The 104,207-nt window shown below is 32.3% G+C and overlaps 5 protein-coding genes across 8 annotated transcripts; 3 read left to right on the top strand and 2 right to left on the bottom strand.

Annotated features, from left to right (window-relative positions):
• The first annotated feature begins 245 nt into the window (after nucleotides 1-245).
• On the top strand, nucleotides 246-25,451 carry LOC127709911 (protein phosphatase 1 regulatory subunit 7-like). Its single transcript, XM_052215611.1, has 14 exons — nucleotides 246-435; nucleotides 7,823-8,258; nucleotides 9,765-9,854; nucleotides 10,527-10,598; nucleotides 11,147-11,205; nucleotides 11,993-12,045; nucleotides 13,106-13,248; nucleotides 13,950-14,161; nucleotides 17,024-17,147; nucleotides 18,540-18,677; nucleotides 19,165-19,228; nucleotides 19,844-19,925; nucleotides 20,620-20,730; nucleotides 21,455-25,451. The coding sequence occupies exons 1-14, from the start codon at nucleotides 320-322 to the stop codon at nucleotides 21,516-21,518; spliced, it is 1,764 nt and encodes a 587-aa protein (XP_052071571.1). The 5' UTR covers nucleotides 246-319; the 3' UTR covers nucleotides 21,519-25,451.
• Nucleotides 25,452-27,080: 1,629 nt separating this feature from the next.
• Nucleotides 27,081-33,568, bottom strand: LOC127709923 (endonuclease III-like protein 1). Its single transcript, XM_052215627.1, has 4 exons — nucleotides 32,932-33,568; nucleotides 31,007-31,177; nucleotides 27,962-28,227; nucleotides 27,081-27,303 (listed from the first exon to the last, which is right to left on the bottom strand). The coding sequence occupies exons 1-4, from the start codon at nucleotides 33,313-33,315 to the stop codon at nucleotides 27,117-27,119; spliced, it is 1,008 nt and encodes a 335-aa protein (XP_052071587.1). The 5' UTR covers nucleotides 33,316-33,568; the 3' UTR covers nucleotides 27,081-27,116.
• Nucleotides 33,569-56,412, top strand: LOC127709921 (phosphoribosyl pyrophosphate synthase-associated protein 1-like). Of its 2 annotated transcripts, XR_007985853.1 has the most exons (10): nucleotides 33,569-33,703; nucleotides 37,042-37,094; nucleotides 39,196-39,262; nucleotides 39,616-39,788; nucleotides 40,292-40,407; nucleotides 41,148-41,370; nucleotides 50,367-50,437; nucleotides 51,986-52,132; nucleotides 52,873-55,684; nucleotides 55,725-56,412. XR_007985853.1 is itself a non-coding variant. In XM_052215625.1 (9 exons), the coding sequence occupies exons 1-9, from the start codon at nucleotides 33,618-33,620 to the stop codon at nucleotides 53,029-53,031; spliced, it is 1,095 nt and encodes a 364-aa protein (XP_052071585.1). In that variant the 5' UTR covers nucleotides 33,569-33,617; the 3' UTR covers nucleotides 53,032-56,412. The 2 variants fall into 2 exon arrangements, 1 of the variants encoding a protein (XP_052071585.1); XM_052215625.1 differs by having other exon boundaries at nucleotides 52,873-56,412.
• Nucleotides 56,413-58,986: 2,574 nt separating this feature from the next.
• LOC127709899 (uncharacterized) lies at nucleotides 58,987-91,474 on the bottom strand. Of its 2 annotated transcripts, none has more exons than XM_052215583.1 (10): nucleotides 91,422-91,474; nucleotides 86,323-86,447; nucleotides 84,313-84,375; nucleotides 76,576-79,599; nucleotides 74,911-75,066; nucleotides 73,754-73,914; nucleotides 73,062-73,280; nucleotides 71,887-71,974; nucleotides 70,058-70,176; nucleotides 58,987-60,698 (listed from the first exon to the last, which is right to left on the bottom strand). In XM_052215583.1, exons 2-10 carry the CDS (start codon nucleotides 86,344-86,346, stop codon nucleotides 60,515-60,517), a joined length of 4,038 nt encoding a protein of 1,345 aa, XP_052071543.1. In that variant the 5' UTR covers nucleotides 86,347-86,447; nucleotides 91,422-91,474; the 3' UTR covers nucleotides 58,987-60,514. The 2 variants fall into 2 exon arrangements, with proteins under 2 accessions (XP_052071543.1, XP_052071544.1); XM_052215584.1 differs by having other exon boundaries at nucleotides 86,332-86,447.
• A 26-nt stretch (nucleotides 91,475-91,500) lies between these two features.
• On the top strand, nucleotides 91,501-102,850 carry LOC127709929 (ras-related protein Rab-40B-like). Of its 2 annotated transcripts, XR_007985856.1 has the most exons (7): nucleotides 91,501-91,845; nucleotides 94,555-94,615; nucleotides 95,258-95,318; nucleotides 95,863-95,940; nucleotides 96,601-96,823; nucleotides 98,435-100,416; nucleotides 100,448-102,850. XR_007985856.1 is itself a non-coding variant. In XM_052215635.1 (6 exons), exons 1-6 carry the CDS (start codon nucleotides 91,653-91,655, stop codon nucleotides 98,671-98,673), a joined length of 855 nt encoding a protein of 284 aa, XP_052071595.1. In that variant the 5' UTR covers nucleotides 91,501-91,652; the 3' UTR covers nucleotides 98,674-102,850. The 2 variants fall into 2 exon arrangements, 1 of the variants encoding a protein (XP_052071595.1); XM_052215635.1 differs by having other exon boundaries at nucleotides 98,435-102,850.
• Nucleotides 102,851-104,207: the final 1,357 nt, after the last annotated feature.

The raw sequence follows: 104,207 nt of genomic DNA, 5'->3' as shown, positions 1-104,207 counted from the left end.
CACGTGTACCGTTTGTCGGAGTAAGGGAATTGTTCATCGACAATATTTTTCAGAGTCACTGGTTTAAAATTTACAAGTTATATAGTTGATAATGATTAAAATATATAACATATTGTAGTTTAGGTATCAGATTAAAGCTCTAATCGTAATTATTTTTTTCGTCGTTTTGATCTAATGCTGTAGACGGAAAACTTAACGTTTCAATACCGCTATCGGTCAAGATTTTATAACACAAATTCCAAAAATGGCTGCTATCATTAGAAACCAATGTAAACATTTTTACCGAAACCCCGTCACTTTTAGCGAAAAATGAATAATAATGGATGGAAAAGTTAAGACAAGAGTAAGAACATCAGTACCAAGTTCTGTAGGTCGGCAAATTGGTGTTCTACCTGTTGGAAACCCACCTGTTCGACCTAGAAAACCAAAATCGAGGTGTGTTAATAAAATTGAGAAATGGAAATGGGGAATATGCCAAAGAGACAACAACCCAGCCAAAGAGCATATAACAGCCGAAGGTCACTAACGGGTCTTCAACGCAGGGAGAAAATTCCGCACCCGGAGGTGGTCCTCAGCTCACAGCTGGCCCATAAATAAAAATGTGCATTAGTTCAGTAAAAATGGACGTCACACTAAACTCCAAAACATATAAATGAACTAAAATTAAAAAACATACAAGACTAACAAAGGCCAGAGGCTCCTGATTTGGGACAGGCTCAAAAATGCAGCGGGGTTAAACATGTTTTGTGAGATCTCAACCCTCCCCCTATACCTCTAGCCAATGTAGAATAAACGAACACACAGCGATACGCACAGTAAACTCAGTTAAAAAGAAGTCCAAGTCCGATGTCAGAATAGGTAACAAAAGAAACTAAATGACAATGGTACTTAAATTAACAAAGGACTACTAGCAGTAACTGACATGCCAGCTTCAGACCTCAATTAAACTGATTGAAAGATTATGTCTTCATCATATGAAAATCAAGTACAATCCCTCCCGTTAGGGGTTTAGTATCATACCCAGTGGTCTCGTTAGCCCAAAATAGAAGGGCGTCGCGCCCTGGGTGCCCTCTGCCGCGCCCTGGGTGTTTTCATCCGCGCCCTTCTGTCCTGACGCCTTTTTCCCAAAAACCCTTGTGCCGTTTTGGTAAAATTGCCTTTTGTTTCATCGATTTCTTATCACAAAGTTAATTTACATATATGACACCAGGTGATTGCCCCCAGGTTAATCATGTCATTACAATCAATTACAGTGTATAAGACTTCAAAGGTGTTAATAACTAGGTAATTTTATTAAGACAATGTACCTTTTTGTCATAAATTTGATGAATGCATATGTGTCATCGAGAGTGTTTTTAGCTTGGGTCAGCATTTTCGATCTCCAAGAAGAGTGTATAAATGAAGACTTTCATGACTTTAGAATAGAATTTAAGTCATCAAAATACAACTATGCCTTCACAGAAACGCCGTCCATCTCAACTTGTGAGCGACAAACAAATTAAACAGTAAACGGGTTAGAAATTAATTTTTGAGTTACTTCCCCTATTTAAGCTTATTACAAATTTGTGCTCCTAAAATATTATCTAGTATTAAAAATAGGAGTAAATTACCAATTGAATACAAAATTATATAAGAATGTTACCTTAAGGATATTAACTGTCTTTGAACATACCAAAAAAAATATATTGCAATTTATTTTTGATAATCATACTTTTAGCAATCCATGATCTATACATTGTCAATTAAGAAATTTGTAAGATTAATTGTTATGATGATGTTAAGCTGCAATCCTACAAAAATGGGTAGTGTGAAGTTAAACTATCATGACATCATCTTGATGAAGCTTTACTAAATAATTACTGACAAATGTAATCGATTAATAATCGATTACATGAAGGATTTTTGTGCAATCGATTATTAATCGATTACTCCGAATTTTGTATGTAATCGATTGCAATCGATTACTTTATCAAAAGTAATTACATTACTTTTTGATTATTATCAATTACATATATTGAAGAAAGATTAAACACAACTTATTTAGAGTGGTAATTTGGAACTTTACAAAAACAGCTTTTTAAGCATTGTTTTCAAATCGTTTTCTAGATAGACACTCTTAGAGGGGATCTAAACTATTTAAATATTCTTGAGTGAGCGATGATAAACATGACCTATAATGGTTTACTTTTATAAATTTTGACTTGGATTGAGAGTTGTCTCATTGGCACTCATACCACATCTTCTTATATCTATATATGAGAACATTCTTGAAATGAAATCGACAATTGTATCAAATGCTTCCTTATATTGTAGGTCATTTTCTCGTTAGTTTGCAAATTTTTGCTGTCATACTGACTTAATTTTGATATTTACTCTTATTTAACAGGATGGTATATTTGAATATAATGAGTATGAGAGGTTTCCTATGAAAAAAAAATATATAAAAAAGAAGAAGAGTTAGTTTTTTAACTAATTTTAAAAGATGGAAATTTATAGTTTATAGTTACATGAATAAATTTATCCTTTTGTTTGGATAATCCACTTAATTACAGGTTATAAAATTGCCAATGGAGAACAATTTATAACCTTAGGGCAACAACATGTATTAAATCTCTCATTTAATTAAACATAATTGAAATCAAAACATAGTCTGTATCTCATTGATTAGAGGTCTTTGATCATCTGATTAGTAATTATAAAAACAAGAAGGTTTTTGAGAATTCTTTGTTCTCTTTTCAAAATCATAAACAATTTACATTTTAGTGACACAATGGGATACATGTATCTATTACTGAACAAAAATTTCAATGCATTGGTTCATTGTAAAAATGTTTTGTATTCTTTCCTAATTTTGATGTCATAACACTATGACGAATCAACAGTTTATCTACTCTAAGCGAAAGTTCTAAATATAATTGAAAATTAAGCTTTAAAAAATTTTATTACATCATGTACATATATAAAACCATTCTTCTTTAGTATAGTACAGAACTTAACTTAGGAATACAAGTACATTTATGTTTTCCCTATTTTGAATCTATTTTCTTATTTTTAACATTTTTTTGTTTAATAAAAAATATCTCAAATTATTGATAAGCATTGGAAGTCATTTATTTCAAAAGCTGGAAATAAAGTAAAATTTGTTAGCCTAGGAGATCTGGTTTATCATAATGCAGCTTGAGACAACAGATCTAAATAAGGTATTTGATAAACTCTCAAGTAATATTGATACATTCTATTTTATCAGTACTTTGAACTGATGAATACATGCAGTTGTCTATTTTCATTTAAACTAGGTTTTATTTCAAACTATATTACTAAAGTAATCGAAATGTAATCGAAAAGTAATCGATGATTACATCATAATTTTTGCTGTAATCGATTAAATTACGATTACATGTAATCGAAAATGTCAATTACAGATTACTGTCGATTACTTGAAAAAATGTAATCAATTACAATCGATTACGATTACAGATTACGATTACCCCACCCCTGGTCACATGTATGCTAAACTATGAGATGTTTAGTTTATGTTGTTTTTTTTTTTTGGAAAAAGGAGGGGGAGGGGGATAGTAAGTTAATTTGCCTCTATTGGTTTATAGTGATGTGATGTATGAATGTGTATTGACATGTGTTATGAACATGTCGTATGAATTACATTTTCTAATGCAAATTTTATAGAATAAATAATCAAAACAACAACTTATGCATCTTTATTAACAACATATACAGTAAAAAAAAGAATGTGAACTCTAGATACACACAGAAACGTAGACAAAAGAAATGAGCAGTGCCTTTTCCTTTCATAAAAAAGTGCCCTGCCCTCCACTGGCACCCTGCCCCTTTTGATTTCTAACTGGAGCACTGATACCATCATAAAATATATGAGAAGAACATAACCCGTATCATGCCAACAACTGGTTTTAGAATTAATGTGTTTATTTCCGATGCAAAGACCCTATGAGTGAGTCAATATTAATACCAAAATATGCAATCCTTAATGACTTGACAACAGTATCGTAACTATATCCCTTCGTAATAAGTCTGTTTAAAGGTTTGGTTAGCTTTTGAGGTGAATGCCGACATTTTTGTGCTTTGTAAAGAATATTACCATAAAAGATTGGATGTGAAATACCTGAACGTATAAGATGTCTGCATGTTAATTTATATTATATGAATGATGTCCTTGTAACGATGATAATATTTAGTAAATGTTTTGACTAGTTTGTGATATCGAAAACCCTGGTGTAATAATTTTTCAGTAATACAGAGATTCTCGTTAAAATCAAATATGTTGTAAAACTTATATACAAATGAATTATAAATAAGCTTTATTAAAAGTAGGTAATGAATCAAAACATATAGAAACAACATATGAGAGAATTTCTACCCTGGGTAGGTGTTGTTGGAGTCATAATGACTAATGTCATAACTGTAAGCTGAATTGAGCTAAAGAAGTTCTTCTGTAGCTCAGTCAGTTAAAGCGCTGCTTTGTAACACTGAGGTCCATGTGAATTTCCTATAAGAATCATGCTCTCCAGTTACACTTGGTTTGAATTTATGCTTCCAGTCAGATGAAGCTGCTCTGTCCAACAGGGGGTACAAGTCAAATCGCCACCTGGTCAATTCGGCACCTATGGAAAAAGTCAAATCGGCATCTAGTCAGATCGGCACCTATTTAAAGTCATTTCTGCACCTAATATTATTTTTTACTTTTTTCTTTCCTTGTATGAGTTTTGGGGAGAAAGTTATTGGGTTTTTTTTGTGGACATATTTTTTTGTTGCTTAACTTCAGTACTGTACAATTTCAGAGGTTGATTAAAAAGATACATCGTTAAAAATCTCAAAATTCTATGAAAATGTTTTGATTGGTCATCACTTTAAAAACTTATGAACTTATATCAATTACAAACAATAAATAACCCATTTATTCTTTTAATAATTTTCAGATAATTTTTATTTTGCGGTCGTATATTGGTATGACGTTGGAGTCGTCGTCATCCGAAGACACATTGGTTTTCGCACAATAACTTTAGTTTAAGTGAATGGATCTCTAAGAAATTTTACCATAAGGTTCAATACCACAAAAGGAAGGTTTGGATTGATTTAAGGGTTTATGGTACCAACAGTTAAGGAATTAGGGGCCAGAAAGGGGCCAAAAATAAGCATTCCAGACAATAACTTGTGTTTAAGTGTATGGATCTCTCTGAAATTATACCACAAGTTTCCATACCACAAAGGGATGGTTAGGATTGGCATTGGGGGTTATGGCTCAAACCGTTTAGGAATTAGGGGCAAAAAAGGGGAAAAACAAGGCCTTCCTGGTTAATGGACAATTAAAAAGCAGTGTAAGGGAGGTAATCCAAAAACAAAATTGTACAATGTTGTATACAATGTTGGATTACCTCCCTTACACTGCTTTTAAATTATCTATATAAGACTTTTATGATGTATTTAGATTGGTAATTATGGGTCAATACGCAACAGCATAGTGTATTTCAGAAAAGCAAAAAAAAAGGGGGGTAAATTTTTTTTTTGTTGGGGGGGGGGGGGGGGGGGGGGTCAATTCGCAACAGCATAGTGTATTGCACAAAAGCAAAAAATTGAATATAAATTCAAATCATATAACCAATTCTTAGTTCTTTGACTACAGTTATTCGGTGTCAGAAACCTATTATGTGTCAAATATTTAATTACAATCCAAATTCAGACCTGTATTTAGTGCGACTATTGTGTCCATTTTCGGCCCAACTGTTCAGGGTTGGACCTCTGCGGTCGTATCCAGCTACGCTCAGCGAAGCATTTTATTGATGTTATATGATTAAAAAAAAACTTTAAAAAAATAAAACAAAAAAGCCATTACCCAAGCTGTTTTAATCCACAGATGGGGATAACACAAATTTAACCATGATAATTTAAATTGGGGTTTTTTCTGCATTACCTATCTTCTTGTATAAATTGAATCATACATTAGCGTTGGCACCAATTTTGTATGTTTACTAACAATGTGCAGAAATAGAAGTACCTTTATAATAGAAGTTCCAATAGGAACAGATATTATTGCATATTGTTTATAACATAGTTTCCATTCGAACTTCTGTTATGCGGAACAAATATATGTTGACACCTCGAGTGAAAATATATAAAAAAAATATTAAAACGAAGTCTTCAATAGTTAACTTGCAATACATAATGTTAATTTTGGGTGCAAATAACTACCTTGGGTGCCGAATTAACCAGGACTTGATTTGACTAGGTGCCGAATTGACTATAACGGGTGCCGATTTGACCAGGTGCCGATTTAACCAGGTTCCAAAGTGACTAGAATTCTCCAACAGGTTGGGGAGAATCCTCATAAATGTGTACTATCCCCATTTATGGGTGTTATACCCAAAATTGGGTATCAATTTACAGTGATAAATAATCAAATCCTGTATTTCATCTTTATAGCTGTCATGGTGCAAATATTCATATAAATGGCAACATTTTCCCCTATTAGACCATAGTTCAAATGAGAACTTAATACAAAGATTATGGCCTCCAAAAATCCTACTTTTTGAAGGCTGTTAACTTTTATCCTGATGATATTTCAGTCATGGTGTCATTAGGCAAAATGTTGTCCTTTACCCGAATGTTTGCGCCATGACAGAAAATATCTTTAAATCCAAAGTTTATATTTTGATCACTGAAAATTGATACCCGGTTTGGGTATAATACCCATTTATTAGGATTCTCCTCAACCTGTCCAAGCAAGTGTCCCATTTCGACCAGTTAGGATATTTTTCAAAACGCATAAACCAGAACATTTATTTAAAATTTCTTGGCCTAAAATCTTGATTTATGGCTCATTTAAAAGAAAAAAAATATTGATCTTTCGAACAGTGTACAGTGCCAGAAGGTTCAAACAACTCTATGAAAATCTTTACTTGGAACTATTGCCAGTAATTTTTTCTGAAGATACAAGTTGTTGACCTTGCATGCCTTGTTAGTGTATTCAGTATATACATATGTTAAAAAATTTTTGTCCTGTACCTGTTGGGGTAATAAAAATCAGCTTACTTGCATGTATATTCACAAAAATGTGATCTGTTTTAGAGTTTTCCAGTTCAGTTTTATTCTTCAATTGAGTCATTTAATAAACATATGATTTAAAATTTGCTGTTACGAAATTTTAGAAATTATTTCAAATTAAGGAATGTATCTTCCTCGTGCAAAGCTCTGATTTTCTTGCCCGGCTTTGGCTATACTTTTTGTACCTTTTTGGTCTATAGCTCTTCGTCTTTTTAATAAGTTTTGGATTTTCAAATATTTTGGCCTCGAGCATCACTGATGAGACATTTATTGTCGAAATGCGCATCTGGTGCAGAAAAATGGTACTGTAATGTTATTAAGGTGAATGTATATGCCACCAACTTGAAATGGATTGTGCTTTGGAATAAACCAAAAGTTACCAACATATTAACAAATGGTTTAGATACCTGTTTCAATTTTTTTATTGGATTTTATTGTTAGAAAATAAATATGGAATAATTTAATGAATGTCTTGTTTTAATGATCATTACTGTAAATTTATAAAATTTCTGCATGCATTTTGTATTGCTATTGTTGAACAAATGGACAAAAATGTTAGATTAATTATTATGGTTTCAAGAAATGATATGTACATGTACGTGCACATGAAGTTATATCAAACTTAAGATTATGCAAATTTTTATTTTTGCAAAACCTATCCTGTCATAATTTCCACAATCATGAATAATAAAAACATTGAAACATTTCAATGTTAACAGTATTTCTTTATATATTTAATGTTTTTCAGCAATTCCTTTACTCTTCCAATTACTGACAGTGGAAGAACAAAAATAAGCCCTCCAAGTCCTCACAGTTCAAGAAGTCATCGACTAAGTTACAGAGGACCAATTACTCAGGATGCCGCTTACAGTCAGGGTTTACAAGAAAATGATATCAAATTTGTCAATGTTCCAAACAGAACAAAAGTCAGTGCACAAAGACCACCACTTTCCAGTTCAGTACAAAAAGTCAGGCGTCCTCCACTGAATTCAAATGAAACTGATATTGACTATGTGGTAGACATCCCAAACAGAAAATTGAGTGGCAGTAAACGTCCCTCGTCTGGATCTGCGAAAAGACACAGTCGTCCTTCATCAGGCAATCAGCAGACAGATGCATCAAAAGAACTTGATGATGATGATGAAGTATCTCATAAGTTTAAGACTATATCTGAGCAGGAAATTGTAAGTGGTTTTATTAAATGCGTTTAAACATGTTAAAGTAATATATGATAATATTTTCTTGAGATAAGTTAACTACCATTAAACTGCACTTCAAAAATTGACGAAGGGAAATTTCAATTTTAAGGCTATATTTCTATCAGAATTGACATGCACACAGGAATTATACATTTATAGTTTACATAATAAACAATGTATTTTGATACATAATTTTCAATTTTCAATTTATATAATTGACTATAATACATGTTACATTTTTATATTTTAAAGAGCTATGTCCCTTTGAAATATAAATAATATGGAAAATCACTATTGTTAGCACTCTCATGTCTACGTTTCTCATTAGTCCATGGTCCTTTCAAAAATATCGATTTTCCTTGTCAGTTGCCATTTTTGTTAACCTGTTCCGACTTGTGGGTCCGGTGAAGGCGTGGCATTAAAAACACCTTGTAATGCATGTTTCTATATTTATCTATTTTAGATAATTATTTAATATTCAGATTTCTCGTTGCTAAATAAGTCTTCTTGTCTCTAAATTAGTCTTCTATTAGTGACACGTCATTTCGCCTGCAAGATTTTAGCCATTGGCCAGGAATACAACTTAAAGCATAACAGGGGCGTATGACATTTGCGCCGATTTTTTAAATTTTCATTCTTTCATTTGCGCCGATTTTATATTTGCTCCTAATTGCATTTACAGTTTAACACAGGTGAGTAAATATTTGTACATGTACTATACCTTGAATGTATGTTGGTAAAATCTGGTTATAAACGTTGTTCACTTATGTTTAAGTTAAGAAAATCCAGGCCGTTACGTATGTTAAAATGTGAACTCTTAGAAATGCCTGCATCAGTACGTTAGCCAGACAAAGAAAAGATGGACTTCGTTATTGACAATTACCACAAATATAGAGACGAAATCACAAGAAAGGAATATATTAGATGTGTTGCCTATAAATACTCGGCAAGAACAGATTTATGATTTTAATGTATTCCGTTTTTATGGATTTTAATGTTGTAAATAGATTTTTAATTCGTCATTTTAGTATAAACATAGTGCTTTTATTTTAGGTTTTTACTTCTTGATTTTAAAGTATGTGAACATGGTGCTTTTAAATTGACTTATCCTGCTCAAAGTCCTACTTCCACCTCCCCATGATGAGCAGAGGACAACAGTTATATACATGTTATGATTGACAATTCATAATGTTTGTACAACTGGTGAACGGAAGAGGTCTATAATGATAAATGAAAAATAAAATTCACCTGTAATTTACCTGTAAAAAAATCGGCGCAAATGGAAAACGCTGCATAACAGAACTTTCTTTCACCATTTTATATTATTTTGGAGGTGATCTCCTACATCTCTTACACAGTGCATATTTAATATGACAATCTTTTCACAAAGCCTGACTGACAAAAAATAACCCAATTAAGTATTTTACAAATTTTGATTTAAAATGTCTTCAATAGTTTACATCTGTAATTTATTGATTTGAAATTTTGAAGCTTGAGGCAAACCATGAGAGAGATCCTGAGAAGATATACGAGATCAACCTGTATGCTTCTGACCTGACAAAGATCAACAATTTACAAAGAGTAAGGCTACACACTCCTTTTGAATATACTCTTTAACTTAATGACATTCTTTTTTTAATTCAGTGTTAAATTATCTATATGTATGTGATACATTTAAATTAGATCACTGGTAAGTTCAGTGGTAAATTAGATCACTGGTAAGTTCAGTGGTAGATTAGATCACTGGTAAGTTCAGTGGTAGATTAGATCACAGGTAAGTTCAGTGGTAGATTAGATCACTGGTAAGTTCAGTGGTAGATTAGATCACTGGTAAGTTTAGTGGTAGATTAGACCACTGGTAAGTTCAGTGGTAGATTAGATCACTGGTAAGTTCAGTGGTAGATCCAGAAAGGGGGGGGGGGGGGGTAGGGTTGGAACCCCACTTTATGCTTGACAAGTAATGCTTTTATATGGGGACATATGATTGGAATCCCCCTTTTTATATGACTTGCATGTGTTGGGAACCCCCTTTTAAAAATGGCTGGATCCGTCACAGAAGTTTATATTTAACTAAATCACATCCTTCTCCTTCTTAATTCTCATGAGTTTAAATGGTAAATTGAAAAATGAATATGTACTTATTCTTGAGAAAGTTGAAAGTCTTGAAACTTTATATTGATAATAGCAAATTTATATTATTTGAGTATAAATATTTACATCATTAATTGTTTTTATTCTCTTTTTTTTTTACAGTTTAAGAAATTGAGAGTGCTTGATTTATCCTGTAATCATATTAACAGAATAGAAAACCTTAGTGAAAATGTGGTAAGATATGTTAGTTTTATTTATAAATATATAAAATTGGGAATGGAAACAGGGAATATGTCAAAGAGACAACAATCAAACCAAAGAGCAGAAAACAGCCCAGGGCCACCAATGGGTCTTCAACACTTGAGAAAATCCCGCACCCGGTGGAGGGCTTCAGCTGGCCCCTAAACAATAATGCATACTATTACATATGTACTACATCTCTGTGGAATTTGTCTATCCCCTGTCAACTGGTTTGGAAACACTTCAATGGAGTGGACATGCTGTTTTGCTGTTTCTTTTGTTAAAACTCCATAAAATTTCATTGGAAGTTATTGCATAAATTTATTTAGATAAGAATACCAAAAAAGATTGGCTTTGCATGAGTCTATGAAAATATAAGTATAAACCATTTACAGATTATTAGAGTATCTATACGATTTGCTTTTTTATCCCATATTTGGCTTATTGAAATCTTAAAACAGAACAAATTTAGTCATGTAAGTGCAGATTCATGGCATCAGGATTGTGTTCATGTGATATATAGAAAAAAAGTTTTTTTTTAGGATATTAGAGAGCTGAAATTGTATGGAAATAGGGTACACCAGATGGAAAATCTCTATAGGTATGTATTCAAATCAATTTGAAATATCCTACTCATGCCACTAAAGATTAAATTATAGTCCGAAAATGTGTGGAACTAATTCTTTCAGTGATTTTATACACAATTTCTAAAAGAAAGAATTTAATAATTTAATGGAATAACCAAATGATAGAGGAACAGTTGTATTTTGCTGCTCCTCTTGTTGATTTTCATAAGAACAATTTTGAAACTCGAAATTGTAATTATCTCCCTTACTGATGATAAAGTAACATGAAGATTAGCAATGACAACAGTAACAGTTACAGGAAAGTATTGGGCAATGAATTCGAGTACTCACAGCTTTTAAGAAAATCAAGCTTCCAGTGTTTACTTATGCACTATTCTTAAATTTATCACAAACAACATACATGTGTTTTCTAATGATACATTTGCTGGACTAATCACTAGAGTATATCAAAACAAATCTTTCTAGAGTACTGTAATACTTGCTATAAAAAAGTATTTTCTACATCATCATAATGTTACATTGTATCAATGTACTCTAAACTACACTCATTTAGGTATGATAGAGTATCACCATGAACAAACAATCCTTAGTTGTTTAATAATAAGGAGGATTCACGTCTCAAACACAAAACACATGCATTATTTTTTATCCATTTATCAGAAAAATATCCCAAAAAGAGATAACAATATTATCAGTAAATTTTGAATAAGACTGGAATGCGATAATCTGGCTTAAAAAATTAACAGTATATACTACAATCAAAGATTTATATATGTACTAGTTTTGTTTCATCTTTTATAGTTTGAAGGAGTTGAGCAATTTACAGTTACAACACAATAAAATTAAAACAATAGGTGAGAATTACTTTAGTTTGAGTAAGCAAAACTTACGTACATGATGTTTTTGGTATTATCTAATTTTTTTTCATCTGAATCATTTTTGGGGTTAACTTTGGCATGACATGGACTTCATAATATCCCCATACTACAGTACATTTTTGTATTCGTTTTTTCCACCTAAACTAATAAGAATTTAATGAAATTTTCTTGGAATCTTCAACATATAATGCCATTGTGCACCATCTATTTGTTATCAATCTGAATCATTTTTGGGGTTTACCTTAGCAAATCATGGACATTGCCATTACTCTATCTGGAGTTATCTATTTTGTATGCACAACTCCTCCTAAAATCCTTATCAAATTCTATTGAAAGTTTCTCTGACAAAGTTTTAACCATATGATGCCATTCATTGTGATACTCCTATTTTGTTTTTTCATTGAAAGTATTGTTTGCAGTTTCCATAAGCAAATCCTAGACTTTTCCATTCCTGTATATGGAGTTATGGGTATTATTTAAAGCTCACAGTGCCTCTAGTTTCAATAAGATGTTGACCTTTAATTACGCTGTAGCAGGCAGTGGAGCTGTGTTAAAGAATGATGGGAAATTACCAGTTAAATTCAGAATCATACAAATTTCATATATTTCTGTATACTGGTATTTTAAATCTATTTTGATAGTGGATACTCAATTATCTTTTAGATTGTGAACCTTAAAAGCCGTAATTCAGATTTTAAAAGAAATGTTATTTTTTTGTAATTGTTAGTAACATAAAGTGAAATTAACACCCATTATTTTCATTGTTTAGGATGTTGTTAGCCATCCACAATGTTTTGATGTAAGTTTTTGAAAATATTACCCATAATGCTTCAAAATTAGAAGTAGCATTTGGTTGAAAACATAAGAAAAATTTAGGAAATCTAAAGAACTTTAAGAGGTTTTTGTTTCCACCTATAAACAAGGTGTAACAAATAGCTCTTTACATTTAAAAAGAGAAAATCTCAAATTGACCTGCAAAGTCAGTATGTAAGTCACTATTTAAGCAAAGAATTCAAGAATTTTTAAAATTCTGTAGGAAAAAGCTTGAGCCAGTGTACCAAGATAAGGACATTAAACCTGAGTTCTAATCACTTGATGAGAATAGAATCTCCAGAACTGTCATGTTGTTCACATCTCAGTGTACTGGACCTCAGTAGTAATATGTTAGATAACTTGTCGGTAAGTATGTATCTATGCAAGGATAGCTGTCTGAACAGACCATGCAAACTGAAGATTTTTTCTGATTATAAAGTTGTTTGGTTCTTTAAATTTTAGTTACTTTTTTTAATAATAAAAATCATTGTTCTATACAATATAAAATAAGAAGATGTGGTATGATTGCCAATGAGACAAGTATCCGACACAGTCCAAATATAGTATATTGATGCAGTTAAAGGTCGTCCTTCAACAATGAGAAAAACAAATACCATATTGTCAGCTTTAAAAAGGTTGACTCAACAAAATGTGTAACAATTCAAATGAAAAAAAGCCAATCCCCTGATTTATAACAAAACAATAAATGAAAAACAGATTTGACAGACAGCAACCATCAACAAACACTGAATTACTTCTTACTTGGGGCAGAAACGTATAAAATGTGGCTAGGTTAACATATTTGTGAGCCCTTAATCCTCCCCTAACATAAGACAGTGGTGTAATAGCACAACATAAGAACAAACTTTAAAAACCAGCTTGAAATGGCTTGTCTCATCAGATCGACACAAAGCACAAAAAACAACTGAAATAAAGACAAAATTCCAATCTAAGAGTTTTAGCGGTGAATGAAAGCTAGTTCAAAGCCAAAACAACTAATAAATAAAGTATGTTCTCCCAGACTTACTGGTCAGTTTCAACATTATTTAAATGTTTTTCTTTTGCAGTTTGTAAACTACTTACCAAATTTAGAAGAATTAAATGCAAGTAATAATCGTTTGCGGACTGTGGATTTTAATCGTTGTAAAAAATTACAAGATATAGACTTGTCAGGAAATGATTTAAAAGATATAAATGGACTTAAAGGAATGGGAAATTTACAGATATTGAATATTTCTAATAATAGAATCACAACAATTAAACCTGTTGGAAAGCTCAAGTAAGTATTTTTAATTGAAAAAATCAACATTCACAAAATGTTGCAGGTATTAGTTTTCCCTATTACCTTGTCTCTAATTACTTTTGTTTGTTTTGATTGATGATGACAGGTGGCAAATTAAATGCATATTTGATTGATTGGTTGATAAGTGAAATCATAGGTTTATTCCCGATTGTCCCACTTTTTAAAATTTTAGAGTTCTGATTGTCCCACATGAAAAGTTCTGATTGTCCCACATTATTTTATTATGTAAAATGTTCTTAAATAAACAAGATAGTTGTTGTTTGTTTTACTAAATAAACAAGAATTAAAATATGATCTTTTAAATCATCACATTAAAGCACTTTTGATGAAATAATATAAAATTTCTGAGTTATAAAATATAATGTTACTCTTATTTGTAAAACAAATATCAGTATTGTATTTTTAATTACATTTTTTTATTAAAGTTTTTAAATAAATTTAAAAATAATACATGCAATTAAAAAAAGTCTTTACATATAAAGATTCTTTACACTACTAAAGACTGCTTGTACCCAACGTTCATTAAATGCTGACTTAAGTAAGATAAATGTAGTGAACGATTCTAAATGCTCCTGCGAATCTCCTGTTGAAGATGCCATCCATTACTTTCTAGAATGCCAATTAAATTATAACCAAAGAATATCTCTGGTTAATGATCTTATACATATGAACATACACATTGATATTGAAACGCTATTGTTTGGAAAAGATGCATATAACTACGAAACTAACTCTAAAATTTTTCGTTATTTCATTAAACAGTCAAAAAGATTTTAACGTTCTAAGTCAGCAGCTTTCTTTTTTCTCTCTGTCCTATTTGCTTTTTGTTTTTTTTTGTTGCCATGCCAACGTGTGACTCCTTCCTTTATAACTGTCGCTATACTATGTATGTGTTTGCTGTCATCATATATGTGTATTGTATATGTAAGGAGAGGACTTAATATAAGTTGTAATAACTTGTGTCCAATCCTTTTGCTTGATTAATACAATAAAATATTATTAAATTAAAATTAAATTAAAACGTCAGATTAACCTGAACCCAACAACTTTCTTCATTGATTACGAAGCTGCTGTTTAGAATTCTGCCAGAGCATCCTTTCCAGGAAAAACTATTGAAGGACATTTTGTTTCACTATATTCAGTGTATTTGGCGAAAAGTGCAGTAAACAAGACTCGTCTCTTAACTATAAAGGAGAACCAGACATTCATCAACTTGTACGGTCGGCAGCAGTTCTTCCTCTGGTACCACCTACAGAAATAGACGACGTCTGGTTCCATACACTTGAAGACCTGGAAAATTTGGACTCAACAGCAAATATCACTTCGTTTACGGATAACGTCACAACATACTGGGTTGAAAGCAACAGGCAGCTATGGAACAATTACCAAACCGAAGGACCAAGGACGACAAACCACCTCGATGGATGGCACAGTAGCTTGTAGAAGATGATCTTAGTACCGCACCCAAACATAGTAAAAGCTACTGAACTATCTTAAAGAAGAGCAGGCAGGAAACGAAATGACTATCATTCAGTACCAAGATTGGGGAGTAGGACCAACATATAGAACAAAATACAAACAAGTGAATCAATGCCTACAGGAACTCAGGCCATCTTCAGAATAGCGAAGTTATTGTGTTTCAGTATGCTGACATTGCTTCTGACTTATTTGTTACATTTTGACTAAGTTTGTTGCAATTATATGATGTGTTGTGATGTTTAAGTTATGAATCATGTGTGCTTTATTGTTGTATCTTATGCATTGTGCGTGCTTAATAGTATCTGCTCTTCGTGTCATGTGTCATGTGTGTGCTTTAATGAATTAATTTGTTTATTGTGTGTACTTTATTGTATTAAGCTGTTTATTATGTGTGCTTAACTCTTTTTATTATATATCAATGTAGAATTGAGAAGTGCTTGATATGTGCTATTTTATGACTAAATATATATTATAGTCTGTGTTTGATGATACTTTGTTGCTAATATATGCAAAAAAAAATATGTAAATATTATTATTTGTTCATGTTTATTTCTTATTTTATAAGTTACATTGGTTAGTTACCTTTAATTGCCTGCTACACACTATAAAAATAATTTAATTACTATCAAAACAATTCCCAATTGTCCCACATTTAAACTTCCCAATTGTCCCACAAACATCTTCCCGATTGTCCCACAAAATTTCATTACTTTTTTACCTGTAATTTCAAAAAGTGGGACAATTGGGAAGACACCAAATCATAACATCCACTGACAAATATTTCATGCATATTCAGGAAGAGAACAAGATAGATTTGCATGATTTAATTGTACTACCTGTAATTAGCTGAAATATAGGTGGAGTAGGAGAAGGGTTGATAATAACAACTGTCATTGGAATGTAAGGACATTTTGGATAGGATTAGAATAGAAGAATTTTTGCCTTTCAACAGGTCTTTTAAGGACTCTGTCTGAAGAGTTGTTGCTGCAGTGGACGATTCAACGGCAGAGGTGAGGAAGTGTTTCACCTGGTGCATGCCATCCCCCGACATTTTATGATTGAAAAAAATATATAATTTTTTTGGCAAAAAAAATGTCAAAAAAATTCAAAATTTTTAAGTGTTGTGTACTTAATTTTTGCTATTTTCATCAGAACCATTGCTACCATCCTGAAAGAGCACCAAAAAATACTCTTTAAAAAAAATATATAATACATATCATCATATTAAAAGGTTGAAAAACAATAAGCTGTGGAAAACAAGCTGCAAGGATAAGTCACATTAAACATTTATCCATTTGCAGTTCATAGTACTATAAACACTTTAAACACTCTGATTCCACTAATGTTTTACAATTTCAGGTTATTAACAGAGTTACATGCTGCAGACAACCATCTATCAGAGTTATCTTATATACCACCTTCTTTTCCTGTGTTAGAAATTTTAAATATTAGCAGAAATAATGTTGCTTCGTTTGAGGAAGTGGTAAGTGCTCTTCTCCTTTAAATATTTGTGTATTAAAGTTAACTGCTTTTGATCCAGAAAAAATAAGAAATTAGAACATTTAGAATTTAGAGGTGTTTGCTTTAATGAAATTAGGCTTCTATACAATTTGTGCATTATTTTTTTTATTATCACATTTGGTACTGCATAGGTCTGTTACCATACAAATCAACACTTATTTTGGTTCTGGAAATAGTTTTTTAAATTGTCCCCAAAGATGAAAATGACTTAAAAACAGCAAAAATATTTAGAAAAGTCAAAAAGGTAATAAAAAAAAGCAAGATATGACTTCAGCAAAATCAGGAGTAGGAATAAACCAACAGCAAACACCGTAAACAATCTTGCAAATACTAACAGGCCATCAGAATAAAAATAAGGAGATATGGTATGATTGCCAATGAGACAACTATCCACCAAAATTCAAATGAAGTGTATGTAAGCAATTATAAGCAACCAGCATAGGGCCTTCAACAATAAGAAAAACCCATACTGTATAGTCTGCTATAAAAGGCCCCAACATGAAAAATATGAAACAATTCAATTGAGAAAACTAAAGGCCTAATTTATAACAAAACAATTTACAAAAAAACAAACATGACCGACATGAACCAACAACAACCACTGAACTACAGGCTCCTGACTTTGGACAGGCATATAAAGAAAGCGTATTATAGCATATAAACAAGAAATAGTTTTGTGGCATGCATGAGTTCTGCAGACCAAATAAGTTGCTTCATTAATATTGTTGGTTAACAGAAAACTCTTTAACTTTAAAATGACAGAACAAATTAATACCAGCATAGAGGAACTTTCTTTTAAAACAAAGAGAAAAAAAAGTTTGAGGATTGTGTTCAGTCAAATATTGTAAAAATTCAGAAATTTGGCATTTTTGACTGAAATGGCATTCCATAGACAACTGCAGCAAGGCAATGTTTTCCTCAAATGGTCTCACTCTTGGTAATGTTGCTCCCCAAGGACCACTCTCAGGGCAGGACACAAAAATTCACACCTTCCAGCAGGGTCAATAAGGTCACAAAATCGACCAAAATCAATGTTATCTCAAGGGGTAGCCACCTTTTGGGATATGATCCCAACCCTACCTTGACAATGTGCAGCAGCATGGTTATTTACATATAACTTTCATATTTGTTAAAAACAACTCAGCATGGCAGGGTTTCCATGTGATAAGTAAAAGTACTTTTTATTATAGAATATTGATTGCACTAAGCCACTTGCATAATTGTGCAAATATTCTTTTATTACTCTTTGATACAAATTTGTTCAGAAGACTTTTGAGTACAAATCTACTGTTTTTTTTTCATCTATCAATAATTTTTGTACTAATATAAATGTTATCTGTGTGCTTCATTACAGTGTTCCTTGAACAGTTTAGAAGAATTATCAGAATTATTTATATCTGGAAATCCGTTCTCTAATGATGATGATGGTGTACATATATCTTATATGTCAGATATTCAGGCAGAGTTCTCTAATCTAGATATTCTGGACGGGGTAAGTTCTGTGGTTTTGTTTATATTTCATATTTTTTTTATAAAACTGATTCAGTTTTGATTCTGACAACATAATTTCTTATTTTGAGTCTTACAAATCCTTGTTCATGAATTATTTTGCTGTATTGTTATTATCATCACAGATTAAAACAAATGCTGTAAACATACATAGTAAATTATGGGATTTATTTTTTAAGAAACTATGGTATGGTTAATTGTAAGAAAAATGTATAATTATATGTATTTTTATGTAATAAAGCACCTAGAAATAGAAAATTTGAAAAAAGTTGGGTCAATGAACTTACTTGAAAAGATGAGAATTGTGTAAGTTTGAAAAATATTAGTTGTTAGCTCATCTGCTGATATGGAAGGTTATTTATTGTCATCACTAGGCATCTGTCATTTGTATGAATTACAAAATTTACATTTCATGTGTTTGCTGTTGATATTTTGATGCTGATTTTTTACATGATTTACAAAATTTTTAGGCACATTTGAAAAGAGCTGCTCATAGAGGCGCTCCATTGATGAGACCAATGTCTGCTTCAACAAGTAAGTTTTAACCATAGCATTGTCTATAACTCAACCTCTAGCTATCTGTATATATATATACTAACACAATAAATTGGTGAAAAAGAGACATGGTCTTTATTTACTTGAGACAACATTCCCTAAATAATCTGATTAGAATACAGATCCATGGCATGTTTACAAGGATCTGACAAGACTCTATTTTACTTCCTTTTCTAGTAACTATCACATCAGCCAATGACAAAACCAGAGGGTCCTGAAAGGTCTTTTAAACAGAAAGTAGAACCGAGCACTGTCAGATCCTTGTAAGTAAAGCATGGACACAGGATTGGTTTTTTAATCAGATTGTTCCCCAACTATACATATAGGAAATATGTTCTACAGTGTCATTCACATTCATTCTCTGTATAGTTGGTCATAATATTTTTAGTATTCTGATAAAGTCACAACAGTTATGGCATTTTTGTGACTTTGCTCAATCTAAAATTAACTGATTCCATTGAAACTCTCTTTGAACTGCACAATTAAATTGTTATAAAACTAGAGTGCTGAATATAAAAAAATTAAAGTAATATTCACCCTGTTACATATTATATTGAACTGTCTATTTTTAACTTGAAATGTTTGTTCTTACAGTAATTACAGTAAGACAGGTTGAAACACAGATGAAACAAATGGACAGTGATATGAAATCTATAGAAAATAATTTTATGGAAAGGTAAAAGAGACAGTTATAACCATCGTGTAACACTTTCTGATTATAAATTATAGTACACAAGTTAAAAACACTGTCATTAAAGCAAATAGTTGCATTCTTTGTCACATGAACAGCTATCACTATAATTCTTACTGAACAAAGAATAGGATAGGTTTTAATGTCAAATTGGTTCCAAATTTAAATGAATTTCAAATTTCTCAAATAAGCAGAATACAATGTTGCAACTATTATTATAAATTCAATAATACATTGCTTAATTGTTTGAGACCTTTACCTTTTACATTTGCAGTAAAAATGTACAATATTTTAACTGTATGACTCACATATGGAGAAACATTTTATACAGCAATGGCAAACCTTCCACTTGTATGCAGTTACAATATGTCAGTGCATCTTAGATAAACTAAAACACACAAATGCCTTTTATTTGAATATTAAAATTAAAAATTAGAGAGTACAGCTGATTTTGTTCACAGAAATAAAAAGCAGAAATGACTATACCTGAAGCCAATTGTAATCACCATATATATATATATAACCATATATAATAAAGAAAAATAAAGAAATTATACTAGACAAATCTTAACTGACAATAACAGAAATCTTCTAAAAAAACAGATTAGAATTATCCCTTAAATTGATATTAAAGAACAATTATCATCCAACAAAATTAAATCCTCTGGTTTTATTTTAGAATGGAACAGCTGAAGTCCACATTAGAGAAATTACCATCACAACCTACAGATTCTAGCAGAACACCTAAAAACAACGTATCACAGTCCATTCACTTTACTAAAACATCAAGGTACTATTTTTTGTCCAACCTGCAATATTAGTGGGCACTATGATTTCTGGTCTGTTCGTCTGTCCAATATTTAATATATATGCCAGGTTAGGATTTTGACCCATATTTTATAGTTCATTGACAATGGTCATGTGATGGTGAGTATCATGTTAAAGTTTTGGTTTAAGATAGTTAACGTTTTGGTTTAAGGTATGTGTAATCACATTAACATGGAACTTAGTACTGTGTACTGTTCAATATGTTGTTTGCCAAATTAGGGTTTTGTCCCACATTATGCAGTTCATTAAATATGGAAACTTGATAGTGTGAGTATGAACAGAAATATTTTTTGTTTTTGATAGAAAAGCTGCAGTATTAAGTTGAGTTGTGATGAATTTTAAAAAGGGGCTGCTTATTGAAAATTTAAAAACACTTTTGTTACCTCTGTGATTTACCCCCCATTCCCAAATCCCCCCTTTTTTGTAGAATGGTATATTAAAAGTTGCTGGTTAAGATGACTTAATTGTAAACAGTGATGCATAGTTCACTTAGGAATTCAAATATAGTATAGATAAAATCATTTTAGAAGTGCTGATTATCATATTAAATGATACACGACCAGATCACACTTAAACCATTAGATGAAAAAGAAGCTTGACAGTATGAAAAAATTATGCTTACTTTAACTATCTTTGCAAATGACTTTTGTAAATTGATATTTTAAATAAATGTATCTTTTTTCCAGTCATTCCAGAATCAGAGATGCTTTAAAATTTGCTGCTGAAGGCCTTGATAGTACAGAAAACTGACAAAAGTGTTATTGCTAGTACTTCAGTGTAGCCAGTGCAGGTGTTTTACAAATAAAAGTAGAGTGTGTATGACTCTTACCAAAAGAGTGTGACTGCCACTTTGTATATTGTGGTTCACTCAGCATAGATTCCATATAAAAGGATGTTTCATCATACAGATATACAAGTCAAAAGTTGTCATTTACTATTACGTACAACAGTGTATACCAAATATTATCATAAACTGATTATAAAGTATGTTTTATAGGAGATAATATTTCAAATATTATTTATATCTTCTGTTCAGTTGGTTGGATCTATTTATTAAACCTCAATGATATTGTTTGCCAAGATTTGTTTCTAAGATATAAATTGATGCTGTTTTTATTTCACGTTTGGTGTGTAAAATACTAATCTTGTGCTTGATTTCATGTACTAGTTTCATTTTTATGTCTGCACTGTTCCTGCTAAAAAACAGCAAAATGAAACTGCCATGAATATTTCCAAGTTTTGAGTATTCAAATTATAAAGATAACTATTGACATGCTTGTTAATGTCATTGTTACCATATACCACTAACTATCAAGTTCATTGTTTTTTTCCAATATGCATGTTTCACTTGTTTACACTGGTACCTAGCATACTCCCCTGCCTATGAACATTGATGACAGGAGACCAGTAACATCGTTTAAAAGAAACTATGCACTTCTAATTTTACTTTATTATGTTACAAAAATTGCAGAGGGTTAACATCTATTAGAGAAATAATAATTTATTCCCTGATCACATATATATTGATCAATGATCACAAATCAATTACTCAAAATTCTTATCTGTTGGGGACTCAGTTGTAAATTATTCTAATACCAGATAATCCTATTTATTTAAAACATACCAATGCAAAACATTTTTGATACGCCCGTCAAAATTTTGACGGGACGTATTATGGTATACAAATGTCGTCTGTCCGTCTATCCGTCTGTCCGTCTGTCTGTCCGGCGTAAACATGTCGCACCGTAACTTGAGAACGACTTATCCAAATTTCATGAAACTTAACATAGTTGTTTCTTATGATGGTCAAACGATCTGTATACTTTTTGGTGAAAATAAGATTAAAACTTTTTGAGTTACGGGACTTAGTAACTAAAACAGGTGTGTTTTTTTTTCACATGTCGTGCCGTATCTCAAAAACAATTTATGATTATTGCTTAAAACTTTACACACTTCTTAGTTATATTAATCTTAAGATCTGTATACTTTTTGGTGATGATTCAAAATTTTATTTTAGAGATATTGAGTATTTGTTAAAAAAGGGGGAGGGGTTTTTCACATGTTGCGCCGTATTTTTAAAAAACAGTTTATAATTATTGCTTAAAACTTTACACACTTCTTAGTTATATTAATCATAAGATCTGTATACTTTTTGGTGATGATTCAAAATTTTATTTTTGAGTTATTGAGTATTTTGTAAAAAAAGGGGGAGGGGTTTTTCACATGTCGCACCGTATCTCAAAAACGATTTATGATTATTGCTTAAAATTTTACACACTTCTTAGTTATATTAACCTAAAGATCTGTATACTTTTTGGTTTTTATTCAAAATTTTATTTTTGAGATATTAATTTTTTTTTAAAAAGGGGGGTTTTCAAATGTCGCGCCGTATCTCAAAAACTATTTATGATTATTGCTTAAAATTTAACACACTTCTTAGTTATATTAATCTAAATTTCTGTATAATTTTTGGTTTTGATTCAAAATTTTATTTTAGAGATATTGATTTTTTTGTAAAAAGGGGGTTTTCGCATGTCAGAAACTATTTATGATTATTGCATAAAAATTCACACAAAAGACGATGGGCGTATCATGCGCTCATGGCGCAGCTGTTTATTAATAAGGTAAGATGTTTCTTGTGTGTGAAAAAGTAATAATGTTTGTATTATGTAGAAAACAAATATCACCTGTCCTAAGTCAGGAACCTGTTTCAGTGGTTGTCGTTTGTTGATGTGGTTCTTCAGTGTTTCTCGTTTTTTATATAGATTAGACCATTGGTTTTCCTGTTTGAATTGTTTTACACTAGTCATTTTGGGGCCCTTTATAGCTTGCTGTTCGGTGTGAGCCAAGGCTCTGTGTTGAAGGCCGTACTTTAACCTATAATTATTTTCTTTTTACACATTGTGACTTGGTTGGAGAGTTGTCTCATTGGCACTCATACCACATCTTCTTATTTCTAATCACCATTTACTTGTATATTTTCAAGGTGCTTTGCATCCATCTGGCATATATAGGAAATGTAATGGAGTGTTTTTTTAAGTCCTGACAAGTTATGTCAACTTGTAAACTCTGTAGTACATTCATTTCTACTCATTCATATTTATTAATCAATTTATAATTGTAAGCAAGATGTATATTTACTGTTGTTGCATTTGAAAGAATTATGGATTCGAATAGTTATCTATTATATGGTTTCAACATTCAAGTTTATATTTGTAGTGTGGTAAAATTTTTTATTTTCAAAATGTAATAACACTTAACAAACACATAAAGATTTGATGAAAAACCAAAGTTATAACTTAATATTCTATGTTGATGTAAAAGTATTCAATTCACTGCCTTGTAATTTAAATCTGACACATTATATTTTGAGTATTATTTGTTTTATTGTAAACAATATTGGACATTACAGTTTGATTTTCGAATAGTGGATTTTATTTGAAAACCATTTTAGTCATCAGATTTTGTCTATTGGTTACGTATTCATGTTCCACAAACTGAAAGCATTAAGTATTTTCCCTAACTATGAAAACTGACATCCACAAATAGAAAGTTCTTTCACAGTATTTCAAATAATGCAGGGTTTGATATTATTTTTTTAGGTAGAAGTCTTCTTGTATAGAAACATTTAATTCTTAGCTGATTTATACATGAACTGACATATAATCTGTTGATCAATGCTTGTGATTTGCTTGTTCTCGTAACTCCATTGGTCAAAATACAATTACTGCCTCAAATTTTCTTCTGTCACTGGTTCTGACACTACATAAACTTTATGATCAACATCACAAATTGGTTGTCCGATATGATGCATCTTTGTCCAAATTTGCTAGAGATTTGTTTATAGTGTTAGATCTTGAGATACCAGAATAGTCGTCCGATCTATTGATATACAGATTACCCTATTCATCATCTTGATTTCACTTGAAGTGGGGTGATCATTCATAGCAAGACATGCTTACCTATTTGTCGCACCTGGTCTTACTTCTTGTGAAGTTCATGCTATTTCCTCAGTTTGAGTATTTTTCACATTGATTTGTATCTTGTAACATATCTATTGAAAATAACACTATTTCTATATATTTTTATGCCCCCGCTGTAGGCAACAGGGGCATTAAGTGTTACCCTTGAACTTCCGCCCTTCTGTCTTTCCGTTGTCCGTTGTCCCATTTTCATTTTCCGCACTTTAACTTTAGTTTGCCTCATGCAAATTTTATGAAACTCATACACAATGAACCACAACACGCAGACAGAGTTCTAATTTGGGTTGTGAGTCATTTACTCTTATAGAGTTATGCCCCTTTTTAATTTAGAAAATTGCAAAGCAGGGGCATTCTTGTCCTCAGACACATTCTTCTTTTATTGGATTCCACCACTTAATCTAGTGCAATGTGATATTGCTCCACTAGACATGCTGGACCAGTAGTGCTTTTACAGTCATTTGAGAGTCACAAGTGATGTTATAATTTCAAAAAAAATTGTTTTATACATATATATGTAACATACATCTATTACATGTGCTATCAGCATCATTCTAGAATAGCCTTGTCATGTTTAATAACATTCCTGTTTCATAGCTTTTGATACATGTATGACATGTTTTGTTTGTGCTATTATATGATGTACTTTGTTGATTGTAAATGAACATTGCTGTATAATTTAAGAATAAATAACAGTTTTTAATATATTTTCTTTTTCAATATACATTGTATTAATTGTAAGAAATCATGAACAATTTTAAGTGCATCCTACAAAAGGTCTTTGTAAGGAAACACGTTGAGCAGTCTTTTCTTACATCAGTGAAACCATGAGTTATCTACCCTTTTCAACAGTATGTTTTATTATTCAAATAATGAAGATATTTCTTGCTTTTGGGAATTTGCTCTAAATTTCTGATTAATTATTACACAAACCTTTATCTTTTGCTTTTAAACTCATATTACTGTGCTAATTCATTTATAAATGTTTAGGTTAATTGATAATTGTAGTAAAACCTTTATCTTTAAGACTTTTCAACATAAGATAAATAGTCAGTAAAGAAGGCGAGACATTTCAGAGTGTGCACTCTTGTTTATCTGGAATTCTGGAAATTTATTGAAAAAATATCAGCAATGAGTCACAGTATGAAGCTTTTTAGGAAAATCAGCATTGAAATGATAAAAAAATATGATACTTTTCAAACTATGTCAATTGCTGATATTTATATGTATCTGCTGAAAAACTATGATAATCTATTGATTTGGTCAAAAACAGTAATTTAAAAATTTTGGAAGGATGCTGTGATTACCTCAGATCAAAACATTAACACATCTTTGATGACTCCTGTTTAACCACAACATAGCAACATCATAAAGCCTCAAGACATGATTTTTAGAAATACGGACCACAATGCTATATATGTACCAGTAGGAAAAGTCATGTTCAGTAAATTTACGGGTTTGCCTCACCTGTGATGAAAGTATTTGAAAATAATTTTTTATGATTTCTGACTGATTTATTTATTCTATGCACCATTTTTTTAATATAGCTGGAATATCTTTTTGTATATGGTTAATGTTTCTTTAAATCTCATCTTTTATTTATTTCTCACATCAGGGATAATGACTGATGCAGTGAAGAGATATATTTTTATGGCCCCGCCATTCAGCAATTCTGCAAATAACAATTATAAAGACTTTTTTTCGAAACTGCTTCATATATTGAGCTGATTTTTAGTATGTGAGTCTACTATGACGAGTTACAGATCGAGTTAATGTTTGGTTCTGCTATGCTGATTTTTGCTGAAATTACAGGCTTTGGACTTTGAAAATTTGAGAGCGGGGCCATTCTTCTAGTTGCAACTATGTCAGACAGGATATCACACTACCTACATGTAGTGACAGTATATCATACATTAAAGTTATAAACTCACATAAGCTGCAAGGCTAAAAGGTTAATTAAAAAACAAGAAAGCACAGGTTTTTGTATTAAGAATACCCAAACTCATTATTATTAGAATTGGAAAACAGGAAATAAGTATCCAAAAGATCTGGAAAAGGCACACATGTAACAATGTATCACAGTTGAGGGGCTGGCTAAGTATGTGTAGAAAATTTATAAGTTCAGTTTATATATTGGAAAATTCAAAGTATGGCCAAACAGGAATTAGATGTCCAACACTACCAAGCTATAAAAATATATTTATCTCTTCCAGAAGATCTTACAATACATGTATGAAAAATGAATCTCTAGTATTGAATTATGCAAGTATCAATAACAAAGCTTTTTGTTGGTTGTACAAAAACAGAATGACTAGATAATGACAAGTTTATACTTTTTTTCAATTTATTTACACATAAAATATACATTTCAAACAGGTTCCTCTTTTTTGATTTCTGTCTTTGGCAGTTTCTTAGGTGACTTCTTGGGAGATTTGTAACTTCTCCCATATGGACAAATCTGTTTATTTAAGCACACAGAACACTTTGGATATACAGGAAGACATGTCTGTTGTCCAAATCCAACTAACAAGTGGTTTATCTCTGACCATAATTCTCTGTAAATAAATTCATTTGTAAGATAATTCATGGTACTCAAAATGACATACTATGAATCAATAGAAAAAATATATGTGGCACGTGTTGATAGGTATTAAATTTGTTATGAATTCAAGTAACCCAAATATAATAATATATGTACTCTCAAGATACATAACTATCTCCTTATCATAATGCTACATACCAAGTGTCAGCCCTATATCTACTAGAAATAAGAAAATAGCTTGGACAATATAAATTTTCTTAAAATAAGCTATGTTCGCTTGTATTAGTGTTGTTGTGTCATGAAATAGAAGTTCCTTCATAATATAAGTTCCAAATGGAACAAATAATCTGTAATATTTTTTCCACTGGAAAACATATTACAGAATTTGTTCCTTACAGAATAAATGGTATAGAATATTTGTTCCAACAGGAACAGATATTATGTCATTGTTCATAACAAAGTTTCCCGGGGAACTTCTGTTAGGCAGAACAAATATAAGTTGACAGTTGAACGTTTTGGTAATGTTATAATTTGTCATTTATTCAAAAAATTGGCTTCATATCTGCAAGAATGTTCACAAATATCCAGATATTTGTTGTATTTTGTGAGGAGGTCATTACAGAATGAGCGACTTTGATTAATAAATTCCCTAGACAGGCTTTCAACATTACCTTGGCAACCAATCCTCCAAGCTTTTTCTTGTATCTTCTGGTTGTTTTGTAGGTTTTTTATGCCATCCTAATCTGTTTGAGATCCTATGTACATGTGTATCCACTCCTATACCTTGTATTTCATTCCATGCACATTTCATCACTAGATAAGCCATTTTTGGTCCAACACCTGTAAGTTTACAGAGGTCTTCCACTGTTTTAGGAATATCACCATTGTACTGGTCTAACAGAATTTTACTAGTCTTTTTGATGTACTCCACTTTTCTCTGAAATAAAATGTATAATTAACTTATTTTTTACCATCACCTTAACTAGGGTACTAATTTACTGATTTACTAGTATCAGACTTGACAAAGGGGGATAATTTTAACTAGTAAAATATTTAAAATATATAAAATAAGGAGGTGTGGTATGATTGCCAATAAAAGTAATAAAAAATAGATGGTCGTAATATTGTATGGAAAAGAGCAAGAACACATTAAATAAGTCAAAATATACAGAATATCTATAAAAATAAAATTAAGACACAAAAACAATTTTTTTTAGAAACTAGAGGCTCTAAAGAGCCTGTGTCACTCACCTTGGTCTATGTGCATATTAAACAAAGGCCACAGATGGATTCATGACAAAATTGTGTTTTGGTGATGGTGATGTGTTTGTAGATCTTACTTTACTGAACATTCTTGCTCCTTACTATTGTCTCTATCTATAATGAACTTGGCCCAGTAGTTACAATGGAAAATATTTTGTAAAAATTTACAAAAATTTACAAAATTTATGAAAATTGTAAAAAATTGACTATAAAGGGCAATAACTCCTTAAGGGGTCAATTGACAATTTTGGTCATGTTGACTTATTTGTAGATCTTACTTTGCTGTACATTATTGCTGTTTACAGCTTATCTCTCTCTATAATAATATTCAAGATAATAACCAAAAGCTGCAAAATTTTCTTAAAATTACCAATTCAGGGGCAGCAACCCAACAACGTGTGGCCTGATTGGTCTGAAAATTTCAGGGCAGATAGATCTTGACCTAATGAACAATTTCATCATCGTCAGATTTGCTCTAAATGCTTTGGTTTCAGAGATATGAGCCAAAAACTGCATTTTACCCTATGTACTATTTTTTAGCCATGTTGGCCATCTTGGTTCGCGGGCGGGGTCATGGGACACATTTTTTAAACTAGATACCCTAATGATGATTGTGGACAAGTTTGGTTAAATTTGTCTAAGTAGTTTCAGAGGAGAAGATTTTTGTAAAATATTACAAAAATTTACGAAAAATGGTTAAAAATTGACTATAAAGGGCAATAACTCCTTAAGGGGTCAACTGACCATTTGGGTCAAGTTGACTTATTTGTAGTTCTTACTTTGCTGAACATTATTGCTGTTTACAGTTTATCTCTATCTATAATAATATTCAAGATAATAACCAATAAAAACGGCAAAAAATCCTTAAAATTACCAATTCAGGGGCAGCAACCTAACAACGGCCGGGTTGTCCGATTCATCTGAAAATTTCAGGGCAGATAGATCTTGACCTGATAAACAATTTCACCCCATGTCGGATTTGCTCTAAATGCTTTGGTTTCAGAGATATAAGCCAAAATCTACATTTTACCCCTATGTTCTATTTTAGCCATGGCGGCCATCTTGGTTGGTTGGCCCACCGGACACATATTTTAAACAAGATTCTCCAATGATTATTGTGGCCAAGTTTGGTTAAATTTGGCCAAGTAGTTTCAGAGAAGATTTTTGTAAAAGTTAACGGACGACGGACGACAATCGGACGCCAAATGATGAGAAAAGCTCACTTGGGTGACTTGGCCCTTTGGGCCAGGTGAGCTAAAAAAGGGGGGTCTAGAGCCTGTGAATAATTGGAGTAATCCCAACATTTTCAACTTTATTAAGTAACGATATCGAGTGTATAATTTGCTCTTCAGTCAGGCCATCTTGCTGGCTTACTACTATTGAAAGCAATTGACCTTGCAAACTTCAGGTAATCAAGTTAAACTATTAAAAGCCCACAAAATAATACACACTTCCACATGCAGGAATGTCTATGATTTACTTGGAGAAACAAAAAAAAATGTGGATCAAAACAAAAAATAGGTGGTGCACAAAGGCATTATATCTGACACAATACTTATACAAGTGTATTTTATTTACTTGTATAGGTAAATCATTTTATTGGCTTAGTAATGTCCCTTCAACATTCAGATTTTTTTACTTATACAAGTAAAAAAGTCATACTATCTTCTTTTCTTGAATTTCTCAGGACTTCTTTGCTCCAATAGAATTTTTAATTGTCTGTCCTTTGCAGATGTATTTTCTTATCATTTAAGTGTAATTTCATGGACAATGAAAATCTCGTTTGTCATATCTTCAGAACACTGCTCATTTACAAGCCCCCAATGGGCAATTTTTGAAGGCCTTGTGCAATTAGTTGTTTTGTTGAATTAATGAGATGAAACATTGAACTCCAATAAATAATTATGAGCTAACCAGAGAAAAATTGTTAAAGTAATGTTTTTACATCTCAAAACCTGAGAATTTTAGGGATTGTAAAAAAAAATTACTTATACATTTGTACAAGTAAATTTTTGAGAAAATTAAGGGGAGATTATTCAAACCTTATAAGAAAAAATGGACATAACACAATTTACTTAAGTAAATAAAGATAACTTATACAAGTAGTACCCCTGACTGTATATAGTTAGATTCTGAGAAAGATTCAATAAATTTCAATAAGATGTTTTAGAGGAGGCCAAGCAGATACAAATTTATATTGTAATGTGTGGCTATGACAAATTCCATGTAATGCCAAAATAAACCCCTCAAAATTATTCAGAAAATTAAGAAAATTTAGGTGCAAAAGTATATCATGGAAGTAAGATTTTGTGAAAGTTTCACAAAATTCTGTGAAGATGTTTAGAAACATGTATAATTGAGAGACAAATGACTGGACAGACTAATGGACAGATTTACTAAAACACTTTACCTCCCACCACAGTTATCAAGGGGTATATTTATTGTAAGAATACCTTCCAAAATCCAACTGGATAAATCAGCTCACCAAGCTTTTTATCATCTGTTTTTAGAATGTTGTCAATGGTACATCCATGTTCCCGTAATCTTGACATTGCAGCTGATGTAATCTGATCTTTGGTTTGACTTGACAACATCAAGGACAACAAGACTTGGTATCTGTACACCTAAAATAAAACAGCAAGAACTAACTTTGGTTTGACTTGACAACATCCATTTGACATCAAGGACAACAAGACTTGGTATCTGTACACCTAAAATAAAACAGCAAGAGCTAAATTTGGTTTGACTTGATAACAAGAACTATAATCTGAGAATTAACTGGAATATAAAAAGGTCAAAGGTTACAAATTCAAAACTACTATAGACTTTATAGAAGAAGAAAAATTTGAGTGGTAACAGTTTTGCAAATGACATAACTTTTACAAATGTGTTCTACAAGGATCACCAGTCCTTCACCTTTCATCTGATACCTAAAATACTAAAATATATTCTACATAGTTTACGATTTACCCTTATCAGTCAGGGGACTAACTTAAATGAGTGATTTTCTAAATCACTGATTCAAGTAACATTATGTCCATAAAGGTTGGAAGTAAGAGTTGTCTTTCTTTAATAATCACCTATTTAAGTAATACAAATTAATCACTAGACTAAGTGACTTAATTTTATTGTAGCTTTAAATAGAGAATACTAATGATCCAGGGACTAATTATGTTGCTAAAATTATCAGAACCAACATCTGTGTTGATAGGATGACTGGGTCATGTCAGGTGAAGACCTTGTTCTAAATCTAGGGTAATGACATAAAAATCACTTGTTTAAGTATCATACATCAATTTCCTTCCAAAAAATCACTTCTTTAAGTATCATTATTTTAATAACCCCCACTAATTTCAACACCCCCGAACAGTGAAATTTTGATCGCAAACAGTAGAATTTTATTACATAATCTATAAGATGAAACCTTGAATTTTACAGGAAAAATACTCCCACTGCTGGGAAAAATCTGTAAAGAAAGTATCAGTTCATTATGTAAAGCCATTTTTATAGCATTTTTTCAACTAAAATAGAATTTGCAGCTAAATGATTGCATCAAAGGCATAAACCTTGCTGCTTAAAAGAAGCAAAAAGTTCATTTTTTTCAATTTCACTAATGAAAAGATATTATCTAAACCTATGTGTTTAAAATTTTGGTAAAACTACAAAATCACAACTTGTGACAAAACTTCGAATTTGCTACTTAAATAAGTGATTTAAAAATCACTTATTTCAATAAGTCCCCCGACTGCTATGGGTAGGAACTATTTTGTTTTAAATCTATGTACTACTTTCCAGTATGTTCTGTTTTGACCGGGCCTGATTAGGTGGTGTTACGTCTTACAAAGTCTATCCAAATTATTTTTGCAAAGAATTCCGCTCAAGCCAGTACTAGGTGCCGTCTGAACTTGCAGTGAGTTGAGAGTTTTTTTGCTCCGTGTTGAAGCTATCACTGTGACTTTGAGATTAAGAACAGCAATTAAAGCACTGTTCATTTGCCTTTCTGTGTTTTTTTTTATGCTTAGCATGTGCTGATTTTGTGTCATGGTTGGATACCCCATATCCTTTTTTTTCTATTACTGATCCTACTAAATGTATTAGTCCCGGTGTAGTTAAGACAATTGCATAGATGAATTTCAAATTCATGCACTTTTGTATACCTTGCGGACTCTAAATAAAGCTTATTTATTCCCATAAATTTCCTATGTCACAATGCTAATGTTATTACGTCACAGTATGTACTGATTGTTCCATGAAGTCGTTTACGCCAATTGACCTTGGGCCAAATGACCCAAGGTCAATCGGTGAAACTCATTCATAAAAAACATCTCGAGATTGGTGTATTGCTTGTGCTGCTACTGTGCAAAATCAATTGTCAAACCTCTGGTTTAGCTGTAACATCGCTTATTACATCACATCCCATGGAATCAACAGGTGCATCTCTGTTCTTTCTCATTTCATGTATGTTTTTCAACTGATCTCTCCAAGTAGGTGGTTCCCATTTCTCTTTCTTGAATTCTCCTCCATACTCATAACTGAAATCAGTCTCATATTTGATCTCTACTTTCTCCTTCTTAACTTTTCGTTTAAGCACATCATTTGACTCTTTACTGCATTTTTGGGAGCTTCCACTAGTTCCAGTCCTTAAAAGTTGAGATCTAGTAACACTAGGTGAATTGAAATACTTTGATGTTTGTGGGTCATTCATAATATACAGAACTTTCCTTGTACTCTGCATAAGTTTAAAGTTTCTAACTGCCAACATGCAGAGAAAGCGAAAATGAGAACTGCACGTGTATATGTTTGTTTACATAATGAAAAAAAATATCCCGCGGGTAAATGCTCTACTTCCGGTTTTACTTTCACTTTACAAATTGATCAAAACACACATTTAGAGTAAATATTCCTTGAATTTATCTGAAACTATTAAAATCAAAACTACTTCATGGATACATAATAACTGTGATTTGTTTGATTTATGATCACAGTTTATTTTCACATTTGATTGTCAAGGTCGTTTGATTCCAGTTTAATCAAAGGGGAGATAAATACCGAACCAAGAAAAACATGGCATCTTCAGGACCTGGTATAAAATGTCCAATGATGCTTCTAGCAGGCAATTCTCACCCAGAGCTTGTACAGTTAATAGCAAAGTAGGATATTCTACACAAGCTGTCTCTAAAATTTTTAGTTGTCATTCAATTTGTTAATCTAAACGGCTCAACACAAAAATGACATAATTTTTAGTCATATTTGTTTTTTTTTGTGTCATTGGGTTGCTGTCTCGCTGACGTATAAACTGCATTTCATTTTTATTTAAAATACAAACAACATTCCTGAAATAGAATACATGACAACTTGGACCAAAGACAATTCGGATAAGGCCAACACGACAAATTTTAAGACAACTCTTGACTACTTTTAAAGAGGGTGGTAAAGGGGGTAATTGCACATGCACACGTTTGTGTTGCTTAGCGGGGGGAAAAAATCTGTAATTGAACGTTTCATTATTCATCACATTGCACAACTTTGTATATATACTTGATAACTCTCTGGATTTTCCTAAGAATTCTTGTTCGAATCAGATAACGGCTGAGTGTTCCGATAGAAATACTAACTGGAACTCTCAAATGTAAATATAAACCAAGAACAATAATAATAATTGCGACACTCAAAATAATCCAATAAGTAAAATATGCATCCATATTTTTTTGGCTGATGATGATTGAACCGGCCAAAAAACTGTTTGAAACTGTCAATTTGGCCGACGGCCAGTTCTTATGAAAACACTGTGTGACTGTGTTTTCTAATAAATGTAAAAAAAATCAATTCATACCAAAACAAGAAATTAATTAAAGCAGGCCATCCTTAAATTTGTATTTAGTTGTCATGGCCAGCTGGTAACTGGATTCAGTTATATTTGTGTGCACCAATTTTTTCGTGGATTAAAGAAAAATTGTATTTTTGTGGAAATTTGATCTTGTGGTTTTTCACATTTCTGACTACAAGCCAATAGAACATTTTTACTTCTTTGAACATTTAGATTTTTTGTTCACCTGTAACCAAGAAATCTGTGAAAACTTGTATCTCATGAATAATAATGAATCCACAGTAGCCACCAGAAGCCATCCTGTGGCCATGAGACTTTCACTAAGACAGATAACCCAACTTCTAACAGTTAGTTCATACTCAATTATTATAATATTTTGATTACATGTGTTCCAGGGAAAAAACTTAACGGTCCCCCAGTCGCCCATGGCGACCAGAAATTGACCTGGGCTATCTTTTTATTCAGTTGTGGTAGCCCAGGTGGCGAATTGAAAACAAAGTACTCGACACGGAAATCCGCTGTTTACCGTGGCTCCAAGTGCCGGCTACTTCACTGACAAAAATATAAATTCAAAAAGAAAAAAAAATCTTTTTAAAATGTATACAGGCAAGTGTCGAGAGTCGTATTGTCGCAAAGTCGAAGTCGCGATAAACAAGGATGTAAAATCAGTGTTTACCTTTGACTAAATATAGTTCACGTTAATTCAGGTCACTGATTGGTCGTCTATTTAAAGTCCGGAAAGTATCGTATGTTTGCAAGGATAACAAGAGAGACGTTCCAATGGTCATTTACAATATGAAGCAATCAAATAGGTACCCTGTTCGGTTTTGGCTTCAAGAAAGCGAAGAAATTCAGAGAGATGACAATAGCATGTTATGAAATAATATCAGTCAAATAAAAGAACGTATAATATATATAATGTTGTTAAGAATCTGGAAAACAGTACCTTTTGTAGTTCCCTTTTCAAAGCCCACGTGGTGTCCAGAGAATGAAGGTCAAAAAACGAAAGTAGAATATTGTCGACCACAAATAAATAAAATTAGTTCAAAATGATTTTAGTTTCCTATTTACTGAACAGTTTACCAAAAAGAGAAAATCAGAGGAGATATCAATTTTATGACAATGCTTTTGAAATACGTGTACAAGTCTTTTGAGAAAAAAGGGGGGTCATTTGTTTACAAATGTACGTAGTTACGCAAAATAAATCGATCAAGATATTTAATATATTAGATTATTAAAGAAATAAAATTAAATATTTCATCGATCATCTATTTGTATTTGAGGACAGAGAATTCTTTAGTTGTCTTAAAAAGATATTAAAAAAAAAACTGGTACACAGGGTATGAAGATTCTGTAAATGATTTTTTTTATTAAATTTGATTGAAGTCAACAACAAAAATAAGACAAAATTTACATTTTCCCAAGCATCTAAATCACCTCCAGGTATGCTCAGAATGCAGGGTTTTGAGTCTAAAATTTCAAAATTTTCTTGGCGGTGATACTCATAGTGAAATAAAGTGGGCTACTAACTTTTTGTCTGGGCTAACTGATTTTCAAGTCTAGTAGCCCAGCTGGCTACTGGCCTTACAAAGTTAAGTTTCACCCCTGTGTTCTTTCAAAAATAATGGTCAAACAAAAAATAATGGCCAAACAAAAAATAAGTACAATGCAAAATTAAAGTAAATATCAAATAGATATAGGACCTCAAATTTCAGTCATATGCGAATTGTAAATACTAAATAAAATAAAGAATAAAATAAAGTAAATGTAAATGAAAGATTATCAAACAATTGAATTAAAAGACTAAAAAATATTTAGAAAATGAAAAGGGAAATAATCCATACCTCATACTTCAGAAAGGAACATTTTACAACATGGTTATTTTCACTTTTTTTTATTCATAGAATGTTTTTATTTTTGATCATATTACAGCCGATGAAGACAATTTCATTTGTATGATCCTGACGATGACATTGATATTTTCTGTAAAAAAGTAAAACAATGTCAAAAATCTGATCAATCACTTCCAGACTTCTTTTCACAATGTATGTTTTTTTAGAAATTTGTTCACTACACTTTTAAGGTTTTTTTCCTTCTGAAAATTATTGACCACATCATTTGACCAAAATAAATTTGTAATACAAAAAATGTATATAAGTGAGATGCATATCCTAACAAGAAATTATGTTCATGAGGTTGGTCCATGCATGGGACCAATGTTGTCTGAAGTAAAACCTAAAAACAAAATGTAGCAAAGGTTAGTCCAAATATTGATATTCATTATAAGAGTTCACAACTGAATTGTAATATCATAATGACATTATTACTGTTGTAATGTGTCTGCGCCTGTTAGATTTGTATTTGATATTTTTAAATATTTGTTATTTAAGTTTTGCTGAAGTTAAATTTCATGAAATTTCAAGGCCAATACTGACCCTTCGTGAACCTTCTCCTTTGTATTCTGTAAGCCTTCCATGTAACAATATCTTATGGTTAAAATAAAATTGTGTTGTAATATTTATAGATTGTTGTATACCTTCATGTCTTTTTATTAACAACCACTACTGTATCAAGGAATGCTTGCAAACTCAAAGCACCTAATCTGCTGATATAGAAATCATGCTTTCTTACACCATGAACACACTATTATTATTTTTTCAGACGTTTAGGTATTAAGCTATCTGAGATAACAGTTTTCCACAAGACAAACAGAGGTAAGAGAGACAGACTTTATACTGATAAATATCATTTTAGGCCATATTTAAGTTTTGAGGATGACATTTTTGGTATTTTATTAAGTGTTACTCTTGACCGTCCTTCTGTCTGTCAGTCACATTTTCGTTTCCACACTCTAACTTAAGTTTGCCTCATGCAAATTTTATGAAACTCATGCACATTGCTAAGGAGCACAACACTCAGACAGAGTTCAAATTTAGGTTGTGAGTCATTTACCATTCTACAAATGTAGAGTTGTACCCCTTTTTAACTTGGAAAATTGCAAAGCTTGAGCGGAGGCATTTAATCCTAAGACACATTCTTCTTTTATTTGTATCTGTCAGACACCTACTTCCTGTCCTGTTTTCCAATATTTTCAAGAAAGAAAATATGAGTTTCAAAGATGACCAATGCTTCTTTTATTTTAAGTAGTAAAATATGAAATCCTAACTAAAGGCTGGATAAGAAGTGAATCAATGTAAAAGCTAATGGGATGATGATCCAGGAAATGACTAAACTGGCTTATCTCATTCATACAACATTGTACAACACTTACAATTTTATGTCATAATTAAAGTTTCTGAATACATGATAAAACAGTTATTAGTCCCCTACCGACGAAGTCAAAGGGGACTTTAGGTTTGCACCCTGTCCATCTGTCTGTCCGTCTGTCTATCTGTCAGTCCGGCAAATCAGCTTTCCACACTTTTTTTCTTCGTTCTTGGAGATATTGATTTGATATTTGGTATATAGTTTTATCATGACAAGTTATAGATCAAGTTCGAATTTCATTCTGGTCTGATGATTAGGTCCAGAGTTATGGACCATAACTCTGGACCATATCTAATGTTAGAATACTATGTTAAACCATATTGCTGTACAAAGGGAGATAACTCATTTTTGAAAAGACATTCTTTGTTAAATTATTTGAGGAATTTTTTGACAGGTTTGTTTGTTATTTAGTATAAACTAATTTTCTGAATGCTATGTATATAAAAAAAATTATGAAGAGAAATCCTTTAATTAGATAATAATCTATTTTTATTAATGTATATATTTCAATACATTACATTGTGTAGATAAAAGTTGTTGACATTTTATAGATAAGTTACAAATCTGTATTAGTTTGTGACAAATGAAAGAAAAAAATATTTGGCACTATTAATTATATCTGATTATAAATTGAAAATAGATATACACTGTATTACATCATATCTATTTCTAGAGAACTATTAATCATATCTAATGTTTTTTTCATCATGCTTATAAGATATTGATTGATAATTGGTGTATAGTTTTATCATGACAAGTTACAGATCAAGTTCAAATTTTTGTTTCAGTCTAATAATTTTGTGCAGAGTTATGGTCCTTGGACTTGAAAAATTCACTCAAATAATCAGTTTTCAACACTGTTTTTAGTCATGCTTGAAGATATTGACATGATATTTACTTTTTGTTTACACCATGACAAGTTATAGAACAAGTTAGGATTTTGTTCCAGTATAATGAATTTTTACCCGGTAGGGGACTATGTATTGCCATGCAATACTCTCAGAATGCTTGTTTTATGTAGTTTTAGGGTTTTACTAATTGTTGAAGACCTGTAATGTGACCTATACCGGTAGTGCTTACATCCATGTCTCTTGGTCTCTGGTGAAGTGTTGTCTCATCAGCAATTATACCACATCTCCTTATTTTTATACAGGTCCCAGTTCTCATTTTTCAAAGGTGAGGTAAAAGCATTAATTATTTAAATCTTACATGAAAGCATTCAAAGACTTTGCGGTCAATTTTATTTTGTTATTATATTTTGGATATTAGACCATAACAGGTGAATGTCCAATTTCAAAAGTTCTTTGACCTCATTCATTCTATGTCGGAAACCTATGCTGTATCAAATATTTAATCACAATCCAAATTTAGAGCTGTATCAAGCTTGGATGTAGTGTCCATACTTGCCCCAACTGTTCAGGGTTTGACCTCTGCAGTCGTATCCAGCTGCGTCCAGCAGAGCATTTTATTTTAGATTTAAAGGGTTTCATAGATGAATAGTATTTAAGAGATTTAAATTAATTAGATATTGTTGTTTTTTCCTTTCAGAGACCAATGTAGAGATTGAAGAGTCTGTCAGAGGAAAAGATGTTTATATTGTACAGACTGGTACAAAGTAAGTTGTCTTGGATATGTCTGTATACAATTAAAAGTCAGTTGTTGAAGTGTAGATTGACTATACACTGTACAAATAGGAAAAGAGTAAGTTTTCCTATTTGTGTTACAATAGTACAGATCAGTACAGTTATGTAAAAAGATATTTTTTTTGAGTTAAGGATGCTTGTACATTGTATACCATTTCACAAACGGATACACATTAACTTGTCTTTATGTTGTACTAGTTAATGGTATCTTAGTACTATGTAAGATATAGAATGTAAACAGAATAAACATTTTGATACTTTCCAATAAAAAATAACATTTATAAGAGAAAACAATTTTATTTATTGAATACACCTTTTTTTTCAGAGATGTTAACAATGATTTGATGGAATTGATGATTATGGCCTATGCCTGTAAAACCAGTTGTGCAAGGAATATAATTGGAGTTGTACCATACATGCCATATTCAAAACAGTGTAAAATGAGGAAACGAGGGTCTATAGTGTGTAAATTAATGGCTACTTTGCTAGGAAAATCAGGTAAGCTTTTAGAAGAACTTTTAATTCAGTTTTTTTCACGTTTATCTATGTCATGGCCAGCTTATTAGAGAACTTTTAACTTATTGGTATGATACTATATTATACTTGTTTTTTTAGCATCTTATAGCTCTGAGAGAGCCCCAATTGGGTATTTTTTAAGTCTACTATTTAAAAACATTTTTACCTTGAATTATCATTCTGTGTTTTAAAATCATCACAAGCAGTGATGGAGACTGCCATGTTGGTTGAATCCATGTCATTTCCTACATTACAATGTCCACTTGTATGTGATTTTTACAAACTTGTACTGTTACTAGGTTTTACTTTCACCAACTTGTATCAAATATTTAGATCAATAGGGCTTATATGTTTTTTTCATTAAAAATGTATATTTAATTACTAAAAAGTATCATGAAAATACTACGGTCTCCATTCTCCTTCACACCTGTCTACTAATACTTTCATTGGTTTCAGTCCTTTCAGTATAATGTGTTTTTTTCCAGGCCTGACACATATTATCACAATGGATTTACACCAGAAAGAAATCCAGGCCTTCTTTGACATTTCTATAGAGAATCTCAGGGCATCACCATTTCTTATAGATTATATAGAACAATCAGTAAGTATCATGTGTAGCATTATAATCAGTGCAGCAATTAGTTAAATATTCAGTTTTGAAGAAGTTTCACAAGATGAATAATGTTGGACATGTTACAGATTAATTAATTCAATTTAAGAAAATACTGTGTATATTAATAATGCTATCTGAATTTGAAATGACAATTCTAATTGGGAGACATTAATTTCATAACTAATTTTTGATAATCCTGTCATGCCTGTGAAGCTCCAGTTTCAAAATATTTTATGGTGAAAAATGTTAAGTAATGTTATTTTTGTTAATTTTTTCCAAATTTTATAACTCAGAATTTTACATAAAGTTCTTATGAAGTATAATTTGTGATACCAGGTATCAATGCTTCTATATGTAAGCTTTTTCAAGATATCAGGAGTTAGCAGTCAATTTTATCAGAAACATGAATTTTACAATCAAACGTCAAAGAATTTGAGATTTATGTAGCTCTTGTTCGTGATGAAAGTGCAATGTAAATCCAGTAAAAGTGTTTCAGATGCACCAAATTTATAAAGGATTATTTTCATTAACCAATGATTAACTTCTTCAGGATTTGAGAAAACTATTTCAGAGTATTTAGGATTTGGTATTTATACCCTTTCCACTGCTGCACATATAGTAAAGATACTTTGATTCACTGGTAGGACTGTTTAAAGATGCATCAATATCAAACATATAAAGACATTGTTATTTAAAAGAATATTTCACTTAAATGATTGATTCTTCAGATTCCAGATTACAGAAATGCCATTATAGTGGCTAGAAATCCGAACTCTGTAAAACGAGCTACATCATATGCAGAGAGGTTACGTCTTGGTATAGCTGTTATTCATGGGGAAGATAAGATCATGGAACAAGATGATGGAGAAGATGGCAGAAACTCTCCTCCTCTACCAGAGGCTGCTGCTGGGTCCAATGTGGGAATGGGATTTGGTCTTGAAAGTCTTCCAGGTTTGTATGGATAGGTCTACAATATATTTTAGTACAGTAGACTCCACCTAATAGGATATCGGCTAAACAAAAAAATATCGGTTATTGTAATATTATTTAAAAACACCAAACCCTTCCCTATATGTTTAATGTTAATTTTATCGTGTAATCGAATATCGGATATAAGAATATATCGGCAAATAGGATAGGAATATTCAGGAAAATTTTGTTCAGAACCATACACAATCGGATATTTTCAATGTTGTTCTGACAGGAAATGGATCCAGAAATTCGCCAATTACAATCTTACAGACAAGAAATTTTTTTTTCTTCATATAAGGAACTATTTCTTAATAAATTGTTATCTTTATTTATTACATCAATTTGATATGTGAATTAATTACCCGTACAATTTAAAAAAAATTGAAATATACAAGTGCAGTACTTTTAGAGAATTTTATAAAACTCTTAAGTGCTCACAAAATCAGAAATATAATTTAAACTGAATGTACCTCCTTCTGAACAATTTATTGCAATAAAAATATAGATCCTTTTTGACAGAGAATTCTGACTTTAGTCAGATATAATTATGTAACATGTGAATGATGGGAGATGCCATTTGGGCTAAAAATATGTTTCGTTTAGTCCAATGGTACGCATCACCAGGTAAACTCAATTTGCGACAGCAAAACTACCGATGGATGTCAGCAAAGCTTCAAATACAATACAGTTGTCTCTTAACTAGATGATAGCTACGTACTTCCAAATATATTTTTGAATAATGAGGGTGTTGAAGCTATCCAGTTAGTAATAATTTTAGCTGCTCCAGTAGTTAAACTGATGATAAATTCTTTTCAGGCTTTCGGTGTAAGTATGACGCTCATTTTGAGGAGTTTTAACAGTGGTAATGTTTTTTTTTAGATGTTTTGTAGTGACTGTTTACTGTATATATTGTATGGTGTAAAATAACATGCAAATTTACAGTTAAATGTCTGCTGCTACACAATTAAACTGTACAAGTCACATAATACAAATAGCCACCTAGAACCAAAGTAATACTTTCATTATTACCTCTCCTTCAAATAAATTTTGTTGATGAATAAGGCCACACCAAATACTGTTACCCAACTAATTTTCATGACTTTTGTCCAGTAGAAAAATAATACGAATATGTAAATTTGGATCTTCAGTTATAAAAATACATCAAAAAAATTAGATAATTTCGAAATTAAATCTCTGCGATGTCATCTAGAAAGGGTTTAACATGAAACAAAGTTTCTGCAAAAATATATGAATAATGCATTTTCAACTCTTACTTCAGGAAAATTAATTACTTTTTTATATTAGAAAATTAAGGAATAAAATAGAAATAATCAATTTGATGTGGCCGGGTAGTATCAGAACAGCTTTAATACATTTGATAAACATTTTTGAATTTACTGTTTATTTTTTATTTGTTGCAAACCAGATGTGAAAACAGGCTTGATATACATATAGCAGACTTTACATATGTTTCACTTATCCTTCACTGTGATTTTTATTTTCGTACTGTAATATTTTAGAAGGAAAATTGCAGATATAGCAAGATGTTCATTTTCTTCTCGTCTGTGTGTCCTTGATAGGTAACTGTAAGTGGGACAACTAAACACATTTTTAAATTTTTTTTACTAATATTCTGACAGCAAAGATGGATGTAGAGGCCTAAAGATTTTTTTTTTATTAGGTTAGTAAAATATTTACATATGGAGATAAATATGTCGACACAAGTGATTTTATTAGATATCAGAAATACTACCCAATCAGAATTAAGAATTAAAGTAATATAATTCCTTAACAGTATATTACCTAATTTAAAGCAAGGTGCTCTATTTGTAAAGTAAGACATATACCTAGTACCCATAAAAAATATAAACCGGTTTAAAGACAAAGTATGTTGGTAAAGGTATAGGAGCTTAGCTAGTTTAGGATCCTTGATGAGAAAAATCTAGATACTATCACATGTTTACAATAAACCATAAAAACATTGCTAGAAATATTTTTTATGTGCCACCTACGATAGAAGAGGGGCATTATGATTTTCCGTCTGTGCGTTCGTTCGTCCGTCCGTCCGTCCTGCTTCAGGCTAAAGTTTTTGGTTGCTTCAGGTTAAAGTTTTTGGTCAAGGTAGTTTTTGGTGAATTGAAGTCCAATCAACTTGAAACTTAGTACACATGTTCCCTATGATATGATCTTTCTAATCTTAGTGCCAAATTAGAGTTTTGACCCCAATTTCACGGTCCACTGAACATAGATAATGATAGTGCGAGTGGGGCATCCGATCCGTGTACTATGGACACATTCTTGTTTTGAATGTCTTTCAGTAAAGGGATACAATCTATTCCTGCATGTCCTTTGAGTCTTTTGGTCTGGTTACAGTATTATAAGCCCAAATAAAAAGAAAATGATAATTCTTAAATGATTTTTGTAAATATATACAAATACTTGAATACGATTGGTTTGTTAGAACTTTTTTCCTCGGTTTTACACTTTAACAGACTTCTGTTCAAATCAAAAAAGGAGTTGTGAAAAACTAAGGAATATCTGACCAAACCCTACCTTTATTTATGTAGGTAAAAAGAAACACAGCATATCTTTTTGTACGCCTAATTAAGACTGCATAATTACAATGCTTTCAGATTTTGAATTGAAATCATTTTATAGAATTGGTATAAAAATTAATAAATTTAGTGAAATTTTGTGTTTACATCTGCTATTTATATAGTACATATGCTGCTAATACCTGTGCTTGTTCAAGGGAGTTTTACTTTCAGAACACCCCCTTTTTAGGTGGCATTATGAATTCATTCATTCATACTGAGCAACAGGTGAAAAAATTCAACTCATTCAAAAAAAAGGTTGTGTTTAAAGCTGATTCAGTTTGTTAATCAATTTGTAACCTTTTTAATACTTTTGTGCCTGATTGATTGTTATTGTTTAATGCCACTTTCAGCACTCGTGGCAATTTCATGGCGACCAGTTTTTGTCGGTGTAGGAAGTCCGTTGTCATCTGTAACTTTTTACAAAAATCTACTTCTTGAAAACTACTCCGCCAAATTCAACCAAACTTGGCCACAGTCAACATTGGGGTATCTTGTTTAAAAAGTATGTTTGAAGATCCCGCCTGCCAACCAACATGGCTAAAAATATAACATACATGTAAAATGTAAGTTCTGCCTATTATCTTGAAAACCGCTATGAAAAGAGAAAATCTGACAGGGGCAGAAATATTTAGAAAGTTGTTCATTTACATCGAAACTGTCAGACGACTTGCTACAGGAGTTATTGCCCTTAAGTTACGAATGTTACCAATTTTTTTACATTTTTGCCTGTTATCTATTTGCAAAAATGATCAGCAAGACAAAATCTACAAATAGGTCATCATGCAACTCTATAGGAATTATTTCCCTTTGATGACGATTTTTACCAATTTTGTTTACATTTTTGGCTTATATCTTATAAATTATAATAGACAGAAAAAAACTTAAGTTAAAAAAAGATCATCAAATCATTGAACATTGCTGAAAATGTCAGTCGTTTCCTTATTGGAGTTCTTGCTCTTTAATGATAATTTTTACCAATGTTTGCAATTTTGCCTATTATCTTGAAAACTATAAGCTAGATAGACACTTTTAAATGCAAAAATTATCTGCTAGACAAGATCTACAAATAAGTCAAATCTTGCCGAAATCATCGGAGACTCTTTTTGATCCCATTAAATGACGATTTATTTTACCCTTGTTTGTGTTTTGGGCAAAAAAACTAATACTTTTAGTCCACAATGTTGGATAGTGTCCTTTGTTGAAGATGCACACAGAGCTAGGTGAGAGACACCGGCTCCTTAGAGCCTCTAGTTATTATATGCTGCAACTGGAATAACATGAAGTTTTTCACCAGTTGATTGGTTTGAATGAATGAATAATGTGTTCAACCATTCTGAAGTGTGAAAGTGACTCTTGCATAAGCACAGTAAGAGGAGTTTTTTTAGTGTGCACTATATCATCGTATATAAAGTGGTTTTTTTTACTTAAATATTTTAAACTAATATTAATCATTAATGAGCTTGTAATTCAGTGGTTATCTTTGGTTCATGTCTGTCATATTTGTATTATTATGATGTAGTTCATGAGTTATCTTTTTAATTGTTCACATTTTTCATGTCTGGGCCATACATTTAAGGAATAACAGTACTGTAGTTGAAGAGTTGCCACCGTCAGTTGGCGATTTGACGATCGCAAATGCAGTTTTACTGGCGACGCATAGCGGAGACCGTAAAACGGAAATTTGCGACCGTCAAATCAAAATTGACGGTGGCAACTCTTCAACTACAGTACTGTTATTCCGATTCTAATGCATTACAAAAAGAAATAATACGTTAGAGTTTGGAAAAATGCATAAGTTTGAAATAAAATAAAATTCCGCGAAACTTCATGAATGATTTTGGCGCAAAGACGTCATTGCTAAACATGACGTCATACAAATGAAAACTTACAAACTGAAGGTAATTTCATTACTTCTACGATTCAAATTTGGATAAAATCACATCAAAACAGCGATTGTTAGGTAGATGTTGTTTTATTTTTGATAATATTGTAGTAATATTGACATTTGTTGATCCAATGAATTCAAAATGGTGGGTCCCTCCTTAGTTACGACTGGTCAACTGTGGATTTGACGGTAACTTTTAGCCAATGAAAAAGATTGTTACATAAAAAATGCATTAGAATACAGGTTTCTCACATTGCTGAACAACATTGATCTATAATTGCTAATATCCATGTCATTTAGACTCTGGTGGATAGTTGTCTCATAGGCAATCATACAACATCTCTTTATAAATATAACAGTATCATATAACTTGTCAACCCTTGACAATGACAAATTGTCATTATTTACAGTAAGCTTTGAGGGTAAACATCTGGAGTCAGTTTCACAAAAAAACTTACAACTAAGATTGATCATAGGTATACTGAACAGCTAAGATTGATGGTAGGTATACTGAACAGCTAAGATTGATCGTAGGTATACTGAACAACTAAGATTGATCGTAGGTATACTGAACAGCTAAGATTGATCTTAGGTATACTGAACAGCTAAGATTGATCGTAGGTATACTGAACAGCTAAGATTGATCGTAGGTATACTGAACAACTAAGATTGATCGTAGGTATACTGAACAACTAAGATTGATCGTAGGTATACTGAACAGCTGAGATTGATCGTAGGTATACTGAACAGCTAAGATTGATCGTAGGTATACTGAACAGCTAAGATTGATCGTAGGTATACTGAACAACTAAGATTGATTGTAGGTATACTGAACAACTAAGATTGATCATAGGTATACTGAATTGTTCTTGACTTACAATCAATCTTAGTCGTAAGTTTTTTTGTGAAACTGACTCCAGATGACTACTGTAAATTCAGAAATTATTGCGTTGATTTATTATTGTGATTTTTGAAGAATGGACAAAAATGTGGGTCTAATTATTGTGATGTCAGGAAAATCTGCATACTGATGTATGCATCAGATATCTGAATGCGAGTTCTAACAATTGCGATACTTACCCAGTCGCATTATTCGCAATAATAAAAACCTCGCAATAATTTCTGAATTTACAGTATGTTTGACTGACTTCATCCTTTATCATGCAGATTTGAATAAAAGGAGATTAAGGGTAATTAATGACACAGCAATCCAACAACAAAAACAACAAAAGAAATTTACAGGGCAACATGTAGTCTGCAACAATAGACAAGGGTCTATGGCAGCCTAATAGTCTATGCAATTAGTCTCTAAATTAATATATACTAGAAAAATTTGTGAGTAGATTTAAAAAGTAAAATCACAAAAATACTGAACTCTGAGGAAAATTCAAAACGGAAAATCCCTAATCAAATGGCAAAATCATGATAAAACACATCAAACGAACGGACAACTGTCATATTCCTGACTTGGTACAGGCATTTTCAAATGTAGAAAATGGTGGATTGAACCAGGTTTTATAGTGCTAAACCTCTCATTTGTATGACAGTTGCATCAAATTCCATTATATTTACAACAATGCGTGAACAAAACAGACATACCGGTAATAGGTAACATTGTCAAAATATGGGTACATCTTTTAACAAAGATTTGACTCTTAACACCAAATTCCCTTAGCGAAAAAAAATATTAATATACAAATAAAGACAACCACTGAATAGGTCCTTGACTTTAGTCAGATTTATGGACATTTTGAAATAACTATACAATGTGATTGGGGAAAGTTTATTGAATGTCTTAGATCTTTATAGAATATTGAGGATAATGATAAAACCAAACTATGTAAAAGGTTAACAGTCAAGGTGACTTATCAGAATGACATGTCTTCCTCAATATTGAAACAAGAGTTAAAATAGTAATCAACCCGGCATACCAAGGTATCCACTTCATGGACTCTTACTGAAAGGATTCACACAGGCGTTGGTTCACCAGACGGAGTTTAAAGAGTTAAAATAAATGAAAGTGTGGTTTGATGAAAACTGAAATTTGAAAATATCAGTTATGATTGACCTGACTAGAATATTAATTGCTTGGAAAAGTTTATTTAAAAAAAAAAAAGTCTTAAAAAAGTTGAGATTTACCATGGTAACATTTTATACAGTCAATATATTTGCAGGTGTGAATATTTTGATTTCTCTGTTCATCTGTTCTTTTTGTCTGTCTATCATTCTGACATCACTTTGTTGTCAACATGACTACACCTTCCTTTCAAACCCCCTTAAAATTGGAAATAAATGATCACTAATATCAAAGCCTTGGATGAGCTCAATTGTCAGATCAATCAGGAACAACCTTGTTGGGGAAATAAGGGGTGGGGGTGGTAATGTGAATGTCACGATGAAAATGTGCACCTTACTTTGTGTACATATTTGGAGAATTTTGTAGATTTTCCTCTGGATAAGTAGTGAGTAAAACTTTATAGTTTCCAGTAAAATTCTCAAGGGAGGGTACCTATTTGTGTAATTAATTTCTTTTTCAGTTTTAACCCAGAGCCTTCAAACTTTTTTAATGTTTTATTTATACAAATATGTGCCCCAAATTTTTGTAAGCATTTGCAAATTTTCCCGATGGTGAATAGATGGTACCCATTTTTTGTCAGTTCAGTTATTAACCTTAATGTCTTTGAACTCTCTATAAAAAAATGTGTATTTTCAATCAAGATGTAGCAGTAGTAGTTGATTTACACCTCACTTTGTGTGCTCATGTGGAAAAATTGAGTATGTATAAGCTGATATCTCCTTGGAGGCTGTATTTTTCCTTAGTGTTTGCTAATTTGTAGAAATCAATAGAGATCACCTTTCCTCACTAACATTCACTAAAGCAAGTCAAATACTACTGCCATTACTGTGGCTGTTCAAATTATGTTCGATCCCTATCAAATTTAAATGAATATTTAGTCTTTATTGAAAAATTGGATGAGATCTTCAGTAAATATATATACATGGTAAATTATATTTTACAATGTTCCAAACAGAAAAGCTAAAACCTCCTTTCAGTGCTAAAGTTAATTTTGCATAAGGAATCCACAACCACAGTTTCAATTTAGATAAAAGGCTTTTTATCACGTTGTACCCAAGCAATAATCCTAGAGAATGGGATTTTAGGCTATCTTCCTGTAAAGTCATGAGTGTCCCAAGGTTCTGTTCTTGGGCAATGCTTGTTTTTAATCTATAAAAATGACATACCATCTTGCTTACATTCCACAATATGCCTTTTTGCAGATGATGTTATTGCATATCTAGTAATTGAAACTGAAAGTGACTGCAAAACTCTTCAAAACAATCTGACAATTGTAATGTCCAGTCCATCAAACAAAAATGAAAATCCAGTTACCATTACAAGGTTACAAACTTACAAGCATGTCTACTTCCATTACAGAATTGGTCACAATATGAAAACGGATGTAGAGTGACCATATTTTTTTAGCTTTTCTCCAATTAAGAGTATCAGACTATCTGCAAATAAGTAAAGAATATTTATATGCACAGTTAAAAATGTTTGTGTTGAGGTTGTGAATTTTATTCTTCCGTTACATGTTAGGGTAACTAACTGCCAATCATTGAGGATATATACAATAACACTTATAGCTACTTGGCCACGTGCTTAAACACATTAACAGGCAAAATATCTTTGGATTAAAATCAAATCCGACTTAAAATGGCAGAATCATATAAACAATATATGCAATAAGCTCCTATCATACTTGGTTTTCTTTGTTGTAATTTTCACGTCAGTTCAACGTCAGTAAAGGAAAAGGCAAATAAATCAATCGATTATGCCAGTTCAGTTTAGGGCCCTTACTTCAGTTTTAGCTACTACATATTTTGCTTAATGACATAGCAGACAGAAGAACAAATGTATGCCATTTCATGTTTCACAAAATTCCCCAGAAACTAGTTACCATCCCAGAAACAGACAGATTAATCCAACCACTCAGACAGTCTTAAAACATGCACTCGCTTTCATACCAAATTCCATCTTGCAGAATACAAATGCATCAGTAATTTTCACCAGCCACAAAGGGGGCTCAGTATCAGATATGTGAAGCTGGGATTTACAAAAAACACTCCCCATTCATATATTGAAGATTTGTGTAAATCTTGACCCATACATATATTTCTGTGCAGAATCATAAACCATTGAAGTTACTGTGGGTTAACTATTATTTGTTGATACCAATTTTCATTGATTTATTGGGTTGTGGTAAACCAGGAATTTAAATGTTCAACACACCACAACATTTATAAAGGCTTGTATGCAGACTTTGGAAAAACCACAAAATCAAATATCCATGGAAACACAACTTGTTATTATTCCTTAGTGAATTTTCTAAATTTAAACTGAATATTAGCATAAAAGAAATTATGGAACAATAGCTTAACTTAATCCTGGTATATATGATGAGTATATTAATAAATTGGCTTTTTGTTTTCAGTTTTACAGTGTAAAGAGAAGCCACCTTTAAGTGTAGTAGGTGATGTGAGTGGTAGGATAGCTATAATTGTTGTAAGTATTGTTACCTATCAGCCAGTAGATAAGGGTTTTTGTCTTGCCTTGACAGAGTCAAAAAGCAGGACATAGGTATGCTGTTTCCGGCGGTGGCGGCATCAACAATGTATTAGTTTGTGATTAGGTCTAGTTTATGGTGAACCACTAGAGGTAGGTCAATGATATTTGGTATGCAGTTGTATTAGCATTGGCACATCTCATTTCCATGGAGATTATTTGTTCCTGCCCCCTCAGTCATGGTCTATTGACTTTGAAACTTTTACTTAGTTTACATGTATTAGTTTGTGATTAGGTCAGTTTATGGGGTACCACTAATGGTAGGTCAATGATATTTGGTATGCAGTTGTATTAGCATTGGCACATCTCATTTCCATAGAGATTATTTGGCTCCGCTCCCTCAGTCATGGTCTAATGACATTGAAATTTGTGCTTAGTTTACATGTATTAGTTTGTGATTAGGTCAGTTCAAGGGGAACCATAAGTGGTAGGCCAATGTTAATTGGTATGCAGTTGTATAAACATTGGCACATCTCATTTCCATGGAGAATATTTGGCGTCGCCCCCTCAGTCATGGTCTATTGACTTTGTAACTTTTGCTTATTTTACATGTATTAGCTTTTGATTAGATCAGTTTGAGATGGCATTTGCAGGTCTCGTTTCCTTTGAGATTATATAGCCCCACCCCTTCATCATGGTTCAATGACTTTGAAATTTTTCATAGTTTACAAGTTAATGTTTGTGTTTAGGTTTGGATAAAGGGAACGACATATGATAAGTCAATTGTATTTGGTTACATAATGCAGTTGAATTAACATTGGCACATCTCATTTCCATGGAGATTGTTTAGCCCTGTACCTTCAGTCATGGTTCATTGACTTTGAATATTTTCATAACTTACATGTTAAAGTATTGCTTTTTTTATTTGGTGTTTGTATAAAATATTTTGGAAGTTTGAGGTTACATGGTTACTAAAGCTTGTAAACAGGAAAAAAAGGGTGGAAATTTGATCGGTTAACTTCCAGTGATGGTTATTACCTTATATGCAATGAAATGTTATGTGAAATTTTGTCTGTAGTACTGGACAGAATAAAACTTTTCTCATGCCAAGTATTTCTTTATTTGAAACAATGATAAATCCTGCACAATTTTTTGAAAAGTGCCAATTTGACAAAGACTAATAAGGGAAAAACAATGGTGGTATTACTCCCTAGTGTCAATTTCTTTCAATATGTAAAAATAGGTTTCTCAGATACAGTTTTCTTGAGTAAAAAACTCAGTATCTTCAGCATATTTTTAGAACTTTATATTCAATTGGAAAAATTGTTAACTTTTAATCGAATATTCTGCTTCATGAAAAAAAATATCAAAAGTTGCCGATCTTGGTATAGAAAATGAAACATTAGAAAGGGATGGAGATATTTTCAGATGACTTTTAATGGTCTTCAGATAACTTTATTTCAGGGCAGAATCATTCCTGATTTCTTAAAAGAGTAGAAAATAAATTATTTATACTATTTATTTTAAGTTATGATTTATTGTTTCCAGGACGATATGATTGATGATGTTGTGTCCTTTGTCAAAATAGCCGAAGTATTAAAAGACCGTGGTGCATACAAGGTATTTGTAATGGCTACACATGGTCTCTTGTCATCTGATGCACCCAGGTTAATAGAAGAATCTTGTATTGATGAGGTGAGAAAACTATATATTTCTTTTGTTTTTCAGATAAGATCAAATGCACTTAGGGCTGTTCCAGCATTAAATGCAAAGGGGGGGGGGGGGGGGGGGGGGGGTGGGGTGGGGGGGGGAGGGGCAAAGGGATTTTTTTTTTTAAAGACAAAAACCACCCATGAAATAAATATTTCCATTTAAAAATTCCTATAAAATTCTAAGGAAAATGCAACCACTTATATTTATTTTATTTGAGTGCTTCCCATCCCTACCTGATTAATTTATGAACAGGCCTTTATAGGTAACAAGGTCAGGTTATTTCCATACTTCATGCTTTAAGCATTTTTATTCCATTAGAGAAATACTTTAATTAATTAGAGGGAAATAAGTTCAAATCATAACTGGAACAAAGTAAACAAATTGGTATCGAGTATGCTCAAAGCTGAATTAAAAAAAAACAAAAATAAAGAAAGCATATAGAACAGCCTCCTGAAAATTGAAAGCAAACAACAAATAAATCCGTTTGATCCTTAGCCAAATAAAAAGAAAGAAACAATTATATGCATAAAAAATTGCAATACAAAAAGAAAGCGGAAAATAAAATCCAAATTAATATTACTAAAAAAAAACAACCAAAAAAACTTACCAAAAACAACAGCAAAAAACACCTTCAAATTGAGACAGTGATACAAAAATATACATTTTGTAACAAAGAAATATTACTGCAGTAGCATTAGTATTTCATTAAAATGTCTTCTTAGGTTGTAGTGACAAATACAGTTCCACATGAAATTCAGAAGATGCAGTGTCACAAGATAAAGACTGTTGACATCAGTGTCATGTTGTCAGAGGCAATACGCAGAATACACAACAATGAATCCATGTCCTACCTCTTCAGGAACATTGCTCTGGAAGATTAATCATAGTTATCTGTTAATGTGTCATTACAACTAGTTATACCTGTTATGAAAATATCTTATTTTTCTATACAATTGTTCAAAGTGTCAGCACTTTAAAGTAACATCAAGGTATATGATATAAATTATCTGGTCCTCAGTTTTGGCTGAGTTAGGCAAATAATTGGATTTGAAGTCACATCCTGTAAACAATTAATACAAATTTATCTTCTGGAAACAGAAATTAGCAATATTTTTATCAGTGAAAATTTCTAAATAAACAGTAAATTGTTGTTTTTGAGTTTTTTACCATGGGAGACAACTCTAACTTAAAATATGAAAGATGATTCTGAATAGCAAATTAATGATGGTTTCCATTCTTAAGAGATGTTTTTTTTTTTAATTTGTCAAATTTGTAAATTTTGCTGATAAAGATAACATTTATTTTATTTTACATGTAAAAATTCAATGTTGAAATATCAAGTACAAGAACTGGCCAGTGTCAAGTTAATTTTTAAGTTCTAAGGAAATGTGAATGTCTTATTAAACTAGTGGAAAAAATTTGAAATATAAGATACTGTTTTTAAAGGGGCATTAGCTGTCAAATTTGTGTTTGCCAATTTACATAGCAAAATTTTTTTAGCTTATTTTGACAAAATTGTACCAAACTAAATGCTAATAGTAAAATACTTTTTCAATGTTCTGCTTTTGTAAATCATATTCTATTTTTTTTTCTTAATCGTAGCTAATGCCCTTTCAAGTATGTTTTGCAGTTTCCCCCTGGTGTTTTTAAGTATTTTGTTGCAATAACTAAAACATTATACATTGTATTTCATGCCTATTCTGTTAATTCACATACCTCATATGATGAATCTATATTGATGGTTTTTGTTGTTTTTGGTTTTTTTTTTTTTAAGAATTAGGTTGGTTTTTTAAGTTTTAATGTTATTGTTGCCCATTAGAACATAATGAAAATTTGTAATTCTAATCCATCATTTAACAAAGTTATTGCTTTATTATGTTACTGTTTGTTCTATATAAATGACCTGTTCCCAGATTGAAAATTGTTTTTTTTTCTTTTCCAATAAATTAGAGATGGTTTGTAAATATTTGAGGGACATTTTTTCATAGTTTTTCAGATGAAAATGTTTTCTCCATAGCTGTTTACTATATTTTGTAAACAGTATTTTCTTTGTATGATGCTGATGACCAAAATTGTATGAATTATGTACTTAAATATGATAGACATATCAAAATATCCCTATATTAAATTCATAGTGATCTCTTTATTCCTTGTGGACCAACAAAGTCCATCCCCAGCATTTGGTGGATACACATCTCTGAATGTTTGGTAAGTGTAGCGATTTGTGGACTGTTTTATGTTATTCATTGAAAAGGTGTTATCGGTCCTTATACAGCTTATGGTTAGTCATTAGCCTATTGATAACTGTTTTTATTAATACACCCTTTTATGGGACATATTATGGTATACTGTTGTCCAACTGTCTGTCGGTCCGTCATCAACACATTGGACAATAACTCAAAAAATGCTTTCACCAATTTTCATGAAACTTTTGGTGAATTGTTTATATCTGTTGACGTAAGCTTCCTTTGGGTTTTATGAATTTCTGATTTTACGTTTCCGAGTATCATGACTTTATTCTTAAAAGGGTGGAATTTTCCAATTTTCTGGTTATAACTCAAAAATGCTTTGAACAATTTTCATGATACTTTGAATTGTTTTTATATATTGACATAACTTCCCTTTCGATTTAAAAAAAAATCTGATCTAATGTTTTCGAGAATTGGAACTGTATTCATAAAAAAAGGGGTATTTTCCAGTTTCCCGACAATAACTCAAAAATACTGAGCAATTTTCATGAAACTTTGGTGAATTGGTTATATCTATTGAAAATAGCCCCTTTTAGTTGTTTTTTTAATAAATTTCTGATAGACATTGCGGAGTTATGTAACTTGATTTGTGGAAAAATAGTTGAAAACTGTCCCTTTTTCACACTTTGGATGGTTAGAAAATTTATTTCTTCCAAAATTGAGGCCAAAAAATTAGTTAAATTCTAGATAACCTTACATTTATATTCATTGAAAGCATAAAGTTGAGATAAAAAGAGCAACAGCATCTCATACACTCATGGTGCAGCTCTTAATTTTTTTTTTGTAGTCATTGTACTGTGAGTGAACTTATATTTGAACAATTAATTAATTCAGAAAATGTCATTTTGTAGATAAAATAAATTTAATTTTAATTGATTTGAAGTAAGAAGTTTTACAGATTCGAAAGTTTTAAGGAAAAAAACATTTTTTTCAAATATAAAAAAAATCCTTAATTCTTAGAATATCAAAATCCTGTTAAGTTACCTGTATTTACATTTTTTAAAAAATAATGTTTTTTATTGCAGTTTTTTGTATAAAATGTGGTCAAGCCTTATAGGAATGATGATTCTGGGACTAAAGAGAAGTTTTCATTTTGTATTGATCAGGTTGCATACATGACATTAATATTGTAACTATGCATGTTTATAGAAACCTTTTTAAACGACCGCAAAAAATTTTGCCGTCGTATATTGGTTTCAAGTCGTCAACGTCGTTGGAAGACATTTGGTTTCCGGACAATAACTTTAGTAAATGTAAATAAAAATCTATGAAATTTAAATACAAGGTTTATAACCACAAAAGGAAGGTTAAAATTATACCACAAGTTTCCATACCACAGAGGGATGGTTAGGATTGGCTTTGGGGGGTTATGGCTCAAACGGTTTAGGAATTAGGGGCAAAAAAGGGGGAAAAACAAGGGTTTCCTCGTTAATGGACAATTAAAAAAAAGTACAAAGTTATGTTTGGATTACCTCCAATTATTATACAAATTCAGACCTGTATCAAGCGTGAATATTGTGTCCATTTTTGCCCCAACTGTTCAGGGTTGGACCTTTGCGGTCGTATCCAGCTGCTCTCGGCGAAGCAATTTATTGATATAATAAGAAATAACATTTTTATCTGTCTGTAATTACTTGGCTAGAATTTTGAATCAAAGTACTTCATGGAAATTCCTCATTCTCAAATTTTTGTTTGCCATTTTTTCAAATAAGAAAAAAGAATTACTGTAAAGGCTGACTGCTGCTGTCAAAACGAGGAGGCTTAATAGGCTTTATTTGGTTTGAGGGTGGCCATTGATGCTATCAGAGACATGCAGGCTTTGGAGCCTCTAATTGAAAAATAGTATTATTTGGAATTAATCAGAATGCATATGTAAGAAGAGTTAGATTCAATACAGTCCAACAACAACAGCATTTATGTTCATTTTTATAGAAGTTTTTGAATCATTATCAACTGTTCTTGTTCATATTTTTTGTTGTTGAAGACTTGTCCTAATAAAATCTTTGTTATAAATGTGTTTATTTGAAGGAGTCCACAAGCCCTACAGCAATCAATTCTGTCCATTAACTACTGATTAATGTATATTCGTTGGTACAAATTTTTGTTATTTTTGTCTGGCCTGCAATGAAAGTCGCAGTATGCGAGAAATAGGTATTAATAACCGGCGGCAGCAGCATTAACTAATTGATTAAGGCTTTATATTTCAGAAGGTAGAAGACCTGGATGCTTCATATCTTGTATGCAGATACCTTATGTTACGAAGTTTCTGTCTGTAACATGTCCAAAGTACTTGACCTCATTTTCATGGTTCAGCAACTGCTTGAAAAAAGAGTTTTTTTGTCATGTGAATTACTCACTTATTATGAGTAATAGGATAACCGTATTTGGTATATATGGGTTCCTTGCAACGTCTACATGTCTGTCAGACATGGTTCACCTGACCTTAACCTCATTTAATGGATCAGTGATCAAGGTTAAAGTTACGTGATTAGGTCCCTTTCTCAAATACTATAAGCAGTAGGTCAACTTTATTTGGTGTATGGAATGACTGTAATGGGTACATGTCAGTCTGACAGGTTTCATCTGACCTTGACCTCATTTTCATGGTTCATTGGTTAATGTTAAATTTTTGTGTTCTGGTCTTATTTAGTGTATTGAATGATTGTAAGGTGTACATGTCTGTCTGGCAGTTAACATCTGACCTTGACCTCATTTTCATTGTTCATTGGTCAATGTTAAGTTTTTGTGTTTTGGTCATACATGATAGTTTTCTTATAATTCATTGAGAAAAAAAATGTATCATCTGTTGACATTATTCAAAAGTAAGTTTAATTCTTTGGTTTGAAATGGTAGCAGTCTGGTTCCTTGGCACTAACAACTTATTACTTTGATAAACAACATTTTTGTTCAATATAGTTGATCAAAGTATCAGCAATTCGTCAAAATTCCAGTATAATGAAGGTCACATCATTTCAATAGAGAAGAAAAAATAGACAAAGGAATTGATTTCGACTCAGTAATGTGCTAAACATTATTAGTTACACAGTGTGCTAGTGACCTAATATTATAGATACAAGGTCAGTAAATTCCATATGAGGTGAGAGCGAAGCTAGCACACTGTGTAACAAATTTATCTTGCCGACTATCTTTACATGTGGCATTTAGACTAGTGGCCTTTCAAAGTGATTAAGGCTTCAATATAAAGAAGTTACTTCCATTGGTCTATACAAAATCAAATGCCAACAAAGTCACAATAACAACTTGTTTGCTTTAATGTGTTTTCTGCATTTATTTCAATCGTTCATTATCAATTTCTTTATCTGTTGTCCAGGTGAAATGTTAAGATTTTCCCTAACGCCGTATTGTTTGTATTAAGGGACGTAATATCACTACTGTGTATTAAGATAAACCACGCCTACTAACCCCATATCAAATATATACGGTCTCCACGCTTTCAGCCAATGATATTCCTAGAAATGTATAGGAAGTAAGATAAAATATAATGCAAGAGGGACCTGTACAGACAAGAAGGCTAATAAGACAAATCTTCTTATGTGACGTGACACAGTGGATATATTTGATTCAAATTGAAATTTTTTGCATGGAATATTTGTTTGGTGAGAAGTAGTGGAAAACAACTGTTAAAGACGATTTCAGTGGAACAAATTTGTTTGCCTGGTTCTCAAATGTTTCAGTTTCAGCTATGGTGACAATTTTTTACCATAAAATTTATTGCAGTGACAAGTTTTAATACCTTAGAAAGTTAGTATTTGCCGTCATTGAATAATTTATTAACATATATAATTGAACAATATTTTGTAGATGTAGATTATTAAAACATTGATAATTAAGGAAAATGTATGTAATTAAGAATTCTATAACACTTTGCATAAAAAGGCTAAAAACAACACTGATTAATAAACGTTGAAATTGAATTCATGGTCAAGTGAACCATCTATTTCGAAAGTACACTTAATTATTCTACAGATCAAATAGAGTTCACCTTTTACTTTAACCGTTATCACAAAATCTAAATGCTGACCACCAAAAAATGTTTTCGTTATTAAGATATTTCAGGTGCTCTTCTATTAATTACATAGATAACAATGTGTACAGTAATAGTGTGCTACGACTGTCACCGAGAACACAAAGTCACATTCCAAAGAAGACACTGTTTTCATAGTGTGAGCTTTACATCATGTTGTTTGGTTGCTGTCTCATCGATTTATATTCTAGTATTTTCTACATCTTTTACTCAAAGACAACATGTGGAATCTACATCCTTTTTGAGAAATGACCCAATAATTTTCCTGTAGTTGCTGAACATTGAAAATGAGGTCAAGAAAAGCTCACATGTCAGTCCTATACAACATATGTACTGGTACATGAAATATGAATTATATTGATCGTCATAAACTATTATATAACATGTTAACAATTTGTTATTAAAAGGAAATTATGGTACCTTTAGCAAAATTTGGGTAATGCGAGACAAATTTTGAAATTTTCAAGATGTAAATGTATCATGCCCTATATGTTGAAGCTGGATCTAACAGTACATATGACCTTACATTAAAAACAGAGATACAAATTAAATACTTTTTTTTTATTATTCATAAAATATAACAGTAACAAAACATTTAATTATTTCACAATAGTGATAAATATGTGGACAAGAGTGCACGAGCTGAAATGGCATGCCTGCTTAATTGATCATGATTAACTTTTATGTTGAAAGTCTTTAAGATAAAGGCTTTTACTAAAGGTGTCAAATAAACTTAACATTATCAATAATCCATGTAAATGAAGTCATGGTCAGATGAAACATGTCAGACAGACATGTCCACCTATATGAGAAACAGACCAAACAATCAAAACTTAGTATTGACTAATGAACAATGAGAATGAGGTCAAGGTCAGCACCTAACAATCACTCTGTACATCAAATATAGTTGACCAATTGATTGTAGTATCTCAGATACATACTTTACCACAAAAACTTAACCTTGATTACTGATCTATGAAATGAGGTCCAAGTATGGTGAACCCTTTCTGACAAACATGAAGACCTTGCAAGGATCCCATACACCTAATATAGTTATCCAATTACTCATAAGTGAGAAATTCATGTGACAAAAAAAAGCTTTGAAATCAGTTGCTGAACCTTGAAAATGAGGTCAAGGACAATTGAAATATGCAATGGAAGCTTTGCAATATAACATGTAAAAGGCATTTTTCAAGATATGAAGCATCCAGGTCTCTTACCCTAAGAAATATCAAAGTTTATACAAATAGATTATGCCCTCGTCATCAAAGGATTGTCATCCCTATGTCTCTCATTCTGCAACATTCTTCACAGGTGAGAAAACAAATAAATATTAAAGGTAGAATTTGATACACACATGTATCAGTACTTTATTTATAGCGGTTTTCAAAATAAAACTTTCATTTACCCCTATGTTCTAATTTGAGTCATGTCTGCCATGTTGTTTGACAATCGGGGTCTTCGAACACATATCCTAATGATGATTGTGGCCAAATTTGGTCAAGTAGTTTCAGAGAAGATTTTGTAAAAGTTAACGATAACAACAGATGAGAAAAGATCACTTGGCCCTTTGGGCATGGCGAGCTACAAATGGGCAAAGTTTATAAAATATTTAAAATCATAACAGAAGGGTTATATTTTATCACTAGATTGTCAGATTATGCTAATCTTACGATAAGAAGAGTTCAAAGCCATGGCTGGAGCAAGTCTAAAGTGCCCAACTTAAAAAAAGGTGATACAGTTTAAATGGTTCTACTAGATGGTCATGTTTTGACAAAATTTACTAGCTATTTTCCTTAGAGATGATTTAAAATGCCATTATGTATAAAGACAAAAAGCAATTTACATTGAGTGAACATGTGTACAATACAATTTGATGCTTTTCTTCAAATCAATACCTTGATGAAAAGAAGAAGACACAGTGTCTTAATCTTTTAAAACTCTATTAGAGGAATGTGCTTTTGCAAAAATAATTTATTAATTCCCAAGTTTTGATATTGTTACATTAAAAGAGAGGTGTAGTTAAAGTAAATATCTATTTTTTCAACAACAATCTTCAAATATATCATATCAATGTATATGAACACAATGATCACTGCCAGTAGCCACATGTCCATCAACATGTGCCACACATATAGCATGTCTTTGTTTTGATTCATGTAAGAGGTCTGTAGAATATCTGTCCCAAACACACAAGTTCTGGTTTCTGTCCAGTGTGACAATAACATTGATTGATGTGTGGTGACTTCTATACCTAAAATGGAATCATCTTTAAATTAGCATTCTTCCAAAATATTGTGACTGAAATATATGCAATATAATAATTTAACTTTGCTAGATTTTTTCCACTGTGCACATGATGATTTTCATTGTAAAAATCAGTATATCAATTGATCAATTATTTTCTTGTGAAAACTTGAGAAGAACAGAAAAAATAAATCTAAACTTAACAAGAGGCTGTTAACATTGCAGTAAACCAGGTTTTTATGATATCTATTAGGGTTATTGATAAAGCAATGAAGGGTCATTACTCCTGAACAGAAAAAGTGAAAATTATCAATATCAAAATTTATTTTTATTTGCAACATGTTGTTTTCATTTTTTATCATTAGTAACAACATATCAAAATTACCTATTACACAGAAATGCATTACATACAATTTTCAAATCAATCAAGAACCATTACTCCTCAACAGCGAAAGTGAAAGTCGTCAATATTTAACTATATCTAAATTGTGTCCTTGGAAACAAAATATCAAAGTTTGAAAGGTCACTGATTGAACAGTTTTTAAGTTATTGTGCAGAAATAACATAAAGTGTCATTCTCCAATCAATCAAGGGCCATAACTCCTGAACGGCAAAAGAAAAAAATGTCAATATAGAACTTGACCTTAATTGTGTCATCAGTTACAAAACATTAAAATTTTAAAAGCATTGGTTGGACAGTTCATAAGTTATTGCACTGAGACAACTGGAGCTGTCTGGCCAATCCTTATGCTTGATACCACCCAAAATTAATAATTGGTTTTCTGTCAATAAATATGGTTAAAAATACAGTGAATTTTGTTTATTTAGAAAGCCTATTTGTCAGACAAAATTAAGCAATTAAGCGGAGTATGCTTATATCCAAAAACTGAAACTACGAAGACAAACAAGATAGTAAAAAAAGGAAATCCTGGAAGAAAGATGGAGAGCTGTGATCCACATGTAGGTTATTCAATTAGAACAAGAAATGATTGTAACAGGATGCTGTTACGAAGTCTCCCAAACGAAGCTCCCATAATTCGTAATTCATAGGGTTGCCTGACATTGGGCAAAGACCAGTGAAAATTGGTTTGGTCTAGTAAAGTTATATACATTAATGATGCCTGGGGACTAACCCTGTATATCATTCAAATCATCTTGGCATGACAAACCAGAATATATATGGTTTAGGGGTGGGGATCTCAACCATTTACAAGATACTAGAACATTGGGGGTGGGGAACCCCTGGGGACTGACCCCATACGTCATTCAAATGTTCGAGACATGACGAACAGGAATATATATGGTTTTGGGGTGGGGATGTCGACCATTTACAAGATATTAGAACTTTCTCAAATGGCAGAGGGTCGGGATGACCCCTTGGGACTAACCCTGTATATCATTCAAACCATCTTCACATGACAAACCAGAATATATATGGTTTAGGGGTTGGGATCTTGACCACTTACAAGATATCAGAACTTTCTTAAATGGCAGGGGGTGGGGGTTATAGATGACAGTTAGGCAATGTGTATAAAGACAACTGTTCAGCCATTACATTTTATATACAACTAACGTATTTCCGCCCAAGGCGACGTCACTGACAATACGACGTCGACAATGGAAAAGTACAATAGTACGGACATTATGTTCCCGCGACAATCTCAACATACTGGGGCCGCGAAAAGTAAAAAATATCACAATTTTCTAAATAATCTCAATTATCCATTGATCAATCGTTTCACTGATAAATTACTGTCCATCAATAAATAATAATACTTTGAAATTGTCTCTCGCGTTGTGTTTTTCTTTGAAATACTGAGTACATGAAATCATTTAAAACGGAAATTACATTTAGCAATTAAATTCAATTAATGTCACTCATGAAATAAGAATAAAATTCAACTTTGCACTAAAACGCGTAATTGTCTATCAATTACATCACTAATGGTCGTCTTTAACATCATTGGTGTATCCACTTCCGTATGGTCTCACAGGCTTGAAGACTTGCTTTTCGTCTCGGTCTGTTCTCAATATTTTCCTGCTGATCATCTATTGGAACGTTAGAATTGTTTGTCATCGTTTGTGTAACTTCTAATGGATATAATTTTGCGATCGGTCTATTTGTTTCCCCATTGTTGGTCCTTATTCGTGCAGATCTTACAAGTCAGTCGTTACCTCTCGCCAGTTCGGTACGTTACGATCCCAATTTTCCAGTTTATACGCGGAGATTCGTTGTGAATTTGCACGATGTCTCCTGTATTTATTAATTGTTCATTTTTTCCGGTAGTCCTATGAAATTCACGTAACGACGTAAGGTATTCGGATTTCCATCTTTTCCAGAAATGTTGAATCAATTGCGTTTGTCTGTGTACACTTTTATTAAGATCGCAATGTCCCATGTAAGTCGGGTCGGTGATGTTATCGATTTCTGGTTGTGGGTACGGTAATGTTGAAATGCGCCTTCCGTATAGTAGATGAGACGGTGTTAAAGCTTCACAGTCTTTGATATCGGACGATGGATAAGTAAGCGGTCTGTCGTTTAAGATAGTTTCTATTTCCGCAACAATTGTTTGTAATGTTTCCATGTTAACTTGGGATCGTCCAAGTACTTTTTTCAAACTTGTCTTCGTAAGAGCAATTAAGCGCTCCCAGAATCCACCATACCATGGTGCACGTTTCGGTATGAATCTCCACTCTACACCGTGTGTTGATAAAGTATCTTTTACTATATCCGATTCACATAATCTTTTTATTTCCTCAGATCCTGCAATGAATGTAGATGCATTGTCAGATACTAGAATTTTAGGCAGAGATTTACGGCTAACAAAGCGTCGAAATGCCTGTATAAATGAATGTTCGCTCATGTTTGGAACTACTTCGAGATGAACTGCTCTAGTCGATGCGCACGTAAATAAGCATATATACGCTTTCTTTAAAGTTCCCTCTTGATCCCTTACGTATAAAGCGCCTGTATAATCGACCCCTGTGACGGTAAATGGCGAGGCTTCCTGTACTCTTATTTTCGGAAGCGGTGGCGGGTCTGGTTTGCTGAAGATTTTCCCATCACTTTGCGGCAAGTTACATACTTATTCAATAACTTCTCAATAAATTGTCGAAGTGTCGGTACCCAATACGATTGTCGTACAAAAGTTAGCGTAGCATTAAGTCCAGAATGGAGTGAACGTTCGTGTGCGTCTATCACAATCAGTTTGGTAAGTGGATGATTCGCAGGTATAAGATACGGAAATTTGGTATTCTCTGAAATCGGTGCATTGTGAATTCTTCCATTGCATCTCACAAGACCATTGTCATCTATGAAGAGTCCTAATTGTCTTATTCTTGGAAATTTCATTGTGTTTTTATGTTGTGTGTCCTTTAAACTTTTTATTTCGGCTGAATATGAAGATTCTTGGCAATCTAATATCCATGAACGCACCGCGGTATTTATATCATATGTCGTCAAAATTCCACCTTTTCTCCGATGTTTGGTATATAGGCAGTTAGATATGAACCGCTGAACGTAAGCAGTTACTCGAATCAATTTCCTGAAAGTCCCATATTTCGTAATGTCTATAACGTTACTAATACCATAGTGATCAGTATGAACTTCATTGTTTAGAAATTCCTCTTCGTCGTTTTCTCCTGTAATTGTCATTACCATTTTACTTGTGGGAGTTATTTCTGGCCATTTTGTGCGATCCGTTAACCAATTTGGTCCTTTTTTCCAAATGACACTATCGATGTATTGATCGGCGTTAATTCCTCGTGTTAAGAGATCGGCTGGATTGCATTCTGTTGGACAAAATCTCCATTCATGTTGATTTGTAGATTTCGTTATTTCTCTCACTCGATTCGCAATAAATCGTTTTAACGGTTTCGATGATTTTAACCAGTGCAATACTATGCAGCTATCGGACCAGAAAACCATGTTTTTACATTCGAAAGTCGATTGTACATGTGACGCTAGTCTAGTTCCAATAACCGCGGCCATAAGTTCTAGTTGCGGTAATGTTAGGTTTTTCACTGGCGCTACTCTGCTTTTTGCCATCAGTAACGCAGTTTCGGTTCCGTTGTTCAGATATGCAGTCGATCCATACGCCTTTGGACTGGCATCTCAAAATACGTGTAGTTCAAGTTGTTCCGAAGTAGAATTACCGGAGAAATAATATCTCGGAAAGACGATTTCTGTCGCTTTCTCTAAGTCGCTTGCTACATTAATCCAAGTAGCCTTAAAGTTTTCCGGAACTTGTTCATCCCAATCCAGTCCACTTTGCCATAGATCCTGTATTAGTGTCTTTGCTCTTATTGTTACCGGGCTGATTATTCCAAGTGGATCGTATATTTTCGACGAATGTTTCAAAATCTCCCTTTTTGTTACAATGTCTCGTATTGGAATATCACATTTCTGGTACATCAGATCATCGGATTTGCTATTCCATAACATACCAAGTACTTTTGTGTTTATGTCCATATCTAGTACATTTTCCGTCTTGGCTAGCTTGCGTATATTCTGACTGTTTGACGTCCACGATAGTAGGTTGAATACGGCGTCTTTCATCATTGTTCTCGCTTCCTTATAATACGTATCAGCCTCATCCTCGTTCTGTAAACTTGTCAGAATGTTGTCCACGTACAAGTCTCTTTCCATCAATGTAGCTGTTTTACTGTTGTAACGTTGTAAATGTTTCAGTATTGTGGCGTTTAGTATAAACGGTGAACAAGTCGCTCCAAAAAGGACGGATTTGAACCTGTAAGTCTGTAAATAACTTGTTGGGTCGGATGGGTTACTTAGCCACAATAAACGTGTAGCGTCTTGGTCATCCTCGTTTAATCCTACATGTAAAAAGGCTTTCTCAATATCCGTTGTTATGGCGACAGGGTTGGCTCTAAATCTCATCAGAATTTTTGTCAGGTCGTTTAGCTTCGGCGGTGTATCCAAGAGGCAGTCATTCAAGCTTTGCGAATTAGGCGACTGGCGACAACTGCAGTCGTAAACAATTCTGATAGGCGTAGTGCTTGATTCCTTCTGTACTAGATGATGAGGAATGTAGTGTAGTTTTTCTGAAGTTTCTGTTGTTTCATCCACCTTCTCTATGAATCCCCTACGTTCCTGTTCTTGTATGATGTTCCCGTACTTCTTTAACATATCTGGGTTTTGAGTAAGTCTTTTAATGACGTTTGCTGTCCTTCTCTTCGTGACTGCTAAATTTGTAGGCAATTCATCATGATCCTGTTTCCATGGTAACCTAGCGAAATATTTATTTTCTCGGAACTCAATTGATCTGTCCTGATAGGCTTTAATATATGCATCACCGTCTTCGTCTACCTCCTTACTATTTATTCCTATTGATTCTAAATTCCAAAATCTCTCTAGATTGTATTCTTCAACTTTGTGTGATATTAGAACATTAAACATGCTAGTTTTCGACGTGTTATTTTTCTTACCGTATGTAGGTCCCGAAAGCAAATATCCGATCATGGATTTCACGGCGGTCAGACCGTTTCCCCGTACTATATGGTCTTCTACAATGTCCCAATAGTGATCTGCACCTACTAACAACGATATTTCGAATGAATCTTGCTGTGTCATCGTGTTCGCTAACTTTAAACCACGCAAATAACCATTTTGTGTATCAATATTACGTATGTGATTCTGTAGAGGCATGGCTATCATCGGTACTATCAGTACTTTGATTGGCAATACGTGTCCTGCATTGGTTTTCAGATAGATTGTTGTCTTTTCTAGGTGTCTCGCGTTTTTCTCTTCACCTCCAAATGCCGATAAATGTATTATCTCTGTTCCCTCTATCTGTAAGTTGAGTTTATTCGCTAAGTTCTGCGTTAAAAACGATCTTTGCGCTCCTTCGTCAAAAAGAATGTTTGTCTCGGTTTAGAGCTGATTCGACCCTACTTGTGCTACGGTGGTTTTCAAAAGTACATTTGATCGCGATTCTGTCGATTGTGAATACAAAATGGTAGTATCTTGTTCCGTTGTATGACTATCATTTACGAGGTGAACGTTTGTCGAATTTGAAGATGGTGGGTTTTGCGGGTTGCTGCTCTGATTATCTTTCGCGCGGAAATCCGTATGTGCTGAGTTACTACCCCCGTTTCTATGGCTTACCTCATGGACTGGTTTTATGCTGTTTGTTAGACGTACATTACACAAGCTTGTATGGTGTTTCTTATTACAATGTCTACATGTGTGTTTAGATTTACATTCGTTTAGTCTGTGTTTACCAAGGCAATTAAAGCATAACTTATCACGTTTTACTATGTTCATACGGGATTCTGTGTCGGTTATTTTACTGCAATGGGTAGGTGCGTGTATTTCGTGACAGAAAACGCAAGGTCTAGTCTCAATATTCTTGTAAGATTTGGACTTCGGCGATTTCGCTCCGGCAAAGAAAGACGATGTTGTGGGCAAATTGTGTGTTGACTCTATCTCTTGTCCTGCGTCCATTATATCTATCTCGTCTAATATGCTTTTACGGAGGTCCCGTAATACCAAAGTTTTTGTTCTGTGTTCTCGCGCGAGATGTTTTCTGACTTCCCTGGGTAATTTGTTCATAATAATGGGAACAAGTAACGTGCCGTATGTTTCCTGTGTTTGACCCAAAGCTTCTAATCCCCTGACGTAACCTTCCATTTTATCGTAAAAACTTCGTAAGCTTGTTAACTGATTTCTAGGCGAAGGAATTTCTAATAATGCCTGCATGTATGCATTTATGATTTTATCTTGTTGACCGAACCTCTCTTTTAACAAATTTACGACTTCATCGTAGTTTACATTTGTTAGTGCGAAACCTGCTATTGATCGTAGTGCTTCATGTTCTAGCTGTGCTTTCAAGTAATTAAATTTTTGTACATTTGTAAGTGACAGATTAAGATGTACGGCCGACTCATATGAGTCCCAGAAAGTTTGCCATTCTAAAATGTTGCCTGAGAAGGTTGGAAGCGAAAGTTTTGGTAGGCGGTGACTCTTACTAGTTGACGAAAATGTACTTTGTTGCGTGTTAAATGTGTGACTGGCTTGTACAGACGGGTTTTCAAACGACTGTGCGTTGTGTGAGTTGGTTATGTTGTGCGTTGGAACAAACGGTATAGTTTCTGGATTTAACGTGTGAGTTGTAGTATGTGATTCAATATGACGGGACTGCGGGTTTGTACATTTTGTATGAACTTACGTATGTGTCAAATCTTCATTTCCATAGTCACTGAATATTCATCTGAATCAATAATGTCATTTTCCACATCTTCCGGTTCTGTTAACTTAAGAATTTGATCATTTAAGTCCTCAAACAATGTTTGTTTTTGCACAAGTTTTCCGAGCGTTGCAATGACTTCTTCTTCATCGAAATTCGTATTCTCCTTTTCTTCATCTAATCTGCGGAATAGTCTGGTAACAGCGCTTCTGTTCCCAGATCGAACTGATTTCAATTTTTCGAGATCCATTGGTCACGGTACCATAAATATAGATGATAGTTAGGCAATGTGTATAAAGACAACTGTTCAGCCATTACATTTTATATACAACTAACGTATTTCCGCCCAAGGCGACGTCACTGACAATACGACGTCGACAATGGACAAGTACAATAGTACAGACGTTATGTTCCCGCGAAAATCTCAACAGGGGTGACCCCTGGGGACTAACCCTGTATTTCATTTGATGTGCTTTATCATGACAAACCAGAATATATATGGTTTAGGGGTGGGGATCTCGACCATTTACAAGATATTAGACCTTTCTCAAATGGGTCAATATCCCTTATGCGACTCAAATTGAGGAACACAAAATTTGTGTGTAAACAAAAAATTTCTGTGTAGTGATATTGGACATGTTTCTATTTTTAACAAGTGACTGAGCTTAACCATTTGTGTTGATTTGGAAAGAAGAGGACCATAGAATAAATGTGTAAAAACTATGGAGTTATTAAATGTATTCAAAGTATTAAATTTTCAAAGAATTTATTGTGTGAAAAAAGGGATTTTTTTACCAGGAAGAGCCGCATCATGAAAGGATTTTCGGGGTATGCTAATTTACGGAAAAATGAATCACACTTCGTACCCCAAAAATTTAACCACGAGTGAAAATGTCTCTGCTTCAAAACGAGCCATCATACATATCCAAGGTTACGACATGGACTGAGCTACAGAAGAAAACGTTACCATTTCCGCCTATGGAGAAACAATTGCGCATATTGCCCCAAATGGCAGGGGGTCGGGATGACCCCTGGGGACTAGCCCTGTATATCATTCAAACCATCTTCACATGACAAACCAGAATATATATGGTTTAGGGGTGGGGATCTTGACCACTTACAAGATATTAGAACTTTTTTAAATGGCAGGGGGTAGGGGTGACCCCTGGGGACTAACACTGTATTTCATTTAATGTGCTTTATCATTTAGAACATTTTCAATTAAAAAGATTGTGTCTATCACAAACGGTTTTCAATTCCTAAGAAGAAGAAGAAGAAGATTGAGCAAAACCAATAAGTCTTCCCAAACTTCGTTTGGGAGACTTAATAAAATGAATTTCTTATGTTATATAGTATTGTGGGGTGATTTTCTTCCCAATAAAGATTATAAACAAATTTTCCTCCTGTTTGTGGATAGGAAAATTGAAGACTGGCAACTTCCTCTAGTTCCCTTACAATATTCTAAAACTTGTTATTCAGGATAAAAAACCTTTCTTAAATAATTTATATAAAACTGGAGAAATGATCATCTTTAACATTATTAACAGCCGTGGACCTAGGAATTTCATTTAAACAGGGCTCAACTATTTAAAATTCATCACCAAATTCAACAAGTTGAAAAAAAATCTTGTATATTTTGAAACTTTGTAATAATATTCTGACATTTCTCCTATTTGCAGCTTTTTAATTCATTTTGGGGAGATAGGGGAGTAATGCTAAATATATTTCAAAATAGAGATGATTAATTTTCAATTGATTTATTAATTCTTAATAAAAAATATAGGTGTAAGGGTGCTTAAAATAAAATTTTCAATATAAATTAATACATTTCAGAGACATAACTCCTGTAAAAATAATAGATCAGTGCTGATATTCTAACTCATTCAAGTCATTGCTGATATAAACATATATTAATTTCTTACAAAAATATAGGTGTGAGAGTGCTTATAATGCTATTTTCTATATAATTATTATTTCCAAGGGACATAACTCTTTTTATAAAGTTTATCTGCACTGATTTTTGACCTTGTCTGAGAAATTGATGATATGAACCTTTGATATAAATGTCATAAATATATGGCAAGAATTGGACCTACAGACAGACGCTCAACAATTACTATGTCCTCAACATTACACGGGAGACAACAAACATTATACACACCCTGACCAGTTTCCAGATTCAAAATGGCTTCCAACACAAGATTTCATTGTCAGTGGGTTTAATATTACTTGTTTTCCACCCTGGCCATTCAAGTCAAAACACTGAAAGAAGAAAAAACCCTGAAATCAAAAAGGAAAATATATAATTACATTATATGTCAAAGTTTGTTTACTATAAAATTTCATTAAAATGATCAGCTTTATTATAAAGAAGTGAAAAGCATGTGTCTCTAGCAGTAGATGAATGATGTCACAGACTTTTATAAAAGATTTTGCACACAATTCTGCATGTCAAACATCGTTCAAAATTCTTTAAAAAAATGCAAATTTGTATAGAATGCACACCAAGTCAGCAAAAACTTTCTTAAAATTGTCTTAAAATCATCACTTTTGAAAATATAATCCATAGATTTTTGTTTAAAATGGATATGCACTCTCAGTTTTGACTTTTATAGACACTAATAACTCAATTCTACTACAAAGTCACTGACCATATGATTATTTTAAAAAATCAATACAGAATTTAAACAGCTGCAATATAAAGTTTAATGAAAAATCTATAGACTTCTTTGAGGCAATAAGGATTTAAACATTATTTTGAGAACAAAACTCATCAATTTAACATGCATTCTATAGAAATATGCATCTATATTTAGAGAATTTTGTTTAATCAAATCTATTATAGAAAATAAACTGTTAAATGAATAATTTTTTTATAATTCTGCTTAAGTTCAACATGTCCAGGATGTATACATTGTAATCCTCAACTACAGGTGATTACTACATGATTAATCCAATAAAGAGATCGATTAAAAAATCTGGAAATTGTTCCTTTTTTTCAATCAACTAGGAAAAATAATATTTTGGTTCAATATTTGTTCATTTGTACATCTAACAGTCATCCATTCAGCAATACAGCAAATCATTGACCTCATATATCTTTTATTCATGGGCAAACAAACTATTCAATAGACGACTTTCAAATTCATGCCCTTTCCCATACATTTCCAATGTCACAATGCTTATGTTATTACATCATAATAAGAACCGATTGTTCAATGACGTAATTTACGCTGATTGACGTCGGATCAACTGGTGTATTAACTTATCCATAAAAAACAACTCAAGATTGGTCTATACATGTATTACAGGCCAAACTGCTTGAAACCTAACATACACTGTTGACACAGTGATATGTATCACCTGTCAGCATAAAATTCAGAAAAAGACAATCTGACGTTCAGCAACATCCTTAATTAATTCGAAGTCACTGGAGCATGTACTAGTGGACAGCCTTAAATTATCGACAAACTTAAGATATACAGACAGTTATGTTACTTTATAGAAAATATTGTTGTCTATTGTAAGTAGTTCCTATCAAACTATCTTTAGCAGAAAACTAACATTGAAAATTGCTAATCAATTCAAAGTCACTGGACCATGACTTACAGGGGCATGGCCTTGAAATTGTCGTCAAACTGATATGTATTGATAGTAATGCAACTTTGTAGAAAATATCATTGATCTATCACAAGTAGATCCTATCAAACTAACTCTAGCAGAAAACTTAACATTGAAAATTGCTAATTGATTCAGTCACTGGATCATGAACTGGGGGCAGGGCCTCAAAATTGTCATCAAACTGATATGTACTGATAGTAATGCAACTTCAAACAAAATATCATTGATCTATCACAAGTAGTTCCTATCAAACTAACTTAGGCAGAAAACTTAACAATTGTCGACTCTGACAACATTGTCGCCGGAAAAACAACACCAATGTCTTGCCTTAAGCAATTTTGTCGCAAATGAGAAGAAAAATGTACTCACCTCTTCCCAGGCCACACCTGCTAATTTTGGATTATTGTTTAAACAGTCTAACTTAGTCTTTAACAACAGTCTCTTGTTTTCATGATTCCTGCAAAAAAGAAAAATAGAAATCTAATTTGAGGAAATAATTTGGCATTTCAAGTACTATTATTATGAATTTGAAGGTTTATGTACATTTACTTTATAATTGGTAAAATTGAAAAATTAATACCTTTCAAATTACTGTATGATGATCCCATGGTATTATACTGTAGTCCTTGTGATTTTTATTTTATATGTTCTTGTCCCTTATAGTTTCTTAGATGGTAATTCTGGATGAACTAGACATCATTGAGATGGGAGCCATCTTTGTGGGCCCCGCTGTAAATAACGGTTCTCAAGATATAGAGTGGACACGATCTTTACCATAGGACATGGGTTGTCAACTGAAACCAAATTTTTGACCTTGAACTTTGACCTAGGAAGTTGTACAAACATTATGACACACCCTTTGGTGTTGGTTAATATACATGTCAAGTATAAAGTATGAAATTATAACGGTTCTCTAGGTATAGAGCAGACACAATTTGTTACGGATGGACGGATGGAGAGACTGATCACTATAGGGCGACCCATCCCTAGGTGGGGCCCTAATAATGGAAATCCCCTATCAAACATACAGGTTAATCTTTTTTTCAGTGGCTGTCAAAAGTACCCTTTTCCTGGATAAAACCTTCCTCCCTCACATTCAGGTTTTAACTTATATAATGGGTGTTGTAAAATTTCAAACTATTGGCTAAAAGGAAGTGGCTATATGACAGATGTAAAAATTGCTTACTCACTTCAACTCGACATTATCAAGCTGCAGTCCAAATATTAAGTTTTCCCTTCAATAGGAGCAGAGAAAACTTTGACGAAATTTTCATTATACAATTAATGTTGTAAAATTTCAAACTATAGGCAAACAGGAAGTGGCTATATGGCAGATGTAAAAATTACTAAATCGCCACAACTCAACATTATAAAGCTGCAATCCAAATATTAAATCATGCCCTTTGACGAAAGTTTTCTGTCTGATGGAACGGACAGACAGAGTCGAGTTGTTACTAGACCTGTTTTCCTTCAGCGAATCAGGTAATAATGATGTAATAACATTCTGCTATATATTTTACAAATTTTAATAAGTATAATATTACCACAGACAAAACTCTCCATTATTGGACCAAACAGAGACAGCAGCAGGTAGATTCTCTATTGAATACAATGATTTCAGACATCCCTCTGTCCTCTCGAGGTTTTCACTGTTTGCCAGACTCTTCAGGTTGTTGTGTAGAACATACTTAGTCACATGGATCATCTTATCTTTACTGTAACCAACCGCTATTACTCTATTACTTACATGGCAGGCTTCAACACTACAAAGAAAATTACTTTAATGATAGATATATTATTTAACACTGCAGGTAAATCAATAAAGATGCTTTAAAATGGAAAATTTTGCAAGAGGCTTATCTTCACTCATTTTACAATTAAAGCTAAAAAAATTTCCCTCTTGTAAATTTGATTTTTATGGATTTGTTATATTCAAGGAAAAGAAAATCACGAAATTAAAACATCATAAAACAGTAAGTACTGCATTTGAACATGTTGAAATTCAAAATGTAAACCCTGAAAAAACAAACCCCTTACAGCACATTATTTATCACCCATTCCAGTTAGATTTTTGACTTTTTTATTGCCAGTCCATTTGGTTAGCTTCTAGTCTAAATCATTCAGTGAACAAATTACTTAATATGTCCAAATTTGAATCACACACACCATAAATCAAAAACACATTTAACAAACTAGCAAATAACTGTGCATGTATAGAAAATGTATTATTACTAACATGTCTGCTTCTACATTTGTGACTGTAAATAAACAATTATCTCTCTTGTTACTGTAGTGAGATATGTACACATCTGCAGAGTTATCTCCCCTCCTGACAGTGATGATAAACAATGCTCTCCCATCTATAGAAAAGGAACATACTTTCTCTGCTGTCTGATTCTTAAAAAAACAACAACAGTGGAATGGTAGATTAAATATTACACACATTTTATCAAAAATAAATTGGAGGGGGGATTTTAAGCAAATTTAATTAGTATACTGTGAAATAATAAAAAATTTACATAAACAAAGTGGCATTTAACTCAATACTATTTTCACAAAAGAAAACCTCTAGCATGACTAGATTTCTTATGGTTATTTGTTATGTTGGTTTGACATTTACATGTGTACTCCACATCAAATTTATTTCACACTTTTACATTTTTATAATTTGTGAGATTTGGATGTATCCCTAAATAGAGCTGTTCCAAACTTAACATATATTACCTGATGTGTCCTGTGGTTGTCTATATATTTGCACTACTTTTGTATCATACAGTGAGATTGACAGTATTTGTAATACTTTTTTGCCAGATATAATTTTAAATTTGTTGATAGCTGTGTTCTTCAATTCACAGTTAGGCCACCCTTAAAAAGTTATTTGTTTGATGTTGCCTACGCATGCCTCGTAAGGTTGGGTAGGAAGGTAAGATTTTTTTTTTGCCAACAACATTAAGTTTCATGTTTTAGACAAGAAAAAAATCTTTAAAAATAAAAATTTGAAACGATTTGGGTCAAATTTTTTTCCAGGTAGGATGATTTTGAGGTGGGTAGGTAGGCAACATCAAACAATTGTAATTTTATTGTTGGCCAGCGTGATTGACATCTAGAAAGGAATTCCTCCAAAGCAGTGCTAGACAGCATATTGAAGAAGCAGTGAGGTGAGTATGGTGCAAGTTATTGATCCATGACGAAGGCATCATTGTGACTTTACTATGAAGAACATCAATAAAAGCACTAATCCACAATTGGAAGTCAGAATTATATCTTATCTTCTGGGGTCAATGGATGCCTGTTACTACTTTTATGTAACATTAGACATAAGAAACTTCTAATTGCCATCCCTGGCTTCTATGTAGGATGTAAGCTTGAATGACAACAGCACTAAATACTTACCTCTGCAAATGCCCATGTGTGTAGAGGAGAAAACCCCTTTTTGTATCTCCATAGTGATAAAGATTTCCTAGATAAACAACCAATCACAGGTACTTCCTTTTTTCTAAACTTCATACTACAGGTACATAAAGATATCAATGATTCATCTTCTGGTAGCTAACAAAAAACATACATTTGATTTAGACATATAAAAAATATGAAACATTCATAAGTGTGATAAGTTTCTTTCAGCTGTTTCAAATAATTGTGTGGGTCATTTCCATTTGTTGTAATCAAGACTTCATATTCCCTTGAAAAGTAGTTTTTAAGATACTGTAAATTCAGAAATTATTGCGTGCATTAATTATTGTGACTTTGTCATTTTAGACTAAAATGCGATTCTAATTTTTGCGATATTGAGAAAAATCCTGTTTAATTCATATAAAAAATTTCAAAATGCGAGTTTAAATTATTGCGATTATAACCCATTTTTCGCAATAATTTCTGAATTTACAGTACTAAACATTTTTAAAATTTGGAATTTATACAAATGTATATGCTGTTAATTATATATAAATTAACTTAAATTTCAGGTCAATAGATCCAAGGTCAATATTTTTTTTTATAATCTTTAACATGATCATTATGATTATTCTGAACTTTCCATGCTGACAGAAAATCATTGAAAAACAAATAGTAATGATCAAAATGCTCTATCAGTGTCTATGATTTATTTTTGGCATAGGGCATGCAAAATATTGTCTAAGGTACGACTTCTTATACATTTAAGAATTATATTTAAAGCAAAATTTCTAAAGAAATTTTGAGTTCCTTTTTATGAATGGATAACACAGGTTTACCCGAGGTCAATTGGTGTAAATGAAGTCATTGAGAAATTGATACTTACTATGATTAAAAATTTGTAAGGGTTCCACGGAACCAAGTGTCTCCAAGTGTCTCGCCTACTTTTGCTGTTAGTCGCAGGCTCAACAAAAATGGGGAAAAAATTATTAAAAATTTTCCTCTAGATACTATCTTTTGAATGTAAGATTAAGAAGCTTCTGTTCAAGTTTGGTAAAAATCCAGGATGGTTTATGAATCCAATAAATGTTTTAAAAACTGTATGTAATCATGGTAATGTTAACTGGAAGAAAAACTAAGTCTATTTATAAGTAATATACAGAAAAATAGGAAATAAATTTTTACAAAATTTCCTTCTAGATATATACTAGCTTTTGATCATAAACAACTTCTGTCCAAGTTTGGTACAAATCCAGAATAATTTAAGAAAGTTATTAAAATTTTAAAAACTTTAACCACAGCGTGAATGTAATGTTAACTGGCAGAAAAACTAAGTCCATTTATAAGTAAAATACGGATAAACAGGATTTTTTTTTTACAAAATTTACTTCTGGATACTATCTTATGAATGATTCATAAACAAGCTTCTGTCCAAGTTTGGTAGAAATCCAGGATAGTTTAAGAAAGTTATTAAAATTTCAAAAACTTTAACCATAGAGTGAATATTTGTGGACGCTGCTGCCGAAGGAATGTAGGATCGCTATGTCTCGCTTTTGCAACAAAAGTCGCAGGCTCGACAAAAATGATGTCATTATGACATTGAAAATGTAGAGGAAAAGCTTAAATGTGAAAGTTGTCTATTTCTGACACATTTCTATTATTTACCTCTAAGGAAGTTTGCTGATCTGTTTCTATCATACATGTACTGTCTACCTGTGAATCCATAGAATCACTATTGTCATATCTTACTTTCTGGTTGCATTCCAATGGTTTTATTCTGTCTTCTTTAGGATTTGGTGTAAATAAAGACTGTGATGATGAAAATTTTGGAATAAATAATTCGTCCTGTGAATCATCATTTGTACCTTCACAGATTTTTGGCAGTTCAAAATGTTGGAATGGAGTTTGTGAATTAATATCTTGAGATTCACATGAAAATTCATTCAAATTCAATTCCATCCTTGCTGGTATCATATTTTTATCAATAATTTTTAAGGAATCTGAATGTTTTTCCTCGTCTTTGGCCATGTTAATCAATTGGCAGGATTGAGATTCCTCTTTGCTCATGTTGATAGCAGTATTAATGTCTTTAATGGAATGTGCATCTTTTTGTTTGTGGTACATGTATTTATTTACATCTTCAACTTCACTATTATTTACTGTTTTATCATAGATGTTTGATAAAGCTTTAGCTTCTTCAACACCATGATCGCCAATTTTTTCTTGCCTACTCCTCAATAGTTTTCCAAACTTTTGAACTGGCAAATCAAACTCCTTGAATTCCTTGATATTTCTTTTTGACTCATCAATGATATACTGAAAGAGAGAAGAAATCATAAAAGGACTTCCCATGGATGATCTCCTCCTAGTAGAATATTCCTTCTTTTCAACAAAACTTTCTTGCAATAATTTCAAGGTAGACAATTCCTGACTTTCATAAACTAAAGCACTGCTTTTTGAAGTTTCAGTGCATGTATTGTCCAGACCAGTAATTTGACTTTCAAAGTTTTTATCACATCTATCTCCTCTTGCTGACCTATTTTCAGAAAGGCAATGATCCTCAGAATTTTCAACTTGGTCAAAAAGTTCCTGGCTCCCAGGTATTTCAACAATGTCCTGAGAGAATTTATTTTTCATGACATTGAGTTTTTTATCTACTTCTCTCAAATCTTTGGAAGATGAATCAGCATTATTATTTTCTCTCTCAGCTGTTTTCCTGATGGATTTCTTTTTTACAGGACGACCTCTTTTCTTTCTCCGATTACATGTAACAGTTAATGTATCTGATAAAGTTGATGAAATAGATTCTTGTGAATTGATGAGAAGTCTATTGTCATTTTTTAGTTCAGAATTCATAAGCTTTAATTTATTAAACATAATTTCTTTCATTTCTAAATCTTGGTAATTAGATTCAGAATTTGCATTCAAGTCTATTAAATTTTGCACTTTATCATCCATTACTTGATGACTATCTGTAAAATTCCCATGATGCAGTTCTCTGTTCATAGGAATATCAGGTGTGCATTCAATAACAGTGTCATGACTTGACTGCACATTGAACTCATTATTAATTTCGATATTTTCCATCAGCCCTTTGACTTTCTCATTTTCAACTGTTTGCAATTTTGCCTCACTGTTTTGATTCTTTTCAGAATAGTTAAACCTGGTGGAAAATGCGGTTTTATTCTGCTTACTTCTTTTTGTTTTAGAGGGTCTACCTCTTCTTCTAGGTTGTGAGTTTTCCTGCGTATGACCTATCAAGGAATCTTGTGATGATGACTGTGTATTACTACTGCTCAGAATTATATTTTTCACAGATGACTCTTCATTATCAATCAATATGGCTGCCTTTATATTATATGAAAATTTGTTATTGACAGCTTTGTCAGCTGTGTCCAAAACAAAACCTTTGTCCAAATCAACAGATAATCCTATATCTGGAGTACATTCAATGACAGTTTCCTGAGAGATCTCATCCACATTATCTTTTGGATTCTCATTTTCTTTAGTTTTAATTACTTTCAACTCAAAAACTGATTCAACTTGTTCTTTATTTAGTTTTGTAGACCTCCCCAATCTCTTTTGTTTCATGGATATTGGTGTTTGTGTAAATTCAAAGAGTTCCTGAGACGACACATTATGTCCCTCTTTTAATTTGACTTCTGAATCATTTTTCACTTGAATACCCAACAAAGACTGACTTGCATTTTCACGTTTTTCTGATGAATCTGCTGTTTCTATGCAATTTACCACATTCTCTTTCTCTTGGTTTTTATTTAAATTCTTAATTTTGCTGTTAATGACACTGGACAGTCCATTAACATGATTAACATTGCATTGTTTTATATCAGAATGATGATATGAAATATTACTTAGTAATGGAATACTATTAGAATCTGTTGTGCATGTATTTTTTGAAGTATTTTCTGTCTGTGCAGGTTTTGTTATTTCATCCTTATGATCAATTAGGCAAAAATCTAAGCCCCCTTCATCATTTTTCTGTTTTTTATTCAAATTAAATTTAGATTTAGAATCTGATTTTTTCTTCCTTTTCAGTGATAATCTCTTCTTACTTCCGAGTGCAGAATTCAGTGAATTATCTGTTGACGTTGAAGCTGGTTGGGTATCTCCTATTACAATCGGTGATTCCTCAGATTGACCAATATAACTCATGTTTGTATCAATATCTCTTAACTTCATTTCCTTGTTTTCAGTGTTGTAAATATCGTTGGACCCTTTCCATTTATCTTCCCGTTCATGACATGTAGTAATATCATCACCATGATCATTCCTGGAGTCTTTCCTAATTTGCAGAACGTAAGATTTGAAGCCAGTAAAATCAGAATCACATTTGTCATCAGGATAACATGGATGAATTTTATCTTTTTTTATAGTAGATACAGGGGAAGTGTTCTTTATGCGGGAAGTGACAGAATTATCCAATAATTTTGAAATTGCGGTTTCCCTAGTTTCAACTAGTGAATTTGTCTCTAATATTTGATTTTGTATGAGCAGTGACTGCTTAATTAGAGATTTCTTTGACGAAACATTTGTTGTAATTTTATGCTGTCTACCAGTGTCAAGGCTTGGGTCTTTACTTTGTACTGACTCTCTGTTTTCTTCTTGTTGGTTGCATTCTTTTAGTTTTTTCTTTACATGATCTTTTGCTTCCAGAACCCTATTGAATTTCTACAGAATAAACGAAAAAAAATGCACTGTGTTTAAAAAATAACAATGTCCTCTCTCTAAAATCATGAAAATATCTATATGCATGCACTGTGTATTCATTTATTTTTGTCTGTATCAATGATTCTGAATTGAAAAGAAATGGTATTTTTGTGGATGCTTGATTTCATGGTTTAAATGAATCCTACATGCATATTTACAGTATCATAAAAATTACATCATAATTATTATCCCTGATTAATAATAAATCCAGGCATTACAAAATTGTTTTCAAAACCATGAGCAGAAAACTCCTTCAATTACTTAAATAATTAATCTTTAACATTTCTAAAATAAATGGAGAATGTGTCCCTGGGACACAGATGATGCCCCCACTTGCATATAATGTTATAACAATGCTCGACAATAACGCTTGTCCGATTGTCCGGTACCAGAGAAAACTAGAGGCTCTCAAGAGCCTGTGTCGCTCACCTGTATTTACTAATGCTTTGGAAATCATGTAAAATAAGGTTAAAATCATAATTAATAGTATTAGATAATAGATATTATAATGATATCTAAGATAATAACACAAAACTGCAAAATTTTTGTAAAATTACTAACTCAGGGGCAGCAACCCAACAACGGGTTGTCGGATTCGTCTGAAAATTTCAGGGCAGATAAATCTAAATCTGATGAACATTTTTGCCACCTGTCAGATTTGCTCTAAATGTTTTAGTTTCAGAGATATAAACCAAAAACTGCATTTTACCCCTATGTTCTATTTTTAACCAAGTCGGCCATGATGGTTGGAAGGCGGGGTCATCAGACAAATTTTTTAAACTACATACCCTAATAATGATTATGGCCAAGTATGGTTAAATTTGTCTCAGTAGTTTCAGAGAAGAAGATTTTTTGTAAAAGATTACAAAAATTTACAAATAAAATGCTCCGCTGGGGCGTAGCTTGATACGACCGCAGAGGTCGAACCCTGAACAGTTGGGGCAAGTATGGACACAACATTTAAGCTTGATACAGCACTGAATTTGGATTGTAATTAAATATTTGACACAGCATAGGTTTCTCACACAGAATGAAAGTGGTCTAAGAACTTAAAAATTTTTAATTTACCTATTCAAACCATATCATTATTATTTGCTTTTATATATAAATCAGAAATAACCAATTTAAAATGGAAAATTCTAAAGAAAAAAAAGGAAAAAAAAATCCCCTCCAAATTTTTGAACCCCCTTATTATTCATCACCCCCAAACTCAATCCCAGCTTTCCCTTTGTGGTAAGGTACCTCGCAGTACAATTTCAGAGAGATCCATACACTTGAACACAAGTTATTGTCTGGAAACCAGAAAAATGCTTGTTTTTTGGCCCCAAATTCCTAAACGTTTAGGGCAATTACCCCCAAACTCAAACCCAGCTTTCCCTTTGTGATATGGAACCTTGCAGTACAATTTCATAAAGATCCATACACTTACACACAAGTTATTGTACTGAAACTAGAAAAATGCTTGTTTTTTTTGCCCTTTTATGGCCCCTAATTACTAAAATTTTGAGGGAATTACCCCCAAAATCAATCCCAGCCTTCCCTTTGAGGTATGGTACCTTGCAGTACAATTTCAGAGAGATCCATACACTTACACACAAGTTATTGTCATGAAACTAGAAAAATGCTTGTTTTTTTTGCCCTTTTATGGCCCCTAATTACTAAAATTTTGAGGGAATTACCCCCAAAATCAATCCCAGCCTTCCCTTTGAGGTATGGTACCTTGCAGTACAATTTCAGAGAGATCCATACACTTACACACAAGTTATTGTCATGAAACTAGAAAAATGCTTGTTTTTTGCCCCTTTTTGGCCCCTAATTCCTAAAATTTTGAGGCAATTACCCCCAAAATCAATCCCAGCATTCCCTTTGTGATATGGAACCTTGTGGTACAATGTCAGAGAGATCCATACACTTACACACAAGTTATGTCTGGAAGTTACAAAATGTTTTTTTTGGCCCCTAATTCCTTAACTGTGGGTACCATAACCCCCAAAATCAATCCCCACCTTCCTTTTGTGGTATTGAACCTTATGGTAAAATTTCATTGAGATCCATTCACTTAAACTAAAGTTAGAGTGCGAAAAACTAATGTGTCTTTGGACGACGACGACGCCAATGTCATTCCAATATACGACCAAAAAAATTTTTTTGCGGTCGTATAAAAATTGACTATTAAGGGCAATAACTCCTAAAGGGGTCGACTGACAATTTTGGTCATGACAACTTATTTGTAGATCTTACTTTGCTGAACATTATTGCTGTTTACAGTTTATCTCTATCTATAAGAATATACAAGATAATAACCAAAAACTGCAAAATTTCCTTAAAATTACCAATTCAGGGGCAGCATCCCAACAACAGGTTGTCAGATTTGTCTGAAAATTTTAAGGTCAGATAGATCTTGACCTGATAATCAGTTTTACCCTATGTCAGATTACTCTAAACATGCTAAATGCTTTGGTTTCAGAGATATAAGCCAAAATCTACATTTTACCCCTTTGTTCTATTTTTAGCCATTGCGGCCATCTTGGTTAATTGGTGGGGTCATCGGACACATTTTTTAAACTAGATACCCCAATGATGATTGTGGCCAAGTTTGGTTTAATTTGGCCCAGTAGTTTCAGAGGAGAAGATTTTTGTAAAAGTTAACGACGACGGACGACGACGACGACAGACGCCAAGTGATGAAAAAAGCTCACTTGGCCCTTTGGCTAAAAATGAAGAAATTATTGACCATAAAAATCATAAAATCATATTTAGACAAAACAATATTTTAGTGTAGTAAGGCATTAATCATAATAATCAATATCTTAACAACTTAAAAGACCAGGATACAAACCAAATGAGTGTAGACTGACAGGCTTACCAGACTGTGTCTGCTGTGCAGAGTCTGGTGAGACTTTGGCATTGATGAAAACTAGAACCTAAGTCCTGTGATTAGACATGACTACATTCAGTTGTTCTCAACTCATATTTTTGAAAAGGATATCAAGAGATATAAATCATATTCTGTTCTACTGTTTTAATTCATTTTGTTTATTGAATCAACCTAAAATGCAAAAAAGGTTAGTATAAAGGTTTTTTTTTTGGACAAGTTGCAATTCCATTCGGACAAGACAGATTTGGTACGTACTTGTCCTATTGGGCAAGTTGAAAAAAAAATATATTGTAGAGGCCTGTATAAAGGGGCATAACTCAAGAACAGAAAACTAGAGGCTCTCAAGAGCCTGTGTCGCTCACCTGTATTTACTGATGCTTTGGAAATCATGTAAAATAAGGTTAAAATCATAATTAATAGTATTAGATATTAGATATTATAATGACATCTAAGATAATAACAAAAAACTGCAAAATTTTTGTAAAATTGCTAACTCAGGGGCAGCAACCCAACAACGGGTCGTCGGATTTGTCTGAAAATTTCAGGGCAGATAAATCTAAATCTGATGAACATTTTTGCCACCTGTCAGATTTGCTCTAAAATGCTTTAGTTTCAGAGATATAAACCAAAAACTGCATTTTACCCCTATGTTCTATTTTTAGCCATGGCGGCCATCTTGGTTGGTTGGCGGGGTCATCGGACAAATTTTTTAAACTAAATACCCTAATAATGATTATGGCCAAGTATGGTTAAATTTGTATCAGTAGTTTCAGAGAAGAAGATTTTTGCAAAAGATTACAAAAATTTACGAAAAATTGTTAAAAATTGATTATTAAGGGCAATAACTCCTAAAGGGGTCGACTGACAATTTTGGTCATGGCAACTTATTTGTAGATCTTACTTTGCTGAACATTATTGCTGTTTACAGTTTATCTCTATCTATAAGAATATACAAGATAATAACCATAAACTGCAAAATTTCCTTAAAATTACCAATTCAGGGGCAGCAACCCAACAACAGGTTGTCAGATTTGTCTGAAAATTTCAGGGCAGATAGATCTTGATCTGATAATCAGTTTTACCCTATGTCAGATTTCCTCTAAATGCTTTGGTTTCAGAGATATAAGCCAAAATCTACATTTTACCCCTATGTTCTATATTTAGCCATGGCGGCCATCTTGGTTGGTTGGCGGGGTCATCGGACACATTTTTTAAACTAGATACCCTAATGATAATTGTGGCCAAGTTTGGTTAAATTTGGCCCAGTGGTTTCAGAGGAGAAGATTTTTGTAAAAAGCTAACGACGACGGACGCCAAGTGATGAGAAAAGCTCACTTGACCCTTAGGGTCAGGTGAGCTAAAAAGTGACGACAAGCAAATTCAAACTTGATCTGTGCTTTGTGGTAATAAGCATTGTGTATAAGTTTCATAACATTTGGTCGAGGGAAACTCATGTTACGTACAGACGGACAAGGGTAGCACAGCTATGTCAATTATATTGAAAGTTTTAGTCGTCTGTCTGGTCTAATCAATAAATATTAAGTCAATATATAACAACTGTCAACAAACATATTTAGTCAAACTATGTCCAATAACTCTTCAAAAAACAAAATTGAAAGTTTCAGTAAGAATAATTATCTGAAATAAGCTGACACATACATCAGTTTATAGGGCATGATTTACCTTTAGTAACATCAATCTGGTATACCAACAGTTATTAGCTTATAGTATGTGAGAAAACTGAAAAGTAACTAGTTTAGACCGAAAACTGGACGGACAAGTGAATAAATATCAACCTGCAATTTCTTTTCTTTCTGCTCTATCTTTTTCTTTAATGCTAGATATTTCTCACTTAATTCCTGAAACAAAAAAATTATCAACTTTTAATGAAAAGCACTATAAATATCAAAAGTTTTAGCATTAAATGAATTTAAAATATTTGAAAAACATAAAGATTAAAATCACTACACACAGATAAATTTAATTTGCTCTTTCCACTTGCTCTTCATTTTCAATTAAATTGATTTAACCTGTGAAAGATTGCTAATAGGAGTTATTGCCCTTTAGAGATGTTTTTGAATTGCTCTTTTTCAATGAAAATTTATGTCACTCCTGAGGGAAACAACTACTACAAACTGATCACTAATTATAGGATTGATTCCATCATTAGTAAATTGACTATTAAGAGGTTGTAACTGTTATTATAGAGTTGTAATTGCAGCAGAAGTGAGAAATGAACATGATCTTCATTGTATGTTAGGCAGTAATAAAATGTTAAACAGTCCTAAGAAATTTATGTTAAAAAAGTATCATTCAGGTTAGACAGAAAGACGAAGTAATTACTAAATCATTTAGTATGAATGCTTCCAACAAAGGAGTAACTTCGGGAAGGGCCATATTTGGCCCTAATTATTAAGTTCAATGTTTAAAGATAAAAAATGTTTAAGTTGATGAAAAAACATGTGACAAAGCTAAATATAATATTTTTTTTTGTCAAAGTTTTATTTTTAGGCATTGATTTTTACATCCCAAATAGGCAAAAAAGAGAGTTTTTTATGAAATTTGACAAATCATCTGGATTTCAATGAAATTAAGGCCTAGGAAACATAGAGCACAGGCGTGGACAAACTAAATTTTCAAGTCAGATATGTAAAATGTTATAGCAAACATTATGTGAAAAGAATTTTTTTGTTGACGCATGCGCTCTATGTTTCCAGTCCACAAAATCAATGGAAATTTACCCATTTTCATTAAATTTTCGTGGAACATCAACACGAGTGGTATTTGTGACATCATGATTAGAATGCAAGTATGTAAATTTTCAACAAAAAGACACATAAGCTATCTAGTCATTGTATTATCTACTATTCATTGCAATATTGGTCAATACATCCTAATTTGAAATTGGGGCAGGTCTAGAAATAGGGGCCATTCTAATATGACTTTCTTCAAACGCTTTGAGTACACACCCGTGGTAAATATGAATATATTGTTCGGGCTGTTCCAATCATACTCCCACGGCATATGCTTTTTTATGAATGAGCTTCCCGTCACTGAACAATGACGTAAGAATATAAGAATTTTACGGAAAAATCATCACAAGGGAACGTAAACAAACGATGATAAGCCATTTTTTTTTTTACATGTAAGTAAAATTATCATTTAAATTCATCCAAACCTATCTAAATACGTTATTGTAAATAGTTTCAGCATTTCACTAGTTCAGTTTGCTCCGTTCTTTTACGTCAATGTAATAGTGCGTTTATTTACATGAACAGCAAATATTTGCCTTCACCTAGAGCACTTCGATCCTAAAGAATTGCCGTATTTGTCCTATTAGAATAGAAATAATTCATGGGGGCTGATGGTAAATTATTAAGCATAAAGGGCCAACCCGTGGTAAAATCAGTATAAATTCAAGCCCCATGAATTATTTCTTAATTTTAGGGCCCCTTTGTTCCAGCAGAACAGAAAAAGCACACTGTATAAGGTCAATAAATATTAAATAGTTTGGTTTCCTCCCTCCCTTCCTAACCTAATACATATTATGGATATTTTTGTTTAAGCAGTTTTCAAGTCCTGACATCTTATTTTACATGTTTAAGCACTGTTGAAGGTTAAGCACATTTTGCCTTACGTAGAAAGTCTACTAAAAACATTTTAAGAATATACATACCATATTTTTTTCTGCCAGTTGGCAGGAAACAAGTTATTTTGCCTTTTTTACAATATGACTGAAGTATTTTTACTCATATGAACATTACATAAATGTAGCAATAAAATGTAACACTGACAGAACTATTTACCAGTTTTACCTTTTTTCCTTCCATACTGTCATCTCAATCTACTTCCTTGGTTATCTTGCACAATTTGTTGTTATTTTTTGTACCATAGTATATTTACATACATGTTACAAGTGTCAGTGATGTATCTGTAAAAGACATGAACAAAAAATAAAAATAAAAATATTGAATTAAGGATTTAATTTAAATTGAGATGGTTCAGTGATATTGTAAAATTTAAACTCATTCAAGTTTGCAAAGAACTAGATAGTCCAGGTAATCGTAAAAATGGACCAGGTCAAATTAGCAAAGTGCTAGACAAATGCTAGAAGGCCCAGTGAAACTGTAAAAAGGAACAAAGTCAAATTTGCAAAGACCTAGATGGCTCCAGCTAAGTTTTAACAACAGGCTCCTACAAATCTGAATCCCTCACAAGTAAAAAAATAAATCTTGTATTGATCATTGTTGCAGGTTAGAGTTTCTATCTATATCTATTATAATTTTCAAAATAAAAGCAAAAAAAATTAGTCCAAAAATAATTCAAAATCGACTCTAAAAGGCAATAACTCCTATAAGTAGTTATCCATTGGTTTTGATCACATCAGTATTTTGGTAAATCTTGTATTGCTGATCAAATTTTGCTGTTTAAAATTTAATTTTACCTACAATGTATCTATCATAGTTTCAAGATACTAAGCAATAACTACTCTAGAAAATTTGTAAAATTTGACTAACCAACGTCCAAGTTGAAACATGTGGTACAAAAAAGTCTGATTAAAGATACTTACTAGATCATAGCGATAATAATAATAATAATAATAATAAATACTTTATTTAAAGAGGGTTAATAAATCAAGGCTGAACTTGGATGGAGAGTTGTCTCATTGGCACTTATACCACATCTTCTTATATCTATATAAAAGAAATTAGAATTGTTCAAAAAACAATGTTTTCTAAAGTCTAGCAATCAGTCATGTTAGTATAACAAGTTGAATTGGAAGATTTATGAAGAAATTTGTGCACAAAGACCTCCAACATGGTGACAAAAGGGAAGCTACTCTTGATCTATTTGTGTCAAGCCAAAACTATCTTCACATCTTGTATGATATTAGAATAGATTCAAATATTTGGATTTTAAGCTGAACTTGTTCTGAATAATCTTCTGATGACACGCAACAATCACTTTTTATTTATGACATCAAATGTTTTCAATTTTGATGCAAAATTTGTGGGGAACTTGTTCCATTTTAAGTAATGAGACAAACAAATTTACATGCAAGTGTAATGTATATAGTATTTCATGTACTTTCAAGACATTTCAGGCTCATGACCAGTTCAGCCATAGGTCCTTTCCGCCATAGTCAATTCAGCCACACTATTTTATAATGTTCTAAACATAAATATATGCATTATGTGTTTTAAAAGAAGTTTGTTTTAAATTAAAGAGAAATAGTGTTTGACAAAAAGCCTTTTTAATAAATACATAAGAGTGAACTTTTTTGTCATAAAGTATGCATCTGTTTAGATACACGAGGAAATTCTTGCATAACACTTATAAGTTTCCCTTTGACTTTAGGGTTGATTAACATACATGTATCATATTTTTAGAACAGAGAATATCGGTTTCAGGTTGTCTGGCCCCAAGTTGTTAAGGCCCCTAAGTTGAAGTTGATCCGGATGATCGTGATGATGATATCCTGAAAAAAAACAGCTGCGCCATGAGCGCATGATACGCTCGTCGTCTTGTGTGTGAATTTTTATGCAATAATCATAAATAGTTTCTGACATACGGCGCGACATGCGAAAACCCCCTTTTTTTTTACAAAAAACTCAATATCTCTAAAATAAAATTTTGAATCAAACCCAAAAAGTATACAGATCTTTAGATTAATATGACTAAGAAGTGTGTAAAATTTTAAGCAATACATGTGTAATCATAAATCGTTTTTGAGATACGGCGCAACATGTGAAAAACTCCTCCCCCTTTTTTTACAAAATACTCAATAACTCAAAAATAAAATTTTGAATCATCACAAAAAAGTATACAGATCTTTAGATTAATATAACTAAAAAGTGTGTGAAGTTTCAAGCAATAATCATAAATTGTTTTTGAGATACGGCACTACATGTGAAAAAAAAATACTAACCTGTTTTAGTTACTAAGTCCGGTATCTCAAAAAGTTTTAATCTTATTTTCACCAAAAAGTATACAGATCGTTTGACCATCATAAGAAACAACTATATTCAGTTTCATGAAATTTGGATAAGTCTTCTCAAGTTACGGTGCAACATGTTTACGCCGGACAGACAGACGGACAGATGACATTTGTATACCATAATACGCCCCGTCAAAATTTTGACGGGCGTATAAAAACTGATCGTCAACTAGGCACTCCCTTATGACATCATTTACTAGATAGAAGGCACGCCTGATTCCCTGCTCCTATTAAAAGTTTCAGGCATCTTCAGGATCATCATTCTGCAGGATAGTATAAAAATAATTTATGTTCTGTAGGTACATAATCTCAATATCCCATACGACTGAAGGGAGGGTTACCAACTAAATAGATTTTTATTTCCCTAATATTTCGTGCAGTATATCATCAAACTTTTCCACCCATACGCTCAACATGTGTTGGTAGTGACAATGTCTACATTTTGGTCATGTGGTCATGAAAGTCACTTGACAGATATAACTAAAGTGTGTATTATGGAGGGTCTGAGTTGAATTTGTAAGAAGGTCTGAAGAGTTGACTTTATAAACAGTCCAATTTGTATTAATATTTTCGGTCAGAGTTGTCTCCACTCTCGGTGCTGAGTGATATCAGGTCCGTTCGCACCCTACACATTTGCCCCCTGGGTCCGTTTGCACCCTTTTTTTTTCTTCAAAAACCTGATGAATTTTTATACCCCAGTTTACGGGACGTATTATGGTATACCGTTGACTGTCCGTCCGTCGTCAACATGTCGGACATTAACTCAAAAATGCTTTAACCAATATGCATGCAACTTTGGTGAATTGTTTATATCTATTGAAGTGAGCTCCCTTTCGTTTTTTATAAATTTTGGATTTACTGTTTCCGAATTTTAGAGTTTTATTCATTAAAAAAGGGGAGATTTTCCAGTTTTCGGACAATAACTCAAAAACAATTTCACCAATTTGCAAGAATCTTTGGTGAATTGTTTAATTCTATCGACATGAGCTCCCTTTTGATTTTTATAAATTTTAGATTTTACGTCTCCGAGTTATAAGATTTTATTCATAAAAAAGGGGTGATTTTCAAGTTTTTGGACAATATCCTTTAAGTGCTTAGAGCAGTTTTCATTAAACTTTGATGACTGATTTATATCTATTAAGATAACCTCCCTTTAGTTTTTTTATAAATTTCTGATATAACATTGAGAAGTTATTGAACATAACTTGTTTATAGTCTGACAACAGATTTACTAAGTATTGCGCAACAGCACAGTGTATTGCACATCAGCAAGAAATCTTTAATTGAATATAAATTCAATTCATATAGCCAATTTCAAGTTCTTTGACTACAATTATTCAGAAACCTATAATATGTCAAATATTTAATTACAATCCAAATTCAGACCTGTATCCAGCTTGAATATTGTGTCCATTTTTGCCCCAACTGTTCAGGGTTGGACCTCTGCCGATGTATCCAACTGCGCTCAGCGAAGCAGTTTATTAGATGTTTATATCAAAATATTTTTATTTTCATAAATAAAAATTCAGGAATTTTTAAATGAAATTTTGTTTTAAACTGATTTGAGGATTAATTATTATATGTTAATTATGTATGATTACTGTTAATATGGTGTTTACACGTCACAGCTAAACTTTGTTGTTGTTTTAACTAGCTTTAATGTAAATTCTGCATGTAGTTAGCATGCATTTGGCTTGGTATATATATGAGTAAAAACAAGGAAGATCCAAATTTTATTGTTGTTGAGTTTAATAGCGGTTTGGTATTTTAACATTAAGATAATATTCAACACAAAAAGCCTTTTTAGAAAGTCACTTTATTTTGAAACAATGAAAAAAACTTATTTATAGCAAAACAATAACCAAAACATGATTAAAAAATTATTCAACACAAAAATCGTTTTTTAGAAAATCACTTCATTTTGAAACAAAAAAACCAAAAAATATTTATAACAATACACTAAACCAAAAAATTTGTAAGGGTTTCCCGGAACCTAGTGTCTCATCTACTTCTGCTGGTAGTCACAGGCTCAACAAAAATGGGGAAAAAATTATTAAAAATTTTCTTATTGATACTATCTTTTGATTGTAAGAAGCTTCTGTCCAAGTTTGGTAAAAATCCAGAATGGTTTTGGTTTATGAATCTAATAAATGTTTTAAAAACTTTAACTACAGACTGTATGTAATGTTAACAGGAAGAAAAACTAAGTCCATTTATAAGTAATATACGGAAAAACAGGAAATATATTTTTACAAAATTTCCTTCTAGATACTAGCTTTTGATCATAAACAAGTTTCTGTCCAAGTTTGATAGTTTAAGAAAGTTATTAAAATTTTAAAAACTTTAACCACAGAGTGAATATTTGTGGATCAGGTTGCCGACTCTGCCGCTGACGACGGAATGTAGGATCACTATATCTCGCTTTAGCGACAAAAGTCGCAGGCTCGACAAAAACGATTGATAAATTATTTAACACAAAACCAATAAAAAGGGTGCTAACGTGTAGGGTACCAACAGACCCAGGATGCTAACGTGTAGGGTGCGAACGTGAATGGGAGCGAACATGTTTTTGCTGAACAGCCCCGATTCGTGTTGAGTTGTCTCATCTTCAAATCTCTGACCCAATTCATTTATCATACAAAAGGAGGTTGTGACGCTGTGGTTTATTGGTTATCACTGGTTATTCTACGCGTATTGACTTTTTAACGAGTTTTTAAGTATTTTAGGATGCTGAGGATGAATTTGAGCAAAATGACCCTTTTAATTTTTATACCACCCCGCACCCTCACCGACACCGTTTTCGTGCGACTTAACTCCAAATGCTTGTGACACTTTTGTTCTCAAGTCTACAAGTCAAGCAAACTTTTAAAATAAAACCCAGGAAGGGTTTTCACTCATGATACTAACATAAACAAAAACATTTCGTATCAATTATTCCCGCAAAAACAAAATACTTCCTTCCACACGTGCGCATTAATGACTTCCGGTGTGAAAGAAAATGGATGTTGATTAACAGATGAAACTGTTTATGTTTATTCGACTATACAATTTATAGCTTGCATCCCAAGATTTGCAGAAGTAATCGATTGCTAAGACCAACATGTGATTTCTGTAAAATGTCATGTACACGAATAAGTCATGTCCTCTTTGGAAAGTTCACCTAGCAATAGTCTGAACAGATCTGTAACAGGGTTGGGATCTCCTTCTCCAAAATCATATGACTATTTACTCAAGTTTTTGTTAGTTGGAGACAGTGACGTTGGAAAAGAAGAATTAATTACTGGGTTAGATGATGGTGCTACTGAATCTCCATATGGCGTTTCAACTTGTGGTAAGAAATCAAATCAAATATGCCACATGTATTGAAGTTGAAAAGGTTGGGAGAATCCTCATAAATGGGTACTATCCCCATACACCTTATCGCTATTTGTCTTCCATTACTGGACATCACAAAGGTTCCAGTAAAATCTTGACGTCACAATAGAAAATATCTTGATGCCACAATACACCTTATCGATATTTGTCCGCCATTACTGGACATCACACAGGTTCCCGTAAAATTTTGACGTCACATTAAAAAATATCTGACGCCACAATGGAAAAGTGATTGTTGTATGACGTCAAAAGTTCAAGCAGGACAGATTCTCGGGTCAGCTGGGAATAGCGATAAGGTGTATGGATAAGTGATTGTTGTACAAAATGTATGATGTCAAAAGTTCAAGCGGCGCAGATTTCCAAATAGCGATAAGGTGTATGTTTGGGTATTATATCCAAAATTGGGTATCAAATTACAGTGATAAAAAATCAAATTTTGTTCTTCATCATAAAAGCTGTCATGGCGCAAATATTCATATAAATGGCAACATTTTTCCCAGTAAGAACATAGTTCAAATGAGAACTTAATACAAAGATAATGGCCTCCAAAAATCCTGCATTTTGAAGGCTGTTAACTTTTATCCTGATTATATTTCAGTCATGGTGTCATTAGGCAAAATGTTGTCCTTTACCCGAGTGTTTGCTCCATGACAGAAAATATTTTTAATCCAAAGTTTATATTTTTAACACTGAAAATTGATACCCGGTTTGTGGTATAAAATACCCATAAATGATCATGAGGATCCTTCCCAACCTGTTGAAACTGTATTTTTTCCATGGATAGTACAAGTACTTGTCAAAATTATTATGATGTCTTATTTTGAATTTTTTGCTGTGACGCCTTTCTTAGACGTCATAAAGCCAAAGCCATTTTTTCGTCTGGACTTTTTAAGAGAGAATTTTCCTTGTGTGCTTGTTGGTTCAAAATATTTTCAGAAATATCCCAAAGTAGGGATAAAATAAGTCCATTTGAAATGTGTAATGACCTACATGAACTTCATTTTTGTCTCGCCTTGACGGAATCAAAAAGCGAGACATAGGTATGCTGTTTCCAGCGGCGGCGTCAACAATGTATTAGTTTGTGATAAGGTCTAGTTCATGGTGAACCACTAGTGGTAGGTCAATGATATTTGGTATGCAGTTGTATTAGCATTGGCACAGCTCATTACCATGGAGATTATTTGGCCCCACCCACTCAGTCAAGGTCTATTGACTTTGAAACTTTGCTTAGTTTACATGTATTAGTTTGTGATTAGGTCAGTTTATGGGAACCACTAGTGGTAGGTCAATGATATTTGGTATGCACTAAGTTGTATAAGCATTGGCATATCTCATTTCCATGGAGATTATTTGGCCCCGCCCCCTCATTCATGGTCTATTGACTTTGAAACTTTTGCTTAGTTTTCATGTATTAGTTTGTGATTAGGTCAGTTTAACATGTTTAAGGGGAACCGTTAGTGGTAGATCAGTGATAATTAGTATGCAGTTGTATAAGCATTAGCACATCTCATTTCCATGGAGAATATTTGGTCCTTACCCCTCAGTCATGGTCTATTGACTTTGAAAATTTTGCTTAGTTTACATGTATTAGTTTGTGATTAGGTCAGTTTAAGATGAACCACTAATGTTAAGTCAATGATATTCGGTATGCAAATGTATTGGCATTTGCAAGTTTAATTTCATTTCCATGGAGATATATAACCCCACCCCCTAATTATGGTTCATTGACTTTGAAACTTTTACATAGTTTGCAAGTTAATGTTTGTGTTTAGGTTTGTTTAAAGGGAACGACTTATGAAAAGTCGATGGTATTTGGTTTGCAGTTGTATTAGCATTGGCACATCTCATTTCCATGGAGATTGTTTAGCCCTGTACCTCCAGTCATGGTTTATTGACTTTGAATATTTGCATAACTTACATGTTAAAGTATTGCTATTTTAATTTCAACATTTGCATAATCAAAATAACAAACAGGCGAGACATATCTCTGTGTTAACAGTTTATTAAAATGGTCACCCTGATTTCCCAAGATCCTTCACTTTTTGGTGAGTTTAAAAATTAAAATACCAAACAAGGTAAAATTTGATGGACTGAAATTTCTGGAACGTTTGATTTATTTTGTCTGGAAATTTGGGTCTTTCTAATTTTATGGAGTTTGGTATTTTATACTCTCCCAAAGTAAGAACCAAATTTCCGGATAATATAAATCAAAGAGAGCAATAAAACATGCCCCTGAATTTACTAAATACAGAATCTAAAAACTTTATAGGGCCAAATTAAAATCTTAAGTCCCACCATGACGATAATTGCTGGTACTGTTAGATGTCGAGTGATATATATTTATAGAATCATTTTAATTTCCAGAAAGGAGAGGAGTAAATTTCTGCCTCAAAATAATAATCAATCCATTCTCAAAAGAATAAATAAAATTGAGAATGGAAATGGGGAATGTGTCAAAGAGACAACAACCCGACCATAGAGCAAACCATACATAATACATCATTTGACTACTAAGTTTGTATTTTCCCACTAATATTTAACTCTTGTTCATTTTATTTCAATTTGTCTTCAAATGCTTACAATGCAGAGAAACACTGCTTTTTGTTCAGATTTGATAAATCCATTTGATACTTTTACAGACAGACCACCTTATTGCATATTTCAGGAATAGATTACAAGACAACAACCATACTTCTTGATGGCAAGAGAGTAAAATTACAGTTATGGTAAGATACATATGATTAAAGCAAGTATTTCCTGAATGGTCAACTACTTACATGTACACAAAAGATGCAGACAAAATTACTCCTTTATTACTTTTCTAAGTGACTGCTGGTGATATGAAGTGATAAAGTATTTTTATTTCATATTCGTCAGGAGTTACATGTACAGTGTACATGTGCATTAGATATTGTTTACTTCATTCAGAATAATGAAGAGTTTAGGATTCCTGTACCGCCAACCTCAATAGGATGTAATTTATTCGTTCTTCAAAATCACTTAGAAGCAACAAATAAGCAAACGATGTGCATCAATGGTACATCAATCCAGCAACATAAATTATCAAAAGACAACCAAAATGACTAAAATGAGATTAGGAGTATACAACTGCATATGTCAATGAGGTAAAAACCCAACAATGCAAACAACCAAAGGATTCTAGAGATCATCATGGAGTCTTCTATGTAAAAATAAGAAGATGTGGTATGATTGTTATTCATGTTTATGCATTTTATTTTTAGGGTATGGCTAATGTATTTTAATCTTATTGCTACTATAAATTACAAAACAAATATAAATCCTAAAATACCAGCAAAGGTTGTGTGGCCTGCATTTTCTTCATGATCATTTCTCATATTAATTTTCAGGGATACTTCAGGCCAAGGAAGATTCTGTACAATATTTAGGTCATATTCCAGAGGAGCTCAGGTAAATCTATTTAAGGAAAACTCTGACATTTGAATAAATGTAAATATCATATACATAATTGGCTTTTTCAGAATGTTTAAAAAGGATTATTGGTAATTTCATTATTCTTACGTTCTGTTTAGTTGACAAACTTAAAACTAATGTTTTGGTGTACACTTTGAAAATATTACCCAGATTGCATTAGATTCTGAAATTACTAATTAGAATATACATGTAGTCTATGATATCATTGAGGAATCCACTCTTACTCTGGCTTAATAACATAACGGATTCATGAAGCATTGTGACATTAGAACTGTATCAGAAATACAGAAATTTGAATGTTTTCAATGAAAATGAATGAGTTTAGATATATGAAAAGAAAATTAAAATTTTACCGTTATCATCATAGTCTTGCAAGAAAAATATCCACAAGTCATGAATAGTCCATTTTATAAACTTATAATTTCAAGCTATTTGTGAGAAGAGCTACTGCTTTGTTGAACATTTAAAACCAGAGATTATAATGATCACTGAAAAATACCTCTTATGTTAAATATTTCAGGGTATCCTGTTGGTATATGACATTACAAACAAATGGTCATTTGATGGAATGGACCGCTGGATTAAAGAGGTCAATGAGGTGAGATCAATTTATTACCAAACCTTATTGGCAATATTACACACATGAAGATTTTGTCATATTTTCATAATTAATCATGTTGATGGTTTCTATGGTGTGTGTTGAAATGTTAAGACATCTAAAAGTCAACTTTAATTTATATTTTAATTTATGAACCAAATAAAAAAAAAATTGTGGAGCAGCCCTGGGAAATGTAGTGTGATGGTAGCAGCACTATACAGTTCTTTTATTTTGTGTTTTACTTATATGAAATACAGTTCAGAAAGGTAAAAGGGGATGTTTATTCAAAAATACAACCGCTGGGGATAATACCTCCACATATATTTGGGCCACAAACTTTTAAAATTTGAAATTCTCTTTTACTCTTAAAAAGCCCCCATTCCATTTGTTCTATTCCCTTTCCTTTAAAAATTTCAACGGAAAACACTCAGTCATTTTGTACCTGTACCAAGTCTCTGAACAATGTGTTGTTCATTGTTGATTGTCTTTGTGTATTTATTGTTTTCAGAGGTATTGGATGTTTATCACTGTTTATTGTTGTTGTTAGTTGTACGGTTAAATATTTTTGGTGATTCCTAATATCCCTTTATTCATTATCCGAATTATGAAATATAATTTGTAGAAAACTAAATTATAAATATAAATGTTTTTACTTTTTAGCATGCACCGGGAGTTCCTAAAATCTTAGTTGGAAATCGTTTACATTTGGCCTACAAGAGACAAGTTAGTGAGGCAGCTGCTGAGGCCTATGCCTTGAGAAATGATATGGCATTCTTTGAAGTCAGTCCACTCTGTGATTTTAATGTGACAGAATCTTATGCTGAGTTGTCCAGGCTGGCATTGAAAAGAAATGGGGTCAGCAGATCATGGGGACATAATAAAGGTAACAAATAATTCTGGACTTTTACACTGCTTAACAAACAATTCTGGACTTTTACACTGCTTAACAAACACTTCTGGACTTTTACACTGCTTAACAAACAATTCTGGACTTTTACAGTGCTGAACAAATAATTCTGGACTTTTACACTGCTTAACAAACAATTCTGGACTTTTACACTACTTAACTAACAATTCTGGACTTTTACACTGCTTAACAAACAATTCTGGACTTTTACACTGCTTAACAAACAATTCTGGATTTTAACACTGCTTAACAAACAATTTTGGACTTTTACACTGCTTAACAAACAATTCTGGACTTTTACACTGCTTAACAAACAATTCTGGACTTTAACACTGCTTAACAAACAATTCTTGATTTTAAACTGCTTAAACAGTGCTTATTAACAAACAATTCTGGACTTTAACACTGCTTAAGGATGTACTTAGGTGAAAATAAAAAAATCTAGAATTTAAAATTGATACTTTAAGTCAGAAGAGCATTAGTTAAGGAACAAAATAAGCTAAAAATATTGATAGGTTATAGAGCTCCTTTTCGAGATATTTAATTTTTAAAAAAAGGTGAGAAAAGGCTGACTCGGACTTTTACCTTAGATTTGCATTGGTATTATTTGGGTCTCAAATCGTAAGAAAAGAAATCTAGAATCTGCTTAAATTTTGGTAAATGACCTTTAATGAGCTATTGAAGTCATATGAAAATATGAAAAGAAAAATGGTTGTTATGAGGCAAAATATTTTACCCTGTATTGTAGGAAAAAATCCAAGGAGTCCGAACATCTTACAAAAATTCCTAAACCTGACCTAAGTACATCCTTAACAAACAATTCTGAACTTTTACAGTGCTTAACAAACAATTCTGGACTTTAACAGTGCATAAGCTTAAATGTCCATAACATGTGTTAACATAGGCATGGAGATTTAGGGTATGTAGGAAGACAGGAAATACAACTATATTTTAGGGACCAGAAAAAAAAGATGATGATGATGGATGGCTGCTTAATGTCCAGCGGCAAATTAATATGCACATTCAGGACAAGAACTTGTTAATGTAATATGAATATTAACCCTGCTTTGTACTAGACTGACATTCTCAGCCAGATTTTTAGTCCCTACCGACGAAGTCGAAGGGGACTTTAGTTTTGCACTCTGTCTGTCTGTCTGTCTGTCCATCCGTCAGTCCGGCAAATCAGTTTTCCACGCTTTTGTTCTTTGTGCTTGAAGATATTAATTTGATATTTGGTATATTGTTTTATCATGACACGTTACAGATCAAGTTCGAATTTTGTGCAGAGTTATGGTCCTTGGACTTAGAAAATTCACTCAAATATTCAGTTTTCTGCGTCATGCTTGAAGATATTGATTTAATAATTGGTACATTGTTTTATCATGACAAGTTACAGACCAAGTTCGAATTTTGTTCCGGTCTGATGATTATGTGCAAAGTTATGGTCCTTGGACTTAAAAAATTCACTTAAATAATCAAAAAATATTTGAATAAACCAAAAAAGGACCAAAAAAGTATAGCCAGAAAAGTCTGACAAGGAATCATTTAACATTCTATTACAGTTATTCTTTATTTCTTCTATTGCAGTGCTAAGTTTACAGGAGTTGGCCTGTCACACAATTGTTTCCAGTACAACTATCTATGGCATAGACAATCTTCCTTTACCGCAGACTCTGAAATCTCACCTCAAATCATATGCATTGACAAATAAAACCCGTGCACGCATGCTCAGTTTTATACACAGAGACAAGAGCAAGAAACCAAAATACTTAAATCCCAGCGACTCTCCACCTATGAACTGTCGGAAAAGTTGTTGTATTAGCTAGCAATTCAGGATGGTTGTTATCTAAATGATGATGCGAGGAGTTTGGATAATCCAAGTGCTGTGTGAAGGCAGTGTTTTGAATCAATTGGGAGATAGTAGTGTTCTTGGAGTTTGCTTGGTTGGTTAAAGTTTTCTATGGAAATAATATCACTTGCTAATCTGGCAAGGTTTAAAAACTGTCTCATAATGTTTTACTTTATAATGGTTAAGATATTTGGGTTTTCTACAATGAAAATTATTATTTTTGTCACTCAAAACATAAGGACATATTTTAAAATCCAAATTCATTGAAAAGAAGTAGCTAAAATATATTATTCTCTACTTCCTTAAGTTTTATTTTCATCACAAAAAAGTGATCAACACATTTTCTTTGGCCTTTTCATATTGCACATAAATTTTTAAAGAAATAAAGGTTAATGTTGTTTAGTTAATTTATCAAAAGAATTGTTAAAGTTAAATGGTAATTTCAAAATAAACAATGAGACAAAATAACATATGAATATTTAGTGGTTATGTTTCCATGGTATATTTCAACTGAGTGTATATTGTTTTATGAACTTTACATATGTTTGAATGATGTTAAGGGATGATTGTACAGTTGTATATTAGTTTTGATATTGGTGCAATTGTAGGTAAAATAAAATTGTTGCATAATGTTCAGCTGATATCTTGTTGATCAGTATACATCAGAATATAGTCAGACCTTTATATAAACAATGCCCTCTACTCCACCCAAAGTAAAGTTTTTTTTTTACAGTAATTGCTATATAAGGTGCTTGGTATGACAGGTTTTACTATATTTAAACAATATCACCAAAATAAAAATGTCAATCAATGCTATAATCTCACTCATTGTGTGTTACAAATATTTTGGATATTTATACTGTGTTTTTTTTCATGCCATAGAAAATCTTATAACATTTATAAAACATAAAGCATCTTACCAGCTGATCCAAATGACATTTTACTATTGTCCTTGCATTGTATATAAGAAAATGTTTCTATGACGATGTACTTCATGCGAGTGCCAAAAAAAGATGATAAATATTGTCTTCATGGGAAAAATAGAAATTGGGTCACTGAAAATGGATCTTTAATTTCTTTAATAATGGAAGATGTTGGCATTAAAGTACCTTTTGGTTCAAAAGCAATTTCCGTAGGAGTGGCTGTAAAAAAGAAATAAAATAAATACTGTTTAAAACTTGCTAATGTTAAGGCAATTCTATAGATGTATCTAGTTTTTCAAAAAAGAAAATTGTTGTGATTAGATATGTTTTTGATAAGGCCTCTTCCTTGTAAATGAAATTATATAAGTTTAACCCTTTCTGCATCATTTTTAAAACAAATATGTGCCATAAACATATGAGTGTTGTTTTTACTTAAAACGAAGGATTACCTGGTTGTACAGCAAACTAATTTCTGTTAAAAATTTGAATATAAACAATCAGGGATTGACTGTTTAAAGATGGTTAACTCATAAATTTTTATATGAACATGTTTTTTTGTTGTATGTATATTTTGTACCAAATGACATACACTATTCAAAGTTTATATTTTTTGTACAGAGAAAAGACATTTGTACATATAGAATTTGATGTTGTATTTATTATCAATCTGATGGAGATGCAGATCCTGTGTCCAGGCTTGGCTTTCAAAGATCAGACAATGATCCATTCTACTTTCTGTTTTCAAGACCTTTTAGGATCTACTTTCAGTTTTAAAGATCTTTCTGGAACTACTTTCTGTTTTAAAGACCTTTCGGGATCTACTTTAAGTTTTAAAGACCTTTCAGGATCTACTTTCTGTTTAAAGATCTTTCAGGATCTACTTTCTGTTTTAAAGACCTTTCAGGATCTATATTCCATTTTAAAGATCTTTTAGGATCTACTTTCTGTTTAAAGACCTTTCAGTGTGGATCTACTTTCTGTTTTAAAGACCTTTCAGGATCTACTTTCTGTTTTAAAGACCTTTCAGGATCTACATTCTGTTTTAAAGACCTTTCAGTATCCTCTGGTTTCGATGAAATGATACAAAAACCATTAAAAATTTAACGACTAAAATTTCATTAGCTATTGACCAGAACAGAAAGAAAATCGAAGCATTGTCAGATCCCTGTAATCAAAGAGAGGACACATGATCACATGATCTGTTTTAGAATCAGATTGTATTTATGATATGTGTCATATGGTTGTGCTGTATTGTGATTATGTTAAAATTGACTAGTCAAACATATTTTGTAGGTTTCATAGTTCAAAACTTTTATACTGTTAATATTACATGAATAATGAATTATAAAGTTGTCAGTTACTTGTCACTTGATGTTATAATCAGTATTTGAAATTTAGTATATTCTGTATGTAATTTTAAAATGTATTCAAAATTATTGATAATGTGCCATTATTTTTCTGTCACAAGTTATTCCATATTTTAGATATAATGCCAGTAACTGTCAAAAATATTCATAATTAAGTATATAATATAGTATTACCTTTAAAGATACTTTAAAACTGACGAAAACAATGCTGAACTAAAACTGTATTCATGCATCAACATTTAGAGTATAATGCCAGTAACTAAAATATTTTCTAAAAATAAGGATACAATTACATTAACTGTCAAAAATATTCAAAGCTAAGGAATAAAGATTCATTCAAGCTATATAGATTATTATGTTCACAATATTTATAAAACCACAAATTCCTTTTCTATAAGGAGACAGGTCCTTTTATAGTCTAAATTATTGAAATTTAAAAGATTTATCTCACCTGTTAGTTTTTCATTCAATAGGTGTTACAAATCATTATCAGGAATATACTCTAATGATCAAACGTAGGAATTACTGTGGATTCATTTATTTCCGTGGATTAAGGAACAATTTCCTGGATATTTGATTTCTTGGTTATGACAAAATCTACATTCAAGTCTATGTCAAATTTGTAGTTTTGTTAAATAATTAAATTTTTGGTTCTCCTGTACCAACGATTTCCATGAAAACCAAATAATAATGATTCTACAGTAAATACCTCTTTTTGTTTCTTGTGCAATTGCTGTCTTAAGCTGAAATATGGACATTTTGTCAGTGGTTTATACTCTTATGCAATTTATATATGAGACAATTACCAATGTAAACAAAGACTCATGGTCTTGAAGTTTCAGGTAACATTTTTCTAAGGTATGTTTTATCTAAAATTAAATTATTATGATGGCATTTATTAAATCTGCATTATAAACTTTGTAATTTACCTGTCTTTGTCTCTTGAGTTTTTAGCTAAAAGTTAGCTCACTTTTTGTTCTTATAAAATCCTATCATAATTAAGCATTAGAAACTTGTATCAATGGAGATTATAATTTGTAAAATTGTGTATAAAGTGCACATGTGTCCCAGAAGTAGTGACTGAAAAATAATACAGCTAATTGCAATTACAAATTTTATTTTTAAAATCAGCCTTCTCCACTGTAATGAAGGATACATTTTCTGTAAACTCTTTGAACTTTGCCATAATTGCCTGTAGAAATTATATTCAATATTGGCTCTACCAGCTGCTTTTACCAACGAAAATACAAGATAGCATTTTACAGTAATATTTCACACTACTTCTTCATTGATAGGACTTATTAAGAAAAGATATCCATTAAATATTCTTTCTTTTTGTCCCCTTTAAAGATTTTATTATTTATTGAATTAGTCCACTTAAAATCATACATCAGGCATTACTAACAGTGAAAAATACATTCTAATGGTGTCTCTAGTCATTGCAAATTTAGAAACATCAAATATGTACTGAAAGTATAAAATTAACATAGGTGATGATCAGAATTTAAATTAGAAACTACTAGGATATATATCTTTATTCTCAAACAGCTAATGCATAACGTCGGTACAGAATCAAAACAGCTTTGAAATCACAGCATCTGTTAAATATGTTATTTCTTAAGATATGTACATTTTTTGTCCATGCATATTGTATGGTATCATTTCTTAGAAATTTTGGTGACTGACATAACTTGTATTTTCTATTACAGATTTTATACTGTTTGAGTCCTAAGACTTTCTGTTAATTGATGCTGATGTACAGTAATATGTATATATTTAATACATGTAAAATGCATGTAACTTAGATCTGCCAAAAACATCAAATGTTTGTAATGGCATTAAAAATAAATAGAATCTCATTTACTGTTTGTCTTTCTTTCTGAACAGGTTCATATATTTTTTTCTCTAATTTTCATGCTATTTTCACATTTCTAGATCGGTGTTAGACAAATATTTCTCATCTTTATATATATATATATATAGGAAACTTTGTGACTCGGAAAATGATTGGTCGAAATTTAATTATGACATCAAATTTTCTTGGTTTCTACTGAATTTCCTATTGTGACGTCATGAAAAAAGGCAACCATGCCTGATGACATCACATTTAAAGAACACAACTTTCTGCAAATCTATGAAAAGGAAAGATAAACTTTGTTCGAATATCGTCTAAAAATCATTAGAGAAACAGATTCCACCACTATAACTCGTGTATTACAATATTTCTCCACTCTCAACAGTTAAATTTTAATTATTTAAAAAGCTTGACAAGCCTCGCGCTTTAAATATTAAAATTTAACTGTCGAGAGTGGAGAAATATCGTAACACACTTGATGTAGTAGTGGAATCTATATATACATGTAAAAGGCTTAGTGTTGTTTATTAAGAGTAAAAGGAGATTTTGGGTATAAAAGAGAGGCAATAGATACCAGAAGGACATTCAAACTCATAAGTCGAAAATAAACTGACAACGCCATGACTAAAAAAGAAAAAGACCGAAAGACAAACAGAAGTACACAAAACACAACATAGAAAACTAAAGACTGAGAAACACGAACCCCACCAAAAACTGGGGGTGATCTCAGGTGCTCCTGAAGGGTAAGCAGATCCTGCTCCACATGTGGCACCTGTCGTGTGGCTCATGTTAGTACAAACCTGGTAATAAGTCAAATTCGCATTGGATATAAGCATATGATGCAGAAACCAACTGACAAATAAAAGACATGTACAGATCAAAATGCAGTCTTCCACTATAGATGAATTTATACAGGTACAGCTTTAATATTTCAAAGTTATGAATTAAAATCTAAAAGGCTATACAGATGAAATAATTAAGCCAGTCATAGTCAAACTAAAAGTTTAACTTCAATAAAGATGGATTAATTGATTCGGCTGGTCACAATTAAAAGGAAAATTAATTACAACAAATACAGATAAAGTAATTAAGCCTGTAGAAGTCTTACTCAAAATAAATTACCACAAAGACAGACAAAATAATTTGGTCAATCATGGTCAAACTGAAAATTAACTGCCACAAATACAGATAAAATGTTTGGTCCATCATATTCAAACTGAGAATCAACTTCCACAAAGACAGATGAAATTATTTGGCCCATCATAGACGAATAACCACAAAAGAGAGGATTACCTCAACTTACTTCAAGGTCATAGGTAAATGTAAAGCCTTAAATAAATCTTTTACTGTAAAACAGCAATTTGAA

This window comes from Mytilus californianus, unplaced genomic scaffold, assembly GCF_021869535.1.
Source record: "Mytilus californianus isolate M0D057914Y unplaced genomic scaffold, xbMytCali1.0.p SCAF_7, whole genome shotgun sequence".
NCBI lineage: Eukaryota > Metazoa > Mollusca > Bivalvia > Mytilida > Mytilidae > Mytilus > Mytilus californianus.
This window is presented reverse-complemented; position numbering and strand designations above follow the sequence as displayed.

What these genes read in the sequence shown, in the direction of transcription:
- LOC127709899 (XM_052215583.1), bottom strand. Translation starts at nt 86,346, where the DNA reads ATGGAAGGAAAAAAGGTAAAACTG. An exon ending in AAGGAAAAAAGGTAAAACTG is followed by an intron (nt 84,376 to 86,322) that starts GTAAATAGTTCT and finishes TTTTTGTTTCAG; the next exon opens with GAATTAAGTGAGAAATATCT. An exon ending in ACACATGGGCATTTGCAGAG is followed by an intron (nt 73,915 to 74,910) that starts GTAAGTATTTAG and finishes TGTTTTTTTAAG; the next exon opens with AATCAGACAGCAGAGAAAGT.
- LOC127709911 (XM_052215611.1), top strand. Translation starts at nt 320, where the DNA reads ATGGATGGAAAAGTTAAGACAAGAGTAAGAACATCAGTACCAAGTTCT. An exon ending in CTATATCTGAGCAGGAAATT is followed by an intron (nt 8,259 to 9,764) that starts GTAAGTGGTTTT and finishes GAAATTTTGAAG; the next exon opens with CTTGAGGCAAACCATGAGAG. An exon ending in CACTTTACTAAAACATCAAG is followed by an intron (nt 20,731 to 21,454) that starts GTACTATTTTTT and finishes TCTTTTTTCCAG; the next exon opens with TCATTCCAGAATCAGAGATG.
- LOC127709921 (XM_052215625.1), top strand. Translation starts at nt 33,618, where the DNA reads ATGGCATCTTCAGGACCTGGTATAAAATGTCCAATGATGCTTCTAGCA. An exon ending in CTTGTACAGTTAATAGCAAA is followed by an intron (nt 33,704 to 37,041) that starts GTAGGATATTCT and finishes TTATTTTTTCAG; the next exon opens with ACGTTTAGGTATTAAGCTAT. An exon ending in TGGTCTTGAAAGTCTTCCAG is followed by an intron (nt 41,371 to 50,366) that starts GTTTGTATGGAT and finishes TTTTGTTTTCAG; the next exon opens with TTTTACAGTGTAAAGAGAAG.
- LOC127709923 (XM_052215627.1), bottom strand. Translation starts at nt 33,315, where the DNA reads ATGTTGGCAGTTAGAAACTTTAAACTTATGCAGAGTACAAGGAAAGTT. An exon ending in ATCCAGTTGGATTTTGGAAG is followed by an intron (nt 28,228 to 31,006) that starts GTATTCTTACAA and finishes ATTTTATTTCAG; the next exon opens with AGAAAAGTGGAGTACATCAA. An exon ending in TTGGAGGATTGGTTGCCAAG is followed by an intron (nt 27,304 to 27,961) that starts GTAATGTTGAAA and finishes ATTTATTTACAG; the next exon opens with AGAATTATGGTCAGAGATAA.
- LOC127709929 (XM_052215635.1), top strand. Translation starts at nt 91,653, where the DNA reads ATGTCCTCTTTGGAAAGTTCACCTAGCAATAGTCTGAACAGATCTGTA. An exon ending in ATATGGCGTTTCAACTTGTG is followed by an intron (nt 91,846 to 94,554) that starts GTAAGAAATCAA and finishes TGCATATTTCAG; the next exon opens with GAATAGATTACAAGACAACA. An exon ending in AGAGTAAAATTACAGTTATG is followed by an intron (nt 94,616 to 95,257) that starts GTAAGATACATA and finishes ATTAATTTTCAG; the next exon opens with GGATACTTCAGGCCAAGGAA.